Raw genomic sequence first — 114,991 nt, 5'->3', positions numbered from 1 at the left:
GAAACTAAATGGTACTGGGATTCCAACCCAGTTCCACAGCCTGTTTGTTCTCTTCACCTCCTCGCTGGACTAAATTCAGGAAAAGAGGTTATTTGTATCCACTAGATGGTGCTGATTGTCTTCTCTTCAAAACAAAACTACAAACCTGCTTTCAGAACCTCTCACTTTCCTTGGATTTTAGGTATGATCCAAGAAACCACTGAACTGAAATATCCTGTTTGTTTGAACTGTGCTTGGGTACATCTTTAAATAGCCATCCCAATAGGAAAAGTGAAAATTAGATCCCAAAAAAATCAGAGTGGATTTTTTAAAATATCTTAGTACATATTACAAGTATCTAATATCCAATAACCATTGGTAACTTTGAGTGACTAAGGTTCTCACACATTTGTAGTCCTATAAAATCTGCAGGCTATTTTTTAAAGTCCATGTTTTATTTCATATACCCCTTTTACCCAAACTACACTCCCTCCCATGCCTCCCGGTCCTGCTTGGCCACAGTGCCGCCATGTAATCAGGAGACATGACCAGGGAAGTAAATCAAGTCTTAAAGAACAAAAAGCAAGTTCTGGAACAGGTAATCCTACTTTTATTCACAGTAAAATGCACTTTAAGTTTAGTATGTGTTTAGTTCTCTTTTAGTACATTTTTTAGTACTTAAAAGCTATTAACTAATAAATCTGCTAAAAATGGGTTCTCAGATTTTGTCGTTCATAAGGATCATTTCAGGTGTTATTTATTTTAAATATTTTTTAAGTTATTTATTTTATTTGGTTTTATCTGCGTTGGGTCTTCGTTGCTGCACGTGGGCTTTCCCTAGTTGTGGCGAGTGGGGGCCACTCCTCGTTGCGGTGCATGGGTCTCTCATTGCGGGGGCTTCTCCCGTGGAAAAGCATGGGCTCCAGGCGCACGGACCCAGTAGTTGTGGCACACGGGCTCAGCAGTTGTGGCACACGGGCTCTAGAGCACAGGCTCCACAGCAGGTGGGATCTTCCTGGACCAGGGCTCGAACCCCTATCCCCTGCATTGGCAGGGGGATTCTCAACCACTGCACCACCAGGGAAGCCCCTCAGGTGTTATTTAAAATGTTGATTTTAGTCCCTATTCCCTGATTTAGTAAGTCTGGGGTCCAGCCCAGGAATGTGCATTTTAACAAACACCCTGGTGATTTTGGTGCAGTACGACCTTGAGCATGCTTTGAAAAACACTGCCTTCAAGTTTGCATTTGAAAGGGTAAATAGCACTGAGGTCATGCTCGGAGAGGCACCATGGAGACGCCTGGAGCTGTGCAACCCAGGGGCTCTGAACAGAGACATCCAGTACTTCCTTTGTAAATAGTAAGCTAGAAAACTGAAAAATGTTCTCCCTTCCCACTTCCTTGATTCTGAACCCTTTCCTTCCTCTGCCTGTCTATTAGGGAGTGCTATAGAGAATCAAATGCTAGTCAGAGGATGTCCCCATTTTAAAAATGGGTGGGGGGTGACGGGAAGCTTGCTATGTCACAATATCTGGTAGCCCAAACACACGATACCCTTTGAATTTTTAAGTGAAAGGAGGTAGCCCAGGCATTGTCATGTGACCATGTTTAACTTGTCCAAGTGATATGAGTGACAGCATGGGGGTAAAAAACTGTGCCAGGATATTGTGGAGATGCCTAAAAATCAACGCACACATACTGTGCAGCTGTACATTTATGGCCCAGAAAGCTAATAGAGGCTTGTTTTTTAAAAGGTAGTGAAATAAATCAAAGAGGATAAAGATACCTTCTGAAATACAGAATAATTTTGGGGGGATGGTGCATCTCAGTTCTGCCCTCAAGCAATCAGCTCTGCTAAGTGAGTCATTCTCACCAGAAAGGGAGAAATCGGTTTCTCTTCTTTTCTTGGAGAATTCCCTCACTCTTTTCTTGGAGAATTCCCTCACAGTAACAGACCGTTTTACTCTCTGGTTATACTGCTGGCTCCACACATTTGTCGCCTGCGGCAATTCTGTTACCTGTAAAGAATTATAGAGTTGCCAGAAGTTTCCAGAGGCTAGCTGCAGTCTCCTTTGCTGGATGCCAGTTGAGATTACACGGTTTTGCTCTTGGCAGTTGGCCCCTGCCAGGAAAATGGACGAGACACTGCTTGTGGATTATGGCTAAAGAGAAGTTTAGGAATTTCACGGCAGCGATTAATCCTGAGCAGAAACTCACGGTTTCAGAACACTGTCCGTGCATTGAGTGTCATGCTTCACGCTCGTCTGATTCCAAACCATAACTTCTGAGTTGAGCTAGGTCTCTGATCCCATAGGGTATTTTGTTTGTTCCTTCATTTTTTGTTTTAAATTGGGTGTCCTGATCTATATACTAAAATGCATTTTTAGAATAAAAATTATATAAATCTTTATTGTTATGGAAACCTTGCAATTTATTTATTTATTTATTTATTTATTTATTTTAAAGTTTTTTTTTTTTAATTTATTTTTGGCTGTGTTGGGTCTTCGTTTCTGTGCGAGGGCTTTCTAGTTGCGGCAAGTGGGAGCCACTCTTCATCGCGGTGCGCGGGCCTCTCGCTATCGCGGCCTCTCTTGTTGCGGAGCACAGGCTCCAGACGCGCAGGCTCAGTAGTTGTCGCTCACGGGCCTAATTGCTCCGCGGCACGTGGGATCTTCCCAGACCAGGGCTCGAACCCGTGTCCCCCGCATTGGCAGGCAGATTCTCAACCACTGCACCATTGGGAAGCCCAATTTATTTTAACATAAAGGAAGTTAAAAGAAATTCGAATAGCATGTTTGAAATGTATTCAGATCAAACTTTCAGTGTCTTAAGTAACAATGTAGAAAAATTATTTTTCTCAGAGTTAACATCTAAGAGATAAAGAAGAAATAGGTAAACAACCAAAGGGGGTGTTTATTCGTCAGCTGTCAGGCTGCCATCCTGGCATTCTTAGCATCTCACTCCTTACATATATTTTTTCTTAGTTCAAATTCAAAATAATGTTTCTATCTGAACATACAATACGTTTATTAGACTAGAAGCTAGTCATCATTTTGGCGACTGGAGGCTTTCCTGTGTAAATCTTTTTCTTATTTGATCATTCAATTCCTTATTTAACCAAGATTGGTTTATTTTCTCTTCATTTTATCATCACAGACAAATTGGAATTAATATACTAATTTGGCTCAAAATTTGTTATGTAACCCATACACTGACACACAAAACCATTTTAAATTACACATCCCTGGTTTCTCAGCCAGCATCTGCAAAGAGCTGACCTGGGCCTGGTCTCTTAACTTCTCTCCATCTGTTTCTTGATCTAGTAAAATAAGGGGCAGGATAAAGATTTCCAAGCTTACTTTCAGCTCTGAGACTCTGTGAATATCTGACTTAAGCAGACTTGGCCCTCTTTGGAAACCACTGCTCATGTGTTCCAGCCTGAACTGCGACAGTATTCACACCAGCATAAAAATCACGTGTTCAATAAGCAGGGCAGTAAGAATTGCCTGTTTAGAAACACCTGGGCAGTGGTAACAGCCATCCGTCTTGTCCTCTGCAATCCATAAAGAATTAAACAAAGCAAAACCACAATCAGTGCACCCTATTTTTACACACAATTTTTACACCCTATTTTTACAGCACAATGCAATAGAGTGAATTGAAAAATGGTTTAGGTTTTATGAGATTTGGGTTCACGTCTCCCTCTATTGTTGATTCTAGAAGGACAAGCCTCTTCACTTTTCCAGGCTTCAGTTTACCAGCCCATCTATTAAATAATGGAAAGTTAACTCCTGAATACTTTTCCTTACTTTGTAGAAATAGAGAAGTTAAAATGTTCTTGAGATTCTGTATTGAATGTTTCACTGCAACTGTAAATAAAACGAGTACTTCTACTTCACATAAAAGCAGCCTTCTAATCTATGCTGAAGAATGAAAAAAGCTGAATTATCGGGTTCAATTCACACCTGTCATCCATTAAATGTTCATTTATCTTGTATGTTTTGCTGCAGATGACTTGGTATTCTTGTGAAAACTGCCAACTGTTTTTTGTTATGAATCTAAAGATCATTACCTTGGTCCAAATTTATAGAAATTTTGTATTCAGGTGGCACACTTGCATTCATTTGTCTACCTTTTGTTGGTCACTTTCGCTGAGTCAAATCCTCTAGTAAGCTATTTCTGAGCAAGTAAGCTTTTCAGCCTTTCTCTAATCATACCTAGTTGCTCAGAGATCCTGACAGAGGCAGGAGCTAGATGATCATATTAATCCCCTCCAACTCCTCACCACCACTGATTTTAGATAGCAAGTGTCAGGAGTAAGGGGGATTTCTGAGTGCCAATATGTAGTAGTTACCTATCTATTCGCGATAAGAACAGCAAGAAAATGGAAGGCATTAGTCAGAGAAATATTTCCCCTTCTCAATGTCATGAAAAAGACATTTTAAAGCACTGGTTTCCCCTCCACACATTTTGCTTATGGATTAGGCATTTTTAAAAATCATGACTTCTGCTCCGAGGTCTTGAAAAAAATATCACTTAACCTCCTGGGCCTCCATTTCTTCTTATTAAATTATAGAGGTGGTATAAAACTAGGCTAAGATCTTCCAAATTCTAAGCGCTATGACTATATGAAGTAAATGGTCATTTTATGGAGGAAGAAACGTCTTGGATTTACAGAAAAATTTCCCATCCAACAAACAAAATCATTGAGGAAGATGCACCCTCTCAATGAAGGATAATTTTCGCTTTCCCTCAGCACTTCTTGTCAGCACGTGATCATTTATTGCTCTCTTGTCTCTTGTGGGGATTTTTTCTTTTTTTTTTCTCCCTTAAGCTGTCCAGAGGGCAGGGACCGTATCTCGAACACGTTATACTCCATTATAATAGCGTGTATTAAATGCAATAATACTTACTGTTATGAACGAATGAATCTTGTTAATATTTCGTATACCTGCATGGAAGAGTACTCGCTCCTTGGGGGAGCGTGGGCAATGGATGAGAGTGATGTGAGGGCAGGGACTCTTAAATTAAACTAAGGGTCAACTCGATGCAGGGATTAACAGGGAAGACCTGAGGCAGAAGATGATGCCTGTGAGTACTCTCAGCTGAGCAATCTCAATCTTGGACTTCTGCTAACAGTTTCTTAACATTTACTCTGAACTGAATGCCTCTACCATGAAACAGGAAATCATGAAGCAGAAGGAACTTTAGGAAATAACATTGAGAAAAACAGCTGTCGGGCATGAAGGCTTTTAAGACAGTCCCCAGTATAGTTTAATAGCGTGTGCCAAGTGGGTATTCAAAAAATAGTCATAATAAGGAGAGATGATAATGATCATCAGTACTTTGGAGGGTGCAGTGGAAGAATTGGTCCTTAATGCCTTCTGTACTGTTTTTAGCTCTGTCTCTAACTTGCTTCATCTCTTAGGGCCATCTGTGCCTCTAGTTTCCCCATTTGCAAAAGAGAGATCGTATCATTTCCTGCAGAAGTCTGTGGACTGTGCTTTAATATCCTCCAGTAAATCGTATGTAAATACAAAGCAGGCAAAGAGAAGCCAAGTGCTACCAAGAGAATAAACTTTAAGGCAGAGAGTATTATAAATTAAAATTAATTAAGACCTTCTAAGTATTCTAATGATTTGAAGTAGTTAACGCAAAGGTATTTGTTACATTCACTTTAGATTTTTTTTAAGTAAATGGGAACATTGATTATAAATAAATTCCAGGATAGTTTAATCTATTAAACTCTCTATTTTATACATATTTATCTATAATATGATGAGGGTTTTAAATTAACTTCTGAAGCAAACTAGCATTATTTAAATTAAACTTACTCTTAAAAAGGAACAATAGGGACTTCCCTGGTGGTGCAGTGGTTAAGACTCCGTGCTCCCCATGCAGGGGGCCCGGGTTCAATCCCTGGTCAGGGAACTAGATCCCACATGCATGCCACAACTAAGAGTTCACATGCCACAACTAAGGAGCCAGGGAGCCGCAACAAAGGAGCCTGCCTGCCACAACTAAGACCAGGTGCAACCAAATAAGTAAATAAAAATATTTTTTAAAAAGGAGCAGTAATTCTTAAAAGTGCTTTAATAGATACACCCCCTCAAAAAAGAAATATTTCTTCTTGTTTATTGAGAATATATAGGGAAAAAATAAAATTCAGAACATCCTACAATTGCCTAGTTCATAAAGCCAAACTGAAGGAATTATCTGAGTAAATTGACATCCTTTGAGCATATCAGCAAAGAGCCCTTGGTCACTCTCACCCTGAAAGCCTAAATTGCCTTATTTTCTCAATTCCCTTTAATGATACATATGGTTTCTTGTTTTTTTCTTTTGTTCAGTCAGGTGGTGCATTGCAAAATTCAGAAGCTTTTTAATAGACTTTTGTAGGTCTCATTTTTTAAAGTCAATTTGTATCTTTATCTGTACACATGGATTATTCTTAAATATAGCAAAAAAGGCTCCTCTAATCATGATCTCCCCTGGAGCCGGGATGGGGTTGACACTATGAAGAAGAAGGAAGAAAGGTGGATGTTTAGGAGGTGAGTAACGGCATCTGCTCCAACTTATGACGTGTACATGTAAATCACGCTTGTATGTTCAGAATTGTCTTCACAGGGACAGAATGTATTAGCTTTTTTTTCTCAAAATCAACTTCCAGTAAACCACTGAAAAACTCAAACAAAATTTTAGGTACATTTTCCTTTTCAATGTGATTTCTATTTTCTTAGTTTCTCTAGATCTGCAGTCATTATTTCATCTGTATTTAAAACTGGCCAGAGTTCTAGTATTATCTTTCAAGAGTTGGGTTTGGAAAGAGAAGTATCCCTTGTATCATTTGCCTTTTAAATAATAATGGATTTAATTAAATGTTTCTCTCAGAGAAACAACCCAGAGACCGAAGGCCAGCGTTTAATTCTGTGTGGACCTTCGGGTAGTAGTATATAAAATCTGCTTACACCAAATTTCCTCCATGAAAATTACAAAGAAGGAAATGCAAAAGGGAATGAGAATTTTGGCAGAGGAAGCCAAAATAAACTAGAAAAGATTTTTATAAGCATGTATTCGTATGTAGAATAATAGACTATAGAAACATAAAATTTCAGAGTTGAAAAGAAAAAGTCTCATTTTCCCTTCAAGGTTGAAATACAAATTAATTGCTTCAGTCTCAAAAAAGTGTGGAACAATACATAATTTTCTTTATTGTTTTGCTATAGCTTAATTTTCATCGTGAGATCCTGGGATAATAGATATAAGCTCACATTCAAGGTTTCCTTCCCTCCCACATGACACCATGGGTTCTGTGGAGTGTGAAACGACATCTGTCCTCTGTGTCATTGCCTACATGGTCATCCCTTGCCCCATTTGATCTTGTGATCCATCCTTCCCGGCCACCTGCTCCTTTGGGCTTGAAGCTCTCTCTTTCTTTCAAGACACTTATGTAAATATCTGAGTGAGGCCCTGGCTCCTGGACTCACTACCAAACTCTCCACAGGGATCCACGCCCTGGGGAGAAGGGAACACACTGGTTCCCTTTGCAATTGCCCAAATCTTTCTTTGTTTTGCTGTTTCTTTGTTTGCTTTCTTGGGGCTTTGCCTAGGAGGCAGCATTAGGCCCCTTATCCAGAAGGTACAGATGTCTACATTATCACTTACCCCTGACTTCTCTTCTCTACTATTCTCAAGTCCAGGGAAGCTTTTTCCACTGAGGGGGGATGGTTCCCCTTCCTCAGACCATCTCAAACCTTTGGCTAACCCAGTGTTTCTCAGTGCTTGGCTAACCCAAGATTTCTCAACATTGGCATTATTGGTATTTTGGACCAGATACGTCTTTGCTGTACGGGCTGTCCTGTGTGTTATAGGGCGTTTAGCAGCATCCCTGGCCTTGACTCACTAGGTGCCAGTTGCAACCCCCAGTTCTTGAAAATCATTACCAAATATCCAGCAGGCTCATCCCAGGAGTCCCCTCTGTTCTCCTAAAACCTAGGCTTTGATACACAAAAACTGGAAAGAGACTCACAGTCTATTTGCTTTCCTTTGAGGCAATGAACGCCTTCCCCGCACCTTCCCAGAGGCAATACATGTGAATGTATCAAGCAAGGAAAAGGAGGGAAGAGAAATTAGATGCATCAGGTAATATGGTTAATATTTCAAAACCGTTATCCCATCTGTGCTGTACTTTCTCACCTGTTGCCTTAAAAGGTACACCACATGTCATTCTAGCACCTCCTTTGTGTGTATATTACCTTTTGTATATGGACTGCAGTGAATACGCATATAGAAAGAAATTTAAGAGGGGGCAGAAAGGGATTTAACCACTAAATTCTGATCAATACAGCTGACAAAAGGATTATTGTTCACGCCCAACACATACATGTAAGCACTAATATTGATATAGTTTTACTGTGTGCCACACTTTGTGTTAAATAGACCATGCCATTTGATCCTCACAACTGCCCCATGAGGTATACTATTGTCTCACTTGGATTCCCCTGAAAACAGAGCTTGAGACAAGGGCTTTGTGCAGTTGGTTTTGGGGAGGTGATCCTTGAGGGCATGAATGAGGGTAGAGAAAGCCAGACAGGGAAGGAAGAAGAAGAGTCAATAAAAGGATGCATTATTTGGACACCGTGGTGGGCAACAGGGACTCAATTTGCTGGACTTCCTGAGAAGTGGAAAGATGCCTCCCACAATTGTCCAGCAGAAGGACAGGGGCATTTATCCACTGGTTCCCATGTCCCACTGATCAAGGGTTACCCCCCAGAGCTAGGGAGCTCTCCCAGGGCAGACAGCAGAGAAACTAGGCCTTGATGGCTCTCAGGGAAGTGAGGAGATGCAGCCAACAATGGCCCTCTGCAGACATGGCCAAAATCAGAGGTGAAATATGTGAGTCAGGGCAACAGAAGCCTCTGACACAGTTATTACCTCCCCATTTTATAGAGAGGAAACCAAGATACATGGAGATTACCTCACCTGCTCAAGGTCACAAGGTGGGTCAGTGGTAGAGTCAGGATTCAAACATGGGCCATCTGACCTCAAGGCCATGGCCCCAACCATAAGGTGTAATGACGGCTGCACTACACTCTTCCCCGTGTAGCTCCACATACAGGTTTGAGCAGACCATCCACCAATTCCATTTGGAACCCAGGTTTGGGACATTTATTCAAACATTGCAGTTTCTTCTTTGGGAATTCATTTTTCAAGTTGCAACAACATAAGAAAATGCTACTAGAATGCTGCATCTGCATGTTGGGAGGAAAATAAACACCTTTCTTTTGAGATCACACAGGAAGAGAGAGGTTCAGATAGTATACCACTTGAGAGGGGGGCAAAAAAGAAAACAAACCAACAAAAAATCACTCAGACAACCTTTTTTGAGTTCAGAAACTGCTTTTCAATTTTTTATTAAAACATAATTCTTCAAAGAGTATAGAAATACACCTGGCCATGACCTGTTAGAAGTCAACCAACTGTTTCAAACATACATAAGAAACATCTATCAAATTCCGGCTCACCAGAATTTATTAAGTTGTACATATACGTTAGCAGAATGACACCAACGTGGCTACGTTTGACAGACTCTTCTAAAGTGGACACAAGTTTCTGACAGGTTATGTTTCCTCTTGATGAACGCTGTAACAACTGCGACGGTTTGAAAGATAAGCTTGAAGGGCCACAACGGGAAGCATCAGGGCAAGGAGCTCCAGAGGGCACACAGGGGCCCCGGGAGAGTTGGTGGCAGGCCCCTGTTTCCGCTGTGAGCACACAATGCTTCAAAGAGACGAACACAAAGAGGAAGGCACTCCCTCCTCCGGACAAGGGTCTTTGGGTTCACATTCGGGAATCACAAGACAGCACACCCAGGAAAGGACAGGAAAAGGAAACTCCCTACATGTAGTCTGACCTTCCTACGAGGGACAAGGGCCTGTGTGGTTCAAGGAGAAGATCCGTGAGGACCCCTGCCGTTGGGATGTGTTCTTTGCCGCTGAGGATGTCCCCTCCCTTGAAGCTTGCTCAAGGCACTGGATTGGCTCCCTTCCATACTATGAACAAGAACAAAACGCCCTCCAGAGAAGAGCAGACCTGGCGCTTGATTTGCTCTCCTTAAGAGTGAAGTTTCCTTTGTGGTTTGAATTCAACCTGGTGAAGTCCACCCCAAAGTAGACTTGAATTACTGTGAGAGCCCCCAGGCGACTGATCGATTGAGGACGCTGTCCCCCCTCTTCTATCCAGTCTAGCTCCTGCTACAACTTCACTGGGAAGGAGTAAGAGGAGAGCTCATCTGGGCTAGGTATTGCCTTGGCATTGTACAGTGATGAATTCCTTCTCCACGTTCTGTTCCTCCTTTGTGCCCAAAATGAAGGGAGAACCACAGTCATACAAACAGACGGAAAATGAGACTGGCGACGCATGGGGTCTGCGGTCCTCCTTGGAAGGGAACCAACTTTTCCCACTCTTTTGGGCAGACTCACTTTTCCTAATCAAGTATTTTTAGCTTGACGTTTCCAGAGGACCCCGTTTACCCTAACTTTGCCTTTTTAAATGACCTTTAATTCCAGAAGTTGGCACAAATCTTTTTCAATACACTTTACCCCTGCTGATTGCTGCATAAAATCTTTCACATGAGACCATGTGGGAAGAGAAAACTCTACAGCGTGTGGATATTTCTCAGTCTTTCTTCTCCACTTCTAAGCTTCTCTCTCATTTGTTGAAAAAAACACAACTTAAGGGGGAAAGACATGATGAAAGCTTGTAGTGTTTTCCAACCAACACTGCGAACTTCTCTTTCTGAGGCCTTAGTGATGCTAGGAGATGGTCAGGATAATCAAGGACAGAATATCTTCCTAATCCCCGGGCACATCTATTGCCATGTCTGTCAAATGGGGGTGCAATATTCATTCATCCCTCACCTACATCCCAGCGAAGGAGATGAAGGGCATCGGGAGAAACTGTGAGTCATGTGATCAGGCCGTCCAGAAAAAAGGTATCAAATGCCAAGGTTCTATCTTCCCTAAAGATACAGATCAATATAAACCATTTTGAATATTTGTCATTTTAAAATCAATCAAATAGGCATTTTCTTGTGGCCACACGGCTCCATAATTATCTTGGGCTTCTCTTAGAGTGCCCCTGCTTCCTTTGAACTCATAGCCGTTCTTCTCTCCGTGTATTCTCTGCAGGGCCCGGAACTGAGATATCCCCCGAAAATGCACACAGAGAACCCACCCAAGGCCCATTTCCCACTACCCAGCTTTCGTCTCCATAGAGAGGAATGTGGACTTTACTGAGGATCACTGAGATAAATATATATATGTGTGTGTGTATATATATATATATATATATGTATAAATATATATATATACGCCCTCAATAAAGAGGACATTCGATTTTATATAGATTTCCCTCTCATTCAAAAGCATCTGGCCCATAGAGGAGGAATCAACCCATACTGGGCTGCAAGGAGATCAGACAAATCATAGGCCCAGTGAAGGGAGGGCAGGAATGTGGAACGTCTGTTGTTTCCAGGGATTTACAAGACTTGCTAGGAATCCACCTTTGGGAAGATGCTCACTTTATTGTTTCTGCTCATCTTCCGCTCCACCCTGCCTACCTTGGGCATCTTTGTCTGGATCAGCTCTTCTGGGGTGTTGCCCAAGGGGGGAAGCAGCCTCTTCTTGCTATTTCGGGTCTCCGAGAGCCACTGGGGAGGCAACTCAAATGGCCCAAAGCCGAATTGCAGGGAATACCTGTCAGGGAATGTCTCAGGTTCCACAGGGACTGCTGGTGCCACCTGGGATATAGAGTCCACTGTGCCCGGGGGTGGTGCAGGGGTAGCAAACCGTGACCCCCGCTCTGCCTCCAGGCAGGTGGGAAGTAGCTCCCTGGCCTGGAGGTCAGCTGAGCTGGCATACTTGGCTTCACTCTCTTCCTCATCATCCGTGGGCTTAAAGATCTGCTGCTGCCCAATGTGGAACATCTCCAGAAGCTGGCTGCCCGAGCGCATGCTGGGCTCCAGGCTGGCATCGGCCACCCCGCTCCCTGTGCCCACCACATTCCGGCGACTGTAGCGGTGGTGCAGTTGTACCAAGGTCCCTACCAAGCACTTGCGGATCGATTTGTTCACGGTAAGAAAGAGCACAGGGTTCGCCAGCAGAGAGACTTTGGGCAGCCAAATGGCTGTGAGCAGCAAGAAGACAGAAGTGTCGGGGACATTGAGCACAGTCTGGTAGACGACCAGTGTGGCATAGGGCACGCTGCACAAGATGAAGACTATCACCATGGACAGCAGGGTGGCGTGCAGCTCAGCCTCCCGCTGGGAGGCATAGGGGATAGAGATGGTGTTCTGCGGGGTCCGCAGCGCTGCTATGATGACCTTCTTCTTCTGGCTGGCACTCAGGGCCCGGCGGATCAGTATCAAGAAGAGGAATACCACAGCCACAGGTACGATGACCGTGGTGACGTTGTAGACCAGAACGTACACCAGGTGGCCCAACGAGTTGCTCCAGACTTCCGTGCAGGTGGACGTGGCATAGATGTCAGCCACGTTGGTCACCACAAACACAGGGACGCTGGCCACCACGGCATGGGCCCAGATGTATATCACTAGTTCTCGGGACTTTGCATCAGATATTTTTCTCTCCAGCGGATAGAGGACCGAGTAGTACCTGCCAAACGCACAAGCAAAATTCATTTCACAGAAGATACACTTTAGTTAGGGGAATCTATATTACTAAAAGTAGGAGAGAGGAAAGAAAGGGTCAATTTCTTCTATTCTGCCTAAGACAGAGGAAACCACTGGGGGAATTACGAAGCTAGACCTTAAGTTTTGAGGATTTTGCTGCACAATTCACAGTTAGCTTTATAATTATTGCCACCAGGACTAAATCCAAAAGAGTGCCCTCAATATAAAGGATATCTCCCTCTGCTGGAAAGACACCTCTTTTTCAATTTAAGGGTAAAGGGTAATTTGTAAAAAATTTTTTTACCTGGGCTAGAGGAGCTTGAGGGCAATTTTCAAAGCCACTAAGAGAAAGAAAATGTGTCTGCACACAAATCCAAAGGAGACTCGTGCCACAGTGGATATGCACGGATATCACTAGCATTTACAGCCACCTGGGGCAGAAGGAGCCAGTGTGAGGGAGGGACTCTGACAAAATCCTTCCACAAAATCAATTTGACTGAAAAAAATCATGCCTGCTCAATCGCCATTGTTCCCATGACAATCGCTCAGTACCCCTAAGAGCAATTAATAGACCTAAAATGCCTGCATGATTAGATTTTTGTTAAAATCAGGGAAGACTTTTTTCCTTCAAGCTTGACTTGATTATTCTATAACCACCTAATCAGAATTCCAAAAGCACCTTGTTTCAATATCACCTATGACTGGGGGAAACGGAGTAATTTGTTAGACTATAGAACCACATCTGTCCTGAAAGGGCAGCCAGCAGCCCTCAGAGCTATGGCGAGTTTCTTCACCTTAGCTCGGCCCACATCTGTGCAGTCAGCTAATGCTGGAGTCCAACATTAGGTTGGACCTTCCAACCCTGTTAACATGCATTCCCTCATGGGGCCAGCTGAGCAGGCGTGCCTTCTGTCACAAGGATTTCTGAGCACCACCTATGTGCTAGGTATTGTGCCAGGCACTGGACTGCAAAGATGGAAGGGCGCAAGGGAATGTTTCTAAACTAAATGGGGAAAGGGGGCATGTAAACAAACAATTATAACCGAGGAGATGATGGCTCTACTGGAGGGACGCACAAAGGAGGTAGGGAAAGGGGGCACCTGGGAAAATGTCAAGAGCAAGCGGCCCTGTGGTGGAGTCTGGCAGGGGACAAGCTGGGGGAGAGACGATGCAAACACAACACGACCACGGATGACCAGAGATGGATGGAGTGCGGTAAAATGTGTTCTAGATCACTTTCTGGGAAGGGAAAAAAAGAGAAAGAAATGTATAAGTTATGCACGCTCTCAATTGTTTTTCTCTGAATACGGAGAAGCTTTTCTAACCACCGCTCAGTAAATTCATTGTGATGGCCCCACGCCCATGCATGAATACGCGTTCACTGTCTCTGATTCCCATTTGCTAAGTGACAGGTAACAAAACCAGGCTTCCCGTCATTTTTGATTCCATTCTAGGTTGGGAAATAGACTGCAACACAAGCACACAGGCTCACTATACATCATTTTGTTAGTGTGTACGCCTCTAGAGGATGATGCAGGAAGTAAGTGTAGGTGGCCTCCCAATTCACTTGCTGACTCGGTGCCAGGAAACAAATATCTGGGAAAGAAGTGAGAGAAAGGACTGCTTTCCCTTTGTCTTCGTGCACAACGAACCTATGCTTTCCAGTAATCTGCATCTCTGAATAATGAAATAGGAATTTACCAAACTTGCTTTTCTACTAAAAGAACTTGCTTATCTTTTTAAAAAATTAGGAATTTGGGATTAATAGATATACACTACAATATATAAAATAGATAAACAACAAGGACCTACGGTGTAGCACAGGGAACTATATTCAATATCTTGTAATAATCTATAATGGAAGAGAATCTAAAAAAGAATATATATATATATATATATATATATATATATATATATACACACACACACACACATATATGTATATAACTGAATCACTTTGCTGTACACCTGAAACATTGTAAATCAACTATACTTCAATTAAAAAAAATAAAAATAAAAGACACACTGAAAAAAAATGATGGCAAAAATACAGTAGATTTTCTGCTGGAAAGAAAATAAGGATTTCTTATTATTTGCGTATTTTCTTGCCTAAAACCAAAGGCTCAAAATAACCCACAGGGATTATTGCATTGCTTCCAGGTAGAATAGCAACCTGTCCAGAATAATGTGTTCCCACTCTTGTTGAATCCTATTCTTAAAAAACCTTCAGGATTCATAGCAGCATTATTTATAACAGCCAAAAAGTGGAAACAACCCAAATGTCCATCAACTAGTAAATGGATAAACAAAATGTGGTATATGCATACAATGGGAATATTATTCGGCAATAAAAAGGAATGAAGTAAGTTGTTAAGAGAGTAGATCATGAGTTCTCATTACAAGGAAAATGAACATTTTTTGGTATCTATATGAGATGATGGATGTTAACTAAATTTATAGTGAATCGTTTCACTATATGTGTAAGAGAAGTCATTATGCCATATACCTTAAACTTGTACAGTGCTGTATGTCAACTATAACTCAATAAAGCTGGAAAGAGAAAAAAAGAAGTACTGATACCTGCTATAACATGGGTGAACCTTGAAAACATTATGCTGAGTAAAAGAAGCCAGGCACAAAAGAACACATATTGTATGATTCCACTTATATGAAATGTCCCCCCCATACAGAGACAGAAAGTAGATTCGTGGTAGCCTAGGTCTGGGGGTGCGAATGGGGAATAACTGTAAATGAACACAAGGTGTTCATTTTTAGGGTGACGGAAATATTCTAAAGTTCAATTGTGGTCATGGCTGCACAACTGTACATATACGAAAATTCATTGACTTGTACATTTTAAATGAATTTTATGATATGTAAATTATATCTCAATAAAACTATTAAAAAAAAAAAAACCTTCAGGAAAGAAAAGTCCACCATGTGGACTGCAGACATGAGACCTCACCAAGCAGGTAGGAAGGGGCCGCCGAAAAGACACACCTGCCATGAACACAGAATGGATCAACACAAAAAGCATTAGGGTGCCCACCGGGAAGTAAACAGACTTTTCACAGTTTTATTCCAGTTCTGTGCAATGGCACTTCCCAGGTGTTCACAGACCTCTGGTTGAGCATGGAAGAGACATGCAAGGTAACCAAAAAGTAGGTGCGGCAAACTGGCACTACCTGGTGCACATTCAGCTTGCTGAAGGGATTCCAGTGGCCCACATACTAAGTTTCTGAATGCAAATTAATTGCCAACATTTAAAAATGAGAGAATTCTAGATTTCTGACTTCTCTTCTAAGAAATAGAAAGTCCGGCCCACTGAGGCGTGATACTCACAAAGCAACTAGTAGCTGCATCTGCTGAGTGATGGCCCCTATGAACAGGAATGCAGACACACAACCCCAACCTGGCCTGGGTCACTTGGTTTTGTCACCTGCCTCGTCTGCCTCTGTGGATGGTGAGTTTCTAGGGAGAAACTGTCAAGGAGCTGGAGTGGTTCCCTGCAAGATCCGATGGTAAAATGATTGCAGACAATATATCTAAGGAAGAATGTGCCAACCAGAACGGAAGACTAGAGAAAGAGAGATAAATATTGTGGCCAAACACAGGCCACAAATAATTCATTTAGTTCGTTTTACCCCTGAGGAAACTGAGACTTAGAGAGGTTAAGCCACTTTGCCCAAAGCCACCAGCGAGAAAGCAGTATAGGTAGGACTTAAAACCAGACTTCTGGTTCCAGGGTCCTCTTTCTTAAGCACAAAGTCAATGACTTCTCCTAGTATGTAGAGGGCTTTGTGTGGCTCTGTGTCCTCTGCGCAGACAACACTGGGCAGCTAATGAAATCAGGGTTCCAAGCCAGAGAGGCTGAAGCGACTCCATAGATGGATTCTGCAATCCATACCCTTATAGGTCATTAAGGTATTGAGTATGTTTTAAATGGACGAAGAGTTTTAAAATTCTAAATTCATCTAAAACGTCGTTAAATTTATCACAGGGTATAAAGTCAGAAGAGCCAGCACTTTCCCTTCAGCAACTTTTCCTCTCTGTAAATCTTGAAATCAAAAGCTCTTGTGGACACAAAGTATTTTTCAATTCTTCTTTGCTTATTTAATTCTATTCTCTAAAATGTATTATTATCTCAATTGTATTCATGAAGTGCTAGCAACAAAGAGAAAAGACAGGAAGCTGTTGATTACTGAGAACTTCACACTTCACTTTGATAAATTTGATCAAATTATGTATGACAGCAGTAGCTAGGATGTAAGATTTATTTCCAAATGAACATCCTTTAAAAAAGGATGGGAAGAGAAAACAAACACCATCACAATATAAAACCTTGGAAGTAAATCCTCCAAAGGAATTCTGGTGCTATCTGGCCAGGTCCAACAGGACTGTCTAATCATTTGTTAAATAGCCACTGAATTATTCTCTTGTTCTTCCAGAAATGTTTTCATCCTGCATCAAAAGGCCCTAATTGCAGAGTTAGCAATCTGATGAGCAATCTACTTCAAATTGCAATGCAAATACCGCTAATTCCAACCCAGCTGAAACTATATCATGATCCAGCTCTGCCCCAGCATCGTCATGATGTAACCTCCCCAATGCCACATCTTTCTGTTGACAACAAGCAGGCTAAAAAGCAGTATTTGGAACACTGACTATTCACTATTTGCTTCATGATGCTAATTTTTCAATATACTTAAAAAAAAAAAAAAGTTGCACCCCTGGCTACCTGATCTTACCTGTCCAAGGCAATGGCAGGGAAGCTGAGGATAGTCACAGAGCAGAAGACTTTGTGCAAAAACTTAACGACCTTGCAGAAGAGCATGGTGTAGATCCACCAGCAGCAGTGAGGACTGGTGCTGAGGATGATGTCGAAGGGCACGCAGACCAGGCTGGCACAAATCCCCGAGCAGGCCAGGTTTTTAATGAACCTGTTGGTGACAGATTTGAACACGGTTGTGCGGCAAGTTGACCATAACACCATGAAGTTTCCTGGCCAGATAGGCAAAAATAAAAACCAAATAAAAATGTTTAAATAAAAAGAAAGAAGACAAAAAAGAAAGAAAGAAAATACAGGTTAAAAAAAAGATTGAAAAACCATATCTGAGAGTTCATTTCAAAGAACTTAAAGGCATATGATATTGTCAATTTATGTGAAATTATTAAATCACTTTCATAAGTATCAAAAAGTCTAGAAGAATATTTTAGTGGTGAGTTTTGTTATTTAATTTTAGGTATAATAGTATTATGAGGATGATTCTGTCTCACCTGTGTATAAACAGTTAGCTAGGGATTACTTAACCTCAGCCAGTCTACTCTGACCAAGTTTGCAAATGACCTCCGCCTTAACAAACTCTGTAACAGAAAGAGGACAAAAGCCACATGTGTGGCTTAAAATTTCCTAGTAGTGATATTTTTAAAAAGTAAAAAGAAGCAGGTGAAATTTTAATAGTGTATATTATTGAACCCAATCTATGCCAAACATTATCATTTCAACGTCATCATTACTTTAAAAAGTATTAAAGTAATATATTCATTCTTATTTTTGTGCTACATCTTTGAAATGTGGCATGCGTTATTTTGTTTGTTTGTTTTGTTTTTTATTTATTTATTTATATTTGGCTGCGTTGGGTCTTCGTTGCTGCGTGCGGGCTTTCTCTAGTTGCGGTGAGCGGGGGCTACTCTTCATTGTGGTGCGCGGGCTTCTCATTGCGGTGGCTTCTCTTGTTGCGGACCACGGGCTCTAGAGCGCAGACTCAGTAGTTGTGGCGCACGGGCTTAGTTGCTCTGCGGCATGTGGGATCTTCCTGGACCAGGGATCAAACCCATGTGCCCCGCCTTGGCAGGCAGATTCTCAACCACTGTGCCACCAGGGAAGCCCCTGGCGTGCGTTTTTTAAATTGAAATATAATTAATATATAACATTGTATTCTTTTTAGGTGTGCATGGTGTATATTTTATTTTACACTTACAACACTTTTTCAGTTCACACTCGTCACATTTCAAGGGCTCCATAGCCACATGAAGCTGGCGGCCACTGGACAGGCCTGCACTGTTCTAGACCTTTAGCGCCAATAACACACTTGCCTGTCCCTCTCTGAGCATCTTCTTCCTGTGGCTTCCACAGGCCTACAGCCTCCTGGTGTTCCTCCCACCTCTCCCAGGCCCTGGCTGCTCCCAGTCTTCTACACCAGGCCCTTCCCCATCCTCTCTCTCCAGCTTCTCCCTAGGTTAAATCACCCATTCAGGTGGTTCTCCACTGAGCTGCTGGTGACTCCCACATTCATGGCCCAGACTAGGCCTCTCCTCTCAACTCCAGACTCCTGTCCCACTAAACGTCTGATTCTCCACCCCCTCTCGGTCTGTTCTGCCCACCCATTGTCCTCCAGAGCCTACACAATCCAGGGCCAACCTGCCTAATCTCACACCACACTGCCCCTGGCTTGCTGGGCACTGACCACGCTGCCCTTTTTTTCTGTTCTTGAAACACAACGAGGCTGATCCGGTCTCCACACCTGTGCACAAGTTTTTTATACTGCCTAGCATGGTCCTCGTGTGTCTGATTCCTTTTAATCCAGGTCTTAGTATAATCGCTGCCTCCTCAAAGAGGCCTCCGCTAACCATATTTTTATTTTAAATACTCACTGCTCCTCCCTCCAGCATACTCTCTTATAATATCCCGTTGTGGCCTTCTCAGCTCTTATCATAATTATTAATTTGTTTACTCATTTTCCCTTCATTTCATGAGGATAAAAAAACATGTCAATCTCGTTCACTATTATAACTCCACTGCCTAGTTCAGTATCTGGCACAGAACAGGCATTCAGTAACTATTTAGATGAATGAATTTGAAAGAGGACAAACAGTAATCAAAAGTCCCTGCAGTAAGATAACCCATTTCGTAGTAGGAAGGTCATGAGAGGCTATTCTGAGTCAGTAGTTCCCAAACCTCACTATGCATCAGAATTACTACACCAGACATCCTGAATCATAGTTATAGGTATAGAACTGGGAACCTGCATTTGTAACAAGCACTTCAGAGAGAGCTGGCCCCCAGACTGAAGTTTCAGAAATGCCACATCTAGACAGAGACTGTAGCCTTCATCCCCAGAGTCTCACAGGGCCCAAGTCATCAGGTATGCGGGGCAGCCTACGTTACCAGGGGAGACTTTACCTGGTGAGAGATCCAGGTCCACATGGCCAGTCAGTCATGACCCAAGGACACTGCTCTCTCCTGGGCACAAGCACAGAGAACGCCCTCTAATGACTGAGGCACACCTCAGCCTCATGCGGAAGGACAGCGTGATGCCAGGGGAGGGGAGCACAGGGCTCAGGGCTGCTGCCGAAGTCACCACCAGGGGCTGCCTCGCTGCCTCAGATGCTGACATAACTTAACTGTGAAGAGTCTCTTTTCAGACACAGTAGTCTACAGCTACTGTTTATCTGCCAGAAAAAAAATGGGCACTGCATTTAGGTAAGTAGGCCAGCTGCTTCCAGGAAATTCTCTACCAAACTTTCCTTACATAAATATGCTGACTCAGTGAGATGAAATTCACAGTGTGAATATATATACACGTTTGTTCAATAGAAAAGCTGTTTATACTAATGTTACCACCTCAGGCCCCCTCAAGCTTTCCTGTCACCAAGGTTACAGACTGAGCAATAATGATGTATTTGAAGCTCCAAATATAGGGGGATTTTTTTTTTTCTGGCCTTTCCCACTGAAATGCAGATTAGGATCTGGCTGAAGCATCTTTCCTCACTTAAGTTTTACAGATAGGACTTAAAATCTGGTAACCATCTAATAATGAAATTGCCCACTTAAAGAAATCTGCCGTAGGGCTTCCCTGGTGGTGCAGTGGTTAAGAATCTGCCTGCCAATGCAAGGGACACGGATTCAAGCCCTGGCCCGGGAAGATCCCACATGCCACAGAGCAACTAAGCCCGTGCACCACAACTACTGAGCCTGAGCTCTAGAGCCCACAAGCCACAACTCCTGAGCCCACGTACCACAACTACTGAAGCCTGTGCGCCTAGAGCCCGTGCTCCGCAACAAGAGAAGCCACGACAATGAGAAGCCCGCACACCGCAACAAAGAGTAGCCCCCGCTCACCACAACTAGAGAAAGCCTGCACACAGCAACGAAGACCCAACACAGCCAAAAATAAATAAATAAATAAATTTATTAAAAAGAAATCTGCCTCGAGGAGAGTGTCACAGTATCTTCAGTTGTTAATATCGGGGCTGTCTCCAGTCCACTAGGCGACTTCCTATAAAGACCATCCTTCTGCTTTATAAATCAAGACCCGTAGGATTTTCTGTTTCTCTATCACTGTTAATCTTTGTCGCTTGGTAGGTTACACTGAATAAAACATTTTGTATAACAAACAGGAAAATTCACTGCAAAGGAGAGGACAGGCTGTGTGCCAAGGTCTCTCATGCACACAGTAGATTTCTCTGAAATTAATCTCCATCATTACCCTCATACTCTAACTCTCTTATCTTTCTCTCTCCCCCCCAATTATGTCAGGAACACTTTTTTATTGTTTTTTTCTTAAATCATACATTTTATTAGTATGTCCACGCTTGCGAATGAGGAAACTTGTTTTCAATGAGTTATTATTGAAAAACCCGAGATGGCTATAATCACATTGTATCTCCACTTACTTATAAAACTCTACGAGGCATCTGAAGCCTAATCCCTTTTCCTAAGAACCTGAAGCTAAAGAAGCCTCTATGTTCTTTCCCTTCTTTAAACCACCTCTCTCTGTCTTCACTTTAAAACTGACTCATTTGGCTCTAAGAACCCAAATTAGAGAAAAGTATCAGGAGAGGAGCACCCACACTCAAAATCTGATTGGCCACACATTAAAAAAAAAAGTGTGTGTGTGTACACGTGAGTACACACATACACGTGCAAGCACACAAATATACACACAACAAAACAAAATAATTACATATTTGATCATTTAATCTCATGAGCACTTTAGATTCTTCTTAGCTTTACAAGGTACATCAAGGATAACTCAGCATATATTTTAAATAACACAGTATTCAACCTTGAGATACTTTTTAGTTTAGGCATCGTGGTGTAAATCACCCAACCGCCTTTAGAAATGAGTCAAGTTCTGTACCCATTCTTCCTCCCTATATATTCCCATTATATTTTCTAATGCTGGATTCCATGACAACATTCAGTGCCAGGGCTGTGGGCACAGCAACACAATTAGTACACACCCACAGCACACACAACCAAAAGGGGAATAAGAGGTAGAGCATGATGGCGCTGGTAATACAAACCTACTCTCCCTGGGACAGCTATTACTCTATCATTACTCCTCATCTAAAATACAAATCAAGATTTCTCTTTACACAGTATAATTTGATATCAGACAATGCATAAAAGGACAAAAAAGAAAGTAAAAATTATCCACCCAGTGACAACTAACTGTAAACTTTAAGTATTTATCCTTCCAAACTTCTCTTTATATATATGGACTTTTTGATTATGCCAGTGGGACCAACTACTCACACTGCTTTTTTAGATCTTTTTCCATAACAACCACCTTTCTATACAATAAATAAAAATAGATCTGTATAATCATTTTAACAGCTTCATAAAAGCAACAGTGCTTCTCTGGTTATACCCTAATGTATTTTGTCTATTGCACATTGATGAGGTTTTTTTTAAAGCTCTTTTCAATACATCTCTATTATACAATGTTGAGATCAACATCCTTATATATTTAAGTTTGGAGGAACTGAACTGATTATTTACTGAGGATAAATTTCTAGAAGCAGAATTTCCAGGTCAAAGAGCTTGCACATTTTTTATATATATTGCAAAATGACCCTCCACAAAAGTCATATGAGAGAGGTGGTTTCCCGATATGCTCACTAAAACTTCTGCTGTCTCACTAAAATATTTGGAATTTTGCATACTTCCTCAATCCTACGATTCATGTTTTCCTTATTTCCAGAAAATTTCCATCCATTGCCTCTGAATTTTGCCCTACCCTTTCTCCTTATTATCTTCTTCTGGAATTCTTATTAGATTTACATTAGACCTCATTCTAGTCTCTTAACCTCTCATTCATATTTTCCATTTTCCATCAATTTATTGTCTTCTGCAAACTGAATGCTATTTCTCATGTCTTCCTTCCATTTTATCAATTCTCAATTCATCTGGAAGTAATCAAACCATCTTTCTTTCTTTTAGCTTCTTGGGTATTAAACTTTTTGAAATTTGTATTTGGGTCTACTTCAAACTGCTTACTCTTTATTCCTAGTGTCTAGTTATTTTACTATGGCTCTTTTCCTTCTTTAATCTGTAATCACGTTTCTTTTTTTGGCTGTGTTGGGTCTTTGTTGCTGCGCGTGGCTTTCTCTAGTTGGCGGTGAGCGGGGGCTACTCTTCGTTGCGGTGCGCGGGCTTCTCACTGTGGTGGCTTTTCTTGTTGCAGAGCATGGGCTCTAGGGTGCCCGGGCTTCAGTAGTTGTGGCATGCAGGCTCAGTAGTTGTGGCGCACGGGCTTAGTTGCTCCGCGGCATGTGGGATCTTCCTGGACCAGGGCTAGAACCAGTGTCCCCTGCATTGGCAGGAGGATTCTTAACCACTGTGCCACCAGGGAAGCCCCTGTAATCAAGTTTTTTAAATGCTTATACTTTCTTTTAGATTATTCTATTGTTTCTAGTTCTAGACGTGTTATTTTTGCCATTTGTTGGTTCTCCTGGCCCTCCTTTTATGGTTTTCCTCATATGGTTTTTAATGTTCAATTATGAGCTCATAGTATATGGGGGTTGTTTTTCTGTGACAGGCTACAGACCCTGGTTGTGGAAATGTTTCAAGTGGCTAGCCAAGCACATATTAGTACTTTGTTGCACTTTCATGTGCAAATAAAAGACAATGCAGTTGAAAGACCATTCTGAGAAAGGTTTAGTGTGTGGGGAAATTTTTACCCTAGGGAGACGCAGGATATTTTAATGACTAAGAGCACAGACCCTGAAGCCTTACTCCCAGATTCAAGTCCCAGCTCCACCATTTACTAGCTGTGCGATCATGGGTGAATTAACTTCTCTGTGCCTCAGTTTCACCATCTGTAAAGTGGACATAATAACAATGCCTATGTCCCAGGGGCATTGTGAGTATTTAATGAGCCCATACAAGTAATATAAGCACAGCACTTAGAACAGCTTCTTGTGCCTAATACATGCTATGTAAGTAGATATGTCACTGTTGTTATTAGTTGCAAAAGTTTCCAGAGGGCAGCAAGGAAAGGTCTGACAGAGACAGAAACAGTGAGAGGCTGGGCCAGAGGAAAAGAAACCTGGAGCTGTATATAGAGAAGATAGAAGACAACAGGTCCCTAGAAGGACTTGGAAGCAATCAGGAAGAAGAGACAAGGTAGGACTGACTGGCCTGCAGGTTCCACATGGAACAATGGGGTCTGACAAGGAAGAAACTCCTAGGTTTACCCCGTGGAGGTCCCTTGGGTGGTGCTGGCAAACTCACAGCAGACTGTCCCGTGGGGTCATGATGGGTGCCTGGGACTATGGTGTTTGAGTAGTTGTGACAACTTCAGAGCTCCATCCTCAGGCCTGTGGCACACACACAACTTGTCTCTCCCCCCCTCACTGTTGTCTGGATTCAGTGACTCCACTAAAGCCTTGTCTCCCTGGCAGGGGGGGCAGGGGCCGCTGCAAGATCTGCTCCCTCCTAGAATGTCCAGCCTCCATTTGAATCGCACATGACAGGTCTCAGACCAAGGACATCTCTTCTCCAGATGGAGTCCTGCTCCTAGAATCCATCAAGCCTATCATAAGACATTCCAAACACCTTACAGAAATCTTGCAGCCGCACACAAACATGATACATCTTAATAAAGCCCCAGAGTGAATTAAAAACCCAAAGGGTCAAAAAAAATCAAAAAAGGAATCAATGATCTTGACATGGTTTCATTAAGAAAAATGAAAAATCTCAAAGTAATGATGACTTCCTAATGTTTTCAATTCAATAATCTAAACAGCTTGAAGCCATCAAGAGATTATTTGTATCATTATGGGAAAAGTTTTAAAAATGCTATCTGGCCAACGATAATGGTACAAGTAATAAAACAATGATTATAACTATACTTCATTATTTGTTTAAAAAACTTTTTAAAACATTATTAATTACCGACCATCTTCCCAATAGGTAGCCCCTAAGCACTCTTGTGCATTTAGACACACAGCTTGAGCAATTAAGAATTTTAATCAGAATTTAAATTTTGAAAAAATTCTATTCAAAGTTATTTGGAAAAAAAAAAAAAACTTCAATTGGCCCTTGAACAAGGCATGGGTTGATCTGCATATAACTTATAGTCAGCCCTCCACACTTCCTCCACATCCATGGATTCAACCAACCATGGAATGTGTAGTACTATGGTAAATATTTACTACTGAAAAATATCTGCATATAAGTGGACCCACGCAGTTCAAACCCATGTTGTTCAAGGGTCAGCTGTATTCAGTTTTTTACCACCTTTCTAGAAAGTAAAGGTGTCCCTGAATATCTGAGGGCATTTCTCCATTTTATTTAGGTATGGTTCAGAGGTAGTTTCATTATGACACTGATTTTTGCAAAGAGTTAGTTTTAAAAGAATGCCAGGGCTTCCCTGGTGGCGCAGTGGTTAAGAATCCGCCTGCCAATGCAGGGGACATGGGTTTGAGCCCTGGTCCGGGAAGATCCCACATGCTGTGGAGCAGCTAAGCCTGTGCACAACTACTGAGCTCTAGAGCCCACAAGCCACAACTACTGAGCCCGCATGCCACAACTACTGAAGCTCACATGTTGCAACTACTGAAGCCTGCGTGCCTAGAGCCTGTGCTCCGCAACAATAGAAGCCACCGCAATGAGAAGCCCGCGCACCACAACGAAGAGTAGCCCCGCTCACCACAACTAGAGAAAGCCTGCGTGCAGCAACGAAGACCCAGGGCAGCCAAAAAAAAAAATAAATTAAATGTATAAATTTATTAAAAAAAAAAAAAAGAATGCCAGAGGAGAAAAAAATGCAAGATTGATTAATTAAACCCATTTTGAAGAAGAGCAGAGGTACAAAAGTAACTTGATTAATTTTACCAAAGCATTCAGTAGTTCCCTACTGCCACTAGGAAAAAAACAAATGCAAACTTCTCAGCATCATATAATACCCTTTAAGATACGACCCCTGGCTGCTCCCAAGCTTACTACCCAAAGTTGCAGCATCATGATAGAATGAAATAACCCTGGAAATCTAAAGGGCAAATCCACGTTTTTTCTCTGAACCCTTAAACCTGCTGCCTAAGCAAAACCCTCAAAGGAAACTCCCTTTCATTAGCAAGAGTGAGAGAGAGAGAGAGAGCAAGCAAGGGAAAGAGAAAGCGAGGGTAAGACAAGATAGGAATAAAGAACTCCTCAGTGTAGAGAAGGCAAATTGTACCTGACAAGTTCAAAAAAAAAAAAAAAGACACTGTTAAGCTCTGTGAACCTGGGGACACAAATATTAAAACTGAGTTACAAAGTTCACACTTCCAAAGGAAAGCTTAACTAGTTCTAAAAATGATTCTATCTTATTCTGACTTTTAAAAAATCTTTCTCCCATTAATCTATGTGGGTAAATTTCCCAGCTACCCAGAGAGTCAGCACTGGCAAGGTGATAAATAGCTTTTTGCCACCAGTATTATTATGAATTATGGCCGCAGCAAGAATGTGGAGGAACACAAGCTTGTAGCCAGAGCACTGTGCCTGGTGGTTTTCAATACAATTTGCTCTTCCTCGGAGTCTAAAAGTTTGAGCCTCTCCCCCACTAATGAAGAGTCAATTTGCTGTAACTTGTGATTAAACTATCTAATATCTGCCCAACTCTTTTTAAACTGATCATTATTAGCGTGAGAAAACTGTTACTTTAGTTACAATTAATCTGATTCCAGAGGTTGTTCTGAGATGATACAGAAGGTTCCAATTAAGCAGGAATTGGATTAACAGGAAGAAGCTATGTAGTAAGTTTATTAAAATTCATGGTGAATTTCAAATAATTGCTGTGAATGAAAAGCATCTTATGAAATACATATCCCCAATCTAACCTTGGATGGTTTCCCCTTAGAATACGTGTTCCCAATGAATAATTCAGATAAAATATTAACAGGATTCAGTTTTGTAATACATAAGAATATAGAAAGAGACTCCAACAATAGCCTCTTCCAATCAGCTCCTGTGAGGTTGCACAAAGAATTTTAGGTGAGTCTGCAACACATGTGCATATGTTTTAGCAACAATGGTATCCCCAAAGGTAAGGCAGACTATATAGCTCAATCAAGACAAAGAGATCCCAGTGACCATAGCCACTGGGGTTCTCTCGTGGAAGTCGCAATGCCCCTGAAACTAGCTCAATCCCTCCCATCTCTCAACACACAGCAAAATACACACAGATCTAAAAGGTAAGAAGAAAGACTCACAAAATCTGAAGTTGATAACTGTCCCTTTCTTTGACTACTCAAATTTTTTCCATATAAACTAACCAGAAAATTTTCATAACTTCACAGGATTCCTTGCTCTCCGATCTCTCACATTAAGTAGATTAACCTCCCTGAAAGGTATATTATTCCCTGAAAAAAAATATGGCAAGAGTCTCAGTATCATTGGCCCCATCTAACTGTGACAGCTTCGAACCTTTAATAACCACAAGCTCCATTTCCCCCTCAGTAGGTGTATGGAGAAAGCTTCCAGGGAAAAGGAGGAAACCAGTTATCAAACTCTCTCTCTCATTACACATGCTCCCCTTGGATCTGCATGCTAACAAGATATTCCTGATTAAGTGCAGGTGAAGTAGTTCACTGCCTTAAATGTCTACTCCACAGGCCATCCTACTAAGAGGTTCTTGTCTATATTAAATTGCTTATGTAGTCTTTGAAGGCAGGGTCTGTATCTTCCGCACCATTCATATAGCATTAGCCTAGAGGGGTTATTTCTCCCATAAAATAGTGGGAGATTACAAAGCCTGAGAAGAACCTTATCTGGAAATTCTGTTGACCCTCATGAGCACGAACCACGGTTTTGTATCTAGGAGTTGCTTCATAAATACCCAGATAAGTGAATGAATAAAAGCTTGAAGTTCAATATGACTCTATCAGAACTATCAGAATTTTTAATCTGTGTACTCAGTTTTGCAGGTACATCTATTGATGCCAACTGCCTTTGATCAACAAGCTGAATGTTTACTATCTCCCCATCGCCAGCACACAGTGTCAGAGCAGCTTGAGAGTGATGTATTCAACGATACATCACACTATACTATAATTAGTCTAGTGAACGTGCACAGAATACACATGCATTCTATTCTCCCACTCCCTCAGTTCCAGTAACTACAATTATGCAGTCTGAAAGGGAAAATTATGTTGGAAATATTTCCAAAGAACACAAGGGTAAGATAATTAGAGGGCTAAGAAAGGAAAGTGAGCCCAATCCTGCTTCAGCCCACGGGGACCCAGCGTGGCTGATGCGAGGTGGAGGAATAAGATTTTGGAAATGAGCGTCTCTTATTCCTTATGATCTGGCACAATCTGACAATGACATTAATTCAGAGTTGAAAACTCCATTGCTTTTTTTTTTTTAGCTGAGTTTGGAAGGAGAAGCAGGAGAAGAGGAGAGGCTGGAGGGTGAGGAGCAAGAAATGGCATTCTAAAACTTCTCCTAACAGATTTCGGGCCACTCCCTCACTATTGGGGAGGTTCCATCTGCTCTAGAATAGACTTTCCCATGTCTCCTTCACCACTTTCCCCAATTCCTGCAAGGAAAGAGGAGGCCAGCAGCAGAGGGGTGTTTGTAGAGTGAGGAGGTGGGACCAGGAGAGCCAGAGCAGCAGATAGTATAAGATCTGGAGGAAGCCAGATCCAGGCCAGGGCCAGAGACACATGGTCAAGGCAGGGAAGGCTCTGGAAGGAAGTGATGGATCTGAAAGTCAGAGCTCGGTGGGGAATAGAACACAAGAGACATTGAAAAGATGAGTTACAGCACACAGCCCATCAAGGCCCACCAACAACATAAGAAAATGAAATAAATGCTCAGATAAAATACTAGGAGCCAAGAGCTCTGTAAGAAGGGGGGATTGGCACATGGGTAACAAGGAAGGAGCCTGATAATTGAGACAGCCTCAGTCTAGACTCTGAACTTGGATATGACTCTTTGTGAGGCAAGAACTGAACCAATAAGATATATTTAGGGACCTTGCAGGTGTAACACGATTTTGGAAATACCTGTAATTAAGGGCATGTGGATGGGCAGGAATAACACCTTTCAGAAAGCAGATTCTTAACATTTCTCTTTCTCTCTTTTCCCCTTTTTCTCCTTCAAGTAGTAGCAGAGGATGGAGAAGAGAAGATGACAAAAATTGAGAGCAAAATAACAGGGAGAATAATTTCAATTCCATTTATCTCCACACCAAGACCTATTTTGTACGTGCATTTCCCAGTGACTATTTAAGGCAACCAAGGCCTTCTGTGCCTGAATATTCATTAGTCACATTGCTGAAAACTGGACAAAAGGTTTCTTTTCTTTGTTATCACATTCCAAGAATCCAGGATTCATGATTATGGTAACCACAGTGATACAGATAAACAGAGAAGGAAAATTCTCCTAATATTTTAGCATTTTATGAATAGGCAGCTTCCAATTCCTGTATTTTTCCTCTAATATTTGTTGATTTGAATAACACTGGGTCATTTACCATGTAATTTTCCTGCTGGTTCAAAATAAAATCAGCATGAAATACCATTAGCTTGTGTAAAGCACTAAGATCAATGAAGAGATGTGACCTCTTATTTCCCCATTATAAAACAAAAGGCCAGGGGAAGCATTTTTTATCTTGTGAGATATCGATTTTCCTCTTTGCATGTTTGTAAATTACTGGCTTTCAGAGTGTAGTCAATGTCACTGATTCAACGTGAATGAAGTAAATAAGATAAAATATAAAATTTGTTCACTTTCATTAAGCTCCAGTTTCCATTAGTCTTGCCTCTGACATTATTCTTATAAAGGTTTAAGCATGCAAATACCATGGCCGAAGGCAGAACATTGGCTAATAAATATTAGCCAACAAATTTTAATATTACCCCAAGTAAGGAAATAAAAGTGAGCATATATACAATGGTCAAGGAAACAGTGACATGCTACAACATTTTAAATTGTCATTTTTCCAATTAGAAACTCTATAATGCTTTAATAGGAATAAGAAGGTAATCTACAACATTAAATTGACTTTATATACTCACATGAATGGAAGGAACCTGGATGAGTCATCTGTACCTCCTTGTTTCCACATAAGACTATGTAAATCTTGTGCAGAGAAAAGATATTTTTGCTAACTGTTAAGACTTCTGGGAAAAACAATACCTTCAGGCCCCCTATGATAATCAGCTTCCAACACAGCCAGTGATCCCTGCCTCCTGGTATTCATGTCCCCATGTAGGCTTCTCCCACAACTGAATAGGTAAACAATGGGATGTAGCAAAACTACAGTGAGACTTCCAAGGTCATAAAAGACATTGCCATAAAAGACATTGTCTTAATCTCTTGAATCACGTGCCTTGGGAAAAGCCAGAAGATTCTGGCTACTCATTACAAGCTCTGCGTTTCCTTCCTCTACCTCTCAGCTTTTTCACAATGAAAATAGCTTTAGTTTATTTCTTTTTTTTTTAAGATTTATTTATTATTTTTTTATTTTACTTTATTTATCTTTGGCTGCAACTGGTCTTAGCTGCGGCACGCGGGATCATTGTTGAGGCATGCAGGATCTTTTGTTGCAGCGTGCGGGCTCTTTGTTGTGGTGCGTGGGCTTCTCGCTAGTTGTGGCGTGTGGGTTTTCTCTTCACTAGTTGTGGCGTGCAAGCTCCAGAGTGCGTGGGCTCTGTAGTTTGCGGCACACAGGCTCTCCAGTTGAGGTGCATGAGCTCAGTAGTTGTGGCACGCGGGCTTAGTTGCCCTGTGGCATGTGGGATCTTAGTTCCCTGACCAGGGATCGAACCCGCATCCCCTGCACTGCAAGGTGGATTCTTTACCACTGGACGACCAGGGAAGTCCCAGCTTTAATTTATTTCTGAGTGTTTTTTTTTTTTAAACTAACACACGTTCACTATTATAAATTCAAATGGTTCAGAAAAGCATAGGAAGAAAAATCACCTGGAACCCCACCACCTTAAGATAAACATGATTAATATTCTGGTCATCATCTTTTAATACATCTCTGTATGTGTATAAACTCAATTTTATGTAAATGGTATACCATTTGTACATGCTGTTCTTTGTGGACACTAGTGTGATTTTCTCACTATTTATTCGTAAATATATATACTGTATTTACAGACATATATGAATATATCACAGCTTATTATTCACCCTTTGTCCTCTAGATGGGCATTCACTTTGTTAATGAGTTTTTGCCATTATAAATAATATTGCAATAAATACTGTACATATATGCTTATTTTCTGGTGTTTATATTTCTGTGACATTGATTTCTCCTTTCCACCAGCAATGTGTACAGAACTTTTTCCTCCAAAATTTTTGTCTGTAGCAGGCGCAATCACTTCTCATGGATTTTTGCTAATCAGTGGGTGAGCAGTTATATGAAGATCCAGAAGGGGTAGTCCCTGTGCCCAGTGCCCTAGGTGTCATGGATGAGGCGTCACTGGTAGGGCATATACTTTTCATAATGGATGACTGTTAACATTTCTGGAAAGCACTTCAGCCAGTTTGGGGTTGAACACCGCTCTAGTCCACCATAAGCTCAGTAACAGATCTACTTGGGTCAGGCAGACCTTCCTACATCATGCTCTGTCTCCCAGATCACATACACTGCCTCTGTGGGGGGCAAGCACCCCCAAGAGTGTTAGCATGCATTGCGCTGGGGTGCCTACTTCACCAGCCAGATAAGAAGGACAGAGTGGAAGAAGAGGAAAAAAGAGAAAAACCTTAGGCCTCAGAGGAGAGCTGCAATCCACAACAAATCAGTCCCCAGAATTGTGGTACAACTCTGATCCAAGAAACATCCAGTCTGAGCAAGCCAGAGCAGAACAAGGAATGAGGAATTGAGGGTACCGGCTAGAAGGAGAAGTGGGAAGTCACTTCTAGAAAAACTTACTATTCAGCAAAGGACATTGAGAGGGAGTATACTACTGGAAAAAATTTCCATAGCTGGAGTAAAGACAGGACCCAGGGATGCTTGAAAGCTAGAAAAACCTCAGGAAAGGGGGACCACACAGGAAGATGGACCTAGTTTTAGCAAGGAAGGTGGAAGAAAGGCTCAGAAGCTGCTGGGCCCTAGGAGTCCTTAACTCTCCAGGTGCTCCTCTCTCTAAGCCCGACATGCTGGCCACTGGAAGGTCCTCCCCTTCTGCAGGGGGCTTCTACAGGTTCTGCAGAGAGCAGGGTAGAGCAAGGCAGCACACCCACAGCGTGACCACCGCAGAGCTGGGGCAGAGCCAGAAAACCCACAGCATCTGTGCACACACATTGTCTGTTTCCTTCTTGTTCCTGTAACCTTTCCAAATGGCATTTACATGAAATCCATCTTTTCGATGGTTTTTAATTCATGCGGTGCAATGAGCTTCTATGATTAAAATCCATCATGCTCATTAAAGCTGCTTCTTCAGCTCTTGCCTGGAGAAAACTGAAGCCTCTGGAGGCCTGAAAGCAGTTGCAATTGGGCCAGCAGGGTCAGCCTCCAAGAAAGAACTCTGACCACTGACACAGGGTATCCTCAGAGAATGGCAAAAATACAAATTAAAATAAAAAGAAGAAAACATTTCCCACCACTAGTTAGCGAAAATAAAATTTATAAGATCAAGTATTAAAGGGTATGGGGATATAAACATTATATATATATTTTTTGTGGGCAAGTAGATCGCTATAGTGAATGAAAAGTAACCTGGCAGTATCTACTAAATGCATGTACCTTGACCAGTCCTACTTCTGTGAAACTATCCTACAAATAAAAGAATCAATATATAAGGCTGTACACTGAGCTATGTTTGCTGAAGGATTGCTGACCATGACCTCAAAATTGAAAACAACCTGAATGCCCATCATTAGGATAAACTGTGGCATGTCCCTATAGGAAGATAGAGAAATACATAGAAAGATACATCCCAGGCTGTCAACATTGATTACTTGAAGCAAAGTGGAATGGGGGGATGGCATAATACATGTGTGTAACTTAATTTGTTTCTAAACTAAAGAAGTGAAAGGGAAAATAGGTTTGCTCACACACCCCTCTCTATGTCTAGCCAGCCTGGTATGATGCTGAAAACGTCAGCTTTAGGGGTTAATTTTTCTATTTGCAAAAGTCTATTGTTAAAATACAGATATTTCTGGGTTTTTTGGCCCTTACCACCTGGGGAAATGATGTTTTGCTCGCTTTCAGTGAGGCAGTGACAGCAGGCTGAGGGGAACTTCCTTTCCTAGGACAGGTAGGCACCTATGTGGGGAAGAGAGGGGCAAAGGCGCTCGCTGGCTCCTAGCCTGACAGACATGCACGTTGCTGACACTGAGGCAGAGACACTGAGAGGAGAGGTGGATGGGGCCGGCGTTTCCCACCTTCGCCTGAGGCCACTGTGACTTTGGATGCCGCTCAGGCTTCCTTCCTGGTTCACTGGGGGTGGAGTTGGCCCTCTGTCAGCTGGAAGGGCGGCAGACGGACGGGGACCTCAAGGGGGTCCGGGGAGGCGCAGACTAAGCATCGACTGAGACAGTAACAGGGATCAAAGGTGCCAGACATGGTTTCTTGCAATCAATTCCGGGAGCAGGACAAGTAATCATAAAAGTGTGATTTTCCTCAGCTCCGGTAAAATGAAAATGCCTGCCTTTGTTGTAAAGAACCAGGAGACTCAAAAAGGAGCTTGAGGAGACATCGGCATGCCCCACAGGCAAACAAACCACTGCTTCCACCCTGATGCGAAACTGAGGGCAGAGACGCTTCAGCCTGGATGAGAATACAGCAAAACTGCCCTCCCCCCACACCGCCTGTGGGCCTGTTCGTCCAGCCTGGAGTAACTGGAACGGAAGCAGAGGGTGCTGATGTTGGGAAGAATGACGGCTCACCAGCACTCAGCGAGCGCTTACTCCCTAAGGCTTTATGTGCACCACGCGCACTTTATAAGAACCCCATGATATAAGTTCTATTTAATCCCACTTTACAGATAAAGAAACTAAGGCACTGAGCGGTTATGTCATTTGCCCAAGTTTATAGAAATAAGAAGTGGTGGAGCTGGAATTTAGTCCCAGGCAGTCAGACTCCAAAGTCTAGGATGAAACCACCGCACCAAACTGCCTCCGTAGGAAGAGACAACACCTGATACTGCTACCCTGGATGCTGAGAACAAGGACCAAAGATTCATTCCTGGAAATTATCTCACCTCTGGTGGAATGGATTTATGAAAAACCGTGGCTTAACGAAGGAAGCTATGAGATGAGAAAAACATGCCAAAATTCCAGGTGAGATGTGCGTGCAGGAAACAAGGAGTTCACAAGCATAACCGATGCTCTGGGGTAGAATCTAGGAAGCTCCTGTAGAGTGAGGTTGCAGCTGTCTGCAAGGAAAAGTAACTCACCCTGGAATGGCAGGGTGAGCTTAGGACACACCCAGAAGGGACTTGAAAGTATAAGTTGTTTGACAGACTGGTCAAAAATTAAAATGAGAATAGCTGCCAGTAAGCCAAACCTATATGGTGGAATTTGTTTAGACTACTTTCCCTGTTATACTGAGTATTCACTTATTTCTTTGACTTTATTGGCACTGCCCTCACCTCACCTGAAAACTTGGCAACCTGGTTTTACAGCTCCAATGCACAGACTTTAAACATCTCCCTCAAGGACAAAGTTGGCCCCTTTCTGAGTCCCCATCTCTTCTCTCTGAGCAGGAACCACTCTGCAGCCTACCACATCCAGCAACTCTACTCCTAAGCATATAACCAAGAGAAATGAAAGCACAGGTCCACAGAAAAATTTGTACACAAGTGTTCATAGCAGCACTATTCATAACAGCCCCAAAGTGGAAACAACCCAAATGTTCATCAACTGACGAACAAAGATAATGTGGTATATCCATACAATGGAGTATTATTCAGCCATAAAAAGGAATAAAGTTCTGATACGTGCTACAACACGCATGAACTCAAAAACATATGCTAAGTGAAAAAGCCAGTCACAAAAGACCACATATTATATGAGTCCATCTGTATGATATGTCCGCAATAGGCGAGTTCATAGAGACAGAAAGTAGATTAGTGGTTGCCTAGGGCTGGGGGTTAAGAGGCAATGGGGAGCGACTGCTAATGAGTATGGGGTTTCTTTTCGGGCTGAAGAAAATGTTCCAAAACTGACTGTGGTGATGGTTGCCCAACTCTGTGAATATGCTAAAAACCATTGACTTGTACACTCTAAAAAGGTGAATTGTCTGGTAAGTGAATTATGTCTCAATAAAGCTGTTATTGAAAAAGAAAAAAAAAGGCTCAGGCAGCATGTGCCTGAAGGTGTGGGGCACAGAAATGAGGGAAGTCTTAATATGTATTTAATTACATGTCCCTTAAAGGTTGCTTTGAGTGACTGTTTTGCAGGGAATGTGGTCTCCTGAATCAGTCAGAATATAAAGACAGCTGGCACAGAAATGTGTCTGGCATCTCAGACATGGGCTCCAATTTCATGCACCAGAGGAATCTGACATTGTTCCCTCACTGGGTGAGCTCTCTGTTCCCCAGGAAGCCACAAAACAGGGCAGCAATTAAACATACGAAGTGTTTTGCTTTGAAGATATTCCCTCTCTCTCTCTCTCTCTTCTCTCTCTCTCACTAACCCGCTCACACGCACACACAGGGAAAGCCCATTTTCTACTACTTCTCCCCAGATGTTATAGTAGAAGTACCCTCTCTCTGTCTCCTCCTTTCATAGTTCAGCAAACAGCTTATTCATTTCATAAGAGCAAATTTGTTGCAACCCACTAATAACAAATCACAGGCATAATTAGAACTCCAAGCCTAGCATAGCTAATTCTCTTACTAAAAAAAGAGTCTGGTTATGAATATTTTTCATCAAATTAAAGGATAATTACTTAGAGTTCTAAATCCACTGATGGGCAAAAAGCTATAAAATTAAGGTGAAAACAAAAACCTTACATTCCACAAAGATTTATTATGAGGAAGAAGTCAACCAACTGTTCTTCATTTTCAGAGACTTGAACAAGAGAAAACAGGAATCGATTGCATCAAAGATACTTTTTTAAAAATAAAAAGTAATATTTTGTCCTTAAGGATGCTTAAGCCCTTGAATAAACTTCATGGAAAGGCTATGAAATTTCCCTTCCTTTAAGGTTGTATCATTGTTATTACTTAAGGTTAGATTTGGCTAAACAAGAAATAGTAGCATAAGCAAGGCAAATAAGTGTTTCTGTCTCATATAAAAATCCAGAGACCTTCCAGGGCTGCTTACAGAGGCTCTGCCCAACAAAATCTTCAACATCTTTCCAGTTCACCATTCCACCATCCCAAATAGGGGGGCCCCATTTCTCATAGTCCAAGGTAGCAACTAAAACTCCATGAAACACATCAGTATTTCAGGCAGCAGGGTGGAAGAAGGGATGAAGCTGGGAAAATGATAGCATGTGTCAATTGTCTTTAAGGAAAATTTCAGGAAGCTATCATGTGACGCTTTGCACTGGTTACAGAACCACACTGGTTGCCATGGAGCCTGTCTTTACTCTGAGCAGCCGTGTGCCTATCTAAAATTCAGGGTTTCCATTGTTATGGAAAGAGCTGGAAAGGCTGCTAGAGAACACCGCACAGTCTCTGCTGCTGTCTTCAACACTCATCTCTTTTACTTTGGGCAGTTACCTCAAAAGGCTTTTCTTTTTATAAAAAGTATACAGAGACTGAGAGAGAGAGAAAGGAATTTTTCACACTTTGTATACTCAGAGACATTTAAGTACCTCCCTATTATCTACACTTTGGGATAAATTTTTACCTTTGTTCTTCTGCTTTAGGTTTGAGAAGGGATGCAATTATCCTAGCCTCAAAATAGTCAGAATATTATCAAGTAAGTACAGGATAAATAATCAATAAATAAAACTATAAAAATTAAATAAATAAGCAAAGAAATGAACAAACCAAAAAATCCTTATTGTCAAGACCTTACACTTAATGCACACCTGAGGCAGTCCACGTGTGACATCAAACAACCACTTAGGGGCTTCCCTGGTGGCGCAGTGGTTGAGAGTCTGCCTGCCAATGCAGGGGACACGGGTTCGAGCCCTGGTCTGGGAGGATCCCACATGCCGCGGAGCGACTAGGCCCGTGAGCCACAACTACTGAGCCTGCGCGTCTGGAGCCTGTGCTCCGCAACGAGAGAGGCCGCGATGGTGAGAGGCCCGCGCACCGCGATGAAGAATGGCCCCCGCTTGCCGCAGCTAGGGAATGCCCTCGCACAGAAACGAAGACCCAACACAGCCAAAAATAAATAAAATAAATAAATTAATTAAAAAAAAAAAAAACCACGTAAATAGGCTACACTGCTGATAATCTGGTAGGTTCCAGCTGAACTCCTTGGGCAGAACCAGCTCTCAGAGAGGATGCTTTTATTTGCAGTAACTCATGTAGGTCCAGACTATCAATCTCCAGGACAGTGGAGAAAGTGGACTGTTCATGACCTCTGTCGGTTTTAGATGAGTAAACTTTGGTTTAAATTACTCTGTTTTAAATAATGTATAAAGTGCTTTATATATATGTATATATATATAATTATAAATACAGATATATAATAGTTTATTGTCTTAACAAATAGATTTTATTTATTAATAATTAATAACAATAATAAGGATGTAATAAATACTTGGCCCTAGAGACATATACAGATTTTCTTTTTAGAAAGTACACACTACTTTTTTTTTTTTTTTTTTTACAGTGAAAGAAGGTTTATTCAGGGAGAAATACACTCCATAGACAGAGTGTGGGCCATCTCTGAAGGCAAGAGGCACCAGGGTATGGGGTTGTCACTTTTCATAGGGGTGGGTAATTTCATAGGTAATTTCATGAGTAGGGGGAGTATTCTAGCTATCTGGGGGAAGGGGTGGGGATTTCCAGGAATTGGACCACTGCCCACTTTTTGACCTTTTATGGTCGGCCTTGGAACTGTCATGGCGCCTGTGCGTGTGTCATTTAGAGTGCTGGTGTGTTACAATGAGCATATATTGAGGCTCAAGGTCTAGTGGAAGTCGACTTGTCTGCCATCTTGGACCTAGTTGGTTCTAACCAGTTTATGTCGTGTCCTTGGGCTATGTCATTCTTTTTTTTTTTTTTTTTTTTAAATTAATTTTTTGTTGCAAAAACAATAATGTAAACACAATCATTTCATTTAAAAAAAATCCATACAAAGCTAAAACCCCCCTTTAGTCATTGTTCTCCGTCCCCATTTCCTCTCCTTCTGCCTGTCCTGCGCACCTTCCCAGAGGTGCTAACATGTTGGCATGTGATCTTCAAGATCACACAGACACACACACACACACACATCCCATAAGAAAAATAGAGAATTGTTCTGTGCTGTTTTGATAGGTAGGATTATATTGTGTGTGTGTGTGTGTGTGTGAGTACACACTACTTTAAACAATGATATATCGTGATACCTAGACAGTCATTGTGGAATTATTTTTATCTGAGAAGATTATCGTTTAGTTTATTACTAAAGTCAATTAAAGCAAATATCTGTAAAGTCATCCTAATTGCACAGGCTAATTACGACAATGCACACTCATCTGCCATTCTGTGCTGGAAGGGCGATAATCAGAGCTGTCAGATCCCCACCAGATCACAATACTTCCACAACACATTTTTACCTCTCCGTGTTATCTCTTCCATTGCTATGTGTAAGTTCACCCTCTTATCATCTGATTGAAATATGGTGTTTCTGACTCACCATATAATATAGGACCTTGGACCACTCTGTATCAGGAGGACTCTGGTCCCATAGCCCCTCCCCGACCCCCTTTGTTCAAGAAAGAAGAATTGGGAGACTTTATGAGAAACTTTAGCCAGTGCCTTGAACCCAGGGAGATGAAAGGAGACAAATTTCTGGGAATTTGGGGGAAGAAGGAGATAATCTCAAGACACTGTCAGATGTGGAATCAGAGCCTGATGGTTGAAATGGAAAAGGAAATAAGTGTGGCTCTCACATGGGCATCCAGACTTTGGAAAGCACGTGTGAAATGTCCCATTTGAATCTGAAGAGGGCTGGTGCCCTGCAAGTAGGGGACGAAAACCAGCACAAAATGGCCTCACTGGTATGTATTTAAAAGGTAATTTATAAACAAGAAAAATTTTATACTTCTAAATCATTACTTTTATTATCCTTAGTTTGGGCTATTGTTAGACTAACTAGGCATTCAATTTAATACTGAATATTAAGAGGCCCTACTGTCCAGCCACTCCCACCACCAAAACCACCACCACCATGAAAACTGCTGCCAACTGAAGCAGAGCTCCAGATCAGCCCCAGTGACAGTGAATCAAACCGCCACTCTCAGAATCACATTTTGCACGTTAGCCCACATCTGGAGTTTGAACTTACCAGCCGACTGACAGAGCAGTAGCACTCTCTGCTTGTGCAAAAGATTATTATATAAGTGTAGCTCTGCCTGAGGTGGGAAAAAAGCCTAATTCCCAGCTAAGATGTCATCTGGATTTAAAATGCAATAAATCTCTTTCTAGAGTAGATATGATTTTTAAAACACCAGACATCCAATGGCAGCAGGTGCAGTTAACAGGAAAGAAAATGCTGACTTCAACAACAACAAAAAATAGCTTAAAGATCTGGGAATTTAGCCCTGTTTCAGAATATAGGGTAGCAAGTACTCTCTTCTATGTTATTTTGACTCCCTTCCCTCATTTAATTTTCCCTTCAATCCTAGGGGAGGCCTGTAAAGCTGAGAGCAAAAGCTGTTAAACTGCTATGAAGATATTATTCTGTCATTTTCCACTCAAGTTCTCTTTCCACTGCTGAAAGTAGAAAGAATAGCATCAGCAAAGTGTCAGGGGGATTGCTACTATTGCTCTTCTAAATTTTACCCAAACCTTAAGGTCACACAATTAACAGAATGATAATATATGATAAAGTCCTTCAAAGTCCCAAATATTATTTTCATGGCCCTTCCAACTAGAAGTAAAATCGGGTACAGATTTCCCCCGATATCCTCTGGACATCACCTAAATAGTATAGAACAAGTGAAAAGTGGTCCTCTAATGTCAGGATTCATGAATACGACATGGGGTGCTTGTAAAAATGTTCTTTCCTTGTCCTCTCCCCGAACCTGCTGATTCATAGTCTATGGCGTTGGGCCTAGGAATCTGTATTTAATAAGCCCCCAGGTGATCTTGGAAAGGTAATTTCAGACCACACTTTGGTAAACCCTGCTATAAAATGTGTATTTCACCTCAACCCACATTACATAGCTGTCAGTTTAGCTTTTCACCTACCCTAGTATCCAAATCACAACTAGACAGTGTTCATGGTTCTACCACTGACACAGGGTCAGACAAGGCGGGTGGGGGCAGGGGGCAATGAACAGAGATCAAGGAATCTTCTTTCAAACTGGTCCTAGTAACCCAATGGGAGCTCCTCCACCTCACCCACCCCTGACTGAAAAAAAAATAGATTGGGTGAGAATTTGGAGCAAGAACCAATGGGACACATAGATCCTGGCCCAGGGAGTACCCATCTTTTTCCTTGGTTTGCTGCCTTAAGGAGAACATACATTAGCAAGCCCTCAACTGTACAAGGCTTTGAAGAATCGAACTTGGACAGCCCAACAATGATCTCAAACCACTCCAATGCCCTCTCAACCTCTTCCCTCCCCAGATCCAACCAGAAAATGTGCTGAGATAACTCTCAGACTCTCCTAGGGTGACCAACCATCCTCATTTTCTCAGGACAGAGGGAGTTTGTGGGATGCAGGACTTCCCCTGCTGAAACTAGGAAAATCCAGGGCAAACTGAGATGAGATATCTGACTTCAGTTGTAAACAGGGGTCACAACTTGTCACCAGTCATGCTGACCTGCCCCTACTTGACACAGATAATTTCTCCATCCTCACCTGGTTTGGAACTACTTTAAACATAACTCATTCTCTGGCCAGAAGCCAATTATTGGAAACAGAACTGGATCTCTATACCATTTCAGGGTGGTCCTCATGTAACAAATTCAATAAAGACATTAAAAATGGCCCACATCAAAAAATAATAAAATAAAATAACATAAAATAGAAAATACCCAATCTGAAATAAGAGAGAAAGTAGATTGAAAAAAGTTATCCAAGGCTCAGGGATCTGTGTAACTATAATAAAAGATCTAACATTCATGTCATTGGAATTCTGGAAGCAGAGGCAAAAGATAGCGAGGCTGAAAAAGTACTTGAAGAAATAATGGCTAAAAATTTCCCATATTTTGCAAAAGACATAAATATACAGATTCAAGTAGAGTAAACCCAAAAGAAGATAATCTCAAGGAAGTCCACACCAAGACACATCATAGTCAAATTTCTGAAAACTAAAGACAGGGACAAAAATCTTGGAAGCAGTAAACAAGAGAAAAATGAAACCTTATTACCTATAGTGAAAAAACAATTAGAATAATAGCAGATTTTTTCATCAGAAATCATGGAGGCCAGAAACAAGTGGCACAACACTTTCCAGTGCTGAAAGAAAAGAACTGTCAAACCAGAATCATATATCTAGTGAAAATATCCTTTAAGAATGAATGGCAGGCAGACCTACCCTAAAAGGACGACTAAAGAAATTTCTCTTAAATAGAAAGGAAATGATAAAGGGTGGAATCTTGGATTTTCAGGAAGAAAGAAAAAAAATGTAAACAGTAAAATATAGGAAAATACAATACATTTTTCTTCTCAAGATTTCAAAATTGTGTTTGATGGTTGAAATAAAAAATTATAACACTAACATGGTTCTAAATGTATATAGAGGAAATATTCTCAAGGATTATACTATAAATGGGGAAGAGCAAAGGAGATAAAGTTTCTATACCATGAACTGGTAAAATGATGGCACCAAGAGACTGTGATAAGTTATATGTATGTAATATAATGCCTACAGCAACCACTAAAAAAGCTATACGAAGAGATACATTCAAAAACACTATAGATAAATATAAATGGAATTCTAAAAAATGACCAAGAAATCCACAGGAAAGCAGGAAAAAGAGAGAAACAAAAAACTGAGAGAACAAAAAGAAAACAAAAAAATAAAATGTCAGACTTAAGCCCTAACATATCAATAATTACATTAAATGCAAATGGTCCAAATAAACCAATTAGAAGACAGAGACTGGCAAACAGAATAAAAAAATATGACCCAACTACACACTATCTTCAAGAAACTCATTTCAAATATAATGATATACATGGGTTGAAAGTAAAAGGAAGGGAATATACATATTATGCAAACATCAAAGAAAACAGGAGTGGCTATATTAATATCATATAAAGTAGACTTCAGAACTACAACAAAAATTACCAGAGACAGAGAGGAACACCGTATAATGATGAAAGAGTAAATCCAGCAAGAAGACATAGTGATCTTAAATGAATATGCATCAAAGAACAAAATATGTGAATCAAAAACTTCCAGAGCTGAAAGCAGAAATGGACAAATCCACAGTTATTGTTGGAGACTTCAACACCTCTCTTTCAAGTAACTGATAGAACAACTAGACAGAAAAATCTGTGAGGATATAGAAGAATTCAATACTACCATCAATCAACAGAATCTAATCAACATTTATAGAACACTCTGCCCAACAATAGCAGAATACACATTCTTTTCAAGTGCTAATGGAACATATATCAAGATAGACCATAGCCATAGCCATAAAAAAAAAACCTTCAATAATTCTTTAAAAATTGAAATTATAGGGACTTCCCTGGTGGTCCAGTGGTTAAGAATCCACCTTCCAATGCAGGGGACATGGGTTCGATCCCTGGTTGGGGAGCTAGGATCCCACATGCTGCAGGGCAACTAAGCCCACGCGCCGCAACTATTGAGCCCACATGCTCTGGAGCCCATGAGCCACAACTAGAAAGAAGCCCACGTGCTGCAACGAAGAGCCCGCACACTACCACGAAAGATCCCACATGCCACGACAAAGATCCCTGCGTGCTGCAACTAAGACCCAACACAGCCAAATAAATTTAAAAACTAAATTAAAAATTTATTTTTAAATTGTAGAGTGTATTCTCTGACCACAATGGAATCGAACTAGAAATTGATAAGAGAAATAAAACAAAAATCTCCAAACACTTGCAAACTAAATAATACATTTCTGAATAATCCCTGGGTCAAAGAGGGAGTCCCAAGGTAAATCAAAGGATATGTTGAACTAAATGAAAATGAAAATACAACATATTAAAAAAAAATACAACGTATCAAAAGTTGTAGGACACAGCTCTAAAGCAGTGCTGAGACAGAAATTTATAGCCCTAAGAGCTTACATTAGAAAAGACGAAAAGTCTCAGATTGGTAATCTTAGCTCCCAACTCAAGAACCTATAAAAAGAGGAGCAAAATAAACACAAAACAAGAAGAAGAAAGGAAATAAAGATGAGTAGCAATCAGTGACATTTAAAACAGAAAAACAACACAGAAAATCAATGAAATGAAGAGCTGGTTCTTTGAAAAGATCAATAAAATTGACAAACCTCTAAAAAGAATAACAAAGGAGGGACTTCCCTGGTGGTGCAGTGGTTAAGAATCCGCCTGCCACCCAGCAATCCCACTACTGGGCATATACCCTGAGAAAACCATAATTCAAAAAGAGTCATGTACCACAATGTTCATTGCAGCTCTATTTACAATAGCCAGGACACGGAAGCAACCTAAGTGTCCATCGACAGATGAATGGATAAAGAAGATGTGGCACATACATACAATGGAATATTACTCAGCCATAAAAAGAAGTGAAATTGAGTTATCTGTAGTTAGGTGGATGGACCTAGAGACTGTCATACAGAGTAAAGTAAGTCAGAAAGAGAAAAACAAATACCGTATGCTAACACACATATATGGAATCTAAAAATAAAAACAAAAAACTGGTTCTAATGAACCTAAGGGCAGGACAGGAATAAAGATGCAGACATAGAGAATGGACTTGAGGACATGGGGAGGGGGAAGGGTAAGCTGAGACGAAGTGAGAGAGTGGCATGGACATATATACACTACCAAATGTAAAACAGATAGCTAGTGGGAAGCAGCTGCACAGCACAGGGAGATCAGCTCGGTGCTTTGTGTCTACCTAGAGGGGTGGGATAGGGAGGGTGGGAGGGAGACGCAAGAGGAAGGAGATATGGGGATGTATGTATATGTATAGCTGAATCACTTTGTTTTACAGCAGAAACTAACACACCATTGTAAAGCAATTATACTCCAATAAAGATGTTAAAAAAAAAAAAGACCCAAGGCCCCAAGGCAGCTAAAAATAAATTAAAAAAATAAAAATTAAAAAAAAAAGAATAACAAAGGAAAAAGAGAAGACACACATTACCAGCACCAGGAATTAAACAGGGGATATCAATACAGACTGTGCAGACATCAGAAGCATAGTAAGGAAATTTCTCCATACACATAAAACTGACAACTTAGATGGAATGGGCCTACTCCTCAAGAAACAAAAATTACAACAGTTTACACAATATGGAACAGATCATCTGAACAGTCTTATAACTAATAAGGAAATTTAGCTTGTACTTTAAAAACTTCCCCAAAAAGAAATCTCCAGGCCCAGTCAGTGTCACTGGAGAATTTTACCAAACGCTTAAAATTTAACATCAATTCTACACAATCTCTTGTAGAATCTTCAATAGAAGAGGAAGGAACACTTCCCAATTCATTTTATGAAGCTAGTATTATGCTGATATCAAAAACCAAAGAATGTACAAAAAGAAAGAAAGGAAGGAAGGGAGAGAGGGAGGAAGGGAGGGGAAGAGAGACAGAGAGAGAGAGAGAGAGAGAATTACAGAGCAACATCCCTCATGAATATATACACAAAAATCCTTAACAAATATTAGCAAACAGAATTCAGCATTATATAAAAATAATTATGCATCGTTCCCAAGACTACTTCAACATTTGAAAATCAATGTAATCTCCTATATTAACACACTAAAGAAGAAAGATCATGATTATATCAGTCAGTGAAGAAAAGGCATGTAACAACTTTCAACACCCATTAAAGATAATAAGTCTCACAAAAATAGGAATAGAGAGGAACTTTCTCAACTTGATAAAGAACACTTACCAAAAATCTACAGCTTACATTACAGTTAATGGTGAAAGACTGAACGCTTTCCCCCTAAGATCAGAAGCAATTAAAGCATGTCCACTATTACCACTCTTCAAAATAATGCTAAAAGTTCTAGACATACATACTATATATCAATAGTATGATTCCATCTATATAACATCTTTGAAAAGACAAAAATTATGGAAATGAAGACTAGATTAGTTGTTGCTAGGGGCTAAGGTGAGGCCTGTGGTGGAAGGGAAGTAGTTGGCATTATAAAAGTCCTTGTGGTGATGAAAATGTCCTGTATCTTGATGTAGAGATGTCAATATCCTAGTTGTGATATTATACTAAAATCATGAAAGATGTTACCATTTGGGAAAACTGGGTACGTGGGATCTCTGTATTATTTCTTAGAACTACATGTCAGTCAACAGTTATCTCAAAATAAAATGTTTAATTTCAAATATATATATATATCTCACCCTGTCAGCTGTGGGGAGGATGAATGGTAAAAAGCAGGAGTAGCGAGAGTGAGCCCAGTTAGGAGAACATGAAGTCATCCAGGCAGGAGATGACTGTCCTAAAACTACCATGGTGGGAGTTGAAACAGAGAAATGGGTAGATTTGGGATGTATTGTGGAGGTATAATCAATAGTATTTGTTGATGGGTTACCTGTGGAGCGTGAAAGAAAGAGAAAAGTGAAAAATGACTCCTAGATTTCCAACTTGAACAACTGACTAGATAATGGTGTCACAAACTGAGATGAGGAAGAAGGGTCTGTTCACAGACATTTGGGATTTGAGACTACTGTTCAGTTAGTTTATCCTCCTCTTGAACAACATTCACATTTTGGGTGTAAACATTTGCCCCTACAAGAGCTTCCAAGGTTCAACACAGGTTATGTTGCTTTGAATGAAACCAGTGAAGAAAACATAAGCCTGAAAAGACCAGAAACAAGAAAGCACTGCTAAGTCAGAAACCCTTGTTTCCACCATTTCTTCAAGAATTGGAATACCAGAGCAAGAGAGAGAGTAAGACAGGGTTCCTCACCCTGAAGTTGTAAATCAACTCTTTCAGGTGAACTGTCTACTTAAAATTTTATTTTTTTCCACTCAAACTGATGTTCTACTTGAGGTGTTTTCTTCCCGATGCTTCACCTAGTTAAAGATAATTGGAGAGCCTAACGCAAAAGGCAGATGATCATGGAGCGTCAGAGGACTTATTTCCTCCAAGGCACAAGATGAAGACCTGGCACTTAAACACATGCTGGGCTCACTCTTTCTCTAAGGCGGTGCTGGATTCTCATCCATAAACATCAACTCTTGTTTTCCTTAGGAACACGGGTCAGTGGGCTGCAGCCCCTGGTTGTCATAGCAACTGCAATTTCACACACAGAAATGTTTTGCTCAGAACACAGACTCAGAGTAGCACTTTTTTTTTTTTTTAGCATGTATTTTAGCACAGGAAGGATTTGATGCCATTTCCAGTCATCTCTTCCATCTCGAATATGTTTCTCTTCTAAAATGTCACAGTGACTGAAGACCAAGACCAAAAAAGGATTTCCAGATTTCTCCCTTAATTAGACTTTTGATTGTAATTGCTCCCTTGGCTGTATCTGCCCTTGAACAGTCTCCTTTTGGTATTGTGGTCCAAGGGTATCATAAGGCCACATAATCAGATTCAGCCCGCCAGGCAACCATAAACTACTGATATATTCTCAAGGAAAGGACCTACTTACTCCTTTATTTCACGCTGTTCTTATTCTTCTGGTCTAATATTTCTTGCCAGCCCAGAAAAGAAAAAAGAACAATGTGGTTGCTCAACTTTAATATTATGGTAAATAGGGAAAAGAATCCTGAAGGCAATGGGTTTTTTTTCGAGAACAGTTTCCAAATGGCCCTAGAGTGCATATAAAGCACATATACTACCTCTCACCATAGCAAACATTGAAAATCTACCACGGCCCTCTTTGCCTCTGAGCCCAGTACAAGACCTCAGAATCCTTCTCAACACTGCATTCCAGGCAGCTGCTACCAATCAACTGGAAATGGTAAGAGCACTGACACCTACTTGCTATCTGGGACTAGAATCTTAGCCAGTGCTTCAAAAATGAAGTCCAGCACACTGTTTGACTGTAGCAGTCAAAAAATAATCCTAAGATTTTGCAAAACAAGCTGAAAACTAGTCTGCTACTTGCTTGCAAAGTCACTCACTTGCAAAGTCAACCAGTCAGTTATCAATTCAGGCAGTTAAAAACCAAACATATTTTTTGATTTACCTTGAGACTCCATCTTTGCCCTATGGATTTTTTAGAAATGTGTTTGCTAATGCAAACAAGGTCATAGGGGAATACCAGAGAGTATGTTAGCTTTTTCCTCTTGCCCAAACAGGGATTATGTCCTTAACTCTAAATAGCTATGCTACAAGTATATACACAGGAGAGTTAGATGGCCTGTTTGAAACACACACAGGGTCAAATATTCCCAATGTGGTGTGTTTTCCTACAGATTTCACCCCCTTTGGGATCTGTAATTTTGGAATGTTCATTAGAAAATGACTTAATTTACCATCTTTTTCCAGGCATTGGCTACACCTCCTGTAGTTGGCTAAAGCTGGGCAATAAAGAAGAAAGGGATCTAAGAGATCAGAGGGCTCAGAACACAGGCTGGCCCCAGCATGGACGAGAGAAGCCGACTTCCACCGGCTTGCTGACAGGGATTTCAGGATGATGCCCCTCTGTGTCAGGAGAAGCCCGGCTGACTCCACTCTCCTGTATGTATTTACATTTCCCAATGCTAAAGCCCACCTGAAAATGAAACATAAATTCTGTTCTTAATTATTACGATGCTGGGCACTTTGGAATATCCAGAAACTGGTTCCATTTAGAAAGCAGGAACCAGGTGGACCAACTAAGGGAATTAGCACCAATTCATTACTCTGAAGAAGAGAAACTCTCCTAAGGAGGTTCTGAGACAGTCCTGATTGTGAGCATTCTGTTCATCATGGCCCCAATAAATCCCTGACATGTCTCAGGATTTCAATGTTTTGGCAAACTGTGACAGAATGAAGTTAATAACCTCTAGGTGGCAAGCCTCCAAACACCCTCCTTATCTAAGAAAAAAAAAATTTCACACAATCATGATAGCTTGCAAAGCTTATCAACCATGATAAAATGTAGCCATGGCAGTAAATATTTTCAGGAATTATATAGTATAAGTTACTTTACCTGTAGTATGAAAAGTGTTTGAATAATTTAATTATAAAACTCTATTTTAGTATCAACATGACTAAGAAACTGTACCTTTACCAAGGCTTTGAAAAAGAAATCTTTTTTTAAAAAGATTGTGACAGGGACTTCCCTGGTGGCGCAGTGGTTAAGAATCTGCCTGCCAATGCAGGGGACACGGGTTCGAGCCCTGCTCCGGGAAGATCGATCCCACATGCCGCAGAGCAACTAAGCCCGTGTGCCACAACTACTGAGCCTGCGTGCCACAACTACTGAAGCCTGCATGCCTAGAGCCCATGCTCTGCAACAAAGAGAAGCCACCGTAATGAGAAGCCTGCGCACTGCAACGAAGACTAGCTCCCTCCCGCTCACCGCAACTAGAGAAAGCCCTCACCCAGCAATGAAGACCCAATGCAGCCAAAAATAAATAAATAAATAAATAAATAAATTTATTTTTAAAAGATTGTGGCAATCCCCATTTAACACTCTACACCCTTTATGAGCGAGACAAACAGTGCACCCAGCAGGAAACCTGACATCAGTTCACATCAGAGAGACATCAGCTGTCAACTGGAGAGTTCTTAGTATTTCAATTCAAAATTTTTTCATAAAAAATGTTAAAGTCATGTTTCACAAAGGAAGTGGTAACTTCATGTCACACCTTAACTAGATGACTGTTTCAAACCTTTAGATTGAATGTTGAACTATCAGCCCAAACCCTGTGCCTTTTAACATGTTTATTCTCCCTCTGTTCCACACCATTATTTAGGACCCTTTTCTTCCTTGGGGGCCCTTTAGGAACTTCCATTACAGTGGCAGTTCTACAGAATGAATGTTTGTGTCCCCCACTGAAATTCACATGTTGAAACCTAATCCCTATTGCGATAGTAATTGGAGGTGGGGCCTTTGGGGTGATTAGGTTATGAGGATGGAGCCCTCATGAATGGGATTAGGGCCCATATAGAAGAGACTCTGAGAGCTACCTGGGCCCTTCTACAGTGTGAGGATACAGAGAGAAGATGCCTGTCTGTGAGCCAGGAAGTGGGCTCTCACCAGACGCCAAATCTGCCAGTGCTTTGATCTTGGACTTCCCAGCCTCCAGAACTGTAAGAAATAAATTCTTGTTGTTTAGAAGTCACGCAGTCTATGGTATTCTGTTATAGTGGCCTAAATAGACTAAAACAGGCTATCTGATTGACTGCTGACCCTCTTGGTTTAGTCCCCATTTCTGACCCTGCCTCCTCCCTTGGAGTGAGAATTTACTTCTCCTGGTTTGACTTTCAGTGTTTGCATTGTCCTTGTCCCCTGGCTTCAGCATGCATTGCCCCTAGTTCTTTGGGAAACACACCCCTGTTCTTAGAAATAGAGAAGCTAACCTACTCCAAACACACACACACACACACACACACACACACACACACACACACACACAAAATCTGAAACTAAACTTACTTCCAAATTTCCATAATGTTTTTTGTGCTTGGTTGGGGGGTTTTGTTCCATATTGTTTGAACATAAATTTTCACTAGCACAATCTAAAACCAGAGCTCAAAAAACTAAAAACTCAGAATTGGTCAAAACGTCATGTTTTACCAGTCATTTCACTAAAATGTACAAAGCTTTCCTATGGAAATAAAAGGTAAGAACTTTTAAACATGATATCCTACCTGATGAAATAAGTGACAAGGTTCTCCCTGTTAGGAAAAGCAAGCTCACTGATGAGTTTGCTGGCCTGTGAGCTGGTTCATATAAATAAAAAACCACAGCATTGAAAATCATACAGATTCAAAGAATCCTTTCCAAAAGTCAATGGACCACTACAATTAGTTGCAAGTCACATATTTGCAACAATTCTATAAATAACCTATCTGATCCTCAAGTAGATGTAGCAGCTCTTGTGGGAAAATCATTCGCATTTATTTACATTTATTCAGTACAAATTAAGGCTCTGAAATCATTTAGTGATCATCAAATGAGAAATGATAAGTTTTGCCATATTTTAATAAGGTTTCTGATATCTACGTCTGCTCTTGAAATAATATGAACAAAGTCTCAACTGCCAAAATGTATTTTTAACCATTGAAAATGCTGCCACTCTGTTTGAACTCCAAAGATCCCCCAAAATTTGAAACCAAAACTTCAGCAAATGAAGAGACACTGCTTGATCTTACCTAAGACTATTCAACATTATAAAGATATCAACTTTCTCAAGTTAACGTATAACTTTAATATGAATCCAATAATAAAACCAGCAAGTTTATTTTACTCTGGAATTTGATACATTGATTTTAAATTTCATATAAAAAATGATCAATCTAAAACAATTAGGAAAACCCTGAAAAAGAAGAGCAATGTGGAGGAAATAGTTCTATTGCTATAAAAACAACCCACAATGCTTCTTTGATTAAAGCAGTGGTACTAAGCATGAACAGATGAAAACAAATGGAACAGAATAGAAAAAATACACCAAGTACATCTGGAAATTTAGAATATGATAAAGATGGCATCACAACTCACTGGGCAAAAAAAAGAGAGAGTTTATAATAATAAGGCTGGATCAACTAGATAACATTTAGAAAAGATCATTTTAGTTCCAAACTTCATAACATACACTAGAATAATTCTAACCATTTAGAATTATTCAGATTTAAATGTAAAAAATAAAAGCATACAAGTACTAGAAGAAAAGATAGTGAGTTCTTTCATAATCTAGAAGTAGGAAACAGTTTTCTAACTATGACTTAAAATCCAGAAGCAATTAAAGATAAGACTGATAAATTTGACTACTTAAAATAATTTTTTTAAAGAAACATCTTTATGACAAAAAGAAAAACTGTAAGTAAAGTCAAAAGACAAATCACAAATTGGGAGAAAATATCTGCAATTTATACAAAAGACTAATCTTCCTAATGTATAAAGAGCTCTAAAACACTGAGAAGGAGAAAGACCAAAACCCAATAGAAAAAAATGCACTCTCCTTCGTCCCCCAAAAAGGGGCAGGCAGTTCATAGAATAAGAAAGGCAAATAGCCCTTAAAAATATGGGGAAAATGCTTACTCTCACAATAAGAAATTAAAACTACATTTGGGGACTTCCCTGGTGGCACAGTGGTTAAGAATCTGCCTGCCAATGCAGGGAACACGGGTTCGATCCCTGGTCCGGGAAGATCCCACATGCCGCAGAGCAACTAAGCCCGCACGCCACAACTACTGAGCCTGAGCTCTAGAGCCCGCAAGCCACAACTACTGAGCCCGTGTGCCACAACTACTGAAGCCCACATGCCTAGAGGCCATGCTCCTCAACAAGAGAAGCCACCGCAATGAGAAGCCTGCACACTGCAACAAAGAGTAGCCCCCGCTCACCACAACTAGAGAAAAGCCCGCATGCAGAAACGAAGACCCAATGCAGCCAAAAATAAATAAATAAATTTATAAAAACAAAAACAAAAAACAACTACATTTGGATGCCATTTCTCAGCTATCATATTGACAACACATTGTGTTGGCAAGGCTTTGGAGAAATAGGTAATTTTGTACATTGTTGGTGGGAATGTAAAATGCTTTAAACGCTATGGAAGGAATATGTAACAAATTTCCATATGCATTGGCAACATCTAACAAAATTACATATGCTTTACCTTTTGACTCAGCAATTCCACTTCTATGAATCCATTTAGAAGATTTCCTTCCATTAATACAAAACAACATATAAAACAGTTATTCATTGCAGCATTATTTGTAAAAGACTGGAAACAAAACAAATGTCCACCAATAAGGGACCAACTGAATAAACTATGTCCATACTATGGAGTATTGTAAATCATAAAAAAGGATGAGAAAGATTTATATGATATGGAAGGACGTTTTCCAAGATATTTTGTTAAATGAAAATGCAAAGTGTAGAACAGTATATAGGGTATGCTACCTTTTGAATAAGAAAGGGCGGGAAATAAGATATTTGCTTCTTTTTGCAAAAGCAATGCCAGAAGGATAAACCTAAAGCTTATGAAAATGCATACCTATAAAGTGGAAGGGGATGATTGTAGAGGACAGGGCTGGGATTTTCTAGTTAACCCTTTCTATATGGTTCTCAATTTTGAACACGGTAACTGTTTTACATATTTAACAGATAATCTTAAAAGGGGAAAAGCAAATGCTATAACTGAACAAAACATAAATGACTGAACATAATTTTATCTCAAATTAATACCATAACCACACAGAGAAAAGAATAATTTCAAGCAATATTTGAACGCACTACTCTGTACATCCTGGGCAGTATATAGTCTGAGGACAAAAAAACTGCCAGAAAATCTTAAACTTCACTGGCATATTTATTGTCTGTGCCAATTTTGAAGCTAATTTAAGTATATTCTAGAATGAAGAAAATAAGTAAACATATTAATGTCATAAGAGAAAGAGATAAAAATACAAAATCAGAACTTTGATTCTGATTCTTATTCTGAAAAATGTGTTTTCTTTTTCTAAAATGTACTTTTTCAAGGATACCGTAAATGTGTCAAGAAACACAACACGGAAACATTTGAGGAAGGTGGTTAGTCTGGAAATCAGACTGTAAAGCAGCATGAGACGGAGGTAGGGTAGGGTGAGAGTAGAAAGAGTAGGATAGCCCATATTCTAAAACTGAGGAAACAGAAGGAACAGCAGATCAGGCAAAGGAGACAGGATGCGTTTTAGGACTGAAGGGAAGGAAAGAATGGAAACCTGAGAAAGACGGAAACAGAGAGGAGAGAGAGAACAAATATGAATATAAACAACCTATAGAACATACAGGGTCACAAAGAGCCCAGAATCCAGGTACGCGATTAATTTTAGAAAGATGGTTCTCACTCTGAGAATGGAGAGCAAGGTGGCAGGTGATATCCTAAGGTAAAGATGGAAAGTACAGAACTTATCTGAAGGTGCTCGTGCCCGCTGACCCCAGTTAGTCCCATAATATAAGGGCTAGAAGCCTAGTGGGGCCAAAGCCACACGAACCTGCCTCCAGCACGCTGAGTGGGGCTCAGGGCTCCGCTGGAAGGTGCGATGGCACCACAGAACAGGGGCAGCAGACTCAAGCTGGGGTTCAGGCTCCGGATTTTGAGGATGAGAATGAGGCAGAGAAGGATGGGGAGAAGTGACACCATGTGCCCAGACATGGAGGTCTGGAAATGCATGACTTGTTGGGAAACAGCTGTTCAGAGGGGCGGCAAGGGGTGGACCAGATGTGAAAGCAGCTTAGGAGTTTGAACTGCACCCTGAGGCTACAGAAGGCCACTGAAGGATCTCACACAGCTGAGTGAAATGAGCAGATACGGATTTTAGAACAACTGGAGGAGAGTGAGACAGACACATAGACAGCACAGAAACATAGTTCTCAGCGGAGAGAGATAAGATTCTAAAGGAATAAGCATGAGGTCAGACTGACAGAGGGTTAAGATTCAGAGTGAGGAGTGGAAGCAGGGCTAAGGCGGAGGGAGGAGCGTGGCGTGTCCTGACCACCCTTTACAATGAGTGATTAGAACTGTGGCATCCTTGCTCAAGTAGTTCTGGAATAAGAGACAATTTGGGTACCTGGGGGGCAAGATTTTATAGAAGCTTGAAGTCTCTTCCAATCTAAATGTTAACTGGATTCTAGCTATTTGCTCAGGCTGATCCAACCAAATGTAGGTCATGATGCTTCCCTCAGAATCAATAAATGACATATCACTAGAGAAGTGGGTTGGGCTGTGAGCACCTTCCACCATCGCCTATAACTGCTAAGTGAGAAGGGAAGCAGAAATGAATGAACTGAAGTTTATGCTGGCCCAAGGAGAAAGCAGGAGAGGGAAGATATGAACAGAAAGTAAGCCTAGGATCATGAACAGCCACCCACCAATTGATTTCTTCAGACTCTTGGAGTCTTTATCACTTTTTTGACACATCTAGCTGTTGGTTAGGAGTAAGTGATCGATGAGGCAACCAGAACACAGGCTGTAGGAAAATACAGGTTTTTCTCAGCAAAACCAATCCGTACACCAGGCTAAGAACAAACAGGCCCCAGTGCCAACTGTGGGTGTAGGGGAGCTTCTAAATGAAAGCAGTGGGGCAGGTAGGGTCAGAGGATTTTAGTAGAACATACAATGAGACACAAAATAGGAATTAACAACTTGGGCACTTCTTCACCAGGACGGGCACATTGCTAAGTGCTGTTGACTGAATGTCTGTGTCCCCCCACATTCATATGTTGAAGCCCTAACCCCAATGTGATGCTATTAAGAGGTGGGGCCTTTGGGAGGTAATTAGCCTTAGATCAGATCATGAGGGTGGAACCCTCGTGATGGAATTAGTGCCCTTATGAGAAGAGGAAGCGAGAGAAGTCTCTTCCCATGTGCACACCCTGAGGAAAGGCCATGTGAGCACCCAGCAAGAAAGTGGCTGTCTGCAAGCCAGGAAGAGAATCCTCACAAGGAATCGAATCTGCTGGCACCCTGATCTTGGATTTCTCAGCCTCCATAACTGTGAGAAATAAATATTTGTTGTTTAAGACACCCAGTATGTGGTCTTTTTGTTATAACCAAATAAGAGCTGACTAAGTAGGCATCTTACGTGGGGCAGTCAAGGAGGTCACCCCAAGACAGAGTAATGCTTTATGCTTACAGCCAATTTTAAAAACTACTTTTCCAAAGGCTTGCTGTGCTTTTGTGGGCTCTCAAGACAGAGGCTTTATCTAGGACATATATCCTTAATTAGTGCGAATATAAGCACATTAACCCAGTGGTTACAATTAAATGTGGGACTACACCAAAATTTCAGTAACCAATCAGCTTGACAGTCTTCTGTGCAGCCCGTTAAATGCAGGGGTTGCCTGGACAGTGTTTGTGCCCACAGGAAGAAGCAAGAGGGGCCAGCCCAGGGTCTCTCCCTCTTCGGACACTTGACCTTCACCTGAGTGACCTATCTTCAGCAAGGTAGCAGGTTCAGCTTCATAAGAGGGCCTGACTACACCGGGAAGAGGAATAGGCTTGAGGAAATAAGTGTTCCTCAAGTCAGCACCTTAGCCCTACAGAAATTCCCTGAGACATCTAAGGTTCCAAAAACACTGTACATACACTCCCCTCTTCATTTCATTCAAGTGGCAGCACTGCCCTTCACTTCATACATCTGTTTGTTTTTGCAAGTTAAAAAATAAAAATGTAGAGAACCCTTTGGTGAGCTCTTTGTTTTGCAATTTTACAGCCCATAATTTTACAATAGAGTCCCTGTGTAGGACTCTATTGTAGGTATTTTGAAAACTACTTAGGTTTGGTGAAATTAAAAGTTCTCAATACTTTTTCCTCCATAAAACTGATTAAAGGGAAAGTAGGGATCCTTAGATCTGGGGTTCCAGACGCCCAGCAGGTGAAGCCATGGGAAGCTGTGGCAAGCTGCTCCTGTGACATCCCCACTGAGCCCTGGAGAAGGAAGGGCTCTTCATGATGCTGACCTCGGGCAGGTCTCCTGGCTCCCAGAGGTCCAGTCTTGAGCCACCAGTCCTCCAGATGGAGGCAACTTGTCACAGCTATTTACAGAGTGAGTCTCCCCGGCCAACTTGTACTTCTCAGTCACTTCTTTCCTCTTTTCTCTTTTCCCCTCATCTTCATCTCCTCTTTTTAATCTTTTTTCTTTTTAATCCCTTCCTGCTTTCATTTTCCTTTCGATTATCATGACCAATTCTTGTTCAAAGGCCTACTGCCTCCCTGCAATAGCACAATATTAATCCTTCACCCTAGTCACATTTGATTCTTAGAGATATCCCCCATCTCTTCCAGCTGTGTCTCCAAATAGTCTCAGTGCATGGTGAAAAAAAAAAAGTAGACATCATAGCTGTCTCATCAACAAACATGTGGGGTGACGACGTATCTAGAATTTTGTGGAGTTATTAGGGGGCATATTAGTCTCGTAGGACTGCTGTAACAAATGACCACAAATTTAGTGGCTTAAAACAATACAAATTAATTTTCTCACAGTTCTGGAGGTCAGAGGTCCAAAATCAGTTTCCCTGGGCTAAAGTTAAGGTGTTAGTAGGGATGGTTCCTTTAGAAACTCGAGGGGAGAATCTGTCTCCCTGCCTCTCTAGCTTCTGGAGGTTACCTACATTCTACGGTTCATGACCCCTTCCTCTGATCACTCCAACCTCCTGCTTGTCACATCTCCTTCTATAGTTAAATCTCCCTCTAGCTTCCTACATTGTTGATTACACTTAAATCCCACCCAGCTAATCCTAGAAAATCTCATCTTAAAATCCTAACTTAATCACATCTGCAAAATCCCTTTTGTCATATAAGGTAATAGTCATAGACTCCAAGGATTAGGATGTGGATATCTTGAGAGGCCATTATTCAGCCTACCACAGGGGACTTAAGTAACTCCATCCATTTCTGTTTCTTTCAGGAGAGCCAGTGAAAGGGAGTGACATCATTCAGGGATAACCATAAATCTGCTCCTTTTTAGGAGAAAATGGTAAATTCCAGTACTTTATTAATAACATATTATTTGTGACATCTCACAACTTATCAGTATGTCCTAAAACCATAATCAGGAAAACTAATAAAGTGGAGAGTTGGTGTGGTAGGCAGAATTCTAAAATGACCCCAACATTCCCTATCCTGGTATATGCACACTGTATAATCTTCTGCCCTTGAGTGTGGGTGGGACCTGTGATTATGATGAAATGTCACTCTCTTGATTGCACTACATGATACGTGAGACTCCCTCATAGCTGACTAGACTGAGATTCTCCTGATGATCTTGAAGAAGCAAGCTGCTGTGTTATGAGAGGGCCATGTCACTACGACCTGAGGGTGGCCTCTAGGAGCTGAGAGTGACTCCTGGTGATACCAGCAAGAAAATGGTTCTAAGCCCTGTCCTAGAATTGCAGGAAAATTAATTTTGCCAACAACCTGAATGAGTTTGGATGAGGACCCCCCCCCCAGCCTCAGATGAGATCGCAGCTGCAGCTGACCTCTTGATTTCAGCCTGATGAGACACTGAGGAGAGGACCCAGCTAACCTGTGCCCAGACTCCTGACTCGCAAAAAACTGTGAGATTAAAAAAATATTGTGCTGTTTTAAGCAACTAAGTTTGTGGTGATCTGTTATGCAGTCATAGAAAACTAATAAAGTTGGCAAATACGGAATTTGAACAGGGACTTACATGGATAGACTTTGGACAGGTCAATGAACCATCTGAAATTACATGAAAATCTTAGAGGGCCCATACACATGTGTACTTAACTAAGGAATGGATCCATAACTTGCATCAGATTCTTAACAAGCTAGTGGCCCATACAAATGGAGAACACTAAATTAGGGGTCTAATGGAGCAGTCAAAAAATAATTTGATGTTTCGTTTGAGGTCTCCATCTGGCATGATATCAGAGAGTAGAGAGATCATATAAAGAAAAAGTAGGGACTAATAAACCATTCTTTGTTAATATCCTTCCATTTCTTACCACACAGGGGAAGGTGGAGAGTGGAGATGTAGAAGTATATTTCATTGCAAAGTATTTCTGTAGAGAGAAATGCAGTACAACCTCCCTCTCCAAATGCAGGTCTCACAGCCTTTAACAGTACCAGTAAACAATAGGCAGTGCCCACCACATGCTGAAGTTACCTTCCTCAATTGTCACCCTGATCTCATGCCCCCTTCCCTAACATTCTACCGTGATTCTTCATGGCTATATGGATAAATGCTTCAAAAACCTCCAAGCTTCCCTGAATGATCTCAAAGTCCTCTCCCTTCATCTCAAGAGTATCTCCACACTCTTTTCTACCCATTTAGATGTCCAATGCCTGGTGGAGTGACACTTTTTTATTACATCATTTCCTAGCAACCAAAAATGTCAACCTACTGGGTATCTAACCTATAGTGCTTTGAATTCAAAGCACCTACATGTCAACACCATGCTATGTACTGATCCTTACTGAGTGACCCAAAAGCTAAAATGGAAAGACACTCAAAAATAAACCCTGGAATAGTACTGTAAATGAGAGTGCTGTTAAATAGACAAGGGCTAATGAAGCTATAATTATTTTATCTAATTCAGCATTTATTTCCTGAACACTTGCAAATATGCAGTCCACTGAGTTAGGCTCTATGGAGAATTCAAAGATTCTTTTTTTTAAAAATAAATTTATTTATTTATTTACTTTTGGCTGCGTTGGGTCTTCGTTGCTGCGTGCTGGCTTTCTCTAGCTGTGGTGAGCGGGGCCTACTCTTTGTTGCGGTACACGGGCTTCTCATTGCGGTGGCTTCTCTTGTTGCGGAGCACGGGTTCTAGGTGTGTGGGCTTCAGTAGCTGTGGCACATGGGCTCAGTAGTTGTGGCTCGCGGGCTCTAGAGCACAGGCTCATTAGTTGTGGCGCACGGGCTTAGCTGCTCTGCGGCATGTGGGATATTCCTGGACCAGGGCTCGAACCCATGTCCCCTGCATTGGCAGGCAGATTCTTAACCACTGTGCCACCAGGGAATTCTCTCAAAGACTCTTAAAACAAGTTCCTTACATTCCCAAGGTTAGAATGTGATGGTGGCAGAGGCATGAAAACAACTCAGTAAACTCTTTTTAAGGCAGGAAGAAACGAGTTGTATAATAGAGATACAAACAACACTGTGGGGAAAAGGAGAAAGTACAAAGTCTGACTTAGTGGGCCTTGAAGAATGAGTAGGTAAGGACAGATGGAAAGCGCCTTCCAGACTGAAAGAGGATGCAATAAAAGACAGAGAGAAAGCTAAAAGTGCATGCTGTACACAGAGAGTGAGGAGTATGAGGAGAAGGAGCATAGGCTGACAACTACGCACAATAGGATATGAAATTGGCAAGGCAGGAGGGAACTTGACTGTAAGAGGTCATAATAGACAAACTTCATATAGGTAATAAAGTGCCAGGAAAGGACTCTTACTGTGTTGTTGTTGCTGCTCTTGTGTGTGTGTGTGTGTGTGTGTTTAACCATGAGGGTAATAGAATCCAAACAGTGTTTTAAGAAAATAACTCTAACAATAATAAAAATGGTTTGTAGGAGAAAAAGATCAGAGAAATGAAAACCCGTTAGGAATCCATTAGAATGATGCAGGTTCGGATAGCTAACTCTGATCCAACACTAAGCACTATACTTGTGTTATCTCATTTAATCTTCGAGACAACCTCACAAAGTTGATACTAGTACTAACACCATTTTCTGGGTGAGAAAGATGAGGCTTAGAGAAGTTAACTGCTCAAGTTCATAAAGCTTGTGGGTGCCGGTACCAGGTTCCAAAATCAGGTCTGACTCCTGAGCCCAAGTTGTTCCTCCCTTATATCTCAGATGACAAGATTTGGACTGGGGCAGTAGAAGGTGATATAGGAAATATTTCGGGTGTAGAATCAATTGGACTTGATGCCAGATTAGATTTTGGAATGGAGAAGAGATAGAGAAATCAAATATGACTGAAAGATTTCCGGTCCGAGTATCTGCAGGAGACGGTGTCACCACCATGGAGATGACAAAATAGGACTGAAAACTCCAACACTGGCTGAGAAAATGCAGAGCTACTGAATCTGTGAATGTAATGGGTAACCTTGGCTTTCACATTACAACCTCACTCTATGAGAAACTAACTAGTCATGCACTAAAGTTCTTCTCATTAATGGATATTTAATGGAAGGTCTACCTCTAAGTAGACCAACCAAGTGGGATGGAACATCTATTGGCACTTTGCACCTGCCCCACTACCACCAGCCAGCCAACCGCCACAACTGCTATTCAGGTCATTAGATCACTTACTTTTCATCTTATTCTCTTCTTGGTCCTCCTATTGGCCAATCTATTCATTAACCATGTCTTTATCACCAAGCAGAAATGTGCAAAGCCAGATGATGAAATTCAGACTAATACAATTTACCCCGTTAATTGTTCTGATTAAAGATTTTCCAGGCTAGATGTTAAAACTACTGGGTAAAATGAAATCTGTGAAATCAACTTGCCATGTTTTTCCTAAAACCTAACAATATGAAGAACTCAAAATGTATTATATAAAAGTTAGGTACCAAGAGGCTGGTTATAAGTCCAAGTAACTTGTTTAAGGTTGCAGTCTCTCTCTGTGTTTCCACCAAATGGGATAGGTAGGTGATACTTCAAAGCTTTGGTACCAGTCATCTTCCTCTTCTTTTCACTGATATTTCTTAGAATTGGGCATCTTTTTCTAAGACACATAGCTGTAGTGGTAGGTAAAACCCCCTCCTTAATGACTCCCCAAGAGTTGACAATCCATCAGACACTCACCAATGACTCCTCACGTGGATGATTTGCTGATGAGAACAGTCCTAAAGTCTGTGAAACCATCAATTTTCACCAGACCAAGGCTTCTCCTCACCTTCTCCTAAATTAATATCAGGCTAATTGGTATCCATTTTTAATACTGATCCCTTCTTAAAGAATAAACACCAAAGTTTTTCCACATCTTCAATCACTTTTCTTTCATTCTTGTTGTGTATTGTTAACTGCATAGGGACAGTGGTTTGTATGCATTACATGATTTGCAGTTCATCCTTCAGAAACTTCCTGGTGTTAAATGAGTCATCTTACAAACTTGAAGAATTCAACATTATCTCTTCACCTTTGATCATCTTTACTTTCTTCAGAGCCAATAAGAATTAGAGTTATAAACGGAGCTGGAGGAATCAGCCTCCCGGACTTCAGACTATACAACGAAGCTACAGTAATCAAGACAGTATGGTACTGGCACAAAAACAGAAATATAGATCAATGGAACAGGGTAGAAAGCCCAGAGATAAACCCACGCACATACAGTCACCTTATTTTTGATAAAGGAGGCAAGAATATACAATGGATAAAAGACAGCCTCTTCAGTAAGTGGTGCTGGGAAAATTGGACAGCTACATGTAAAAGAATGAAATTAGAACACTCCCTAACACCATACACAAAAATAAACTCAAAATGCATTAATGACCTAAAGGTAAGGTCAGACACTATAAAACTCTTAGAGGAAAACATAGGCAGAATACTCTATGACATAAATCACAGCAAGATCCTTTTTGACCCATCTCCTAGAGAAATGGAAATAAAAACAAAAATAAACAAATGGGACCTAATGAAACTTAAAAGCTTTTGCACAGCAAAGGAAAACCTAAACAAGACGAAAAGACAGCCCTCAGAATGGGAGAAAATATTTGCAAATGAAGCAACTGACAAAGGACTAATCTGCAAAATTTACAAGCAGCTCAATATCAAAAAAACAAACAACCCAAAACAAAAATGGGCAGAAGACCTAAATAGACATTTCTCCAAAGAAGATATACAGATTGCCAGCAAACACATGAAAGGATGCTCAACATCACTAATCATCAGAGAAATGCAAATCAAAACTACAATGAGGTATCACCTCACACCAGTCAGAATGGCCATCATCAAAAAATCTACAAACAATAAATGCTGGAAGGGGTGTGGAGAAACGGGAACCCTCTTGCACTGTTGGTGGGAATGTAAATTGATACAGCCACTATGGAGAACAGTATGGAGGTTCCTTAAAAAACTACAAATAGAACTACCATACGACCCAGCAATCCCACTACTGGGCATATACCCTGAGAAAACCATATTCAAAAAGAGTCATGTACCACAATGTTCATTGCAGCTCTATTTACAATAGCCAGGACATGGAAACAACCTAAGTGTCCATCGACAGATGAATGGATAAAGAAGATGTGGCACATATATACAATGGAATATTACTCAGCCATAAAAAGAAATGAAATTGAGTTATTTGTAGTGAGGTGGATGGACCTAGAGTCTGTCATACAGAGTGAAGTAAGTCAGAAAGAGAAAAACAAATACCGTATGCTAACACATATATATGGAATCTAAAAAAAAAAACATTGGTTCTGAAGAACCTAGGGGCAGGACAGGAATAAAGACGCAGACGTAGAGAATGGACTTGAGCACACGGGGAGGGGGAAGGGTAAACTGGGACAAAGTGAGAGAGTGGCATGGACATATATACACTATCAAATGTAAAATAGAGAGCTAGTGGGAAGCAGCCACATAGCACGGGGAGATCAGCTCGGGGCTTTGTGACCACCTAGAGGGGTGGGATATGGAGGGTGGGAGGCAAATGCAAGAGGGAGGAGATATGGGGATATATGTATATGTATAGCTGATTCACTTTGTTGTACAGCAGAAACTAACACACCATTGTAAATCAATTATACTCCAATAAAGATGTTTTTAAAAAAAAGAATTAGCGTAATAGAATGCTCCTTCTCATCACTTTCATAGACATTATATGAGGTTAATGATGTTCATGAAACCCCTCAAAATTAGGTACAAGGCCAGCAAACATGAGTCCAGCATAGACTAATAGAAAAGGGAAGCCAGTCCACAACCAATACCACATCTGTTGCTGGCAGGCAGAGTTGATTCCCCTTTGTTAGGGAAGGTTGCTTTGTTTCTAACTATCCAAGTTGGGTTGTTTTGTTTTGTTTTGTTTTTGAATTCCTAAATATAGGAGGTGTTATCTTGTTTTTTGAGCATGGTAAAAGTAAAAGCAACCATTTCTGAAAACATCTTAGATTATTATGACAATACGAACGTCAACGTCTATTGTTTATTTAACTACAAAGGTATCATAATTTGGTAAGATTTGTTTTCAGAGAAATATTTGTCTTTGCAGAATCTGCACTAGATGGACAAATATTTTCATATCACTCTTAGAGTTGACATTTTAAAGGCATTCCTGGATAAACGCATATGTTCGTACACAATCAAAGTTGACTCATTCATAAATATTGAGTTTTTCAATGCTATGTTTGTAGACAGTTTAAAGTATTAGGAAGACCACTAGACTGAGAGTCAACAGCCAGATTCTCATCCAATCTGCCACTCTAAGAGCTTGGTCAAATCTATGAGCTTTGTTCTAGGAGGTTGGTCAAATCCTCTCAATTTCTTCACATATAAAATGGGATTATAATGCCAATCCTCTTTACCTGTCAAAAAACTGAAAAAATATATATAAAAATGTTTTGAAAACTACAAAGTATGATAAACATTTAAAATAGTCTCATTATCATTTTGCTTAACTCAAAGAAGTTTCTCACACAAACACATATGCTCATCATCAACTTCAACTGATTTATCTGGTGTGTATTTTTTGCAGATATTTGAATCTATTCTATATTCCTCCCAAAGTTTACTGTTTTTAAAAGAATATTTTTAAAAAGAAGAAGAGTATTGGGCAGTAGAATTTTAAAAATTGCTTCAGCATTCATACACCCGTAACCCCTTTCAAGGTCCTAGTAACACGCATTTAAAATTGATATTAAACAAATAAAACAAATAACAGATGCCACACTCCATTAAGGGGGAATTGCAGGAATCTCTTTTCCCTTTGCACTTAGGAAATCTCATTGCTAGCATCCTCTTGTACACAGGGAATTCAGCCCAATAAGACTGGATTTCCCAGACCTTCTCTCTCGTCTTCTAGAATCCTAGATCAGTGTGGGCTGCCGTTCTCAAATTAGTGTCCTACCAGTTTGCATGTTCTAATGCAAGAGGTATGTTAAGAATGTTTATGCTTATATTAATGATTTTTATACTTTAATTTCTATTGCTGTTATTAGGGGATGGCTTATTCAATATCTCATGAAAACTAGCATTTTTCTTAGCTTATATTCTGGTGGGAAATTTTCGCAGTGGCCAGGTAGATGCTCTAAGAATATGTGGTCTACAGTATCTTTTGTTCCTTCGAGGTGGTCTTAGAATCAGAGGGGAAAATGGTTACTTACTCAACTTACAAATAGAGTCATCTCTCCATTTCCAGAGCTTGGCTGCCTTATCTGTTTAATTTTATTTTATCCTATTTTTCTTAATAAATCAATTAAAAGCCTCACACAAAAAAATCCAATTACTGAGTCTAGCAGCTCTGAAAACACCTAATGGAAATCCATGTTGATCCCCAGTGCTATTTATATTCTCTCCTCTTTCATTCTTTAGTTTGTTGCCTCTTTAGGCTTGGGGAGATCTCTTTTATCAAAGTTACTGTTGCCAGGAAACATAATAACAAGATGGAGAACAAAAGCTACGAGCACAATAGGTTTACCTTCTCCCCTCCCTATCCACACAAATATGTTCAAGTAGACATCCCTGAACACACACTCATCTACAATCACGTTCACCCACAGCCATCCATATCCAAATGTAAACTGTAAACACAACAGATGCCCCCATCAAATTCGAGCAAATACTGTTCTAAATATCATTACCCTTTATACAATTAGCATCCACCTCTGAACTAGGTCACAAGTACATTAAACCCAGGCCTCCCGGTTCCCAACTCCATGCTCTTTCTACTACACATGCAATATTTCCTGATAGGAGTGTTCAAAAAAATGAGGCACGTGCATTTTCCTTCACTACAAATATTTCTTGCTTTTAGTTATGAAACTATTTTAAAGCCCTTTGGATAATAAAGCTCATCATTACACAAAAGAAGAAAATGAGACAAAAAGAAATGGCCAGAATGACAGTCAGGGAGGGCTGGCTGGCTGGCTGGCTGAAGGGCCATCCTTTGAAGTCAGGTGGGCAGAACACTCAAAAATCCCTATGTGTTTAGGCTCTGAGGACACAGTCCTTCCTGAATGTCATAGGCAATAGGCCGTACTTGATGCACATGTGGGTGGCTTTGCCTGAAAGGTGGTCCATCCTAGTGGAGATTACAGTGAAAGGTTATTGAGTGCTGTAATGGTACCACAATGGTACAAAAAGCACCACATCTAGTGGAAGAAAACCAGAGAACAAATGGGATCAACCTACCATTTCAGAAACTATCTCTTTACCCCCACTTTAAAAATGAAGACAATAAGGTCTTAAAAGGGTAGGTGATTTGCCCAAGACCACAAAGGAAGTCAAAGGCAGAGCTAGGACTAAAACTCAATCTTTAACTCTCTGTCCAATGCTAAAATCTTGAACAATTATGGTGTTGCTTCATGGAAAAGCCCACCTAACCTCATTCTGTGATGCTGGAAGAATATGGTCACAGGAGACACACATCCCTGACTGGAACCAGCCAGTGGTTATCAGTTGATTTTTTAGGTGCCTGTGGAACACCTAAAGCAACTTTATCCCAAAGATCTACTGAAATCTTGAGGCCAGTGAATTCCACCACACTTCACATCCTTGTCATATACCCAAAATTGTACTCTCTTTTACATTCTAATCCCCACATTGCCCAGGGCTTCCTCTCCCTGCCCTTGCTTTCCTCTACTATCTTTCTTCTCTTACCACTCACGGTACCCTCTGGAACTTCTATTCCATGATTAAGACCAACACTTGACAATATCCTGCTTACTTCGCAGAGTATTCCCTGTAGTCTTGGGCCTTAACTAAAATCCAAGCATCCTGCTTCCCCACTGGGTACTACTATCACTCTCCTGCACACTCCACCTCAGGGCTGGGCATTGGGTCATCAGATTCCTCACTCCCTATTCCTACGTCTAGAACACTGTTCTTCCATATTCATGTAAACCATGAATGAGCTCCTGTAAAGCTCATGCCATCTGGCTATGTCTCCTTCTACTTCCTCTTTGTTTCTGTAACCTGCAAGCTTCCAGGTTACTCCTTATTTGCTGAAGATTTTAGCCCCTGATTCATAGCCTCTGTCCTCCCCAGGCCTCACCTTTATCTAGGATAATTTCAAAGTCCCATGTAGGTGACCAGACCCACAATTCCTGTACCTGTCAACTCCAATGAATTTGACCTCTCTTCGCTTCACTAACTCACACAGTGAATACCCTCAAACTTGTTATCTCTCAACTTCTCTGGCTAGGAAATCTAATAGTGACCACAATGGCTTAAGGGAGAAACTCTCTCTCTACTTCTTCCCCTCCACTTACTTCTAGAACCACAGTAATCTACCCCCACCACTCTTCTGAAACTATTCTGTCACAAGGTCATCATGCATTCATCTTTGTCAATCCAAAGGACATTGTCTAGTTTTTCTCTGCTGGGTTTGATGCCATCGATCACTCTCTCCTGGAAACTCTCTGCTCCCTTTGTTTCTAGAGCACTTCACTACCACAGTCCTCACCCCACCTCTGGGACCATCCCTTCACTGTCTCCTTCACAGGACTCCTCTTCTTTAACTTGCTTTTTATTTTATTTTATTTTTTTTAAAATTTTTTGCAATTTTATTTATTTATTTTTTTAAACTTATTTATTTACTTATTTTTGGCTGCGTTGGGTCTCTGTTGCTGCACACTGGCTTTCTCTAGATTCGGGGAGTGGGGGCTGCTCTTTGTTGCAGTGCGCGGGCTTCTCATTGTGGTGGCTTCTCTTGTTGCGGAGCATGGACTCTAGGCGTGCGGGCTTCAGTAGTTGCGGCACTCGGGCTCAGTAGTTGTGGCTCACAGGCTCTAGAGCGCAGGCTCAGTAGTTGTGGCACACGGGCTTAGTTGCTCCGCGGCATGTGGGATCTTCCCGGACCAGGGCTCGAACCCATGTCCTCTGCACTGGCAGGCGGATTATTAACCACTGCATCACCAGGGAAGTCCTAACTTGCTTTTTAAAATGCCCTTTCAACATCCTCTCATTAGGTGTACTCATCCACACTCTCATGGTTTAGTCATCTACTCTGCTGACTTCTACATTTATACCCTAAGCTTTGATTCTCATATCTAACTAGGTATTCCACAGGCACTCAAATTCAACTTGTACCAAACTTAAAACCTTTTCTCCTCACACCCTACTCTGTCCCACCTGCTCCTCCCCATGAACTCAATCTCTCTCTTTATTGATGGTACCACCACAGATAGCCAATCTAGAAAACTAATCAACACACTCAACTCTGCCTTAACCCAACCTTCACCCCCATATCTGCTCAGTCACCAAGCCCTGATAATCTTAACTCCTATATTTCTTGAATTTGTCACCAGCTCGTCACACTTATTGCCACGCCCTGGTCTAAGCATTCATTATACCTTACCTCCTAATTGGTCTTCCTGCTTCTAAGCTTGTCTCCATCAAGTCCATCCTTCACACAACCAACAGAATGATCTTCCTAAAATATAAACCTGACCTTGTCCTGCCCTGTTTAAAACCACTCTGTGGATCCCTGAGGCTCAAAGGACAAATTCCAAGCTTCCTCACCAGCCATGTTCAGCCTTGTGGGATCTGGTTTCTGCCCACTCCTCCAGCCTCACGTTTCACCACTCTCTGCCTTATAATTTATGCTCCAGCCACTCTCAACTGCTTATGGTTTCCATGGACCATAGTGTGCTCTCACTGGGTATCTCCAGCACTGCACTTAGCACAATGAATTATAACTATTTGTTTATATTTCTGTCTTCTCCGGTAGACTGTGAGCTGATTCCCTAAGGGGAGGGACTGTATCTTGTTCATCTTTATATCTCCAGTATCTAACAAAGTGGTTGGCATGTGGTTAGTACTCAATGTTAAAGAATGAATCTTTAAAATCTTCCATTTAAAAGGCACAACATAACTTACGATGTCACTAAAGGACCTAATAGTATTGGGTTTTTAGGCAATCAGTCAAGTGGTCCAGTGGTGATTTGGCAGTTTGGGAGAAATAGTTTTATACCCATATACCTTACAAATTTGAAATGCAAAACCAATTTGGATTTTTTACAACAATCCTATTATATTCTATTTTGTTGTTATTATTACTATTTTTATTATTATCATCATCATCATCATATGTTAAAAACAATTCACTGTTAGATTCAAACTGTTATTAACATTCAAAGGGACTTAATTAAATTTTCTAATTGAACTATATATCATTAACAAAGGCAACTGGTCTAGTACAGACTATCATCTTAACTGTTTCCTATTCTGCATGATCGGTTTGGCTGTTAGGTTCTTAATAACTTAATAGTGCTATGTTCCACACTACTAAAGGCAGTACTTGGTGCAGCTGGTCCCTGCTAATGTATTTTAACACCTTTGTGTGTTGCTGTTTGTTAATAAAATTTGCATTTTTCACTATTACTAATGTGTTGTATTTTATCCCCAGTTCATACAAATGAATAGATGGTTCAAAAGTGCTCATTAAGAAGATGTGAATGAAACTAAAAGCTGGTTCTTTGAGAAGATAAACAAAATTGATAAACCATTAGCCAGACTCATCAAGAAAAAAAGGGAGAAGACCCAGATCAATAGAATTAGAAATGAAAAAGGAGAAGTAACCACTGACACTGCAGAAATACAAAAGATCATGAGAGATTACTACAAGCAACTCTATGCCAATAAAATGGACAACCTGGAAGAAATGGACAGATTCTTAGAAATGCACAAACTGCCAAGACTGAACCAGGAAGAAATAGAAAATATGAACAGACCAATCACAAGCACTGAAATTGAAACTGTGATTAAAAACCTTCCAACAAACAAAAGCCCAGGACCAGATGGCTTCACAGGTGAATTCTATCAAACATTTAGAGAAGAGCTAACACCTATCCTTCTCAAATTCTTCCAAAATATTGCAGAGGGAGGAACACTCCCCAACTCATTCTACGAGGCCACCATCACCCTGATACCAAAACCAGACAAAGATGTCACAAAGAAAGAAAACTACAGGCCAATATCACTGATGAACATAGATGCAAAAATCCTCAACAAAATACTAGCAAACAGAATCCAACAGCACATTAAAAGGATCATACACCATGATCAAGTGGGGTTTATCCCAGGAATGCAAGGATTCTTCAATATACGCAAATCAATCAGTGTGATACACCATATTAACAAATTGAAGGAGAAAAACCATATGATCATCTCAATAGATGCAGAGAAAGCTTTCGACAAAATTCAACACCCATTTATGATAAAAGCCCTGCAGAAAGTAGGCATAGAGGGAACTTTCCTCAACATAATAAAGGCCATATATGACAAACCCACAGCCATCATTGTCCTCAATGGTGAAAAACTGAAACCATTTCCACTAAGATCAGGAACAAGACAAGGTTGCCCACTCTCACCACTATTATTCAACATAGTTCTGGAAGTCCTAGCCACAGCAATCAGAGAAGACAAAGAAATAAAAGGAATCCAAATCAGAAAAGAAGAAGTAAAGCTGTCACTATCTGCAGATGACATGATACTATACATAGAGAATCCTAAAGATGCTACCAGAAAACTCCTAGAGCTAATCAATGAATTTGGTAAAGTAGCAGGATACAAAATTAATGCACAGAAATCTCTTGCATTTCTATATACTAATGACGAAAAATCTGAAAGTGAAATTAAGAAAACACTCCCATTTACCATTGCAACAAAAAGAATAAAATATCTAGGAATAAACCTACCTAAGGAGACAAAAGACCTGTATGCAGAAAATTATAAGACACTGATGAAAGAAATTAAAGATGATACAAATAGATGGAGAGATATACCATGTTCCTGGATTGGAAGAATCAACATTGTGAAAATGACTCTACTTCCCAAAGCAATCTACAGATTCAATGCAATCCCTATCAAACTACCACTGGCATTTTTCACAGAACTAGAACAAAAAATTTCACAATTTGTATGGAAACACAAAAGACCCCGAATAGCCAAAGCCATCTTGAGAACGAAAAATGGAGCTGGGGGAATCAGGCTCCCTGACTTCAGACTATATTACAAAGGTTCAGTAATCAAGACAGTTTGGTACTGGCACAAAAACAGAAATATAGATCAATGGAACAGGATAGAAAGCCCAGAGATAAACCCACACACATATGGTCACCTTATCTTTGATAAAGGAGGCAAGCATATACAGTGGAGAAAAGACAGCCTCTTCAATAAGTGGTGCTGGGAAAATTGGACAGGAACATGTAAAAGTATGAAATTAGAACACTCCCTGACACCATGCTCAAAAATAAACTCAAAATGGATTAAAGACCTAAGTGTAAGGGCAGACACTATCAAACTCTTAGAGGAAAACATAGGCAGAACACTCTATGACATACATCACAGCAAGATTCTTTTTGACCCAGCTCCCAGAGAAATGGAAATAAGAACACAAATAAACAAATGGGACCTAATGAAACTTAAAAGCTTTTGCACAGCAAAGGAAACCATAAACAAGACCAAAAGACAACCCTCAGAATGGGAGAAAATATTTGCAAATGAAGCAACTGACAAAGGATTAATCTCCAAGATTTACAAGCAGCTCATGCAGCTCAATAACAAAAAAACGAACAACCCAATCCAAAAATGGGCAGAAGATCTAAATAGACATTTCTCCAAAGAAGATATACAGATGGCCTACAGACACATGAAAGAATGCTCAACATCATTAATCATTAGAGAAATGCAAATCAAAACTACAATGAGATATCATCTCACACCGGTCAGAATGGCCATCATCAAAAAATCTGCAAACAATAAATGCTGGAGAGGGTGTGGAGGAAAGGGAACACTCTTGCACTGTTGGTGGGAATGTAAATTGATACAGCCACTATGGAGAACAGTATGGAGGTTCCTTAAAAAACTACAAATAGAACTACCATATGACCCAGCAATCCCACTACTGGGCATATACCCTGAGAAAACCATAGGTCAAAAAGAGTCATGTACCAAAATGTTCATTGCAGCTCTATTTACAATAGCCAGGACATGGAAGCAACCTAAATGTCCATCGACAGATGAATGGATGAAGAAGATGTGGCACATATATACAATGGAATATTACTCAGCCATAAAAAGAAATGAAATGGAGGTATTTGTAATGAGGTGGATGGAGTTAGAGTCTGTCATACAGAGTGAAGTAAGTCAGAAAGAGAAAAACAAATACAGTATGCTAACACATATATACGGAATCTAAGGGAAAAAAAAAAAAAAGGCCATGAAGAACCTAGTGGCAAGACAGGAATAAAGACACAGACCTACTAGAGAATGGACTTGAGGATATGGGGAGGGGGTGGGGTGAGATGTGACAGGGTAAGAGAGTGTCATGGACATATATACACTACCAAATGTAAAATAGATAACTAGTGGGAAGCAGCCGCACAGCACAGGGAGATCAGCTCGGTGCTTTGTGACCACCTAGAGGGGTGGGATGGGGAGGGTGGGAGGGAGGGAGATGCAAGAGGGGAGAGAAATGGGAACATATTGTATATGTATAACTGATTCACTTTGTTATAAAGCAGAAGCTAACACACTATTGTAAGGCAATTAAACTTCAATAAAGATGTTAAAAAAAAAAAAAAAAAGAAGATGTGGAGAAAAGGGAACCCTCCTACACTGTTGGTGGGAATTTAAATTGGTGCAACCACTATTGAAAACACTATGGAGGTTCCTTAAAAAACTAAAAATAGAGTTACCATATGGTCCAGCAAGCCCACTCCTGGACATATATCCAGAAAAGACAAAAACTCTAATTAGAAAAGATACATGCACACCAATGTTCACAGCAGCACTATTCACAATAGCCAAGACATGCAAACAACCTAAATGTCCATCGACAGATGAATGGATAAAGAAGATGTGGTACATATATAAAATTAAATACTACTCGGGCATTAAAAAGAATGAAATAATGCCATTTACAGCAACATGGATGGACCTAGAGATTATCATACTAAGTGAAGTAAGTCAGAGAGAGAAAGACAAATACCATATGATATCACTTATATGTGGAATTTAAAATGTGACACAAATGAACTTATCTACGAAACAGAAACAGACTCACAGACATAGAGAACAGGCTTCTGGTTGCCAAAGTGGGGGAGAGGGATGGATTGGGAGTTTGGGGATTAGCAGATGCAAACTATCATATATCGAATGGATAAACAACAAGGTCCTACTGTGCAGCACAGGGAACTATATTCAATATCCTGTGATAAACCACAATGGAAAAGGATATAAAAAAGATTATATATATGTATAATTGAATCACTTTGCTGTACAGCAGAAATTAACACAACATTGTTAATTAACTATGCTTCATTAAAATAAATTTTTAAAAAATTTACTGTGTAACACAGGGAACATTTGTGTCCACCTAGAGGGGTGGGATAGGGAGGGTGGGAGGGAGATGCAAGAGGCAGGAGATACGGGGATATATGTATATGTATACCTGATTCACTTTGTTACACAGCAGAAACTAACATACCATTGTAAAGCAATTATACTCCAATAAAGATGATAAAAAAAAAAAACACAGGGAACAATACTCAAGATCTTGTAATAACCTATAATGGAAAATAATCTGAACAAAAATTATCACTGTGCTGTACACCTGAAACTAACACAATATTGTAAATCAACTATACTTCAATTTTTTTAAAAGTGCTCATTAAGTCATAAATATGTAATGAAAACAGCAACAAAAATACTAGAATTCACAATAATATTTTAAATATAAACAGTGAACCTCATTCTACTATAGAAATATGAATATACAATGAGGATGATTTCACACAAGTGAAGGAGGTCCAGTCAACTGCCAAGGAATATCTAAGAATTAGATTATATTGGACAATTATTCCATTTCTAAGTGTGTTCCTGTCATAAATCCTCATCAAAGAGTGGCTTGAAGTAGTCAAAGATTTCACATCATTTCAAATTGAATTTCAAAAATTGCACAGCAACCTCCCTACTAAACATCCTAAATTTTTCCAAAACAAGTACAAAATAATGCTTTCCAGTATGAAATTGGCTCATTCTGTCACTAAGGACAGAAAACAGCCCAAAACTACAGAAGCATTACTCCAAGTTGCATTCCTCATACAAAACAAATGAAGATTACTCTATTTTCAAAAAACCCATAAACCAGCCACCAGGTTAATGACAAATAAAATGCTCAGAGGAAAACTGGACTATGCAAGTATTGGCAAATTTATTAATGCCTCTGTTGGGCATCACACATCAATGGCATGCAACATGGAAGAATAATTTTAATCACATGCACACTAGTATGTATTTTGTTTCACTGGTGAAATCAATGATGCACACAGTAGGCATATCAATTAGCACATGAGTAGAACATATTTGAGAAAGAAGTACTTAAAAACTCTTGGTTCTGTCTCTTACCAAAAGCCCCATCAATAGTAGAGTTTTTCATTTAATTAACATTTATTTTTGCAAGCTGTTATGAACATTGGAAAAGGTGCCTTAGGATCAGTACTGATAGAATAAACAGCTATGTTTCCAGTGAGGGACATAAAAGTGCTACACAAATAAAAGAAGTTTTACCTTTATGCCAAAACACCCACAGCTTTATTCACTACAAAGGATGACACACAACAATATACCTCCTCATCTTAACCCAGGGTTGTAGCAAATATCAATAGTTTAAAATGTGAGTATAATCAAATGACAGCCACTGTGCATTTGTCTTCTCAGCATGTTCTGCAAAGAAATGGGCAGAGAACCCTAGACTAGTTGTTCCCCCCAGAAGTACTCTGGCTGTCAAGGGCACTCACACCACCTTGTGAACTGAGGAACGAAACTAAAGCATTCCTGTTCCATGCAGATAACGTGCAAGGAGCAGCTCCATGGTTTCAAGTGGCAAATGTCAGCAGTGTAGTTAGTTATTTGATTTTCCTGATCCTCTCATTCAGTAACAAAACATGTTTATTTTGAATACTGAGAATAAACTTTAGAGATTCTTTGAGAAGACTGAAGGGCAAATTTGAGGAAAATGTCCTCGTAGACTTGTAGACTTAGCATCTGATGAAACACTGGCTCTACTCTTCAGGTGAAAAATCACACCATCATTTCTGGACATAGGTTCAATTTGAATCATCCAACTTTCTAAACTGACAGAGTTATCACATGCTTGCTGCCACTCCTGACAAACTCTAATTATGAAGTATTTTATATTTTAGTAAAATAAGGAGAAAGAACAAAAATCACTGGATATGAAACCAATCATCTTGCTAAATACTAGATATTAAATTGCAAATAATATCTTTCATTGATATAAGGAAAACATTTACTATTAATTTTTCAAGCTTTTTTGGTCAGCTTAACAGACATTTATTACTTATCTTCTAAGAAGCATGGGATTTTTTTGTTGTTGTTCTTTGGGGATTATTTTAAGTTAAAAAAATTTTTTTAATTGAAGTAGAGTTGATGTACAATATTATATGAGTTACAGGTGTACAGCAGAGTGATTCACAATTTTGAAGATTATACTCCATTTATAGTTATTATAAAATATTGGCTATATTCCCTGTGTTGTACAATATATCCTCATAGCTTATTTATTTTATACATAATAGTCTGTACCTCATAATCCTCTACCCCTGCCTTGCCTCTCCTCCCTTCCCTCTCCCCACTGGTAACCACTAGCTTGTTCTCTGTAGCTGTGAGTCTGTTTCTTTTTTGTTATATTCACTGGTTTGTTTTATTTTTTAGAGTCCACATATAAGTGATATCCTACAGTAATTATCTTTCTCTGTCTGACTTATTTCACTTAGCATAATAACTTCCAACTCCAGCCATGTTGTTCCAAATGGCAATATTTCATTCTTTTCTACGGCGGAGTAATATTCCATATATATATATATATGTATCTGGCACATCTTCTTTGTCCATTCATCTGTTGATGGACACTTAGGTTGCTTCCCTATCTTGGCAATCGTAAATGATGCTGCTATGAACATTGGGGTGCATGTATCTTTTCAAATTAGTGTTTTCATTTTTTTCGGATATATACCCAGGAGTGGAATTGTTGGATCATATGGTAGCTCTATTTTTAGTTTTGTGAGGAACCTCCATACTGTTTCCCACAGTGGCTGCACCAGTTTACATTACCACCAACAGTGTAGGAGGGTTCCCTTTTCTCCACAGCCTTGCCAACATTTGTTATTTGTGCTCTTTTTCATGAGAGCCTTTCTGATAGGTGTGAGGCAATATCTCATTGTGGTTTTAATTTACATTTCTCTGATGATTAAGGATGTTGAGCATATTTTCATGTGCCTGTTGGTCATCTGAATGTCTTCTTTGGAAAAATGTCTATTCAGGTCTTCTGCTCTTTTTTTTTTTTTGGCTGTGCCCTGTGGCTTGTGGGATCTTAGTTCCCCGACCAGGGATAGAACCCAAGCCCTCGGCTGTGAAAGCATGGAGTCCTAACCACTGGACTGCCAGGGAATTCCCTCTGCCCATTTTTTAATTGGGTTGTATTTTTTTTTTTTTTTGATGTTGAGTTGTATGAGCTGTTTATATATTTTGGATATTAACCCCTTATCTTTTGGTCATATAATTTGCAAATATTTTCTCCCATTCAGTAGGTTGTCTTTTTGTTTTGTTGACAGTTTCCTTGGATGTCAAAAGCTTCTAAGTTTAATTAGGTCCCATTTGTTTATTTTTGCTTTTATTTACTTTAGGAGACAGATCCAAAAAAATATTGCTATGATTTATGTCCAAGAGTGTTCTGCCAATGTTTTCCTCTAGGAATTTTATGGTTTCTGGTCTTGCATTTAGGCCTTTAATCCATTTTTAGTTTATTTTTGTATATGGTGTTAGGGAGTGTTCTAATTTCATTTATTTACATGTAGCTGTCCAGTTCTCCCAGGGCTGCTTTGAAGAGACTGTCTTTCCTCCAATGTATATTCTTGCCTCCTTTGTCGTAGATTTATCGATTACAAGTGCATGGGTTTATCTCTGAGGTCTCTAGTCTCTCCTATTGATCTATGTGTCTGTTTTTGTGAAACAGTTTTTATTATTAAATTTTTTTGAACTTTTTTTTTCAATTTACATCAAATTATGGTTCACTCATTCTCAAAGCACCCTCTACATGGTCTGTAGTCACTAAAAGTTTGAGAAACATCACGTTGGCATATAAATAAATACCATGGACAACATTTTTTGTGATTCTTGGGAAATTTTCCTCTTCATAAGCCTAAAGGTCTTGAAACATTCACCATGTAATTTTTATTTATTTATTTATTTATTTATTTACTTATTTATTTTTGGCTGCATTGGGTCTTTGTTGCTGCTCGCGGGCTTTCTCTAGTTGCAGTGAGCGGGGACTACTCTTTGTTGTGGTGCATGGGCTTCTCATTGTGGTGGCTTGTCTTGTTGCGGAGCACAGGCTCTAGGCATGCAGGCTTCAGTAGTTGGGGCACGCGGGCTCAGTAGTTGTGGCTCACAGGCTCTAGAGCGTAGGCTCAGCAGTTGTGGCGCATGGGCTTAGTTGCTCCACGGCATGTGGGATCTTCCCGGACCAGGGCTCGAACCCGTGTCCCCTAGGTTGGCAGGTGGATTCTTAACCATTGCGCTACCAGGGAAGTCCCTCACCATGTAATTATTTTCCTTTCTTGTCCTAAACAAATGGAATTAGCAATCTATAATTCTCATTTATTTTTCTTATGTAAATAACAGTAAGATCCAGAAGATATATTATACACATAATGACAAGAAAAGAGAATGTGTCATGGCTGCAAAGTTCCTATGATGAATCTTTGTTCACAAATATGGTTATTTGCTATTTAATGGGTCAATTGGTGACAACCTACTCATTGGAACTGCCTCAAATAAGGTATCAGATCTGTGCTCGAATATCCTCCTGGACCACCTTCTGAGCCCCAGAGTAGGAAATAAAAGAGGTCCAAATACATCCCACTCTTGGAAGCAGTCACCAGGTCATGTGCACAGAGCTTACTCGAGGGTCATATGCAAACCCCTCATGGTCCACCCCCTTAAGACAAGGAAGTCACACTAAGTGTTGGTTCCTGACTGCTCTGACTTTGATGTAATCCTCCTTCAGCAAAGAGCTGTAAACAGTGTGGATAACACCTGACTGTTGCTAGGCACTGCCTTAGGTAGAGCAACATTTGGTAAGTTTTTGTATCTTGGTGCCCTGCAACTTCCAACAAAGTAACCCTAGCAGAGATTGCAGTCTCTCCACGTCTAAAATTTCCAACCCTACGTAATAAGGTGAACCGTCCATTAGCTTAGACCATAATTACAAATACCGTGTATAGTGGGAATTCCCCGGCGGTCCAGTGGTTAGGACTCCACGCTTCCATTGCAGGGGACACAGGTTCGATCCCTGGTTGGGGAACTAAGATCCCGCAAGCCACGTGGCATGGCCTAAATAAATAAATAAACCCTGATTTCCTTGGCCCCATCTGTAATTTAAAAAAAAAAATATATATATATATATACTGTGTGTAAGGACCACCTAACCAGCAGTTTCCCAACGTTTTATAGGACTTTATGTAACAGATATCCAACCACAACAGCTTAAACTAAGAAAGGATTGTTTTTCTCATGTAACCCAAAGTCCAGAAGAGGATGGGGTGGCTGCTCAAAGAAGTCATCAAGGCAAGGGCCCAGCTTCTAACTTCCTACTCTGCCATTCTTAGCATGTGGCTTATGTCACCAGAGCTGTAAGACGATATTCCCTCCCCAGGTGTGGCACTCATACTCTAGATAGAAAGGGAGAAAGGCCTAGGCCAAGGGCCAAGGCGTGTCCCAGCTTAACCTGTCCCTTTTCACCAGAAAAAAAAAAAAAAAAAAAAAAATTCCCAGAGCTCCATCCAGTAAACATCCACTCGCTGGTCAGACCTGGGTTACCTGGGCACCCCTACCTGCAAGGGAATCTGGAAGGTATTTTTATCTGGGCACTCTGTTGCCCTAAACAAAATCAGGGTCTTTTAAGAAAGGAATAAATAATAAAAGCATAGATACTGAATAGGGAACAGGCAGTGGCTGCCACCTGATCAAGAACACTTTATGTTTTGCTCAAGTTTCACAGGTCAAAAGCCATTGACTCAAACCTCAAACTGACTATTAACTACAGACATTTTTCTCCTCCAAGAAACAGCTCTAAGTTCCTGATCCTTTACTCTCAGATTTACTCTTCATGACTGATTTGTTACCGTGCTCCCCCAAAGAGATTGACCACACTCTAGAATACATCACATTAGTAACAATCACAAAGATTCACTGGCTCATCAGCACCCTCTGAAGGAACTGAGCAAACCCTCTAGCTTTGCTCTGTTTGTTGTATGTTCTTTCTTGCTGATTCCACAGTAAGAATGGGTCTGTGCCCTTTTTTAAAGCCAGGATGTCTCCAAAGCAAATCAGGTAAAAAGGAGTAAGGAGGAGGAATAGGAATGCAAAAAAAAAAAAAAAATGGTCACGAAGAACCTAGGGGCAAGATGGGAATAAAGAGGCAGACCTACTAGAGAATGGACTTGAGGATACGTGGAGGGGAAAGGGTAAGCTGGGACAACGTGAGAGAGTGGCATGGCCTTATATACACTACCAGACGTAAAGTAGATAGCTCGTGGGAAGCAGCCGCATAGCACAGGGAGATCAGCTCCGTGCTTTGTGACCACCTAGAGAGGCGGGATAGGGAGGGTGGGAGGGAGGGAGATGCAAGAGGGAAGAGATATGGGGACATATGTATATGTAAAACTGATTCACTTGTTATAAAGCAGAAACTAACACACCATTGTAAAGCAATTATACTCCAATAAAGATGTTAAAAAAAAAAAAAAAGCAAAGCTGCCCCCACCTCCTTGCTCCAAGGCAGCTGCTCCTGCCCATTAATTGAATCACCTGTCGGCATCCAAAGTAAATTAGAGACAAGGCCTCCAATTCATTAACTATGGCACAACTATCACAGGACTTGGTAATTACAACACACCTGCCCTCCCAGGCACTGAGGGCGGTCCCCTGGCCTACATTATCAGCCAAGCACTGTCCCTGCCTTCTAGGAAACGAGTGCTCAGTGATACAGAACAAGACGCTGAGAGGAAGACACAATTTCTCCAAGTCTCAGACTGAGTACATAACTCAACACAACGCCCCTGCTTTCACGGGGGAATGCTAAGTAATGTGTCTTTAGAAATGGGAATCTTGTCTGCCAAGAACTGTGAGACAGCACAGAACTTGACAGGAACACTTGCCTCCTGCTGGGAAGCAGCCCAGTGAAGGAAAGAACACTCACCGAGAAGTGGCAAGACCTGGGGGCTTGCTGCAGCCCGACACGCCCGGATAAGTCACCTCATCTCCCCACATCTTGATTTTCACATCTATAAAATGATGGCATTGGACACAATTAAAGATATCTGTGTTGTTTTCCCTCAGCAGCGGGCCAAAGGGTCAGAAACATCGAAGCATGGGGATGAATGATTTTTTAAATGTTACTGAGTCGAGAGAAGCCATACTTGGCACACAAACATTAGAATGACAGAGCATGGGTCAAGGGCACAAAATGTCTTTACTCACACTGATCTCCTTTTTGTCAACCATCATGCAAATGTCCATAACATAATGTTAGCAGAATTAAACTTTAGCAGCTGAAAACAAGATAATTATGTTCACCTTCAGCTGTAATGGCTAACTGACCTGGGCCTGCTAGCAGCAGCGTGTCACATAATGGTGATCCTTGGGAAGGGGCTTTGTCCCTACTGGCCTACCAAATGGTGTGGGTATCCTAATTTAAACAGAAAAATAAGGCTCCAAACCTTTCCCAGGCTTACCTGCAGCTTTTGTTCCAATGGGATACAGGCTGGACCCCAGGGAAACTCTGAAGTTATTTCCTACCAGTCTCTGAGTCTAAACCAGTGCTTCTCAAACTTTAGTATACCTATGAGTCACCTGAGAAACTTATTAAAAATGCAAATTCCTAAGTCCCACTCCAGAGACTCTGGTTCAGTAGATTTGGGGCACATCATCACTGGAATGGGTATTTTAGAGAAGCACCAGAAGGCAACTGTGATATAGGTAATCCAAAACCAGTAGTTGAAGACATGCTGGTCATTCCAAAATAGCTGGGAGGGGTCCCCGTACTAGAAAAGGGCTTGAGTTTCTTTTGTTTGGCTAAAAATCGCACAGTCAAGAATTAAATTCCAAACCAGCATGAAGAATATGCAGGTCCTTGCTTCTAAGGAAGAGGGACATGGCCTGGCCACGAACGGAACAATGCATATTCCAGACAAACACAGAGAGGTGACTGGTCCACAACCTACCTTTGCTGGAATGATGACGCTAAGACAGCAGCATCATTAGACACTGTGTGTGAGTGAATCATTCATTCAACAGGTGAAAAACAGCATGGGCAGAAGTCCTGGAGAGCCCTGCAACCCGAGCAGGACTTACACAGCATCATACAGTTAATTTCCTAAAAAGTTTGTCTCTTTTCTTTCTGCTTTTGCTTATCTCAAGTTTTTGAGTTTCCCGAGGACCTACCTTCCTAGATAAAAATCTCACTCCCTCAAATCTCAGCGGCTATTAGTAAGCCTGGCTCAGTGATTCTCAATAGGAAAGATTTGAGGTTCTTCACCAAGAATCTTAACTCCTTTTCCAAAGGAGCATGTATGTCATGCTTCTCTCTGAGCTCTGCCATCAGTAGCTTCTCCAATGCCTTTCTTACCCCTCTTGAGGATGTAGACCTTTGCAATTCTTTGACAAGATTTCGGTTGCCAGAATCTTGTCCACTGTATAAGCTTCCAGCTCATTAACTTTTTTTTTTTCCTTTGGCCACGCCATGCCGCATGTGGGATCTTAGTTCCCTGACCAGGGATCGAACCCATGCTCCCTGCACTGGAAGCTCAGAGTCCTAATCACTGGACCACCAGGGAAGTCCCCCGAGCTCATTAATTTTTAATGAGGGAGGTAATGGCTTGTAATTAAGTCACCTCCTCTGGATTAGTTAGGGAACTGGAACTCTAAGCAAGACCCTTATCTTCTCTGCCCTTTAATTCCCACCCCTTGTGGCACACTGCTAACGCTCCTGGCGTTGCGATGTTTAGGGTCTCCCACTCCAAGGAAGAGACGATTCAGAGAGCAATTCTACCTCCTTCACAATCCCTGCCTCACACCCGGGAAAAATAAAATGAGCCCATTCTATTTTCCTCATTTAATAAATAAGTGTTATGGGACCTTGACTCAAAGTGTCCCCAAATATGAAAACGCTAGGGTCTCAAAAAGTTGAAATTGGAAACTTCTGAAAACATTTCACTGGGATATAAGTTCCATAAAGGCAGGGACTTCATTTGGTTCATGCTTACATCCCCAGTACCTAGAGCACCGCCTGCCATACAGCAGGTGGACAAATAACACTAAAAAGAGCTGTCCTCAGTATCTCCATAGACCTTCCATGGGCTGGGCCTAAGGCACATCCCCTCAGTCCTGCATTTACAGTGGCAAGCAGAAGCCTGCTCCCAGCTCAGGAGAGCTGAAAGTACACATTTCTTCCCAGCTGCACTTCAGCGAGGTTACATTGGTAGCTGGAAATTCACCGTGGGGGGAATATCTACATCATGAAAATTGGCAAACACAACAAATCAAGGCTTTTTTCCTAGAGAGAGCTGGTCGTTAAACATTTACCAGCATACCACTGCCCTTAAGACCTACAACATCTCTTGTCGGTGAATATAAAGGCCAGAAAAAATGAAGCTCAGTTTTTGGCAGCTCCAGTCTAGAAAATAAAGCACTATTTGTCAACTTATTTTGTAAAAGAATCAATTCACACCAGTCCCTGATTCGGGTTCCTTGCGGGTCCGTATGGAAGAGACTGCACTGAAAACTGAAGGGGCTCCTCTGTGAGGCCGTTTCCCATCTGCAGAAGGTTACAGTTAATGAGAGTTAATTGAGCAAAGAAAAATTCTGACAACAGGGGTGAAGGGAAGACAGGAGATGAGCCTCGGGCCCAGCCCACTGAGAACCTATGGAGACACCGAACATAAAGCTCTTCTGAGCTGAGCAGTATGGAATCATAGACACTGATTTGGACTCTAAATTATGCTTTCTATTATATTTTCAAACATGTTTATAGCATTTACTATGTGCCAGGCACTAGTCAGTTTGCTTAGCGAATGTTTACTCATGATTTTAGCTGCAAGTACCACACATAAGTGTTCACTATCACCCAGACAAAAGAAACTCTTCTGACTCTCACCCTTTAGCTCATGAAAAAGCAGAAACACACATCTACTCATCACCCACTTAATGGCTCTGGGCTTGTTCACGGTAAGAAACCTGGAGCTGAGGTCCACCTGACTATGGATGAGTTGGGTTTGAATGGATTTCCTTAGGGGCTACAGATTAAATTTGGCACCGTGGTATATGTCCCTTCAATTTTACAACTGTGGAGTTTAGTGGAAAAAGACAGAAGCCAAGGAGGAGGAAGCAGTCAGTGTTGCCGTAGGCCTTCTCCTTTTTTGAAGAGGTAGAAGACTATATTAGGAAGCCTCTTAAATCTTTTCCAGCTATGTAACAATGATGATAATAAAGATAAAACAAACTACAAGGACTTCCCTGGTGGCACAGTGGTTAAGAATCTGCCTGCCAATGCAGGGGACACGGGTTAGATCCCTGGTCCGGGAAGATCCCACATGCCGCAGAGCAACTAAGCCCGTGTGCCACAACTACTGAGCCTGCGCTCTAGAGGCCGTGAGCCACAACTACTGAAGCCCACATGCTTAGAGCCCATGCTCCGCAACAAGAGAAGCCACCGCAGTGAGAAGCCCGCGCACCGCAACGAAGAGCAGCCCCCGCTTGCCGCAACTAGAGAAAGCCCGTGTGCAGCAACGAAGACCCAACACAGCCATAAATAAATTAATTTATTTATTTAAAAAATAAATACATAAATAAACAAACTACAAAGCTGGTTCTATTTACCTGTTCAGATATTACACCACCGATAAGAAATTATCTCCCAGACCCTGAACAGTATTCGACAATAAATAACAAAATCTCCTTATAGAGTAAATGATATGCCAGGAGCATCTCCTTATGCTCTTTTTGAGCCAAAATAGGCTAGAGCCCCAGAATGAGACTAAAATATAATACTGACACTCTAGTCAGAAGTTTTAAATCAAAGAGAAAACAACAGTCTACTTGAATAATTTAAGCTATCAAGATGGACCAATTCTCAAGCAGCTTGAATTTTGGAAATCAAGCACGTAAAACCACTGTTTAATTTTCTTTCCAAGCTATAGTCTATATCCTTCTACTTTATCAGAAAGTTAATAAAAATATTTACTCAGTACATATTTTATGCCAGCACTGGGCTAGGTGCTACAGGAAAAAAGAAAGTACAAAGCACAATCCCTGCCCTTAGGAATGAGAAGATTTACTTAGATGAAGAGAGAGAGAGAGAAAGCCATCCCTGCAGGGGTAACAACACAAAGAGAGAAGAGTAAGATTAAGGTTGAGGAGAGCAATTTCCTGCAGAAAGAAATCACCTTGGGTAGATAGGGTAGAGACAAGCAGAAAATGTAAACCAAATCCAGATGGTGAGGGGAAACTGAGTGAAGTAACACGACTTAATGAAGTTGTGCTTACAGAAGATAGCAGGGTATGGGGAGGACGGAGAGACTGTGAGTTTCTATTTGAACCTAGCACGTTGCCATTGTACTGGGTTAAACTGTGTCCCTTGAAAAGGTATGTTCAAATCCTAACCCCCATCCCCCCAGCTGTGGATGTGACCTTATTGAGAAATAGGATCTTTGCAGATGTAATCCAGATAAAACGAGATCATGTTGGATTAGAGTGGGCCCTTAATCCAATGACTAGCGGATTTATGAGAAGAGGAGAGGACACACAGAGATAGAAGAGATACAAGGAAGAAGGCCATATGAAGATAGAGGTAGAAATTGGAGCGATGCGGCTACAAACCAAGGAATACCAAGGATTGTGAGTAGCCAGCGAGCGCTAGGAAGAGGCATGGAACAGATTCTCCCTCAGAGCCTCCAGAAGGAGCCAACCCTGACAACACCTTGATTTTAGACTTCTGGCCTCCTGAACTGTGAGAGAATAAATTTCCGTTGTTTTGAACCCCTAGGTTTGTAGTAATCTGTAATGTAGACATGCCTGTGCAGTAAACGTGTGAAAATGGAAAAAATCAGGTATGAGGTTTCATTATTTCCTGATTCATTTATTATAATTACCATTTTAGGCCATCTTCTGAGGTGACTCACAGCCCTCAAAATATATTAATTTACATTGGCAATTTGGGGTATCAAGAATGTTGATCCTCCTCTCTTGCTTCTCCCACTAGCCAATACGCATAACTAACATACACATTAAATTCACACAGCTGTAAATTACAACTATGACAATACATTAAACCAAGCTAGATAAAACAGCCAGTTGTGCCAAGCTTTCAATGGACTACAACAATTTCCTGTTTGTTTTTTAATTCAAAAGAAATACTTTTAATAAGCCAGGTACTGTCTTTCCCCTCTACCTTTCACCTCCATACACATTCTTAAAAGCAATTTTCAAAAAAAGAGCACTGGGCTAGATTTTCACACAGGCGAATGCTGTATCACAACAAAAACATACAATTCAGTAAAAGTGTTTTTTTTTCCTTTTCTTTAAAACAGATAACGGGGGTGGTTGGGCACTTAATGATGTGGTATTGTGGAATTAAAGAAAAACTGGAGTGGGGATAGGCCTGTAGGGGAAGCTCTCATGTCTCACCGTGATAGTCAATTACTCCAAACAGGAAGAGATGCACACCTTCACCTCTAACAGAAAAGTGATGCCTACTTCACTACCCATCAGGAAGAAGAAAATCCCCTCCACCCCCCAACAACAGCCCAGCCAATCACAGACTGTAGCAGTCCAACCAATGAGAAGCCTCCATACTTTGGACTCCCAGTTTCCTCCAATGGGCTCTTTGGTTATTACAGCCCCACCCCTTCCCCCTCCTTTTCCTATAAAAGCAAGTTTCCCCGGACTTGTTCTCTGGATTTGCCTATGGTCTGCAGTAGTTCATGCACGGAGAGTTGCAATTCCTCTGGCTATTCCTGAATAAACTCGCTTTTGCTGGTAAAATAGCTAGCTGTTATTATTATAAAAATTGACAGTATGGATGATGGCGCTATTAAAGCAAAGACTGAAACATTAACAGTATTTGCCTGTCATTGTGCTAGGTGCTTTGCAGATATTAGCACATATCCTTCCAGCGTTATAATACAGATAAATAAGGAAACTGGCTCTCAGTCAAATTGCTTATCCTTTACTCTGCTTTTGGTTATCAAGAACTTCAAAAGCAAATATTAAAAATGTACAAACAAAACTCTGTAACACCTTTCCTAGGAAATCATCCCATTGAAAAAGAAACTTGGACAAAGATTTTTTTTAATTAAAAGATATTCACCACAGCGCTATTCATCATGGTTTTAAAAAAGAAACATCCTCCATGTCCAAAAATATAAGAACAGTTAAATGATTAAATAATTGAATACCACACAAATGTATAAAATGGTGCTCTCAACAAATGTTCACTGACCTGAGAAAACACTCATGAATATTCTTCTCTTCTTCACAACTTTCTATGTTTTCTAAATTCTCTACTATTTTACAATGAGACAAACGTTATTTTAAAAATAAAAGGGACTTCCTTGGCGGTCTAGTGGTTAAGACTTCGCCTTCCAATACAGAGGTGTGGGTTCAATCCCTGGTCAGGAGCTAAAATCCCACATGCCTCGCAGCCAAAAAACCAAAACATAAAACAGAAGCAGTATTGTAACAAACTCAATAAAGACTTTAAAAATGGTCCAAACAAAAAAAAATCTTTAAATAATAATAATAATAATCAAGCTGGCCCAAGGATAAAATGCTAGCAAGTGGCAGAACCGGGACACCCAGAACTATCTAATTCTAGAGCCCTTGGGCCCACTATCCAACACTGATCCCATCTAAAGTCCTATATTTATCCCAGGAACATTATCCTCAAAAGAGGAACAAGTTTGGTATGACTTACTTCTTCACAAAATAGACTATTATGACTATGAGCTTTCATAATTCAAAATATTGCCTCCAGTTCTGGTTGTGGTTTCTTGGTTTTCTGGTGCAACCTACCAGAGGCAGAGTTCAGTTTGAATAAATGTATTACACTGAAAGGCAACATAAACCAAGTGAGTCATTTACCCAGAGATAGATTAGCCAGGAGATCAGTGCAAAGAATGGAGACCAGAGCTCCCACTCCAGGCATTTCAGCTGGAAAGTAATTCATCAACAGTTCCATATCCCTGGCAAAAAGGAAATTATATCAGCACATGTTCTATCTTTAATGAAGCTGACAATCCTTGTTCTCTTTTGCATGCCTTCCTCTAGGATTCCTTGGGAATCTAGAACACAATGTAGCAGGTAGAAAATTACACTACCAAGAACGGCACCTTAATAAAAGCAAACGTATTTCCTTCATTTATTTTATATTCACTCCACACACATTTACAGAATACCTGTTGTGTACAAAAGATTAAGACTTATCTCTGAAACACACACATTAAGACCATTTTGCAAATCAGGTTTTAAGTCTATTAGCCTTTCGACTTCCACCTTTCCCCATCTCTTCTCATATCTGCAAGTGCCATGGCAACAATGCATCTGACAGCAAATTGTATTTGTTGCCTGCGAGATCATGACCATAGTTATGGAAAACATTTTAAAATTTTATTAAAAATTTTTACTTGGCCATAGCCTAGTTTCTTTTGGACTTAATTTAATTTATTTCAAGTTCTGAGCCTCTATAGCTTGAATAAGCAGCTAATAATCCATCCTCAGTGTCTGCATCTTTTCAGGCGGCCCTCCATCTCCATTCCCTGTTACTGTCAAGAAACCGCAATTCGTTTAGTGATTTGCATGAGGCCACTCTCTAAGCCAGCGAGAGACTCTGCCTGTCACTCTGCTCCCAAGAGTGGCCAATGCAAGGTGTTGTCAAAGTTCTAAATTATCATCTGAAAACCTTACCATTCATCACGGTCTCTGTGGACCACATTAGTGAAAATATTTTCATCTGATAAAATATTTTTATTTTATTGCTTCATTCCCATGAAGCTATAATGTCAATAAATATTATATTTATATAATAGACTAATTCACACAATGATAAACTAATTAAAAATACTCTTTTCCCTCTTCATTTACAGAGTGATAGTTAAGTCTTCCCTTTTTTAAAAGTAAGATTATGGTGACTTTACCAAGTGACTTGGTATCCTTAAAATCCTTCAGTAAGAATGACCACCATCATGGCAAGATAACACCTCCTTACAATAATTCTACAGTTAAAACTGCAGGCCAGAGTGGGAAAGCACAGGTACCCCTCCTTTCAATCATTCTTGAATGATGCAAATAATAAATATAAGCAGAGATATGAGCTTATGTTTCTAAGAGGAGACACAGAGTGAAAGGAATATCTGAAGAATGAGAGGAGTTAGCCAGTGAAGAGCTTTTATGGATGAAGGAACAACAGAAGCTAAGGTGAGGAGACTGGGAAGAAAATAATGTGTCCTGGCAACCATGGGTGGTTTGGAATTCCTGTATTGTAAGAGGTGAGCTGGATAGGGAAACAGGGCCTAGATTGCAGAATGTCACTATAAGGAGCTAGAGGGAGTAGGGGGCCAGGGAAGGGTTCCAAAGAGGAAAGTGACATGATCAGAGTTGTTTACTGAGAGATAATCAGGACAGGATAATATGGAAGTATAAAATTTAAGGCTGTTCTCCCAAGAAGCCTGACTGAACAAAAGAAGGAAGAAAGGCACTAAAGGGGGAGAAATGCAAAAAGCATTAGGCAAAGGAGCCAGTGGGAGTAAGAGACATTAAAGATAAAGGAATGAGAGAGATTACTGTTGGAGGACATAGATGCTGATGAGTTTGTAAGTGTTGAAATAAGAACTTGAGAGCTTTACCCACCAGAGACCTCCTTCCTGCTCTACAGGAACACTCAAATCTAGATCTCTTATCCAGAACACCAAGTCTTCCGGTTCCAAGCCACTCAGAGTGTAGTCTGAGGACCAATAGCATCAACAGCATCTAGAAGTTTGTTAGAAATGCAGAATCTCAGGCTCCATCCCAGACCTCCTGAATCAGAACCTCCAGTGTAACAAAATTCCTAGCAGATTCACTTACACATTGAAGTTTGAGAAGCACAATTACAGACCAACTCTGGAGAACTTTAAGGAATTATGGAGAGTAGGAAAGGAACCAGAAGACGGGAGACAGGGAAAAGGGGAGAAGAAAAATACAGCAATATTCATATTGGTCAACCTGACACTAGTATGAATTATTGACAGGATGGCCAGAAGTAATCACTAGGAGCCAGCATGGATGCACTAAGAATAAATCATGCCATAGAGAACAGACTTATGGTTGCCAAAGGGAGGGGGGCTGGAGAAGGGATGGAGTGGGAGGCTGGGGTTAGCAGATGTAAGCTAGTATATATAGAATGGATAAACAACAAGGTCCTACTGTATAGTACAGTGAACTACATGCAATATCCTGTGATAAACCATGATGGAAAAGAATATATATGTACATATATATACATATATATAACTGAATCACTTTGCTGTACAGCAGAAATTAACACAACATTGTAAATCAACTATACCTCAATTAAAAAAGAATAAATCATGCCAGAGTCTCCCTACTTTCTATCAGTAAGCCAAGGAGATGCAGTAGACATACTTGGCTTTCAGTAAAGTATCTGATAAAATGTCTCAAAATACTTTTGTAAACAAGATAAAAAAAATATGGGCTGGGTAGTCTTGGTGCTTTGCAATGACCTAGAGGGGTGGGATAGGGAGGATGGGAGGGAGGCTCAAGAGGGAGGGGATATGGGGACATGTGTATGCATATGGCTGATTCACTTTGTTGTGCAACAGAAACTAACACAGTATTGTGAAGTAATTATGCTCCAGTAAAGATCTATTAAAAACAAAAGAAAAAAAAATATGGGCTGGGTGATAGTTCTATTCAATGCCTTCATAATTGGTTTATTAATTATTCTAAAAGGATTTTGACTAGTAAATTAAAATTTACCTAGATTACCAGATCTCTAGTGACAAGACTTCCAACCTTCTCTCCCTAGACCATTCAACACTTTTTTAAAAAAATTGATAATTTAGATGGAGATACCAAAGATACATAGCGGGTATCACTGAGAGCGATAATGTTACTTGGCATAATCAAGATCCACCCCCCTCCCCCACAAAATTAACAGGTTGATACAAAGAACTAAAACATTTTAGTTATATTTAGATGAATTAAAACGATGATGAAATTAAACTGCTAATCCGGGCTCCTAAACAATAAAGACAGGATGATGAAAAGAAGCATAATAGCAGTACATGAAATAAAGGCTTGGGAGTTTCAGAGATGCTAAATTCAATATGAGTCAATATACTGACATTAACATGAAGTCAATAGGATGTGAGTTCAGTTCAGCCTACCTGCCAAACTCCCCAACAACACAACTGATGTTGAGATTAAAAGGGGGCAGCAGAGATCTAAACTAGCTTTTGCATTCTGTAACTTGAGATAGTACACAAAGATCTCATAGTCAAAATTAAAGATGCCTGATATTAACAATAAGAGGTCCTAATAAGCAGATCAAATTGAAGTGGAGTGTACTTTAGAGCTGCCCACGTGCTCCCTTGTTGTTCATATTCTAACAAGAGATTTGCATGCTAAATCAGTCATAATTCTCCCCAAAGCCAAACAGTCCTTAATTGGTCCTTTCGATCACCCACTTGCCCCCTCTGTTCTCCTTTGTGCCAAGCTTAACATGACCCTTGACTATGTGTGTTCCCATAACTACAGTGCTTGTGGCTTTTTATAAAGACTTAGTTTCCCAGTTTGGGATCATTGCTGCATACATAGTGGATATTTAGAGGGCACACTCAGGCTTAAAACATCTCAGGGGGCTTCCTTGGTGGCACAGTGGTTAAGAATCCGCCTCCCAATGCAGGGGACATGGGTTCGAGCCCTGGTCCGGGAAGATCCCACATGCCACGGAGCAACTAAGCCCGTGCACCACAACTACTGAGCCTGAGCCCTAGAGCCCTCGAGCCACAACTACTGAGCCCGTGTGCCACAACTACTTAAGCCCGCACACCTAGAGCCCGTGCTCCACAACAAGAGAAGCCACCGCGGTGAGAAGCCCGCGCACTGAAACGAAGAGTAGCCCCCGCTCGCCGCAACTAGAGAAAGGCTGTGCGCAGCAATGAAGACCCAATGCAGCCAAAAATAAATAAAATAAATAAATTTTTTAAAAAATTTAAAAAAAGAAAACATCTCAGGGGGACTGGTGGACTGAGAAGTCCAGACTGGTGACAGGTGGGTGGAATTTCAAGGCCTTAATTATTGAGGTATCAAATAAGAAGTCCCAGAAAAAGATGGAGCCCAGCATGAATAAAAGGGCTGAAAGCAAAAGAAGCCCAAAACACTAGGGATGGCATATGACACATCCCCATAAGATGGTACATATTGTCTAAAATTTTTATTTCAATCTCAAAGTTTTGTGATTTTTTTTTTAATTCTGCATAGTACAAATAGAAGGATGATTTAGTGTTTTCCAGTTTAGGTAACTTCAGACAGTTCTATCATGTTTCCGACTGCCAACTATTCCAGCTGAACCTCCAGATGGAGATATTAGGTTAAGAGACAGAGAAGGAGCACCTAAAGATAAGGGGAAGTACTCACATAACCCCACCACTACTTTTATAAAAAGATATACCTCAAAAGGCAACCAACCTCCTGCCTTTTTGAATAAAAAATTTAGTTATTACTTATAGGATATGGATTGAGATGGAGATGCAGGGGCAGAATTAGGACATTAGACTATCTCATTCATAAAATTTTCAGGTAAGTTTCTTTATCTATGTCAGATTTGAGAATGGGCTCTGCCTATTCATATCTAGAGTATCTATTTTTTCCATATTACCCTCAGACCTTAAGCAACACTAGCTATTAAAAGATGGATAGAACTGGTACCAATAACTCCAAAGTTAAATTCCTACTTCCTCCCCATCCCAACCACTCTCTTTGCAAGAATAAGTTGGCTGAAGGCAATGCTACTACTCCCCTAGGAGGAGAAAAACAAGTCTTCTAATGACCCAAGCACTTTAAATAACCAGTCTTCCCCCTTCATCCTCCTAACAGCTACTCTCATTGGTCGGCTCCCGGGGCTACAACCTGGGAGTTAACCTGCATGATGCCCTACTGTCATCCCCACAGACACTAAGAAGTTGGCTGGGCATCCCTTAGATGAATGTTAAAGTGTGAAGCACCTGCATCAAAATCATATAGAGCACTTATTAAAAATACAGACTCTAAGACCCCAGGCCAAACCCACTGAAACAGAATTTCTGATGGTGGAACTCAGGAACCTGCATTTTTTAACAAGTGATTTTTATGCATACTAGGCTTAAGAATCTCTGCCTCACAATGACAATCACAAAGAGAGGCAAAGTGATTTACCAAGTCAACCCATCGCTCAACAGCAGGGCCAGGCTAGAACCCACCCTTCCTGAGCACCTGGTGTGAGCCTCACCAACTAGAGCCCATTGACTTGTTACTAACAAGAAAAACGATTTGGCGCTCTACAGAGAAAGTCCCATCCAATCTTAACAATAACAGCATCCCACAGAGAAATAACGCTCTAGTCCTTAATTCTGCCTTTCATGTGGCAGAGGCAGAAAGCTTCATTTTAGGGCTTCTGATAATTTGTAGAATCATTGCTGCTAAAGATTTGCAGCCTTGGGAGAAGGCCACAGAAACAACAGGACAAATACAAAAGGTGCTATTTTCATCAATCAGTGAGAGGGTCTGGAAACTGAAATTTGATTATTTTGTCTCTGCTTGAGTCTCTCTTGAACTCTGTGTTCCTGGAAATTACATTCACACTCAGGTTGACTTCAGAGAGTTATTCTTTGTCTTTGTCCTAAGACACTGCACAGGAAGCCCCCACAAAAAGTAGCTGTAATTAAAGGTGTAAATGAGCACACACAGGGATGCTCAGGGAGCCAGGGAGTAAATATCACAAACCCTCTAATACGAGGCAGAGGTGTCCTCAAACATTCCCGCTCAGAAAATATGAAGTCACTCGTAATACAAGGCACTTTCTCAATTACTTTATTTGGAACAAGTAATACATTACTTTATTTGGACTTTCATAATGACCTGAAATTACCCCAGTCAATGTTACTTTAGGCTTCTTGTAAAGGTCATCTGATGAAATAATTTTTAAAGGAGACAACGGTATCATTCATCATTCCTGGGAGTGTGAACACACAACTGCAAGTTTTATAAGCTCTCATTAAAAAGCCACATATGGGGCTTCCCTGGTGGCTCAGTAGTTGAGAATCTGCCTGCTAATGCAGGGGACACGGGTTCGAGCCCTGGTCTGGGAAGAGCCCACATGCCGCGGAGCAACTGGGCCCGTGTGCCACAACTACTGAGCCTGCGCGTCTGGAGCCTGTGCTCCGCAACAAGAGAGGCCGCGATAGTGAGAGGCCCGCGCACCGCGATGAAGAGTGGCTCCCGCTTGCCGCAACTGGAGAAAGCCCTCGCACAGAAACGAAGACCCAACACAGCCAAAAATACATAAATAAATAAATTTAAACGGGAAGGAAAATTAAAGTGTTAAGAAAACCCAAATGTATATGGCTAGGTTTAAAAAAAAAAAAAAGTCTAATTTTGAAAAAAAAAAAGCCACATATGTCTATGTCATGGAGTTTGTGAATGGCAACCAGACAAATAGGGAGAAAAAAATGCCCGGAAGAAATCAGAATGGGGCTTCCCTGGTGGCCCAGTGGTTAAGAATCCACCTGCCAATGCAGGAGACATGGGTTCGAGCCCTGGTCCGGGAAGATCCCACATGCTGCGGAGCAACTAAGCCCGTGCGCCACAACTACTGAGCCTGTGTTATAGAGCCCACAAGCCACAACTACTGAGCCCGAGTGCCACAACTACTGAAGCCCACACACCTAGAGCCCGTGCTCCACAACAAGAGAAGCCACCACAATGAGAAGCCCACGCACTGCAATGAAGAGTGGCCCCCGCTCGCCACAACTAGAGAAAGCCTGCACTCAGCATTGAAGACCCAACGCAGCCATAAATAAATAAATAAATAAGAATGGTTACTTGTGGCTTACGTTGAAATTTCAGTGCAAGCCAAAAAACAAAAACAAAAAAGAAACAATGAGGCTGTGTCTCTCTTACACAGCTTGGAAGTGATGATGGGCCCTGAAAAACTGTATGAGGTGGCTCTAAAATGCTTCCCGCAAAAGCAGTTGCTGATATCAAAGAGGTATGTGGAGAATTTGAACAAAGTTGTTTCATGAATTTTAAGTAGGAAAAACAGCATTTCTAAATTAACATACTATTTTTTCATTGGAATTGGAAAATTCTATCAAGGCATCAAGATACAACAGATAGAGAATACCAAAGTAAGGTGTCAGATCAAGATGCAAATTTTTCAAAGTTATGGTCAAGTGGTTATAATACTTGAATCCTCACCCACCTGGAGAATATAAAAGAATAGACAGAGAGCTGTGGGCGGGCACTGAGTCCTATCCACCCAGGCGAGAAGGGGAGGGGTGACCATCTCTCCCCTCAACCCTAGTAAGGGGCTTCAACAAGCCCATGCAGACAGCTTGATGTGTGTCCCCTGCAACTGAGGTTCACAGAGGATTGTGACCGGCTCCTGTCTGAGAAACCTACAGGGCAAGAGATGGGCGGATGAGCTGCTCAAAGAAGAGGCTAGAGCAGGCAGCCTGCACTTCCAGAATTTGTTGGGGCCAAGAATCCATGTGTGTTCCATTGGATCAGATGTGGGCCACAGTGTACGAGCAATGATAGGGTCAGGTCATGGCTTGTCCAAGAGGGTCACCTGCAGGGGCAAACAGCCCTCAGCAAAAGGAAGCTGGAGGTCCAGCAGCATTCACAGGGGCTGAGGACAGAGGAACCTACCAACCAAGAATACGGGAGGGCATCACAACCATCAAGGGACAGGTGACAGTCCAGAGAGCATGAAGCCACTTACAACAGGATTAGTCTTTCTGGCCTTTTCTGTCCCTGCTACATCTCCCCCCTCCACCTTTATACCACCAAGCCCCACCTCAGCTACAGTCCTGGAAGGTCAAGAAACCTTGGCCCAGAAGCTCAAGATGGGGAAGGAAGCCAACCAGACTCCTTTACTCAACTTCAAGTTTCTCCCAGGCAACAGGCCTGGACTGGGGATCGTGGGAGGGAGTTTTTCATTTTCAATCAAGTTTCGTGTTTTACCTCTTTCACCAGACTTTCGCACATTATGTACTAAATTGAGGGTGTTTGGGGACTTAAGAATAACCAGAAACGTTGCAGAGTGCCCATGCTTTCATTTAAGAAGTCATATAAATGGAATTGAAATTAAAAGGAACAAACCATTGACACACACAATTTAGATGAGTCTTCAGGGAATTATATGGAGTGAAGAAACCAATCCCAAAGGGTTATACACTGTATTATTGCATTTATATAATGCTCTTGAAATGACAAAATTATAGAAATTGAGATCAGATTAGTGGTTGCTGAGTAAGAAGGGGTGGGAGCGAGAGGAAAGTGGATGTGGTTACAAAAGGGCAACAAGAGGAATCCTTGCTGTGATGGAAATGTTCTGTATCTTGACTGTCTTGACATCAACATCCCGGTTATGATATTGTAGCCACCATACACACAGGCCACACAGGTACTATTGGGGGAAACTGGGTAACAGGTACCTAGCTTCTCTCTACATGTATTATTTCTTAAATGGCATGTGAATCTACAATTACCTCAAACTAAAAGGTTTAATTTTTTAAAAGGTGCTGAAAGCTGTGTGTACACCAGTTGAAGAGGTGATGACCAGCCTTTATTACACTGATTCAATTCTGACAGCTGAAGATACTTGGTCTGACTCATTTATAAAACCCGCTGCTTTTTTTTTTTTAATTAATTAATTTATTTATTTATTTATTTTATTATTTATGTCTGTGTTGGGTCTTCGTTTCTGTGCGAGGGCTTTCTCCAGTTGCGGCAAGTGGGGGCCACTCTTCATCGCGGTGCGCGGGCCTCTCACTATCGTGGCCTCTCTTGTTACGGAGCACAGGCTCCAGACGCGCAGGCTCAGCAATTGTGGCTCACGGGCCTAGTTGCTCCGCGGCATGTGGGATCTTCCCAGACCGGGGCTCGAACCCGTGTCCCCTGCATTGGCAGGCAGATTCTCAACCACTGCGCCACCAGGGAAGCCCCAAACCCGCTGCTTTTAGTTGTGCAAAAATCAGGGTTTTCAACTTAATATTCGCTGGTTGCCTTGGTGTATTAGTTTACTATGGCTGCCAAAATAAAGTACCACATACCAGGTGGCTTAAAACAACAGAAATTTATTGTCTCACAGTTATGGAAGCTAGAAGTCTGAAATCAAGGTGTTAGCTGGGCCATGCTCCCTCTGAAACCTGTAGGGGAATCCTTCCTTGCCTCTTCCTAGCTTCCAATGGCTTGCCAGCAACCTTTGGTGTTCCCTGGCTTACAGATGCATAACTCAATCTCTGCCTTCACCTCTTTCTCTGTTCCCCCTGTGTGTCTGTCTTCACTTAGCCTTCTTTTAAGGACACCAGTCATGTTGGATTAAAGGCCCACCTTACTCCAGTATGACCCCATTGAAAGTACTTACATCTGCAATGACCCTACTGCCACATAAGGTCACACCCTGAGGTACTGTGGGTCAGGATTCCTACATATCTTTTTGGGGGGATAGGGGTGCACAACCCGTAACACTTGGCTAGAGTCAAAATATTCTGTTTGTTGTTTTCAGACCTTATTCACATCCCCATTCCCACCACGGAGTTTCCCAGATGGACAGGTGGAAGGATGGACGGTGGTTCCCTAACAGTTGATAGAAACTCCAGCGCACCACTCTGATCTCACACACCTAGGAGCCACCTGTCTCAGTATAGGCAGCCAAATGCCACCTGTAGCTCCCTGATGGCAACACTGCCTCTCAGCCACTCTCCCCCAGGGAGCGTCATGCCCCCAGGCTGCTTCAGCAATCACTCTTTGTCTAGGATCCAAAAGCCTCTGAAAGCTATAGTGACATCCTCATACACATTATGCTGCCAGGTTCAAAAGGCTGCCTGTCTTATTTCACAGGCTCGCTCTAAATTAAATCAGGCTATAACTTATGTCCTTGTGGATTTCCTATCAAGAGACCTGCTGTCCCTCCAGATATCTGGCTTTTATGAGCACCGCTCCCAGCCGCTGGATATGACTGTGTGTATCTGAGTCCTGGCTGCGGGCAAAATTCAAGGTCAGAAAGCTCCTAGGCATGTAAATCAAGATAGTAGCTATTTAATTAATTGTTCTGTTTAATTGTCCCCAAGCATCTCATTCAATAAATACTTACTGAGCACCAACTATATGCCAGGCACTCTCCTCGATGCTGGGGACACAGCAGTGCATTAAACAAATTCTCTATCCTCGTGGCTCTGCATTCTAATGGGGAGAAATAGAACACTGAACAAACAAGACAATCTCTGGGGTTGTAACTGCTGTAAAGGAAATAAACAGGATGATGTGATAGAAGTGAAGAGGGGACATCTGAGCTGCAATTTAAAGGATGAACACAAGCCAGCCACAGGATGTGTCTACGGAAGAACATTCCAGGGCAGAGAGAACAGCAAGGACAATGGCCTTTACAAGTATTGAACTTGACATGTTCAACTGAAAGGTGATTCAGAAACTATGTGGGACCTCTCTGCTTTGCTCCTTTCCACCTTCTGCCACTTGCTGCGAGCCTTCTGCCTTTGTATTGTCTTTTTTTTTTAATTTTTATTTTATATTGGATCATAGTTGATTAACAATGTTGTGTTAGTTTCAGGCGTACAGCAAAGTGATTCAGTTATACATATACATGTACCTATTCTTTTTCAAATTCTTTTCCCATTTAGGTTATTACAGAATATTGAGCAGAGTTCCCTGTGGTATACAGTAGGTCCTTGTTGGTTATCTATTTTAAATATAGTAGTGTTTATATGTCAATCCCAAACTCCCAGTCTATCCCTTCCCCCAACCCTGTAACCATGAAAAGATGCTCAACATCACTAATTATTAGAGAAATGCAAATCGAAACTACAATATCACCTCACACGTGCCAGAATGGCCATCATCAAAATATCTACAAACAATAAATGCTGGAGAGGGTGTGGAGAAAAGGAAACCTTCCTACACTGTTGGTGGGAATATAAATTTGTACAGCCACTATGGAGAACAGTATGGAGGTTCCTTTAAAAACTAAAAATAGAGCTACCATATGATACAGCAATCCCACTCCTGGGCATATTTCTGGGGAAAAAACATGATTTGAAAGGATACATGCACCCCAATGTTTATTGCAGCGCTGTTTACAATAGCCAAGACATGGAAGCAACCTAAATGTCCATCAACAGATGAATGGATAAAGAAGATGTGGTACATACATAAAATGGAATATTACTCAGCCATTAAAAAGAATGAAATAGGGCTTCCCTGGTGGTGCAGTGGTTGAGAATCTGCCTGCCAATGCAGGGGACATGGGTTCGAGCCCTGGTCCAGGAGGGTCCTACATGCTGCGGAGCGGCTGAGCCCGTGTGCCACAGCTGCTGAGACTGTGCTCTGGATCCCACGAGCCACAGCTGCTGGGGCCCGCACACCTGGAGCCCGTGCTCCATGGCGGCAGAGGTCGCCGCAGTGAGAGGCCCACGCTCCACAACGAAGAGTAGCCCCCACTCGCCACAACTAGAGAAAGCCCGTGTGCAGCAGCAAAGACCCAACACAACCATAAATAAATAAATAAATGAATCATTTATTTATTTACTTATTTTTAAAAAAAGAATGAAATAATGCCATTTGCAATGACATGGATGGACCTGGAGATTATCATACGAAGTGAAGTAAGGCAGACAAAGACAAATATCATATGATATAGCTTACATACAGAGTCTAAAAGAATGATACTAATGGGCGTATTTACAAAACAGAAACAGACTCAGACTTCGAGAACGAACTTATGAATTGTTTGTTTAACTTGACAATGCCCACATGAGTCTGGCCCAGGTTCTTCCCTGCACTTGAATGCCTGGACTTTGTGCTGACATATCTGCTGTCCCACCCATGCCCTGGGCTTGGATCAACTGAGGATATGCATCTCACCCCTCACAGAAGTGATCTGCTTCAACCATCCTGAGAGCTGGACACTGGCCCTGGTGAAATTCAAAGCAGAAAACGGGGAGCAGCTCATTTCCCCAGCCATATACCTGCCAGGCATCTGTGGACGTCATCCACACCCCACAACTGACTGTGATAAGGGTTGTGTTTCCCAGGACTCAGCCACAGCCTTGTCCGCTGACCTCCCCAGAAGCTCTATAAACACTCTGGAAGCAGAAGCCAGCTTATGACCCAGAGCCTGGTGAACTCATCATCTCCTGGGACGCTGCATCTAACAACGGCAGTTTTTCCCTTTTCTAACACAGCTAGATTTTTTTTTTCTGGTCCCTAAATTTTTATATTAATTAACTATTAACAACTATTTATGTGTAAGTAACTTGATTTTTTTAAAACAATGTTTAACTGAGAGAGAAAAAGCATCAGAAGCTCTGTGCTGATTCAGGACCAATGTCACTGATTTCCTGGTCCAGTAGAGTCTCCTCTGGGCTTCTGCCCCTGCACGTGCACATGCAGCTTCCAGCCTCCTCTACGTTCCTGGATGACTTTCCACTCCTGACCTCTTGCACTGCCAGACTTATAGTCACCCTCAGTGTCCATGAGCATCTCTCCAGCTGCCAGCCCGTCTCTGGTTCCTGGTCAACTCAGGGGTCTGGGTTTCGGCCACCCTTCTTTCCTGGGCATCAGACGTTCATGGCATCAGGCCCTGCCTGGCCTAGTGTGCTCACGAGCAAGTCACTCCCCCTCTGAACTTGTTTACACAAATGCAGGATATGAATGGTGACAACAGTACTATAGAAATCAGTCAGGATATTTCTGTTGTGCGTGACAGGAAGCCAACTCACGAAAGTTTAAGCAAAAAGGGAGATGTTGGGGTTTTTTTTGCTTCATGTAATTGGAGAACACAGGTTCAGGACCTCGAGGGACTCACACAGTATCATCAGGATACTTTCTCTGTCTCCCTCCACCTTTCACCCCCCTCTCACCCTCACCTCTGCTCTCATTCTCTACTGATCAGATGGTTCTGGGCTTCCTTTATCCCTGCTTACCAGCCCCTTTGGAAAAGAGGGCTTCTCTACCAGCATCTCTATGTCAATGGCTTTGACCAAGCTTAGATTCCCACGACCCATCCCTGGACTAATCACTGAAGACAGGTAAATAGGATCCTGGGACCAGCAAGGCCTGGGTCACGTGCCCACCGCTACCTCCCAGGGTAGGTGTGGGGCTAAGCAGAGTATTGTGAGGGGCAGTCATATAAGGAACCACACAAAGTAGAAAGCGGTAAATACTACAGTTTGGTTCACTAAATATTCATTCCATAATCTTCCAACCATCTGCTACCCTCTGCTACAAAGGCTAGAAAGCTAAAAATACTACTTCGCAGACTGTCTTGCAGTTAGAGCGCAGGCTTATATCCAAGTTCTGCCCAGCACATGTTCCCAAGAGAAGCAGACATGATTAATGTGAGGTGGTGGCTGGTGCAGTCATCAGGTTTTCTCGTAAGTACAGGAGGATCACAGATACCTTTTGTTCTTCGGGGCCAGCTATGTCGTAGGGTTCTAGTGTCTAATCCCTACATCACTGGTGGTACATGACAACAGCTTCCTTTCTGCTAGAACTAGTGGTATGGCTGCGCATATTTCCTAACTGTGCCCCTAGCTCTGTAGCATCCAGGCTTGGTTCCCTGAATCCCATAAATTCTGTAAGCAACCTAATACCCGGAAAGAAATTTCTTTCTTCATCAACTGGCTAGTTTGGTGTAGAAGTAAAACTAACACCTTGCCCTGCTACATTATGCAAAAATGTGCACATTATGTTCCCTGGTCAGGAGAAAACAAACATACGCCTGCTCCCTGAGCCCCACCCCTCCCCAAAAATAAAAACAGTAAAAAGACCCAGGATCACACTATCTAGCTCTGGTCCCCAAAATTACTGAAATAGTGAACCTTTCCTGTAACTTACTGACTCCTGATAAAAACAACTTTGTTTTGCAACTTTATTGACTTTTACAGTGCTGCCATCCAAAGACATGACACAGTCTTGGAGGTTACAACACTCCCGTGAGATAACTGCTTTTTTCCCCCACACTGAACATAGGAACTGTAAACGTGGTAATCTTGTGGTTGCTTTCTTTTAAAATAACTGTTTGTTGTATATTTCATTTGTCAAGCCAGTCCTTCAAAAACCTGAACTCCCTTGCAATCCATCTTCGTAAATAAAATGTTTTCCTTTCCTGAATGCTTTTATAGCTGTGCCTTCTTTTGACAATAGGCTCTGTTGTTTGCAATTAAGAGCCCTGATAAATACTGGAAGGGAGGCTCCCCAGTGTATGAACACGAGTTGTTGAGGGAGAGCAGTGCTGTTAGAGGGAAAGGATGTGTTGAGAAAATAAAAACAGAAAATCGTGCCTACATTATTTCATAATTCATATTATGATAGACTGGAATAATGTGGTATTGTTATAAACTACAAAACCCAGTGTAAAGGTAAGGCTAAAGCAGTATTCTGATTGGTAGTTACCATTTGGCAGGTGAGTCAAGGGTACCTGCATTGCACAGGAAGCATCCATCTCCCATTAGCAAAACTCTCCTTGTCTTTCCCTATTAAAGACCCTCTATGAATGTCCTAAACTGCCCACATATATTGTCTTCCTAGATAAGGTGACCATCACTTGGAAATCAACAATGCACTTGGAGTCATCTATCCCTGCCACAGGTGCCGACTAAGCATCAAATGGCAAAAACGTGATCGCAGGCCAGCATCAGGCAGCACCACCAGGACGCAGACACAGAGGAAGTTTACACTGGATACCCAATTCAGTGTAGCCATCAGCGCTGGAAGAGAAGGAGGCAACTGGACTAGGGAGAGGCACGAGGGGAGATTCAAATGTACCTATAACATTTTATTTTTATAAAATAAAAAATATAGGAAACAAATATGACAAAATGTTGCCATTTGTTATTTCTGAAGCTGGGCTTACAATTTGTTAATATTTTTTCTGCATTTTTAAAACCTCTCAAAAAAAAAAAAAAAAAAAGGAGAAAGAGAAGCCCAAAAGAGAAACCTTATAGGTTGCATGCTTTGCCTCTACCTCTATAATTTTGCCCCTCAGGAGAAACCTTTCATCAGAAATAATAGTAATTTTTTTTAAAAAACTGAGTTCTAAAACTGATGTTAAACCATTACTAGAAATTTATTTGAAGTGCTAAGGTGCCTAGACATTAGTGGTTCAGATTAACCTGAAAAGTTTTTCAGGTGTCTCAGATTTGGTGAAGCAAGTTTTCAACGTAGGCCCAAGTTTCCCAAGATTCCTTAGAATCAAGTGTGGCCACCAATGAAAATATTGCTTGAGTCCATTTGAAGGCATTTCCCTGGAAATTGCTTGTAAATGCAAAAGCAAAAGAAAACAACAAAATTCCTGAGCAGAAACATTCAAGAGTTTTTGGTTCTAGAGTTCTCCTGAAAGAAATCCTGTGTGTGTGTGTGTGTGTGTGTGTGTGTGTGTGTACATATTGGAGGGAGAGGGATGTTAATTAAGAGGGTTCAGGGCTACACCCTTGGCTTATTCAGTCTTGTCCATGCCTCACAGTGTGTTGAAGGAAGCTTTATTTTGCTTATTTTCCCCTTGTCAGTAATCCTTTATAATGCCCTAGCCTCATGGTAGAATTTTAGTAGAATTAAACTAATGCAAATCAAAACTGCGTAATTAATTAAGTCCTACAATTACTAATTGACCTAAGTCTAGGAAAAGGAGTCACCCAGGAGATAGTCAGTTACACAACAGGTATAGCACTAGTTCAAGTATAATGGTTAAAACTAGGTTTAAGACTATTTTGGTTAAAAATCCCAAGTGTGCCCCCAACCTCTATCCTATTAACCCTCAAAGTTGTGGGTTCTGCATTTGACCTAGGAGCTACATTCTCAGACACCCAGGAACTATAGGATTAAAAGGAAAGAGAAACAACTTTAATGTTTTATGAGTGTAAAGTAACAAAAACACAAATTTTACTCACTCATCCGTTCAATAAAAATTTATGGAAGTCCCACACTGTTCATCAGAAACAGGTACTTTAATATACACGGGTTTCAACACTCGTATTTCAACAACTCCCACTTAACTTTAGACTGCTTTACACTCCCCAGGTACCCCCCCCCACAAAACAGGGATTCCATTCTTCATATCCAACTTGAATTTGTATATCATAAATATTCTATTCTAATATTTTGTAATCAGGTAGTTCTTCCATAAATAAATTTTTTAAAATATGCTACTATTAACCCTAATTTATGTTGACCCAAATGTTTGTTTAGAAAAAAAAACTCAGTTTGAACCATATGAAACTGTAGTAAAAAAAAAAGGTCAAATGTTTGAAATTGTCAAATATCAGCAATATATAAACAAATATACATATTCTTAATGTTCTTTTTTTACATGCATTATCCCATTTTATTTTTTATTATGAATATGAATATAGTACATGTTCAGTTACCCATAAAGCCCATCGACATTATTAATATTTTGTTATATTCTTCTCTAGTCTTTATCTTACTTGCATTCTTTTTGAATTTTTGAATTTTATTTTTTTTTATACAGCAGGTTCTTATTAGTTATCTATTTTATACATATTAGTGTATATATGTCAATCCCAATCTCCCAATTCATCCCACCACTACCCTCCCCCCACCACTTTCCCCCCTTGGTAGCCATACGTTTGTTCTCTACATCTGTGTCTCTATTTCTGCCCTGCAAACTGGTTCATCTGTACCATTTTTCTAGGTTCCACATATATGCGTTAATATACGATATTTGTTTTTCTCTTTCTGACTTACTTCACTCTGTATGACAGTCTCTAGATCCATCCACGTCGCTACAAATGACCCAATTTCGTTCCTTTTTATGGCTGACATACTCTTGATGTTCTTTAGATTCCTAAACTTACTTGAGCTCTCTTCCCTCATCCACTTTCTAACTTATTTTCCTTAATCTTTCAAGGTATTCTTATTCTGACCTGATGCCACCACCCCATTTGATGGTGGCATGTCTCCTAGAATCAAATCTAGCAATCATCCCACCTTCTGTTTTAATATGTTTTGCTTATTCGCCAACTTCCGATTCTGGCAACGTGGCAGAACTTAGAACACTGCTACAAACAACTAGAAGTGTTGGATAAAACAAAAGACATCTTTAAATTCATAGTTGAGTTTATAAGAAATAAAAGGAAATCCCCAGGTGCCTAAAAGAGAGACCAGAGAGCTTGCACTGAGGGGTGATTTTCAGACCAGGAACTAGGCCCTCACAGCTAACTTTGGGTTTCAACACCCACACACAGACTGAATGAGCCTGGACCCTGCCGAAGCAGGTAGTTGGAATGGAAAGCCCTGCATAAATCCAGAATCCTCAAAGAGTGTCCACCTCAGTGAAAGAGAGAGTGAAAACTGTATCCTCTACCTCAGAGAGATGGCAAGGAAACGTGCCTTTTCCTGTGGTTGAGATCTTGGGCTAGTGACAACCCTATAACACCTGGCAGGAGCAAACGTGAAACTGTTCTGGAGGCCACTTCTGCAGCCAAGACCTCACAGTACCTTTCAGAAAAGGAGATGGACTCACAATCAAAAACTTACAAACATTCAAGGAAATGATCCACCATAAGAGAGAATCAGCAGACACAATAAGCATCCCAAGATAACAATCTGAAATAATACATTTGAAATTATAAAAGAGGGAATTAAAACTATAAAAAAAAAAAGAATAAGACACTAGTATCAACTGATACCCTCCTGCTCCTTTACATGCCAGGGTGTATGCTTATACCCTCAACTTTTCTAAACGCCCTACATCCATAACAGGCTTACCTATATGATGATGTCACTAGAGGCTCCAAAAAGATCCACTCCACCCATTTCTCAACACCTGTCAAATATATGAAATGCTCAACTTAGTCACCCTTTTTGCTTAAGACAGTAAACTTCTTTTTTTTTAAGTACCCTTAATGGTCAATGTATTAATGCAATAACATCTGTTAACATGTACATCTAAAGTGGTTTATTTATTTAGCATGCCGCCATGAGGGAATGGAATTCAATTTCTGTTAAGTTTGGAAGAGAGAGGACAAGTAAGCAATTCAGGACAAGGTCACTGGGCACCCAAAAGGACAACAAGAAAACAAGAGGTATCTGAAAAGAGATGGAGTGAATACGAGAACATAAAAACTCTGAAAATGGGTGTTGATTCTCTGAAGATAGTTTTCTTACTTTTTAGTTTTGCCTAGGGTAAATCCTTACTTCTAAATTTCACCTAGAGTCACTCATGCCTTTCAGCCTAGCTAAAAACTCCTCTAAGTTTTTACAATTTATGACTGATAAAGATTTTCCGCCCAGCCAACCTGGAAGTTCCTCGACAATAAAACGGTTTTCACAATAGCTTCCAGTCATAACCAATCTAAATGGCGTGTTCAGAAAAATGACAAGTAGAGAAACTCTTTGGCAAACTCTGCAGAAGAGATAATTTCAGAGACTTGGACACCCCAGAGAAAAACAAAGCCACATCTGTTTGTTCCCATTTTGAGACAAATTTCCTCCCTTTCTAAAAAATTCCACCCAATAAAGTAAAAGGATATTTCTTGCAGAACCGTGAATATTTGGAGTTGAGACTTTAGGACCAAAAAAAAAAAAAAAAAAATTAATTAAAGATGAAAATTCCAGACAATAAATTAGTTGCTTTGTCTACCAGCATCAAAAATGTTCTACTATACCTTAACTGTCAACATAGGCAGACATACCCCAGAGATACTGTGGGTTCAGTTCTGGGCCAATGCAATCAAGGGAATACTGCAGTAAAGTGAGTCACATGGATTTTTTGGTTTCCCAGTGCATATAAAAGTTATGTTTATATTATACTGTAGACTATTCAGTATGCAATAGCATGTCTAGAAAAACAATGTACATACCTTAATTTAAAAAATACTCTATTGCCATATTTCAAAATTTTTCAATGGGTACATTTTATTCCAAACTATTTTTAAAAATATCTACAAACTTTATTGTTCGTACTACTTTACTAATTATACCTAATGGTGTTTGTAAAATAGAGTGTCTAAAAGAGAAAATCTATTTAATAGGTGTTCAGATATATTAAAAAACTACTTCATTGCTAAAAAATTCTAACCATCACCTGAGCCTTCAGCAAGCCATAATCTTTTTGCTGGTGAGGGTCTTGCCTCCACGTCGATGGCTGCTGACTGATCCGGGTGGTGGTTGCTGAAGGCTGGGGGGGGCTGCAGCAATTTCTTAAAACGAGACAACAGTGAAGTTGGCCGCATCGATTGACTCTTCCTTTCATGAATGAGTTCTTTGTAGCATGTAATACCGTTTGATAGGATTTTACCCACAGAACTTCTTTCAAAGCTGGAATCAATCCTCTCAAACCCTGCCACTGCTTTATCAACTAAGTTTGTGTGATATTCTAAATCCTTTGTTGTCATTTCAACAGTCTTCCTAGAATCTTCCCCAGGAGTAACTTCCATCTCAGGTAACCACTTCCTTTGCTCATACATAAGAAGCAACTCTTCATTCATTAAAGTTTTATCATGAGATCGCAGCAATTCAATCACATCTTCAGGCTCCACTTCTAATTCTAGTTCTCTTGCTATTTCCACCACAAATGCAATCACTTCCTCCACTGAAGTCTTGAACCCCTCAAAGCCATCCATGAGGCTTGGAATCAACTCCTTCTACACTTCTGTTAATTGTTGTTATTTTGACTTCTCATTAATCACAAATGTTCTTAATGGCATCTAGAATGGTGAATCCTTTCCAGAAGGTTTCAATTTACTTTGCCCAGATTCATCAGAGGAATCACAATCCATGGCAGCTATAACCCTACAAAATGTATTTCTTAAAGAATAAGACTTGAAAGTCTAAAGTATTTCTTGATCCATGGGCTGCAGAATGGATGTTGTGTTTGCAGGCATGGAAACAACACGAATCTCATTGTACATCTCCAACAGAGCTCTTGGGCGAGTAGGTGCCCAAGATCTCATTGTCAATGAGCAGTAATATTTTAAAAGGAATCTTTTCTTCTGAGCAGTAGATCTCAACAGTGGGCTTAAAATATTCAGTAAATTATAGCTGCTTCACTTTGTTGTACAGTAGAAACTAACACAACATTGTAAAGCAATTATACTCCAATAAAAATTTAAAAAATAAAATAAATAAATAAAAAGATAGCCCCCCCCAAAAAAAAATATTCAGTAAACTATGTTGTAAATAGATGTGCTGTCATTCAGGATTTGTTGTTCCATTTACAGAGCACAGGTAGAATAGATTTGGCATAATTCCTAAGGGCTCTAGGATTTTCAGAATGGTAAATGAGTATTGGCTTCAACCTCAAGTCATCAGCTGTATTAACCCCTAACAAGAGAGTCAGCCTGTTCTTTGAAGCTTGAAGCCCGGCATTGACTTCTCCTCTCTAGCTGTGAAAGTCCTAGATGGCATCTTCTTCCAACAGAAGGCTGTTTTTTCTACATTGAAAATCTGTAGTTTAATGTAGCCACTTTCATTCATTATCTTAGCTAGATCTTCTGCATAACTTACTGCAGCTTCTACATCAACCCTTGCTGCTTCGCATTGCACTTTTATGTTATAGAGATGGCTTCTTTCCTTAAACCTCATGAACCAACCTCTGCTAGCTTCAAACTTTTCTTTTGCAGCTACCTTACCTCTCTCAGCCTTCACAGAATTGAATAAAGTTAGGGCCTTGCTCTGGATTAGGCTTTGGCTTAAGAGAACGTTGTGGCTGGTAAGATCTTCTATCCAAACAAAACTTTCTCCATGTCAGCAATAAGGCTGCTTCTCTTTCTTACCATTTGTGTGTTCACCGGAGTAGCACTTCTAATTTCCTTCAAAAACTTTTCCTTTGCATTTACAACTTGCCTAACTGTTTGGCACAAGAGCCTTTTTTTTTTTTTTTTTTTTTTTTTTTTTGGCGTATTTCAGCATTCGGCATGCCTTCCTCACTAAACTTAATCATCTAGCTTTTGATTTAAAGTGAGAGACATGCAACTCTTCCTTTCACTTGAAAACTTAGAGGCCAATGCAGGATTATTAACTGGCCTAATTTCAGTATTGCTGTGTCTCAGGGAATAGGGAGGCCCGAGGAGAGGGAGAGAGACAGGAATGGCCAGGCAGTATAGTGGTCAGGACACACACAACATTATGGATTAAGTTTGCAGACTTACATGGGCACAGTTCGTGGCATCCCCAAACAATTAAAACAGTAACATCAAAGATCGCTGATCACCACAACAAATATTATAATAATGAAAAAGTTTGAAATATTGCAAGAATTACCAAAATGTAACACACAGACACAAAGTGAACAAATGCTGTTGGAAAAATGGCACCAAAGACTTGCTCAACACAGGGTTGCCACAACCTTCAGTTTGTAAAAAAAAAAACTCTATTATCTTTGAAGCATAATAAAGTGAAGCACAATAAAACAAGGTATACCTGTAAAAGAATATTATAACATGATATAAACACTGCTCTGATTGGGGAGGGTTACATTTCTAATCCTAAACAAAGGAGCTCTGTATTTCCTTAGCACATGACCACAGACTAAGGTCCAGAACAAAACAGGATCAGATAAAAGAAAAACAAAATAGTGGACCAAACTTTAAATAGTCTTTCTGCTCCAATGAGCTCACTGCTGTAGAAACCTTTGTAAAGGTGAAATTGTTGCAATTATTCTTGGAGTTAGCTGCTTTAGATGACAGCAGTTCCTGTTAGAAACAACGTTAAGGTAGCAGAGTTATGATGTAGCCAGATCATTTATTAACATCCTAGCAGTTACAAATGACTGAGCCCTAACAGAGACAAGGCACATTAGCACACATGAAAAGGGGCCTAATTGCTAGACTAGGTAGAAGAATCCAGGAAACACAGAAAAAAAGCAATTAACTGATGATATTTAACTATGTCTCTATTAATACACTGGATAGGTCATTCATCTCCATGCCTCTGGGAAAGACTGTTTCTAGATTTTGGTTTGTTTGTTTGTTTGTTTGTTTTTGGCCACGCTGCATAGCATGTGGGATCTCAGTTCCCTGAACAGGGATGGCACCCGTGCCCCCTGCATTGGAAGCACGGAGTCTTAACCACTGGACCGCCAGAGAAGTCCCTAGATCATGTTTTTAAAGCACTTAAAAGTAAATTGCCAGTGGGGGAAAAGATTTATTTTCTTCTTACTTATTCCTTGTCAAAGGTTTATGAAAATCTTTCAGTGGGACAATGGTAACAAAAGTTTTCACAGGATCAACAAGAGTGCCAAGATAATTCGATGGGAAAAGAAGCATCTTTTCAACAAATGGTGCTGGGACACCTGTATACTCACAAGTAAAAGAATGAATTTGGACTCCTAGTTCACAGTATGTACAAAAATTAATGTACATGGACCAAAGACCTAAATGTAAGAGCTAAAACTGTAAATCTCTTAGAAGAAAGCATAAGAGTAAATATTCATGACTTTTGATTAGGCAATGGTGTCTTAGAAATGACACCAAAAGCACAAGCAACAGCAAAAAATTTTAGATAAATTGGACTTCATCAGAATTTAAAACTTTTGTGCCTCAAAGGACACCAGTAAGAAAACGAAAAGACAACCCACAAAATGGGAGAAAATACTTGCAAATCATCTATCAATAAGGGTCTAGTACCCAGAATATACAGTTGACCCTTGAACAACACAGGTGTGAACTACGTGGGTCCACTTATATGCAGATTTTTTTTACACTAAATACGTACTACAGTACTACATGATCCACGGTTGGTTAATTCCACGGGTGCTGGAACCATGAGTACAGAGGGCTGACTAAAGTTATACTTGGATTTTTGACTGCCCAGAGGTCGATGGCCCTATCCCCCGCATTGCTGAAGGGTCAGCTGTAGAAGGAACTCTTACAACTCACTGACAGGAAGACAAGCCAAGTTAAAAATGGGCAAAAGATCTAAATAAACATTTTTCCAAAGAAGATATGCAAATGGCCAATAAGAGCATGAAAAGATGCTCAACATCATTAGTCAATAGGAAAATGCAAATCAAAACCACGAGACACCACTTAACACCCACTAAGATGGCTATAACCAAAAAGACAAATAATAACAAACGTTGGCGAGGATGTGGAGAAATTAGAACCCTGATACAGTGTTGGTAGCAATAGAAAATGACACAGCCACTTTGGAAAGCAGTCTGGCAGTTCCTAAAAAAGGATAAACTTAGAGTTACCATACGACCCAGAAGTTTCACGCTTGCTAAATACCCAAGAGAATTGAAAATATTATGTCCACACAAAAACTACACAAATGTTCAGAGCAGCATTACTAATAATAGCCAAGAAGTGGAAACAACCCAAATGTCCATCAATTGGTGAATGGATAAAGAAAAGGTGGTATATCCATACAATGGAATATTATTCAGCCACAGAAAAGGAATGGAGTATCTGCTACAACATGAATGAACCTTGAAAACATTATGCTAAGTGAAAGAAGCCAATTACAAAGAACCACTGATTTTATGACTCCATACATAAGAAATGTCCAGTACAGGCAAATCCACTGAGACAGAAAGTAGATTAGTGGTTGGCTGGGGCTCAGGGTACTTTGGGAAAATGGGAAGCAACTACTAATGCGAATGTGATTTCTTTGGAGGGGGTGATAAAAATTTCCTGGGATTCCATAGTGGTGATGGTTACATAACTCTGTGAATATACTAAAAACCATTGACCTGTATACTATAATTGGCTGAAATGTGTAATATATGAATTTTAATCTCGATAAAGTTTTTTAAGTTTTCACAGAATTTAATTTCCAGAAGAATTGGAAAGTAGAAGCTGTCCATTGAAGGCCTAGAAAGGAGAAGCAAACGGTTACCAAAAGTATTTCATTCAGATGGAGGCCAGACTGCTTTCCTGTGCTTAACGTATTACATTATAAAAGAGTGGGGTGGCAGAATGCATACAGCATATGGAAATCAATGGCAACATGAGGCAGTTTGAGTCAGTATATTAGTTCATCTACCCAGGCTGACAACTATCGACCTCACCATTTCAAACTCCTTAGGTCAATTCAGGACACCTTATTCTTGATGTAATCTACTACATTTCTAGGCACACCAGAAACAGAAAAAGCAGGTATAATAAGGCTGTTGATAATTACATTAGTATTGGCTATAATTATGGCCAATATATTTGTTATCATACATTATTATATATATATAGACTGTTGACATTACATTATTATTGGCTATAATTATGGCTAACGTATTACTTATATAATTATGAAAAATCATCCTCGTAATTATGAATTATGAGCACAAACTGGTAGTAACATTGTTTCTATCAAACATTTAACTAAGGAACTCCAAGAATTATCCAGCTGTTATCTGATTAATTTCAACTAGTATCAAAAGCACAAGTATATTTCTCTGTCAAACGAGTACCATGAACACTGCTGGTGCCCAATATAATTTAGTTGAAATATTATAGACTACCATGAGCAAAAATGGTGTTTCTCCACATCACCTGTGAAATCAATTCAACAAGTAACCACCCTCCCCCCTTTCCTTTGAAATGATTACTTCAATAACCACCTCAAGGAATCAGACAACAGACGACTTGGACCTTTACTTGGGGTCATCAACTTCCCAAAGGTTCACTACAGAATATTGCTAAGGAAAGGGGACACAGGTTAAACACAGGAACCAAACATACAGTGGTTTGGCAAGAGGAAGGTAGGCTGATTTCTCTATTTTAAAATAAATTTCAGGGTAGGAGACATACTTCTTGGCTGTTGTCTACAGTGCTGATTTTCTTTAAATAAGAGCAAATGCATTTACAAAAATCTCCTAAAGGCCTCCAAAGATGGTAACAACAGATAACAGGCAATTTGTCCAGAAGGAGCTTAGAGGTAACAGACTAGGTCACAACCACTGACCTTTTTCAAGTCAAAGCACCAGAGAGGGGTCCAGCTTTCCAGGCACTTGGATTGTGAATCCAAAGACAGTGGGGAAAAATAAAGAGAAAGATCAACTCTGAGGAGTTAAATGCAAAACATTTATTGGAAATGATGGTTCCAATTCTTTTTGAGTCCTTGATTTCACATTGTTCACTGTTCACGGTATGTTCATTGTTCATTGTTCATGGTATATCTGAAGATATCCCAAGATGTTGCATAAAGAAGGCTGAGACACTAGCTCACACAAACCTTCAAAAGGCATTATTTGAACAATATTATATACAATTCTCGAGTTCATTTTCAACACAGCAAATAACGTTCCCTATGGTTGGATATATTATAGTTATTAAAAGTTGTTGGGGATTTTCCCTCATACAGGGCACTAAAACACTTTTCAAAAAGAGCTGTAAGATATCAACAGTACAAATAAATTATTTTCACATAATAGTAGGCCTCTGGAAATCCCAATGAAAAATTCTTTTTTTTTTTTTTTTTTTAAATTTAATTTAATTTTATTTATTTATGTCTGTGTTGGGTCTTCGTTTCTGCGCAAGGGCTTTCTCCAATTGCGGCAAGTGGGGGCCAATCTTCATCGCGGTGCGCGGGCCTCTCATTATCGCGGCCTCTCTCGTTGCGGAGCACAGGCTCCAGACGCGCAGGCTCAGTAGTTGTGGCTCACGGGCCTAGCCGTTCCGCGGCATGTGGGATCCTCCCGGGCATGTGGGATCCTCCCGGACCGGGGCACGAACCCGTGTCCCCTGCATTGGCAGGCGGATTCCCAACCGCTGCGCCACCAGGGAAGCCCGAAAAATTCTATGCAGAGAATATGGGAAGTATATTTGAATTTATGTAAAGGGAAAAAACTCATTTGTCCATGTCTGGGCACAGAGGAAACAAGTAGATTAAATCAGTGTCATATGCTATTCTAGACACTATTCCATCCTCCATTTACTTTTCAGCCTTCTAGATTCTTCTGGGATAATTTTTCTCTATTTTTGGGCTTCATGAAACTAGGCTTCCCAAGTTTACTTGCCTTGCAACTGACTGCACATGGCTTTGGAACTTAAGCTCTGAGCCTCAATTGGCACTACCAGGATTTGATGACATAGATATGTCTGTATGGGTCAAATCCTCAGAGAACAATGAATCAAGAATACCAGAAACAAGTGCACAGTGCAATGTTACGTAGTTAAGCTTTTAAGAAAACCAGAAATGCCTTTCACTTTTGCACAAGTTCTCTGACTTTTGATTACTAGAAATTTAACCATATTTATACTTTTTCTGAAAATAAAAAGGAGCAAATGGAAGTCTCTTAGGAGGACCTAAGTCATGTGTAAGGGGGAATCCTGGCTAGGCCAAGTCAAGCATAACCAAAGATCAAGGGCAAAAATCAGTCTCCTCTTTTAAGACATCCACAGAAGCAGTTTTTGCATGTCAATTAAAGTGCTGTGTGGAAAAAGAGTTGAATTAAGGGCAGATTTACCTAGGAATTCCTGAATCCAATGCAAGTTACCAGAATTGAAAGTATATGGGAAGCAGAATATTTGTTAAATGTGCACTATTTACTCTGCCCTGTATACACATGCTGTTCTATTTCAATAGTACTCAAATTTTTAGAATCAAACTATGAGAAAATTTCTCCTGGTACCATCGTTCTTCAGGGTTAAAGTTACCAATGGGAAAAACAAAACAAAACAACCAAACTCCCTCTCTCTCTCTCTCTCTCTCTCTATATATATATACATGCAGAATAAATGCAGACATAAAAATGCAGCCACTTCTACTGCCTCCCCAATAATCTACTCTTTAAGTAAATGTGACAATACTAGAATTTAACTCTCAAAAATCTACGGTGCACTGTGCCTGGTACCCAGTAGGTGTTCAGTGTTTGTTTGTTAAATAAATACAGAAAATATTTGGGACACAAGCTTTCGCTTTGTTAATGTGCATTTACATTCCACTCATAAAAACACATCGTAACATACATACACAAATCTACACATAGCCCCACTGATGTCAACTCCTGAAAATGCCCTCATGACAAAAAATGGAAGATAAATATTATGCTAGAGTGGGACAGGATGATGACAATTAAAGAAGCTGCGAAAGGAAAATTCCAAACACAATTCTTCCATAGTCTTTTTTTATTACATTGTTATTTATTCTTTCTTTTTCTCTTTCTTAAAATTGAAGTATAGTTGATGTTTCATAGCCTTTTTGATGTCAGTTATCTTCGTTTCCATGATAATTCACAGGTGTCTACAAAAAAGTAATCTATTCCTACTTTGAAACTTTAGGACTGCTCTTGGCCATAATATCACACATAATTACGAACAATCTTTTTACATCCTTATAAATGGTACATCAGAGAATTCATATTTTAAAGGAAGCCACATATTTACAAGTAATATGCAACATGTTCAACAAATCTCAACAAAAATGAATATTCATTGTATCATTTATCATTTAAAGAGTAGCTACCAGAAGTACAAGTAATTCTCACACTAGTGGACATTTTTACAAACCACTCATTTCAGTTCGTTGATCTTTTCTTTCCCTAACAAGTATTCCTAAATTTGTTGTGTGTGGTGTTTTGTGTTTTTTATCCTGTCTTTATGCTGTACTTCAGAAAAAAAAAAATAGGGAAAGAAGTAGATTGGGATTTGTTTTGTTTAGGGGTTTAAAAATATCTAAGGCAACATAGAGTTTAACTCCACAGGTTTGTTTACCAGCAGGTTGCTGTTCCGAAGAAGCCAGCCATTTAAAAAACGCGCAAAATAAGGCTCTCGCAAAAAAAAAAAAAAAAAAAAAAAAATTATATACAGGGAATAGATGGGAGCGCAAAACACATCAGTCACCAGCAACAAAGCAACAAAGCAGAAGCTTTGTTGCTCGCTATTTGTAAACAAGAGGTCGGGCCAGAGCTCCGCCCTGGTACCCGGGAGGTAAGGCATGTGACAGGCACAACCCCGCGCCCATCCCGAAGCGTTCCGCAAGGGCCGCCTGGCGCCCAGGACCAGGCAACCCACCCTCCAGCCGGGACCAAGCCCTACCGGAATTCTTCTGCTTCCAGCTTGGAGGCTGGAGTCGACCCTCCCTGCTTAACTTACCTGCAGATACCCTGACATTCTTAAACCTCCTTCAACTATCTGCACTTTTGCCAGGCACCCCGAAACCCACGGCGGCTCTGGCGACCCCCGATCCCGGCTCTCCGAGCCTGCGCCCTCGGGGAAGCCCACCCGGGAGGCGCCCCCGCGGGCGGCTTACCGAGCAGCGAGCCTATGAAAATGACGACCTGCACGGTGGTGGTGAACTGACGGTACAGCTGCGCCTCGCCGAACTCCCCGAGAGCGCTGCGGTTGGCGCCCTCCGCCCCGGCGCCCGACGCGTTGCGCGGCTCGCTGGCGTTTCGGGAGATCCAGCTGCCGTTATGCCCCATGGCGAGGCTGGAGCTCCAGCTCCGTCTTAGCCCGCCCGTGCGCCCGCCTCGGACCTCCGCGCCACTCTCTCCTGCCTCGGGCGCGGAGGAACACGGGGGTGCCTGGTAGAGACCTGCAGAAGCCGGAGCAGCCGCGGGTCCCCTCACGTCTCCACATCGCCAGCCCCGGCGCCCGGGAGGCGGGGAGCGGAGAGGGCGAGGCTTCGCCCCATGCCCGTTCCCTCCGGGGTCCCCGTCAGCAGCCACATGAAGGCGGCACGGTCAGAGCCCGCCGAGCGTCGTCCGTCCCTCCTCCCGCGTGGTCAGCGCGTCCAAGCCCACTCAGCAGAGAGAGAAACACAAGAGGCATTTGATGGTCAAGGAGGGCGCTCTCCGCTCC

At 40.8% G+C, this 114,991-nt stretch overlaps 1 protein-coding gene across 3 annotated transcripts; it reads right to left on the bottom strand.

The window, feature by feature from the left end:
• Nucleotides 1-9,379: 9,379 nt before the first annotated feature.
• On the bottom strand, nucleotides 9,380-114,612 carry GPR176 (G protein-coupled receptor 176). Of its 3 annotated transcripts, none has more exons than XM_057542041.1 (4): nucleotides 114,441-114,612; nucleotides 104,019-104,076; nucleotides 17,417-17,608; nucleotides 9,380-12,651 (listed from the first exon to the last, which is right to left on the bottom strand). In XM_057542041.1, exons 1-4 carry the CDS (start codon nucleotides 114,610-114,612, stop codon nucleotides 11,529-11,531), a joined length of 1,545 nt encoding a protein of 514 aa, XP_057398024.1. In that variant the 3' UTR covers nucleotides 9,380-11,528. The 3 variants fall into 3 exon arrangements, with proteins under 3 accessions (XP_057398024.1, XP_057398025.1, XP_007180481.1); XM_057542042.1 differs by having other exon boundaries at nucleotides 17,417-17,669; nucleotides 114,441-114,520; XM_007180419.3 differs by lacking the exon at nucleotides 104,019-104,076 and having other exon boundaries at nucleotides 17,417-17,669.
• Nucleotides 114,613-114,991: the final 379 nt, after the last annotated feature.

Source organism: Balaenoptera acutorostrata, chromosome 3 (assembly GCF_949987535.1).
Source record: "Balaenoptera acutorostrata chromosome 3, mBalAcu1.1, whole genome shotgun sequence".
Classification (NCBI taxonomy): domain Eukaryota; kingdom Metazoa; phylum Chordata; class Mammalia; order Artiodactyla; family Balaenopteridae; genus Balaenoptera; species Balaenoptera acutorostrata.
This window is presented reverse-complemented; position numbering and strand designations above follow the sequence as displayed.

Bases quoted from the DNA above. Each gene is read 5' to 3' on its own strand.
- GPR176 (XM_007180419.3), bottom strand. From the start codon at position 114,612: ATGGGGCATAACGGCAGCTGGATCTCCCGAAACGCCAGCGAGCCGCGC. The intron at 17,670-114,440 runs GTAAGCCGCCCG...CTATCTGGCCAG, and splicing joins TTTCATAGGCTCGCTGCTCG to GAAACTTCATGGTGTTATGG. The intron at 12,652-17,416 runs GTAAGATCAGGT...TGCGTTTGGCAG, and splicing joins CCTGCCATTGCCTTGGACAG to GTACTACTCGGTCCTCTATC.